Source organism: Equus asinus, chromosome 21 (genome assembly GCF_041296235.1).
Source record: "Equus asinus isolate D_3611 breed Donkey chromosome 21, EquAss-T2T_v2, whole genome shotgun sequence".
Lineage (NCBI taxonomy): Eukaryota > Metazoa > Chordata > Mammalia > Perissodactyla > Equidae > Equus > Equus asinus.
This window is the reverse complement of record NC_091810.1, coordinates 84,537,196-84,657,027: the sequence shown is the minus strand read 5'-3', so window position 1 is coordinate 84,657,027 and position 119,832 is coordinate 84,537,196. Positions and strand designations below refer to the sequence as shown.

At 39.4% G+C, this 119,832-nt stretch overlaps 2 protein-coding genes across 13 annotated transcripts; one reads left to right on the top strand and one right to left on the bottom strand.

The window, feature by feature from the left end:
* Positions 1 to 2,487: 2,487 nt before the first annotated feature.
* On the bottom strand, positions 2,488 to 96,730 carry ARMC8 (armadillo repeat containing 8). 12 transcript variants are annotated; one of them, XM_070493381.1, is made up of 23 exons: positions 96,592 to 96,713; positions 85,981 to 86,161; positions 77,294 to 77,370; positions 66,466 to 66,537; positions 64,849 to 64,991; positions 64,647 to 64,744; positions 60,875 to 60,967; positions 55,601 to 55,681; positions 53,366 to 53,441; positions 53,179 to 53,269; positions 51,902 to 51,962; positions 49,443 to 49,643; positions 46,567 to 46,662; positions 29,098 to 29,180; positions 28,707 to 28,788; positions 24,820 to 24,906; positions 21,743 to 21,835; positions 19,319 to 19,468; positions 18,271 to 18,366; positions 13,119 to 13,214; positions 9,153 to 9,225; positions 7,628 to 7,721; positions 2,488 to 5,018 (listed from the first exon to the last, which is right to left on the bottom strand). In XM_070493381.1, exons 4-23 carry the CDS (start codon positions 66,531 to 66,533, stop codon positions 4,985 to 4,987), a joined length of 1,896 nt encoding a protein of 631 aa, XP_070349482.1. In that variant the 5' UTR covers positions 66,534 to 66,537; positions 77,294 to 77,370; positions 85,981 to 86,161; positions 96,592 to 96,713; the 3' UTR covers positions 2,488 to 4,984. The 12 variants fall into 12 exon arrangements, with proteins under 12 accessions (XP_070349482.1, XP_014707461.1, XP_070349483.1 ...); XM_014851975.3 differs by lacking the exon at positions 85,981 to 86,161 and having other exon boundaries at positions 96,592 to 96,726; XM_070493382.1 differs by lacking the exons at positions 77,294 to 77,370; positions 85,981 to 86,161 and having other exon boundaries at positions 96,592 to 96,730.
* An 11-nt stretch (positions 96,731 to 96,741) lies between these two features.
* DBR1 (debranching RNA lariats 1) lies at positions 96,742 to 118,439 on the top strand. Its single transcript, XM_044755114.2, has 9 exons — positions 96,742 to 96,880; positions 107,261 to 107,721; positions 108,323 to 108,447; positions 110,227 to 110,307; positions 112,066 to 112,151; positions 113,679 to 113,903; positions 116,442 to 116,522; positions 116,784 to 116,929; positions 117,374 to 118,439. Exons 2-9 carry the CDS (start codon positions 107,525 to 107,527, stop codon positions 118,065 to 118,067), a joined length of 1,635 nt encoding a protein of 544 aa, XP_044611049.1. The 5' UTR covers positions 96,742 to 96,880; positions 107,261 to 107,524; the 3' UTR covers positions 118,068 to 118,439.
* Positions 118,440 to 119,832: the final 1,393 nt, after the last annotated feature.

Below are 119,832 nucleotides of genomic sequence, written 5' to 3'. Positions count from 1 at the left end.
GTTTAGCCGCCCCTGCACAGCGTGCCCTTGAGGGATACAGGAGGTTTTCAGTACAAAGTAACTGTTATTAGCCCCATGGGTATTAACGTGCACAGCCGCCCTCTCTTACCAGCCCGCTCTTGGGTTTATTTGTAAATTCGCTAAGCCCAGCATACTCCTTCCTCTTCGAGGGAAAGGCTGTGTTCTGCATCACAAGGCAAATGTCAGCCATTTCCTTCTCATTTGCTGGTTTTCTCCAGAGGACTCTGTCCCTATGACTTGAAGAAGTTTTTTTTTAAAGATTGGCACCTGTGCTAACATCTGTTGCCAATCTTCTTTTGTTGTTGTTTTTCTTCTTCTCCCCAAAGCCCCCCAGTACATAGTTGTATATTCTAGTTGTAGGTCCTTCTGGTTGTGGCATGTGGGACGCCACCTCAGCATGGCTTGATCAGTGGTGCCATGCCCGTGTCCAGGATCCGAACCAGCGAAACCTTGGGCCGCTGAAGCGGAGTGCACGAACTTAACCACTCGGCCACGGGGCCGGCCCCAAAGAAGTTCTTTAAATGGGCAGTTAGCTCCCAGAAAACTGCTCTTCCTGGGCACGTTACTCTTCCTGCCAGCCTAGAGCATAAGGCACCCTGTGCTGGCCCTAGGGATAGAGGGATGAGTCAGGCTGTGTGAAGGTGGGGACCAAGGCCTGTGACACTGGGTGGATGGCTGCGTTTCCCATGACTTTGTGTCACCTCTGGATGGAAACATGCAAGCCTACTGTGCTCGTCAGCATCTGTACAGTCCCCGTGAGAAACAATGTGCTCAATGGAGTTCGCCCTGACAAGATCGGTTAGAAGTTGAATCCATTGTTTCAGACCCCCAGACGTGCAGCCAACCATGGGGCTATGCTCTTCCCTTTGTGAGTGGGCTCAAGAGGGGGACTCAAGTGGTCTGTGCCCACCTCTGGCAAATGCCTTGGAGGAGCACTAGGGCCCTATGCCTGGCCTTCCACACCACAGGTGCTGTGTGGCTCTGAATGAGCTGCTCGGGGGTGCGCCCAGCTGACAGATCTCCCCAGAAGCTGGGACCCAAGGATCTTCCATCACTGGAGAGAAGAGAAATGGAGCGACCAAGGCCTCTGAAAGCAGCAGAACAAGGGGAGAAGGTGGGAGAACTGGACCTGCAGGGGGAGACGTGTGCTGGTGTCTGGGAATGAATGACCTTGAAGCCTTCCCAGGAAGTAGTCGGAGCGGCAGGGCTGGGAGGGGGAAGCAGGAGGGGCACTGAGTGATGGGGCTAGAGAGGCAGGGGTGGTGACACACCCCCTTCTTCCATTACTTGCTTGGGCATATCTTGTCTCAGAGTCCAGAAGGTTCACGGCAGAAGGAATGGAGGTGGGCGGGGGAGGGTGGTGGTGGAAAGAAGGCTCCTAAAAGTGGCCAAAATGTCAGCCCACGCTCTGAGGATGGAACTCCTCGGCGGAGAACCCGGGCCTGGCTTCCTCTGACAGAAGCAAACCCAGGACTGCAGGATGGGTGCCATTTTGGGTGTTAAAGCCTCTCAGCTCCTGGGTGTCAGGGCCTGAAAGGGTGGAGAGCAGGCCAGCCCCATGAAGTCAAGGAGGGTGGCTCCCTCCTAAGGACTGGCTCTGGCCCTCCACTCAGCGAGAGGGCTGACTGCCTGGCAGAGCCAAGGCCAGGAGCCAGGCGCTGCAGAGCTGGAAGGTGGGGAGGCGGCTCAGTAGGTCATGACGTGGCCCTTGAGGGGGCTTCCCTCAGCTTTCTCAGAAGCCAGGTCATAGACCAAAACTCCCCTTGTGCTGGGAACTGACACGTGCCTCTCCGCCCAGCAGCGAGGGAAAGTCAGTGCGAAGGGGCAGGACTTGGTGTTGGGACCTCTCTCTGCTGGCTCTCCATCAGGATCTGGGGTCAGTCCTCCTTTCCTCTCCTTTCTCGGGCCTCATTTCCCAGTTTCCCCTGTGGCAGGGGAGTTCCCTCCCCTGTCAAGCACCTCCCCACCCTCCCCCAACACTCTGGGGCAGGTGTCCTTGGCTTTCTCTCTTTCTATATTTTCGGGATGGGGAAAGGAAGGCAGCACACAGTGAGCAGGTGAAGAGTGCCCGTGCACCCTTGCGGAGGGAGAGCAGCCGCGTGTGCTGTGCAGCTGGCCATTTGGCATCCTTGCCTCTTCCCTTTATGGATGCCGCACCTCTTCTGGGGGCAGACTGGATGGAGGGGGTGGACACAACTTTGGGAGGTCCTGGTGGCTGGAAGTAGCCACTTGTAAAGGGTCTTCTAGTCTTCAGGAGGCCAGGAAGAAAGGGGTCCTCAGACGGCTGCAGATGCCCCTGGAAGCCAGAGTAATCTTAGCGCCCCGGCCCCCACCTGAAATGCAAAGTCGCTTCCTGGTTTCTCATTCACCAAGAACCATAGGTTCCAAAAGCCAGTACACATTACCTCCTAATGTTTCCTAATGTTCTAGACATTTGGAAAACAGACTCCTTTTTAGAAGTTGCCGTGATTTTTCTTGGCTTTTATTAGCATGTGTTAAAATCATATTATCCAAACACTACCAGAAGAACATGTATTGTTCCGCATAAAGTGCTTAAGGAAAAAAATGCAACTTATTAAATTGGACATTCTTTTCTAGTTTATAAATTTTGGGTTACAATCAGGGCACAAAAAGGAGAAACAGAATGCAGTATTAGAGAGAGCGAGAAGCTTGGTTAAGAGCTTGGGTGGAGACGCAAGACCACGCCCCCTTCCCCCCACTTCCTTGCTGACTGAACACTGCACCTGCGTAAAGCAGCAAACAGCTTTGTTTTAATAAATACATTTTCCTTCATTCAAATCAGAAAGGTTAATTATAGTAAAGCACTTTTTCTTCGACCAACTGTTTATAGCCAGAGGCAAGATGTACCCACAGAGTTTAAGTGTGAAAGTGTGATTTCATTGGGCCTTCAGCTTTCTGATGCTACCTGGGTTCAAGATTGTCTCAGCAATTTATTACTGGTTTCTTTATATTTACCTGGTACTTTTAAATACCAACTCTATAGTGTTTTAGGTTACAAATGCCGACCATGGATATTTTCTCAGGACTAGAAATGTCAATGAGTGGCCTGGATGAGGCTTCCCCAGTAAACTAGATTTCCCTTAAACTGGCTTCCTCACACGGGCACTCTGAGAGCTGCACGAAACCCAAGTCCCTGACGTGACAGACTTTAAGTCAGTGATGTTCTGAAAAAATAACAACTTGGAAATCTCTGTGTTTGAATCTTGGGTGGTCATGTTGAAAACAGGAAAAATTGCATTAAATACATTTTAAAACATTCATTTGCAATCAAACATATGTAAATCTTCCAAGGAAGGTGCAGGTTGGTGACGGGGCGGCTGCAACGAAAGCACTCCCATCAGGAGTGGCTGGTGGGCGTGGGACCCTGTTGGTGGCATGCACTCACGGCAAGCCTCTGGGCCGCAGACCTCACTTCCTGGCCACAGTCCCTTTGACCTTTTAGCAAAAGGAAAAGGAAGGCTGGTTCTACCTTCAAACAGTCAAGAGCAGCCTCTGTTGAGTTCACCTTGAAGCTGACGCAGAAGTTGGAGCGGGCGCCAAGCTGAGGGCTGTAAGGGCCAAGCGGCAGTCGCTGTGAGAAGCCACCTTCGGTCCTCCTGGGGAGTAGCCCTTGCCTTCTCTCAAACTTCGGCGCTTTGGGCTTCATGCAGGAAAAGATCTTTGCTGTATCTCTCACTAAAATCTCGATTTCATTTTACAAAAGCACACTGAGCAGCAGTCCTGAGTGACTAGGATGGAATTTGCTGTGTATAGCCAAAGCAAAAACAAGCTTTCTAAACTATCCTGTTCTTTGCTTGTTTCTACAGATGGGCCTGTAGGACGTTCTTTAGTTTCACAGTGATAAATGCTGTTTCAGGAAGCACAAGGTGATCGACTTTGTTTCCAGGAAGCGGTGACCTACTTTAGTTTGAGCATAAGGTTCCGTGACTGGTTCTAAATCCTGCCAGATATTGCTACACCAGTGACAGGATTTAGGGCAGCCGGCAGGCTCTTGGTGCTCCGTTCCTGCCAAGGGTAGCCCACTGGAGTCACGGCTGGGCTTTCACTTCAGTAGTCCTATTTCCCTCTGATGTTTCAAAAAACGTGTGGTGGGTCTGCTGCCTCCCTCCACTCCACCCTGTCCATCGGACCTGGAAGCCTGAGAGCTGACTGAGTTAGGCTGAGAAGAGGCCCTGCACTCGCTGACCTTGACGGCAGTAAGACGCTAGCTTACTATTTTGCACAGCACCATATATCATGCCTGTTATTCAGGCCAACTATAGCCAACCTTTTCTTTTTCTTTTTTTGTTTTTGTTTTTTTATAAAGAAAATCTATGTAAGTTGAGGTTCAGAAATGCATATATTTTTTACTTACAAATATTCATCTGACCAAAATTCAACATAACTTTTATGGAACACTTAACAATTGTTTTGTTTTTAAAATAACATTTCATTCAAACTGTATATAATTCAGTAAGGTTTTTTATACAGCAAGCAATGCTTAAACCCTGGAAAATCTGTAGAAAAGAGATTTTCACACAAAATAAGAAAAGAAAAATTTGAGGTACCCCTCACACACACACATCCATTCATTCTGACCCACATGCGCGCACACACACACACACACACTTGTGTGTGCACAGACACATTCATTCTCACTCACAAAGTGGCTGCAGCATAGGCAAAAAATTGTAGGTCCAAAGGAAAATGATTGATTGTTCTAATAAAGAGTCCAGGTAGCTCAGGAAAAACCAAACAAAACACAACAGTCCTCTGAGGAAATTACTACCTCAAAAAAACGTTCTCAAGATGAATTTGAGATCTAAGCCTACCAAATTGCTTTTGCAAAACAGCTCCCTGCAGTCCAAGGTGACTTGTGCAAATAGAAGGAATCCAATGAGGCTAGTTCCTGTACTTCCTGTAACAAGGACGGGGGATGCTCGCAGGTGCCAGGGCGCTCCCATCACGCCAGGTACTGCTGCAGTGCCATCTTTGCCCTGAAAGCACAAAGTCCCTGTTAGCCATCGTCTTGGCAGGCTGCAGTTACCGGGGGATTTGTCTTCTTTAACGCACTGCATGGCAAGCTTCATGGAGGCACGGGCCCTGCTCTGTGTGTTCCAGTCTGGCACAGCTACTCACTCGAGGACAGTTACCAAGTGCCTCTTCCCTTCAGAGGGGCAGACAAGCCACCTGCCATCAGGACCCAGGATGGTATGCTCTGCGGGTGCTATGGGAGCAGAGGGGTCCCAGGCTAAGCCTGTGGAGTAGGGTGGAGAATGGATCAGGCAAGACTTTTTGGAGGAGGTGACAACCTGCTCTGAGTTTTGAAGGATGAATGGCCATTGTCCAGGCATTTTCTTCTCTTGCTTTCAGGACACCTTAAGTGCCTGGGTCTCAGCCTGCCTCGTTGATTGTTCCTTCTGCTCCTTTGCTGGGTCTTTCTCATTTTCCCTTAAATGCTGGAGGGCCTCAGAGCTTGGTCCTTAGCCCTCCTCTCTTCTCTCTTATTCTCCCTAGGTGACTTCATTCAGCTCCAGGGCTTTATATACCATCCACATTTACATCCTAAGCCCTCATCTCCCAAGTCCCGTGGCTATCTAATAGGCATCTGAAAGCTGGCACACCCACACAAGGACTCTGACTCTCCCTATCAACCACCTTCTCTTGTACTCCTCACCATCTTGGTAAATGGCAACCCTCTATCCAGTCACTCTGGCTACAACTCTAGGCAGTTTTCCTTTCTCTCTTTAACATCCTACATCGAATCCTGAGCAAATCCTGTTGGCTCTACCTTTAGATTAAATCCTGAATCTGACTTCTCCTCCATACCTGTGCCACTACCACCTGCCATCTCTTTCCTCCACGCCTACAATGCCTTTAACTGGCCTCCCTGCTTCCATCCTTGCCCTCCTGCGGACGATTCCCTACAAGCCACCAGGGTAATCTTTCAAAATTCAAATCAGATGGCCTTCTGCTCAAAACTCTCCCATGACTTCCTACTAACCTCTGAATAAAATCCAGAGTCCTTACTATGGCCTGCAAGGCTTTTCACTTGCTCCCCCATCACCTCGCTGAGTCCACTTCTTATTGCTCACCCCCATTTATTTCCCTCCAGCCCCACTGGTCTTCCTGCTGTCTTGTGAACGTGCCAAGCTCATTTCTGCCTCAGGGCCTTGAAGTCACTGTCCTCCCTGCCTAGAATACGCTTCCTCTGAACATCTGCCCGCAGACGCTCTCACTGCATCCAGGTCTTTGATCAATGTCACGTCCTCAAAGAGGCCTTTACTGACTAACCTGGAAGACAAGAAACTCGCTTACTCTCCACTCCCTCACCTGGCTTTCTTTTTCTTCATAGTACCTCTTGTTACCTGCTGTCGTATTACACTTTCATTTGCTTACTGTCTATCTTCTGTACTAGAATTTAACTTCCACAAGGGCAAGAACTTCATCAATTTTATTCACCAAGATATCTCCAATGCCTAAAACAGTGCCTGATAGAGGTTAGTATTAAAAAATATATATCCACTGAATGAATGGGGATTGAGAGGAGAGAGGCTTGGGATGGCAAATCAGAACAGAATGTGTAAAGGCACGAAGGTGTGATACTGTAAGAGGGGAGGTGTGGCTGGGGTTTAGGGTGGCAGTGGGGGTGTGGGGGAACATGAGGGCTGAGAAAGGCAGAGTCAAAGCAGGAAGTGCTTCTGAGCCCCGCTCAAGAGTCTGGAGAATGAAAGAGGTGGCGTTCCCTGCTGCTGTTACTGTTAGGCAGAGAAGTGAGCTGGAAAGTGAAGGCTGTTATATGGGAGCGTTCACACCGAGGGAAAGCATTTTTGGCTATTCTGAGGTTAGAGGGCTCTCTGATGATGACTCTTGCCTCTCCCAGTAAATGGTGAGCTCCTTGAGGACAGGGACTCCTTAGTGGTCACTGCTACAGCCCCAGCAGCCAGGCCAGGCTGGCAAAAGGCAGGCACTCAGTGAAATTTTAACTTTATGAATGTTTTTGTTTTTGTTTGCAGGGGTTTGCCCTAAGCTGACATCTGTTGCCAGTCTTCCTCCTTTTTCCCTTCCTTTCCCCCACCAAAGCCCCAGTACATAATTGTGTATAGTTGTAAGTTCTTCTGGTTCTTCTATGTGAGCTGCTGCCACAGCATGGCAACTGACAGACAAGTGGTGTGGTTCTGCGACCAAGAATCAAACCTGGGCTGCCAAAGCAGAGCGTGCTGAACTTTAACTGCTAGGCCATCAGGGCTGGCTCTAAGGAATGCTATTATTGGCCATCCTTTCTGCTTTCTAAAAGGCAACGTGCACTTCTATTCTAATGATCAAGGCAATATAAGGGAGTGGCCTCTGGATCCTGCCAGATACCCCGACCAAGATGGCCCAGGCTCATGTCCATTCAGAGTAAGATGAGACTCTTTAATAATTTGCTAATTATTAGTTTATCTCTTACTCAAATGTCACAGAGTTGGCTCACAGAAAATTAAAAAGGAATTCAAGAATCTAAAAAAATTTTAAGTTTGGCCATGTGAATTATGAAGCAATTTGAACTCTTTCATAAAAAGATCCAATGTACCCCAAAGCAAGGCCCTTTTACTTTGATACTCACTTGTCACAAAGGTTTGAGTCTGGTGACTGACTCAGTTTGTGTAGAATGTCTACGATGCCCATGTCTCGTAATTTATCCTGGCGTTCTTGTGAGCCTAAGAGGTGAAAGCTAACAGTTACTGGGAACACGACCCAGGCAGTTGCTCTCCTTGATTACAATCAACTATCTAGAGCTCTACCAGTGCCCTTCGCTCCCCACCCCATCTACCCCCGCCGTCCTCCACTCTCCCCCAGTGTAGGTGGATCGCCCTCATGCTGGGATTCTCCAGCAGCATTTTAACAGGTCTCTCTGCCTCTTGATTCTCCTTCCTGTAGTCCATCCTGGGTTCTGTTCCTGGAATAATTTCTCCACGGACTATAGGGTCAAGGTCAGATTCTTCAGCCTGGCACAAGGCACTCTGCCACTGGGCATCAGCTTCATCACTTCTTTCTGGACATACCAAGCGGGCTCTTCCTCCTCCAAACAGGTCTTGTTTCCCCCCTTCTATTCTCTTCCACCCTCCTCTGACCTTCCAGCACTACCTGCTGCCTCTTGGTTAGCATGTGGCAGTTCCAACTTCACGCCACTCTGTTCTATCTTCCAACTAGACTAGGACCTCCATGAGGGTTACTGTGTTTTCCTGGCTTCCGGAAAGTACTTGGTCTCTAGGCCTGTGTGCTGAGTCCAGTTTCTCCTCCCTCCACGTTGCTCTGAACACAGCTGCTGAGTAGAGTAATCCTCTTGGAGTCTTTCCTCCCCACTGATGAGCTACAGTGACTCACTCATGCAGTGACCTCGTCTAGACCCAGTGACCCAGCATCTCCAGGGGTGAAGACCAGAAGTCTGCATTTTAAAAAGTTCCACAAGGGATTTCTATGCAGCCGACCCAGCACTGAGACCCACTGCTCCCCTGCACCTGTTTGCTACCTTGGCTATACATTGGAATCACCTGGGGAGTTTTAAAACATACTTAAGCCTGGAGCCCACCCCCAGAGATTCTTATTTAATTGCCTTCGTGCAAAATTCCCAGGGAGATTCTAATATGCAGCCAAGGTAGAGAATCTTTGATCTACAGAGGCCTCCTGCCAGACTGGCCACTTCCCCAGTAAGTGTATTTCTCACTTTTCACCAGTGCATCCTCTTATCCATTAAGCTTGTATGCCTCCAGTCCTTATATGTACTTCCTCTGCACACAATGACAGGCCTGTCCTTCCACCTGCTCTCACCTCTCATCTCCTTCAAGTGCATCTTACCAGCCTCCTCCTCAGCTCTCTCAAGGGCAGGGACTGTCACTTACTTCTCTAGGGTCTCCTCCACCCACATCCCTAGTAATCTGGTACAGTGTTGACTCCAAGGTGGGGGCTCAGTGTTAACTGTCCAGCCGACTCAGGCTGGACCCACTGATTCTCATATCAAGGCAACTCTATTGGGTGCTTGGGGCCCAATGAGCAGTGCCTCTACCCAGGATCTCGGGTACCTGCTGTCTTCTCTGTGCAAGACTTTCTTCCCATAATTTTCTTCAGAACAAATCTCACCAATCTCTTACCTTCCTCTTCATTCCATACGAGGTTTGATATACAAAACATAGCGGCAAGCTGCAGTTTGACATGCGAATGACCCTATTGTTGCAGAAAAGGAAAAAAAATGGAGGTAATCTCATTTGAGATTATTTTTTGTGACATACCATAAGAAATCCCAATAGCCTAAAAGTTTGAAGCAGGGGCCTCAAACTCAAGTGTCTTGAAGGGCCACAAAGTTAATACTAATGGGTGAATGGGTTGGGCTAAAGACAACAGGGAATGGTGGGGAGTCTGGAAAACTAGGGGCTGAAGCTTTGCCAAAAGACATTTACATTCCAACTTCAGAAACCCTCTGGGGCTGGCCAAACAAAACACTTCTTGGGCCGTAGGTGTAGTTTGCAATTTATCATTCAACCCATGCACACAGAAATACTGGTATAAGACAATTCTATGCCTTTGACTTAGGCTGTGCTTTGTCTCTGTTAGGAAACTTTCAGGTCACTAGTAGCCAATAAGTTGGATGGATGTGCATTTGGTATTTATCTCTTCCGCTATTGATTATCTGGTTCAAATTACTCTTATTTTTATAAGAACATCCCCCAAAACTTGACTGAGTCTCTACTTGATTCATCTTGAATATCTCTACTACTGTTAAGGAGCCTCCTATTCTTCTGAAACACAATTCTTATTTATTTTTTTGTTTAACTTGGATCATTTATCCATATAGGGTGTCTTCTCTTAAACGAAAGAAGACCCAGTGGTAAAACAATCTTTACAGATGGTTTTCCTATTGGTCAAAAAAAAAAAAAGTCCCCAGAATATTTAAATAATTTATGTAAATCTGAGGAAATACCAGTGGTATGATACGCTCGACAGTTTCTTAAAGGCTAGGAAAGACTTATCTTGGCATGTAAGACTATGTCCTAACTAAGTAGAGACAAGGAAATGGATGTGGCTTCCTCCAACAGAATTCTATGGTTGGTGATTCTTTTTTCCTTCTACCTGCCAAGACCTGTTAGGAGATGTCCAGTTTGGATTCTATTAAGACAAAACAATACAAAACTTATTTGCTCCTAGCCTCAGGCCATCAATGAGTACTTACTGAATAAATGAACTTGTATACAGTACAACTATGTATAAGTTCACTCATTATTCACTCAATAAATATTTTTTGAGGAAACAAATTCCTGGGATAGAGAAAACTGGAGGGAGGAAACCTAATTTAGGTGGAATGTACAGAAAAGATCTCTTTGAAAGAGGCAACATTTAAGCAGAGACTTAAAGAATAGGAAGTTGCCAGTTGTGCAAAGCTAGGGGTTAGGGGTCCTGGGAGAGAGGAAAAGTTTCTGGAAAGATCTGAGGTAAGAAGGAGCTGTATGGCCTGTGCTTACTGAGAAGGAAAAGTGGAGTAACATTAGTTCAGAGAAGCAGGCATGGCTCAGTAGGCACCGTGGGCCCTTGTAGGCCAAATAAGGACTCTGGATTTCATTCTGAGTTGGTAGGAAGCCCCTGAAGGATTTAAGCAGTGGAGGGACATGACCACATTTACACTTTTAGAAGATCACCCTAGCTGACAGTGCAGGGGTGTCTAGCAGGCTGTTATGGTCAATCAGGAAGGAAATGCTGTGGCCTGGACTAGGGTGAGGGCAGTGGTGACACAAAGAAGCAAACAGAATTCACATCAGCTTTGGAGGCAGGGCTAACAGGACTTGCTGCTAAATTGGATTAGTGAGGTGAGAGAGCTGGAGAAATCAGGACTGACTCGCAGGTTTGAGTAACTGGGTAGACGACAGAGGAACTATACTGAGACAGGAAAGCCCAGGAGAGCAGAAATTTAGGTTTAGGAGAGTTATTTAAGAACTCATTTTTAAAGATCAACTTCAAGAGGTTTCAGATGGCTACATGGAGATGGTGAGTAGGCAGGAGGATACACGAGTCCAGAGTTCAGAAGAGAGGTCTAGGTTGGAGGTACACATTTAGAAGTTACCAGCACAGAGAGGATAGTAAAAGCCACAGGAATGGACAAGACTCCCTAAACCAGTAGTTCTCAACTGTGGCTGTACATAAGAACCACCCAGGAAACTTAAAATAATCCTGATGCCCAGGCTACCTCCCAGACCTATTAAATCAGAATCTTGGGAGGAAGAGGACACGGTAACAGTCTTTGAAAGCTCCCTAGGAGATTCCATTGTGCAACAAAGCTTGCGAAGCACCGATCTCTGGAGAGCACGTAAGAGAGAACACAAGAGAGTCCTGAGCTAAGCAGGGAACTATGGTGTCATGGAAACCAAGAGAAAAGAATGTTTCCAAGAGGAGGAAACGGTCAGCTGTGTTGAAGTCTGCTGTAAGTGAGGTAAGATGAGGAGAGAAGACTATGCTTTGGATTTGGCATCATGGAGCTCATTGGTGGCCTTAACCAGAAGAGTTTCAGTAGAGCAACGGGGGGTGGAGGCCAGATGGAGTGGATTAAAAAGTGAATTTAGAGCTGAGGAAGGAGACAGCACATGCAGAAGATGCTTCTAAGAAGTCTGGCTTTGAACAGCAGCAGAGAAATAGGTATACCTTGATGGGCATGAGACATCAAGAGATACTTGTAAAAGATTAGAGATACTATATGGATCTGGTATTGGATAGATAAGGGGGTGCCTGGTTGAAGCAGCAAGGTTTTCATTCAACAAATATTTACTGAGCACATACTAAGGGTTGGCACTGTAAAAGGTGATAGATATATAATTGGATATATTATACTGGATGGATACAAAACTGATACAGTCCTTGTCATCACGGAACTTACACTCAGTAGGCACATAAGCAAACTATAATTGAGCTAAGTGTTCTAATAGGAAGACAATGCAGTAACAAAGAATAACCCACACAGATAAAAGCCCATGAGGAAGTGTCAGTTGAACTGAGATCTGAAAGGTGAGAAGGCACACCATGAAGAAGTGGGGAGAAAGCGCTCTAGGCAGAGGGGTCAGCTTGTGTGGAGATCCTGAGGCAGGAAAGAACATGCATGTCCTTTTCAAGGAACTGAGAGAGAGCTCAGTGTAGTGAACGAAGGGAAGAGGGAATGAGTGGGGAACATAGATGAATCAGGTCATGCAGGACTTCACAGACCATCGTAAGGGGGAGGGGAGTATGGATTTTATTCAAGGTGTAACAGGGAGCCATTGAAGCATTTTGGCTTCTATTCTCTTAATAAAACAAAAAGGGAGGTCACCACGAAGCGTGAAAACGGAGAGAAGAGGTGAGGGCTAAAGAAGAAGGTAAGAACCGACACTTGTAGAGAAGGGGGGCAGCAGCTCACTGGAGAAGCACAGGAGGGGACCAGGCAGTGTTGAGGGCCCACCTGAGTTCTAGAAATGTGAATTTAACATGAAACCACTCAGCCTGGTTCTGTGCCTTTCTCTACAGTTGTTCACTCTGACATGTAGGCAAAGAGAAGACAGGTTCATCCATGGTTAGGGTTTTTCTAGAAGACACTGACCAACTGAAAAGAGGAGGGATGTTTGATATCCAGATTTTGGCAATGGGCAGTTTGGGTGATAAGATCCAGGGTATTATGGCAGTTGGTGGCTGAGGTGTTCGGAAGTAGGTGGCAGATGGTGTTTGAAAGCAAACAGGTCAAAGAACAGGTGCCAGAGAACTCAAGGGTTTATCCACATGGGATTGAAGACTTGAGAGGGAAGACAGGCTGGAGGGCGCTGAGAGAAAGCCAAGAGCCTAAGTCTTCCCTGAGTAAGAGGAAGGCAATCAGGAGATGATGAGGGTGCTGAGCCAGGTGGCAGGTGGGAACACTGCCAAATGGCACAAGGCTCAAGGCCTTGTGTTGTTTCTTTCTCTTCAGAATGGAAGAGAGTTCCTTGAATCTGTTACAGAGTAGTCTCTTCTTTTTTTAATCTCTGCACAATTTGTTTTGAACTAACAATGCCACAGTCCCTGACTTCTAATGTTCGGCTAGCGGAGAGCCGGGAAAGGGGACAAAGGCCTACCATGTAGTACTTGATTTTCTGCAAGATGTCATCATTGGTCATAATAAGTTCTTTTGCCGTTGTCCCATCTGCTATGTTGGCTAGGATGCACAGTGTCTGGAAAAGAACAAAGGCCAGCAATCAGGAAAGCTCTGAAGTCCCCATACTCAAGCTCGCTTAAGAAATTGGGCAATTTCCACCTGAAGTGCATGGATTCTCACAGCTTCCACGATGAATGTCTTGATTTTTCACCTCCTGGCCTCACTGCCAACAAAAATACCCACACCTAAGGAAAGCCTACCTTAGGCAAAAAAGAACCCAAACATATCAGTGGTTTCTTTCTGGGCACACGCCATATGGGCAAAGGCAGCCATGTCTTAGAGTTCATGCTATCACATAAATCAAAGGGAAAGCGTAATTTATCATTTTCTTGAAAACTCCGTTTCTAAGAGAAGCTCTTGTTACTAACTCACAAGGTTTCTTTAAACAGGGGGAAACTTCATAGGTGATGCAACTTCCTTCCCTTCCTCTTCAAATGCTACTTGCTTCCAAGCACATAACCTTCTGGGTGAAGGCCTGGACCCTATCCACCAGCTACACTAGCCATGTGCAGTTAGGACCTCTTCACTTTTCTGAACCCTGTTAGAGGAACACAAAGGGAGCAAAATGTGTGAAGGAGCCTAGTTCAGCTTGGCCTAACGTGGGGACTGGAGGAGCCTGTGCCAGCTGGCAGGACAGGGCATCTTGCAGACAATCACCACACTGGTATGGAAGGAAGAGACTGTTCTTTCAGCTGTTATATTCTCACAGCCAGACCAGCAGAAGGCAAGAATTAAGGGAACGGTGGAAGGACTACTGTAGGGACACTGAGCCAGTGCCAGACTGAACAATTCAACAAACACTTCCTGAGCACCTATAATGTGTGTGCACTCTGCAGGGCATCAGGGTGAGACAGGAGTAAGACACGCTCCCTGGCACTGCTGTCACACAGTCACAGTTCACTGTGGTGTGACTGAGGTAAAAACAGAACTGAGAAAGCACAAAGTAAGCAAGCTTGTTCCATACTACAAGGGTCAGGGAAGGCTTCCTGGAGGAAGTGACACTGAGTCCTGGTGCATCATTCAAAGAAAGTGATGAGAGATGGGAATGGGGTCTAAATTCAGATAATTTCCTCCATCTTTAATCTTTCCCTTTGCTAGACTTAAGCTAATTAAGCTTGCAGGTTATAGCTAATTGAGGAGATTGTTTTCTCACTTTGTCCGAACCCTCAGATATCTTAAAGGGTATGTGGTCTTATTTCTCCTAGATAAACACACTGTGGTAACTAGATTATTAGGGAATGAGTCCTGAGGTTTGAACCAAAAACAGCTGCCTCTGGGATACAGGAGACATGGAAAATGCAATTGATAATCCAAGTCCTGAGCAGGCCCTGGGAGACTATTTATTCCATAGCACTTAAATCATGATGAGGAGACCTCCACATGGCCCAGGAAGGGAAGAGAGATGACCTGGGGAAGATGTCATATTTCAAATGATCTGGTATGTGGTGAGCCATTCAGAAGTCTTGGCAGGTATTACACCCTTGAATTTCTCAGGACTGAGGGGACAGCAAGGGGGATAAACAGGTTTGGACTCTCACTATGGATAAGAATTTAAAAGGCGACCAAAGCATTCCTGGGAAGAGGAGGAAATGACAAACACCTTTATCTAGGGAAGAACCACCCCTCTTTCACCCACTAACACAGAATAAAAGGGGGGGTTTCAGGAAATATTCCTCAGAATAGACTAGGTCAGCAAGATAGGAAAGTGATTCCCTTTCTTGGAGTGTCAGAATACACCCACGCATCCTCCGGCTTGTACAGCATGGCAGAATGAGCTACAGTTCTGCTTGGAAGCCCATACAACCCCTACGTAAACATTCCTATGGAGACAAGAAGCCAAATCTTCAAGAGATCAATTAGTTTTTGGGCCAGGCCAGTCTAATATATGAGCTAGGGAGCAGAAATAAAAAGCTACACACACACACCCACCCACCCACACACACAGGGTCATGTGAACAACTGGAAATCAATGAGATAGAGTAGGGACTGGTAAATTATGGCCGGTGGGCCAAATCCAACCCACTGCCTGTTTTGGTAAATGAAGTCTTACTGGAAGACAGCCATGTCTCTTTGCTTACATATTGTCTATAGCTGTTTCCAGGCTGAACAGCACAGCTGAGTAGTTGCTACAGAGACCGTTTAGCCCACAAAACTTAAAATACCTATCTTGCCCTTTGTGGAAACAGTTTGCCGACCCCTGAAATAGAGAATAGAAAAATAATGGCGGGGGGGTGGGAGGGGGGCAGAATCAATGAAACCAAAAGCTGCTTCTTTGAGAAAATCAATAAAATTGATAAACCTCTAGCCAGGCTGATTAGGAAAAAAGGAACTACCAAAGAACAAAAGAGAGGACACTCCAAAAATACTACAGATTTTTAAAAGAGAATACTATGAACCATGTTACGTTTATAAATATGAAAATACAGATGAAATGGACAAATTTCTTGAAAGACACATAATACCAAGCCTCACTCAAGAAGAAATAACTTGAAGAGTCCTATTTCTATAAGAGAAATTGAATTCGTAGCTAAATACCTCTCCACAAAAGAAACAGTAGGTCCAGATGGCTTCACTGGTACATTCTACCAAAATTTAAGAAAGAAAGAATACCAATTCTTCACAAATTCTTGCAGAAAATCGAAGAAGAGGGAACATGTCTACCTCATTCCCTGAGGCAAGCAATACCCCAATATCAAAACCAGACAAAGACATCACAAGAAAACTATACACCAATCTCTCTCATGAATACAGATGTGAAACATTCCAGTAAATGTGTGAAAATTTCAGTAAATTGAATCCAACAACATATGCAGAGGATAAAACATAATGACATTTTAATATGGCATATCTCCCCATTTATTTAGGTCTTGGACTTCTTTCATTATCAACGTTTTGTAGTTTTCAGCATACAGATCCTGCACATATTTTGTGAGATTTATACATAAGTATTTCATTTTTTCTGAGCCACTGTAAACAGTACTGCTTTTAAAATCTCAATTTCTACTTATTCATCCTAGTATACGAAAATACAATTGATTCTTCTGTCTTGTGGCCTTGGTTAACTCATTGATTAGTTCTAGCTTTTTTGATGAGTTCATTCTCTACTTAGACATCCATGTTGTCTGGGAATAGTTTAATTTCTCCCTTTCCAATCTGTATGCTTTTGTTTCTTTTACTTGCCTTTTGTACTTGGTAGCAATTTCAGTACGATGTTGAATAGGAGTGGTAAGAATGGACATACTTGTCTTGTTCCCCATCTAAGGATGGTGATAGACATGTTCACTGTCTTGATCATGGTGACTGTTTCATGGTATAAACATATGTCAATTTGTATACTTTAAATATACATTATACATTTGTATACAATTAAATATATGCAGCTTATTGTATGTTAACATACATCAATAAAAAAGAAAGAAAAGAACAAAGAAGTGATCAGATGCATTTGAGAACTGAACTTCCAGCTAATAACCAATTTAAGCCTCCCTATAGCTGCCTACTTCTGGACTATCACCAACATCTGTATGAGAGTACCATTTGTGTCCTGCCAAAACATGTTATTGTTGTTGGTCTTTTGTTTTGCCCTCATCTAAATCTTGCTTCACCTTGCTACCTTGCTTCATTTTTCAAGTTGGTGGAATTCTATCTAGGTGAGCTGTCCTTATAGACAAAATTCATTCCTATGCTCTCCAGGTAGAAGTCTATTTTGAACAATATGTCTTCATTGTTGTGTTCCAGTAGTGGATCTCATTCAACCTAATTTCAGTGATGCCTATGAGATTACAGTTTTTCTGTGTTAAATTTTTGTTCATCAAAAAACATAGTTGTTTATTATGAATTTTAAGAGAAATCACCTAAAAAGTCCATCTTAAAACCACTTTGTCAAATCTGTCACCTTTTTTGCTCACGAATTCAATCACAGCTCCTAGATCCTACCACTCTTACCTCCTGGACTGTTGTTCTGACGCCTGGTGAATTACTCTAATACAGGAGCACAGAGGATGAGGAGTATGGGCCCTCTAGTGAGACTCTGGGTCTAACTCTCCACTGATGACCTTAGGCAAGTTTCTTCCATGCATATAAGTATAAAGCTCAATGAATTTTGAAATTGAATACACCCACATAGCCAATATCTATGTCAGAAAGTTGAAGATTACCATTTTCTCAGATCTTGCATCAAAAATTTAAGTTCACAGGTGACGTTTCCTTTTGTAACAAAATATAATATACACTATGTTAAAAATCCTATAATAAACCTGAGGAAACATAGAAAAGTAATTCCCAAACTGTCCCCTCATGAATGCATAGCCTCTGTAATTTTTTTCTTTTTAAAGATTGGCACCTCAGCTAACAACTATTGCCAATCTTTTTTCTTCTTCTTCTTCTCCCCAAAGCCTCTGAGTACATAGTTGTATATTCTAGTTATAGGTCCCGCTGGTTGTCCTATCTGGGATGCTGCCTCAGCATGGCTCAATGAGTGGTGCCATGTCTGCGCTCAGGATCCAAACTGGTGAAACCCTGGGCCGCCGAAGTGAAGCACGCAAACTTAACCACTCGGCCACAGGGCTGGCTCCTAGCCTCTGTATTTGTATGCCTACCCTAACCTTGCCCTACCAAAACACAACAGAAAGTAGGAGTATGGGATAGGAATAAAGAACAGGAATGTGTAAGAGTAAAGAAACAAAAAATGTCTCCAGCATAAGAGATTATTTTATTAGGGAGTTGCAGGAATTCGAGTTCAGAGCGTGGTAATACAGAGGGCTGGAAACAGTCCTGGAGAAAGGATTCACTCTAGAACAGTCACAGGTGGCTGTCACAGTGTATACAGTGCCTGACACAGAGGTTGAAATTATCATCTCTGGTCATGTTTTCTTCCACTCCAGGAGGAAGAATTCTTGAAGAGTTTAAGCGGTGGGGGAGGATCTTTCTCCTCAGACTTTTCTTGTCTCTATAGCACCTTCCATCTCAGCACCCTGTCTTTTGCAGATTTGACTATTTCAGGAGACTCCTAACTAGGATCTTTCTCAGGACTCACACTCAGAAGATATTCCTCAAAAAAAGGGAACACATACCTGCTCTTTGACCTCAATGTTATGCTCCCCTTCCAGAATAAGGGTGACGGCTTGCATAATTTGCTTTCCATGAGTACTCATTATTTTATCTATATGCTGCAAAACAATGGGAAATCCACAATTATCATCTGGGGAACAAAGAAAAAGACCATAGGAAAGAAAAGAAGGCTTCTAAAAGTTAAACAATACAATACACAATTGCTTCAAAGAGAACACCATAGCATACAGAAGTAGATGCCAAAGAACAGTGTTTATTATATTATGAAGCTGCATTTTGCCTTAAAAAAATTTTTTTTGATGACGAAGATAAAGAGAGCACAGACCTGGCCTGATAGAATATAGAATGGTCATCACTGGGTATCCTCAAGCCCAAAGATATTAAAGAAAAGGAAAGCACAAAAAATGGATGGGGGAGACAGGGAAGCCAGAGATATGGAAAATATGGTGCAGATTTACTAATACTATCTTGGGCCAAAAAGGTACAAAGAAGACTCACAAAACCTGAAGGCCACTGACACTGCTGCTCAGGGAAGATTAGAGAACAATGAGAGGGACCCCACAGCACAGCTCAGCCTCTCCTGCTCTGACAAATACCCACTGCTCTCCACAGTGACATCTTCAGAGGTCAATCCAGTAAATGTGGGCAGGGAGGTGTCTATGGAATGGCACTGAGAAGGATTCTCTAAAGGGAAAGAAGCAGATGCCCCAGAGATAAGGGATTTAGGCAGATGTGACAACCCATCCTGGCCAGCAAACCAGGTAAGAATAAAGTAACAAATCAAGGCAGGTTCACATTTATCATGGAGGAAAGACAGGGAGACAGGACAGGCAGTGAAGGAGTGGAGGGGCAGGTGACTATATGGTGAAGCAGCTCCCAGAACACCTCCGAAGGTGACAGGTCTAGATATCAACTGCTTGCTTCTTCCAGGAAGGAGCAGTTTTTGAATTACACTTGTGGGCAGATGTTGATGGGAGCAGAGAGGTGGGCACTGTTTTGCAGTGCATATGCAGGGGTAGCTAATCTGGAAACCTGGGTGATTTTACTTACAGGCCGAGTAGAGAGGAGATTTCTAAGAAGTCCCAATGTCTTCATCAGCACATTCAAATCTGAATCTGATAATAACCGGAATAGCTGTTCAGTACTCAAGCTTCGTAAAATATCTGCTTTTATTTTTTGTTCAGCCTGAAATGCCATATTCTGAAAGGATTAAAGAAGTTTCAAGAATCATGTCTACATTGGCTTTATTAAATTATATTTTAATAGTAACTCTGAAAATTTCAAAGTATAAACAGAATCTGCAGAGTATCCTTAAGGATAAGTCATATTATTTTTCTGATTCCTGTTAAGCACCTATAATTCTGCCTGTCAAGAGAAAAACAACTGTCACTCCTACATATACTCCTTTACGAGGAATATGACCACTTCCTGCCATGGACATTTGAGAGTCTCAAGATTTTTCAAGTAAGTACAAAATCCACTATTACTTTTGAGAATATCCTTGTGGTGATTACCAAGTTGCCTTCTGTGCACTGTAATAACAAAATGACTACTAACGACTATACTATGCCATGCATTTTGAGAATGACTTAAAAGTACTCCGTTACCATGCATGAAAATAAGGAGTGGGTTTTGTTAACTTTACTGGCATGAAACACCTCATGTGTTCACAACACTATGCTAGATGTTGATATGGATGGTCCATATTATACAGGAAGCTCTCCAGGGGTAGGAGGTTTATACAAGCTACCAGCAATCCCAGAAGGCCAGTAGCTATTGTGCTCCTTTTTCTCCTTTCTGGACACATCATGGATTACCCCAGCTTAACCTGAAGCTATAATGACATGTCTGAAGAACAAAAAACCATGACAAATTCCAAATAACTCATAAATCAACTTTTAGTACAAAAATCACTTGTAAACTAGAGACTTATTATAATATGTGGCTATTGCCTTCCAGGCAATAATTAATTAAGGAGCTAAGACATATGAAAGATCAAGTAACCTAATGATGCAAAGTGGCATGGAAGAGCAAAGAGTCCTGGGCTAGGTGTCAGGAGACCCAGGCCAAAGATGATTCCAAGGTTTTATATTTTGTGGATAGAGAACATAGAAGCTGGTAGTATGGAGACTGATAGAATAAAATAGTTAATATGGATTTGAGAAGTGGGATAAGTTCAATTTTCAATGTCAAAACTGTACATGTCAGGGAGCTCTCAAATGAAGTCCCACAGGCTGTTTAAGTGATAGACCTGGGAAATAGGACAGTTATATGTGGATAAGTGTATTTCAAAGTAACCTCTTGTATGAGGGGGAGTTTAAACCATGAGTGTAGATGAAGTCCCTAAAACTGAAGTATAAAGGGAATTAGAAACTGGGAACCGAAACTTGGGGAAATATCCCCTGAGAAGGGGATGGAAAAGGAGGCTACGTAGAAAGTGGTAAAAAAAAAAAAAAAAAAAAAAGTCAAGTCCTGGGAAAGAGTTTCAGGAAAGAAAAGTGCTAAAACCTGGTGCAAAGTTAAGGAGGAAAACAAGTGTGAAACTGCTGAATTCAATGCTTTCTTAGAAGATGGTTATTTCTATCCCAAAGTTTGTGTGAAAAGACAGCAGATATAGCATGGAACAGGGAGAAGAGTAGGCTTGGGACAGGTTCACAACCCATTTCCGTTGCTTCTTAACTGTGAGCCCTTGGACGATTCATTTACCATCCCTGAGTCTCAGCTTCCCAACTGTAAGGTGGATATATACCAACATAACTTAAAACAAGAATTAGAGATAACAAATATAAAACATCTAGCTTAGTGCGTGGTACATAGTAATTAAATTGTAACTATAATAATTATGTTTAAAAAACTCCATGTAGGATTACTGTTTTCAATTTCAATAAATTTTATTTTAATAAATCTTAAGGAAAAATGGTTCTCTGACTTCATAGTTATAAAGTTTTAGAATTTAGATTATAAATTATTTACTAGAAACTGTTAAAAAATTATTAAGCATTTATGCACCAATTCTGTTTCCTTGGGCAAGTTATTTAATCACTCTGTGCCTTAGTTTACTCATCTGCAAAATATGAACACTCCCTAGCTTATTCCACAATTTTGTTACAAAGAGCAAAGGAGACATGGAAGTGCTCTGTCAAGTAGATAGCGTTAGACAGTTAGCAATATGTTCATGACGGGGAAAATGTTTTCCCAAAATTAGGTAAGTCAAATTTCAATACCTGTCTGCTTTTCTTAGCAATAAAATAGGAGAGGTGACGCATACAATGGCCAAGCAACTTGCTTATGGTCACATCTGAAAGCTGAATACAGAGTCTTCTAGGTCCTAGGTCATTAGAAAACTAGGCCAAACAGCAAGATTTTTTAAAAGAAAATTCCAGACATTTCAAATAATACATTCTTTAGTTTTAACTTTGATAATAGCTCTCTTTTCTTTGTAAATGATGATATATATAAAACAGTGAAACATACCATTAAAGCCCAAATTCCATTCACTCGTAAAGCAGGATTTTCACTTTGGGTTAATCCACAAAGCAGCTCCACAGCTCCTGATTCTAAAATTGGCTGTCATTGGGAAAGAAAAAAAGCCCCATAGCTTTAATGTCAGGTTTGTAAACTAAATGTGTATATATACCCTGGCATTCTGCCTATGATTTCTTTCCCACTCTTACCCAATTCCAAGCAACTTTCCCAAAGCAGGGAACGAGGCAGCCATAAAAATAATCTTGAGATGGGCAAGGACAAGTATTCTCTCACAAATCCCCAAAATAAAATAATCCCTATCATTTCCTTCTCCTTTGTAGTCCTGAAAGCCTCTCCTCAGCATCTGTACATTCCTCATAGAGCCTTATGATCCCATTATCTAGTTCCACACTCTCATTCTCACCATCCTGAGACTCCGTCACTCTGGGCTTACGCTGTGACTATGAAGCAATATGGCTGGTTTACAATGGAAGTTAGATAACCTAACTATCCTCCTTCCAAATTGTCCATCTTGTTCCAACCATGCTGTAGAATTCATCTTTTACAAATATTTTCAGGACTACTTATCAATCATACAAGCAAAGTAGCCTTGTACTTTTATAGTCCTACCACATTTGACACCTAAAATAGCATGCTTCAGCCTGACCACTTAAATTATTTATGATACTTGGCTGAAAATGGGTTTTGATAATTTCTAAAAAACTCAAGCCTTAGAGGATGGATTTACCATTACCAATGAATGCTGAAAAGACCATTTGTCAAGTAGAATCAAGAAATGTCTTAAGCAATTAAGATTTACATACCAAGAAAAAAACGGCAGTGCCTTTCAAGACCACATTTTCAAGAAGGGTACTCATTCCTTTACTTGTACTAATGGGTTTACTTTTTTCTTTACTTTTTATTTTGAAATAAGTTCAAACTTACAGAGCAGCAAGAATAACACAAGGGACTTCCATATATTCTTTTCCCAGACTTACCAATTTTTAACATTTTGTCATATTTGCTTTATCATTATGTTTCTCATTCTATATACCCACATCCACATTATTTATCTTTTCTGAACCATTTGAAAGTAGAATGCATACATCATACCTCTTTACCCTTAATAATTCAAAGTCTATTTCCTAAGAACAAGGATATTCTCTTAGATAACCACAGAACAGTTACTCAATTCAGAAAAGTTAACATTAAAACAATATTTTTAATGAATCTATAGCTCATATTCCAATTTTTTCAATTGGCCCAATAATGCTCTTATAGCATTTCCTTCCTTTCCAGTTCAAGATCCAGTTTATTATTTATTTTTATTGAGATATAACTGACATATAACATCATATTAGCTTCAGGTGTAAAACATGATTCAATATATGTATATATTGCAAAATGATCACCACAAGAGTCTAGTTAACATCCATCACCACACAGTTAAAATTTTTTTCCCTGTGATGAGAACTTCTAAGATCTCCTCTTTTTGAAACTTTCAAATATACAATACAGTATTATTAATTATAGTCCAGTTTATTTATTTACTTATTTGTGAGGAAGACTGGCCCTGAGCTCACCTCTGTTGCCAATCTTCCTCTTTTTGTCTGAGGAAGATTGTCCCTGAGCTAACATCTGTGCCAGTCTTCCTCTGTTTTTGTATGTGGGACGCCACCATAGCATGGTTTGAGCAGTGTGTAGGTCTGCGCCTGGGATCTGAACTCGTAAACCCCAGGCCGCTGAAGCAGAGCTTGTGAACTTAACCACTACACACCAGGCTGGCTCCTAGTCTAGTTTACTTTTAATACAAAAAAATCAATCATATTAATGATCTTATGTCTGAGCTTATCTACGTTACTTCCTAACTGGACCCTAAATATTCTGAAGGCCGGGCTGAGGCATCATAACAGATGTTCAGGATGATGAATGGTGTTGCACTGACTGGAACTAGATCCTCATCAGACCAAGACCCCATCTCCCCACCAGAGGACAGAAGAACAGACGGAAGCTCCGGCGTCCTATCTGGCCTTCGCCTGCCTTCAGAATAGCTACCAGTCTCTCTCCTTTTGTTCCAAGATTTTCGCTTGTTGAACAACTGTCTCTGAACCCCTACCCTGTTATTAACACCTTTCTAATTACCAGTGAGAAGCCTGCGGGTGTTGCAATGTAGAAAAGAAATTCAATAAAAATGGGATGACCAAAAGCACACTAAAGGACAGTGTCTAAACCTCAGTTCTCGATTGGGCAGACCAGAGGTATTTTAACACGATAAAATTAACTCCATAAGGTTTCCCCCCCTCCTTTACTAAAGTTTATTTTAGTTTTCCCTATTATAAAAATAACACATGCTCACATAATTTATAAAATGCATAAAGGAAGGGAAAAAATACCTCCACATTTCTTTTCAGGAAGATTAGCCCTGAGCTAACATCCACCACCAATTCTCCTCTTTTTGCTGAGGAACATTGGCCCTGAGCTAACATCTCTGCCCATCTTCCTTTACTTTATATGTGTGATGCCTGCCACAGCATGGCTTGACAAACTGTGTGTAGGTCCACGCCCGGGATCTGAACTGGCAAACCCTGGGCTGCTGAAGCAGAGCACACGAACTTAACTGCGATGCCATTGGGCCAGCCCAAACTATCTCCACATTTAATCCTTCCCCAAACAACTACCATTAACACTAAATATTAAAAAGATTATTTTCCAATGCCAGCTGTTGTCTCCTTGAAATGACTCATAATCCTGGTTTACAAAACTGAGTCTCAATTTATTCTTTAGTAAACATAGTTTGAAAATAGTCTATTTCCTGTGTAATTATTTCCTAGATTTGCAGTTGCAGGCAATTTAGAGTACTGTAAGCTGTGATCTATTAAATGATTGGAACATGCCAGGCAGAATAAAAGGGATAACAGGAAAAGATAACCATATTTAAAAATCCTTTATTTTGTCTACCCCTTCAAACAATTCAGAAGTAGTTTTTAAACCCAATCCCCAAATTTCAGTGTCAACTACTGTGAAAATTATTTGGCTAAGCTCTTGGTAGACTAGGCAAAGTCTAGGAAGAGAAAATCAATACTAACCTCTTTGCTTGGAGAAAATTCAAGAAGAAGATTACATAGCATGGAAGATGCTACCACTAGTATTTCATCTGGTGCATTTTGTAAAACCTATGGAATTGAAAAAAGGGACACTTTTAATGGTTTGGAAACATGGAGGTGAGATCATAAGAATAAATGAGGACAAAAACAATTTATCTTTCAACCTGATTTCTCATATTGGAGAGACGATTAAGAAAGATCCACCTGATACCGTGTCAACTTTTATCTAGTGCTGTAACTATGACCAACTAAGGCCCTGACGTCTCTTGCTAGAGAAACTATAGCCCTGCTGCCAGGATGAGGGTTGCTGCATAGAAAAGCAGAGACACAAGTCAGGGAGGGGTGCTCTATGTGAAAAGCGTGAAGACCACCTGGGGCAAGTTAGCTCATTCTACTCCATCAAATCAGGCCAATTGTGAAACCACAACATTGCCGTAGGGTGTGAGGCTTTCTGAGGTGTCTCTAGAAGGAGTGTTTGACCAGAAGCATGGATGGATCAAGCTACTGCACAGGCAGGGTAATGTGGGGCACTGTTTCTCAGGACTGGAATCGCCCAGTGCTGGTTCCAACCCTCTCTCCTTCACTTCTAGACGCGTGCTCTTGAGCACATGTCTTTACTTCTCTGAGCCTGTGAATTGAGGAATTAAGGAAAACAACACTTGCTGGACAGGACTATCTACGATGAAATGTGGCACAATAATAAGAGAAGCAGTATAGCATGGTAGTTAAGAACACAGGCTGCCTGAGTGCAAATTTCAGCTGAACCACTAGATAGGTATATGAATTCCTGGGCTGAAAAAATGGAGATAATAATAGTACCTGCTTCATAGGGTTGTTGTGAGGATGTATAAAAAGATTGTAGAACAGTAACTGGCACATAGTAATGACTATATCAGTAAAGTTTTTAAAATTTACTTATTTATTATGGTCAATTTATTGCTATAATCACACACATAGTAGGTATACAGTAAACCAAAAGCCATGGACTCCTGCTGAGCTCAGAAGACAGCATGATGACAAATGTTAGTTGCCATTAGCTATTATCAGAGCCTGTTCTTTCTAGATTGTAAGAGAGAAGACTTCACAAATATTACCACTTACATGCAATAACCACTTCAACTAAATCCTCTGCATTTGGGATCAGATCAGCATCAAGCTCATGATCCCAAAAAGAGTCCTAAGGGGCTCTAGTTACACAAATTGGAAATAGATAATCACAAAAAAATTTAGAGAGTTAAATATATTATCTGCTTTCTTCAGCTAAATCAAGTCTGAAGTTCCCAAGTTAAGAATAAGCAAGAATTACAAAATAGACGCAGTTCTTCTAAGATACTACGTTTTAACTCTCCTGTTGAGTTATTAGCTAGCTGATAAAGATCAAATCTCATACACTCTGCACGCTGATCTCTCTGTCTGCTACAACCCCCCTAAGACCCTCTTCACCCTCCCCTTGCCTTGCCCTTCCTATATCTCTCAGGTGTCCCCTCTACTCATGCTTTACGGCTGTCCCATTCCAGAAGACTCCTTGGGGCCCTTCCAGTCAGAAGTCACTCTATCCTCCTCCAAGCACCCACTGCCACTGTTTCTGACCTCTCTCAGGATGCTTATTACTCTCTGTATTATTCAAATTCTATGTGCAGAAATGCCAATCTCCTTTTCTCTTAACAAATTTAAGCTTCTTGAAGGAATAATCTATATATCTATGGTCTAATTTATCCCGGCCTGTTTCAACCAAATGGCGTTGCACAAAATGGGCTCAATGAATGTTTGTGAAATAGGAGAAATAATCATTTTCCAAAATTATCCTACTTGGAGTAGCAAGTAGTAGTATACTACTATACTATTGGTTGAAATAAATAAGTGCCTACCAAGGCTTTAAAAAGTTGCTTTGTTTGATATGATTCATTTTCTAAAATATTATTTATTGTTTTATAGAGATTAATGTGCTCTTATCAAGTTTTGTTTTCAAATTACATAACAATTATAAACAAAAACAGAAGAGATTCTATGAAATTCTTAAAAGCATTTACTCAGCGCAGTGTAAGATATAACGTGAAATTCAGAAACTGGCACCTAACACTGACCACATAGAATTTCACCAAAATAAGAACAAAAAATAACCACAAATAAAATCTTTAACTAAAATCAAATGGCTACTCTTCTGTGGTTTGCTAACCAACAGTTAAAAACATGGAAGAGCAAAAGAGGAAAAATCAACAGACATGCAAACAGTCTTTGAACTAAGAGGAACCTAAAAGTATCTGAAATAAATCATTGCTTACTTCCAAGCTTTTAAAACTATACTTTAAATGTGCAACAAAGTAGTAGTTTCATAGTAATTATACCCACATGTACCCAAGTGCACAAAATTCTAAATTGCTCACCAAGTCTTTTCCCAGGTAGAACCAGTTAGAAACCAGATGCTGTTCCATTTCTGATTCATATGATAAAGAGGTACTGAGCTGAGCAATCAGAGAAATGGCTCCAGAGGAAATATTTGGAAGTTATTTTGGGGAACAGGGGAGCACTTTAAAAAAATCTTGAATGGACCAAATCAATAAATCAAGAGTAACATGCTATGAAAAAGGTGCAATCTAAGAACAAGAAAGAGTGACAAGAGTAAAATCTCTTAAGTGAAGAGAGCACTGGTCCAACTCCACAACCTGGCGCTCCTACCCCATCCACCCTTACAGTCCCGAAGGCACCTCACGCTGCCCACACCCCGGAATGTTTCTGTCCATACTGCTCCTATCCCTGGAAAATCCTCCTGCCTTCGAAGCCTACTCCATATTCTCCCTGCCTGAAGCTCCCCCTGTTTCTTCCACATTGACGGCTCTACTGTAACCTCGAGCTTTAAGCTGAGGACAAGAGCACTGTAGCAAAAACTTTCGGCAGATTTATTGTGCCTGGAGGCTCTCACACTAGGTACTAAAAAACCAAAAACATAAACAAAAAAATTCTGCTGATTAAATGCAAGGTGTATGGTCACTCAAAAAAAAGAACCAGAGACCAAGTTGACCTGTGGTTCTGTAACATATTAGGGATGCTATTATTAGCAGCAAGCTGATGCGTATTCTCAGCCTCAATTCAGATTTATTTGACCTGAACCACTTTTTTTTTTTGGCCCTCAAGGGAAGAACTAAGATCAAAGAAGTTATTTTGGAGTAGAGAAGCAGGAGGTAACAGTTGTGTTAAAAAATATCCAGGGATTGACAAAAGACTAAGAAGAGGCTATATCTGTAAGTGGCTGATTCCTTTCCTTCTTTTTTTAATTTGTTTTCAATTTTTGAAGATTGGCACCTGAGCTAACATCTGTTGCCAATCTTCTTTTTTTCCCTTCTTCTTCTCCCCAAAGTCCCCCAGTACACAGTCGAATATTCTAGTTGTGAGTGCCTCTGGTTGTGCTATGGGACGCTGCCCCAGCATGGCCTGATGACTGGTGCTAGGTCCGTGCCCAGGATTCGAACCAGCGAAACCCCGGGCCACTGAAGCAGAGTACGCGAACTTATTAACCACTTGGCCACGGGGCTGGCCCCTCCTTTCCTTCTTAAAACTAACAATTACAAAGATAACTCTGGACATAAGTCTAAAGTATAATACTAAACACACAGGAAGATCAGAAGAGTAACTAAAGTTTTATTTAAGAAAAGAAAACCAGGCATGTACTTCCCTGTCACAAATGAGATGCTGACCTCAGAAACGTATTCTACAGATCTAAGGATGATTCTAACACCAGATTTGAGGAGATAACTGTTCAACACACTCCACACAAAAATCAGACAGACTCCTAGACCAGAGTGCTGTCAGCTCCCTCAGCTCACTAAAGGCTCTGTGGGAATGGGTGTTACTTGCTGACCCTTTCTTCTTACCTTCATTAAAGGTTTCCACACAGCATGATCCTGGAAACTGGTTCGAAGCTGCTGCACAGATCTAGATAAACTGTGCAAACATCTACAAAGAATAATCAAAATTAGCTTCGCAAGAAGCCACAACTTTTACTTTTCAAATACACTGCTTGTCATTTCACAATTACTAATATACAATTCAAGTATATCTACAGACACTGTTAATTCAACTACTTCAGAACATTTCATGGACTTTTCAGGCTAGCTTCTCTGTTAAATAAGGTTATACACGGAATTCACCTGAGCACACTCTGGAGTAACATTTGGATTCTGCGCTTACTCGGTGAAGGTCCAGAAAGGAACAGGTTAAACACACGGCAAAGGATTTTGTATTCAGACCATTTAAAGCTCATACCTGACGGCAGCTAACCGCACCTTGACACTAGACTCAGACAAGCCAGTCACAATTCGGTCCATCATATTTTCAGTCTCAATGATCTGGAGAAAAAGGTTAATGCTGCATAAATAACAACATGAAGATGACAAACTTCACTGCTCGTAAATGCAAGTATGCTAACGTCCTTTAAAAGTCTAATGTTTTTAGCAAGAGTTTTTATCTCTGGAACAATCATTTTGCGGCAGGCAGGGCAAGCAGCTCATCAGAAAGGTAGGGCCACCCCGCTAAGGACCTGTCAGGCTGAATGACAGGCTTAAGGGACAGCTTATGTTTGTTTTAAAAATATTTAAAACAATAATTACATGGCATAAGTATTGGAGAGGTGTTGCATAAAGAGTCTTGAGAAAAAGAGATAACTGAACTACCAATGGGCAGGTTCCTGCCATGATGAGATTCTAGAAAAATCATGGCCCACACTCAGCCCTTATGAAATGAACTCTGTGGGGTTCTGACAGAGCTACCCTGTGGCTACAAGCAAATTAGAACTAAGTTAAATATTTAGAAAAGTAACGCTCGCCACCTTTCCCTGTAGCATCAAGTCCTTCTATATGTCAATCATGAAACTTTATTAAAATTTAAAAACTAGATAGCCTACAATTTTACTTCATTAAGCAACGTATAGATACAAAATAGTGTGTGGAAGAAATTAAGTTTAATTTATGTGGTCCTATGGAAAAACAGTACATTAGAAAAAATGCTAATGCACCACAACACAAATATTAACAAAAACAATTAATACTTGTTGAGTATGTCTATGTGCGAGGCGTTGTGCTGATAAGTACATTACATTATCTGATTTAACCCTTTTGTGGGCATTACTATGATTACTCCCACCGGCATATTAGGAAACTGAGGATTCTTGATAATACAGATCTTGCTTGGGATCACAGAGCTGAGACTGGAACCCAAGCGCCTGACTCCAGAGTCCTTATGCTGAGCCATGCTTGTATTACAGCCCTGGTTATAGGGGCAGTCCTTGCTCATCAGGTAGTTCCCTCTATGGACAACACATTAGGAGTCATTATTCCTTTGGGAAAATCATCTGTGGAGCTTTAAAAAAACCCCAGGCCAATTAATCAGATTTTCTGGGGTGGGGCCCAGGCATCTGTATTTTCTTTAAAAGCTCCTGAGGTAGAGTCCAATGTGCAGCCAAGGTTGAGGATCACTGACCTAGACTAAAATGAAGGGTGTTAGAAGGCTGACCTGAGAACAGGAGGGAGTGGGAAATCTCAGGATGTTCAATCCAAATGGGAAGAGAAGAAAATAGAGTTGAAATTAACAGTGATGGGCAGAAGAATATCAACTACTGAGAACAGAGAACCACACTTTAGCTATAGGGTAGGAACCATAACAATAGTGTTTGTAGGCTCCAAAGTGGTGGTGAAACTTACATACTGATCTACCCTCACCCTAGCCAAACATAATCTCACCCTACCTTTACACCAGCTACCCTTTGTTCCCATCATCACTTCGAGCCCCCAAATTCCTCCCTTTCTCCCTGCCTGCCTACTCCTTTTGACCCTCATCTGCCTTTCTCCCTGACCTGGATGCCCTGCTCAGACACTCCACTTAGAAGACAGATTCTCTTTTTCCACTGTCCTCCCACCACTCATTCCTGCTTCAGATCCCAAACTGCTGCGACTACAGTAGAAAAATCATCACACCTGGCTGCCTGGTCTTTCAGTGCATGCCGCCCACTTCAGTGGGACCCTCTCTGCTGCTCCACCAGCCTTGCACTCACCTTCACGAGATGCCCATATTCCCTGGGATGTTTACTTCCTACTTCAAATTCTTTCTACTTCCCTCATGTCCTCAGTCCCTCTGTGCCCACCTTATTTTTTGCAGAAACATGGTTTCTTTCTGGGATACAAATTGCCTCAACTTTTCTCTTCTTATTAAAATGTCTCCCTGGTTTTCATTTTCTTCACTCTTGTTACACTGAAGTTGGGTTCTTCAGGCTCACAGCCACCTTGATCCAGAAAGTACCTCCCACATCTCTTGCTTCTATCTTTATTTTGCCCATCCCACTGGATCCTTTTCTTCAGCCTGCTCCACCTCCCACTTCCACTCCTATTTAAAAGATATAAATGCCCCAACTTTAACCTCTTTAAACTATAGTCCTCTCACCTCTTCTCTTTCTTAAATGGACATGTGTCGCAAGGCTCTGTTAATCTCTCACTCTATATATACGACAATGTGTCACTTCAAAATCAGCTTCATATGGGTAGTTGCCTAATCTAAAATTCTGTCCTACAGTTCTTTTCTGACCTCTTGCTCCACATTTCCAACTGCCTACTAAACACAATCTGGATGCTTGGTAGAACTTCTAACTCAGTATGTCCCATACTGAGTTTATCTGCCCTCCCCAAACCTGCTCTTTCCCTATGTCTGTTTCTCTCTCTCTGCTAATGGTGTTATCATCTTCCCAGTCACCCGAGCACTAAATTTTTGCTAACTTTGACTCCATCTCTTCCTGAATACCCAATCAAGTGACTTTGCACTACACCTTATATCCAATTCCATCACCATGCTCACTCCAATAAACTAGTTAGGACCTTATTACTATTTCCTTGGGGTAACAGTGATGTGTTTTCCAAGTTATCTATCCTCTGTGCTACATCAACTGTCAAAGACTGGTTGGCTGACAGCTGACTTCAATTAAGCACTAGTCAATGTTCTTGAAACAGAGAAGGCCAAATTAGGACCTTCAGCATGGGAAAGAAACTAAAACCTGGGGCAAAAGTCTCAGGCACCAGATGGTTAGATGCTGAAGCCTGAAAGCTCCTCTCTAGTGGCTTGGGAAATTATTACCTAGGAATTAGAAGTGACATTTACTTAGGAATGAGAATGACAACTTGGGAGAAACAGTTGTCTGTATTGAGTGTAATTACATTATCAGAGAATAAAGTGGTGGTGGCGGGGATGGGGAAACATAATTACTCTCCAAGAATTGAGAAATACTATTAGCACTGGCTTCAGGTGCTGAGGAAACCTGGACAAAGGCAAGACTTGAAAGAGGTTTCTGGACAATGTTTACTGGTCACATTCAACCAAAGATGTAAATCTGCCAAGAGAGAGGACAGGTATAGCAATCATGTAGGCATTCAGATTTGCTCTACAATCTTGAGCAACTTACTTGACCTCCTTGGGCCTTCAGTAAAATGGGGGAATATTGCAATTATTATTTTACCTCCAATCCTTTGCAATCAACAGGTAAATAAAAATTGTGTTAGTCTGTTCGGGCAAAACTATCATGTTGTTCAAAAGCAACATGGGATGGGAGGTAAGTTAGAAGAGACTGGAGACAGTGCAGGGCTAGTTAGATAGGGGGCCAAAATCAGGGAGAAGGCAAGGAAGGGCAAATAGGGTACAGCTCCTATTTACATGCCCACATTTACTTATTAAGCAAATATCTGAGCACCCACTGAGTGCTAGGCAAGGTTTTAAAACTTGAAGCTACAGTGGTGGGGGAGAGAGCCCTTGCTCCCACCAAATTTACAGTTTTGAATAAGCAAGTGAAATTAACTGTTTAATGAGTGCTATGATTCTACGGCACTTGATTCTCTGTCAGCAAGAGCACTTCAGGAACGACAAAGGCCATGGGACTTAAGGGAGAGACTGAAATAAGCACCTACAAATGATAAGTAGAAAAAACATCCATTCTCAAGCATGGGAGTTTTAATATTGGTTGGGAAATAGCCATTAATGTCCTTACCAAAGAATATTCAGGCTCAGGCAAGAGGACAGTGGAGAACTACGTTAGTGGCCAATCACTGTAACATTGGAGGGTACCTTTGTGCTTTCTTCTAAGTTTTCTGGGGGTGTGGTGGCTGACACTTTGGGGATAGAGTACAGCTATAAGTGGCTGGTAAACCTTTCCCCTGAGTTAGCATATAAAGCAGTAGGACTACCTGGAGGCATCTTCCCCTCAGGCACAAGGTGACCCTTCTTAGGTCACAGTCTATCAAAATGTCTGCAGTAGGAGGCCTGGAATTTTAATTGACCTAGTTATGGAGGGACTTCAGTAACCCTGCTAGAGTTGCAGAAAGCACACTACAGTTATGCATACATAACAACGTTCTGGTCAACGATGAACTAGTGTATACAACAGTGATCTCAGAAGATTAGTACCGTATGGCCCGCGTGTGTAGCAGGCAATACTATCTAGGTTTGTGTAAGTATACTCTATGATGTTCGCACAATGACAAAATCGCCTAAAGACACATTTCTCAGAACACTCCCCTGTTGTTAAGCGACACACAACTGTACTTGAGTGTCTGGTCTACCTTCTCCACCAAGATATCAGTCTACAAGCAAGAAGGAGAATATAATGGAAAATCAGAATATGAACCTAGGATTTCAACCCAAAAGGGATCTAACAGGGTTTTGTAGACTTGAGGGCATTGAGACCATCTGAGCAGGGATAAAGGAAGCATTATAGTGAATACATTGACCAAAATGAGGATAGAAATGTGATTACAAGACAGAGAAAAGTTTGGAATTGAATACAGAGAAAAAATTTTCAGGTCAGCAGGGATGGAACTGGCAGTGGCTGCTGCCACAGTCCTTTGATTCACGTGAAGATCTAACAGAGCACCAGATAAAGATCTGGAGTTGGAAAGCCAAGAGCAAGAAAACATTCTCCATGGCGCCTTTCAACGACCCCAGTACTGTACTATAAAGCCTTGATAGTGATGGAGGGTGCTGAGTCCTACCCCCTGCAAAGGACCTTAGGTCTTTCCTGAACATAAGAGCAATGCCAATTGAGCTGTAAGTTGTTCTGCCTCAGGGTTCTTGTTGGGATTCCTTAGCCATAGCTCAGCAAATATGCCTGTGGTACAGCTTGTTGGATCAGCTTAAAAAAAAGAGACAGAAAGAGAGAGACAGTGCCCACTGTTACACAGACACTGTGCCCAGCCAGGAGTATTAGTGGTGGACTGAACCCTCAGAGTGGAGGAGACCATCTCTTTCTCTGCTCTTCTAGAGATGTGGGCTGTAAATTTAACTAAAGAATTAAATCACATAAAAAATGCTGCATCCCAAACTGACCCAGTTTTAGGTCATTGCACCAGGTGACGTGCACCTCTCTGCTGGTGTCTTTAGTCTTCATGACTACATGCTTTTGCTAAGCTTTTTGTCTCTGGCATTGCAGCTCTTGCAAGAGTAGATGAGGATGCACTGGAGCAGGATCTGAGGCCCCTGTCACTGAGACAGAAGATGGCCTGTGGGAGAAAGGGGCAGTCAGCTAGAGGGTCATGGAGAAAATGCAAAACCCAGATAATCCTAGGGCAGAAGTTCATTACACACATGGTAATGTTAACAAGAAGAAGATGGCCTTGGCTTATAAGTCAATTCCTCAGCCCTCCATGAGGTCTAGTGGACCCATAACTCAGTTGTGGTCAAGTCATGCATCACCTTTGCCTCAGAGCATATGAAGAACTGGAAGAGTCTGGAAGAAGCGGAAGACATATGGTCTTCAAAAAAACAAGACCCAACTATTCTTCCAGCATGATCCAAGATGAAGCATTTTTTTAGGTACTAGAAATTTCAGCTTGGATTTTGAACAGTGATCAAACCAGGTCAAGCAGAGCATGTGGAAAATGGCACTAGGTAGATTCTTAGTGGTGTCACCAAACTTCTCAGACAATTCAAAGTGGGTGGGCACGGAGTCAAGGGAGTTGAATGGCAAAATGGGCATTCTGTTAACAAATTATGTATGCTAATGTGCATAATGGACAGGAAAATATAATTTAATTCCAAATGGGCTTTTGTGAAAGGTTCCCAGGAGTTCTAATAGAGGATAATGAGACAAAACTGGCCAAAAAGAGTGAACACTTGGAATTAGATGTCAGAAGAGGCAGCCATCTAAGATCTAAGTGGATAAGGTATCAAATCCAGAAAGTCTAGTTAAAGCAGCAGGGACTAAGCAGCCAAGCAGGGTGCAGCACAAGAAGGTCAGGAAAGAAAGAGTAGGTCTGGCAAGGAAAAAGGATCTACAATTGAGACAACCTGCGGGATGTGGGTGGCAATGCTTTAGTCTCATAAGTGTCAATGTAGATGAGTCCCAGGGCACACACTTGAGCCTTCCCCACTAGGGGCTACTTATTTAAGGTCTAGCCTCTTATCTAACTTATCTTTTTTTTAAGGAGATGAGTCCTATGAACACAAGGTCTGAGGTCAGTGCAGTCAAGAGACTGGTTTTAGAAATGGGGTAGAGGCTGGGGAGGAAGGAGGCAGGTTATGAGTGAATATGGCAGACACCAGAGTGAGACAAGCAAGTACAACCAGCTTCTCCAGTGGACTAAATAGAATCAGTAGGCCCTGGCAAGGGATCATTCTTAAAAATGGAAAACCAAACTTTTCCTAGGTTTCAGGAAGTGACATACTGATTTTGCCACAGAATACTTAACTAAAGGACATGAGACCATGCACATCATGGAAATTCTTGAGCACCTAATATTTATAATTCCTGAGTACATCCTTATGCCATTTCCCCTTTATTAAAACAAAGCAAAACAAAAAAACCTCAACAGCACATGGCCTTCCATGAACCAAGCAAGGACAGCTGCAGGGCTTGTTCCTAAACAGGTTTAATTGAGAAACCAATTCTCTTACTGTATTCTTCTTCATGTCATTAATGGTGGCAGATATAACTACCTGAAAGAATTAAACAAATTTATGACTTAATTTGGTTGAATAATGTCAAAATCTGAAGGGGTCTTAGAAGTAAACTCAACTAACTTCTTTAGGTGATCAGGGAAGTCTCTGAAGTTCAGAAAGACTAAGTCACCGGTCCTGGTTTTCTAGGTAAACTTGGGCAGACCTGGGGTTTCACTGCTTAAAATAGCTGCTTCCATAGTGAGGTCCTTTTCACTCACTGTGCCGTAAGGATGAGTTTTTAGTTTAGCTTTAATAACTAAATGAGATCTGACTTTGGAAACTGGGAAAGAAGAGAAGAACTTTCAAAAGTTTTCAAAAGTTAGTGCTGTGGGAACTACAGACTATACACTGACATCCTAGATCAATAAAGATCAGTATAAGAGGCAAGAGAGGTCATCCTTAATAAACTGAACTGACAAGGAAAAAAAAGATGCAATTCGCAGGGGCTGCAAGAGAGAAAATGACAAATCAATGACTCAGCCTGGGTTGGGGTTACAAATGCCAAAGGCTAGAGGGGATGCAAGCCAATGAATAAAAGATAAGCCAAGAAAAAACTGTGAAGAAACCAAAAGAGTAAGTTCTGCTGACTTTTCAATTCAGTTCCCTGATGAATGATCTGATCTCCGTTCTAGAATCAGGATCTAGCTCCAGCAGATACTAATCAAATGGAACTAATATTCTACTGTTCTCAGGCCACAAGCTCCATCTGTTCTGAATGAGAACTGCAGACTTTCCCAACCACAGCCTATTTCTATGTAATATTTGCCCACTGCTCCAATATAAGACTTTCTGACATTTCCCTTATTTATTTTTTAAATACAGGGTAGTTTTTACCAAAGGCTCTTTTTTCCTGAAAGATACAGTTTCTCTTAGAATAGATCATGATCAACATATTATTTTCTGGAGTCTCAGTAAACACTTTACAAAATATTTCTTCCCTTCTCTCACTCTTTCATTGTTATCCACTTACACAGTCATACCAAATTTCTCTAGCTTCACCATCCTGGGAGGCAGAGGGTAGGGGAAAACAGGGCATCTCCTCTCAACCAGAGAACCAAAAGGCAAAACTTCTTTAGAGTTGAGGCCTCTTTTTGGTCCTTTCTCTTGAAGGCACTGAACTAAATTAACATCTAGTCTCTCCTGGGCCTGACTGAGCCTGGGAGCAGTATCACTTCACTTTAGGAGCGGAGCACAAAGAGGAGGCCTTCTTATTGTGGGCCCATTCTTAACCTTCTATATTTCATTCTTGCTTTTAAGCCTCTTTATTTTGCAATTTCTACCTCAGGACCTTTCAATCTTAATAAATGGGAAACTTCCACTTACATTAAATGTTTAAAAGAAATACTCAAAGTCCTAAACTTTTCTACGCTTTGGTAAAAAGTGGGAGCTCTCTCTTGGCCCAACTTCTCCTTCTCCTAAAACCAAAAACATAAACACACTGTGTCAGAAATACTTATAATGTCTAAAAATAGAATAACCCTTCCTCTATAAAAAAATATTTCTCTATATAAGAGTTCAATTTTTAAAGTTCAATCATTAGCTCAATGGCAGAATAGAACCTAAACAGCCACTGAATTAGACTCTTTTATTTTAACACATAAACAGAACCATTATAAAGGACTATTCAAACAACAGAACTAGAACCATCCCCTCTATCTCTTACTGTTTTCCATCCCAGGGATCTGAACGATGTGCTTTCCCTGCAACACAGTGGTCCTGCTCAGCCCCTGCCCCTTTATAAATACATAGTCATGCATGCAACAGTCTTAATTATCCTACAGGTTAGCTGGCTGAATTTTAATGTCCAGACACACACAATTTACTCAATAAATACAAGCATAGCACCTACTGTATGCCACGTACTGCTTTTACAGATTATATTCTAGTTACAAACATTATAGCCTGACAAGGGAATAACTATTAAAAGAAGGCCTCAGGATTTCAAAATGTTACCTCAAGTTTAAATCTACTCCATAAGGAAGCCGTCTACAAAATAAAACACGGAGATAGTACCTCTATGACATCATTAACTCTGGATGCTTCCTTTCTAGAATACTAGCTCACAATGGAATCACATCTAGACGGTGCCCTTAGAAAAACATTTTCAACTGATGTAAAAGAGACACAGATACAGAGATCCCTTATTCTGTGGGTCAAAACTTCTGAAATAACTGATTTTAACATTTTGGAAGAAAGTGAGAATTCTTCCAACTAAACTTTATAGGAGATGGACTTTTCCAGACTCATTCATAATAGGCTATTTCAATTACAATCACAACTTAATCATATCCGGGTGTATCTATCACGGCAAAACTGGATTTCAATGTAGATAAGACTTTTTATACACACGAGGCCCTAGAATTATTACCTAGCAAATTACTGTCTCATCTTCTTAACTACAATAAATTGTAAGCTCCCACAAGGTACACACCAGTTTTCTGCTTCGTCCCTGGGCACACAGGAGGTATATCACAAATGCCAGATGAATAAACTGATGTAATTAAAGCATCTCATGACCCAATTTGTACCAAAAACTATGTGAACGAAAAGACATGTTTTCTGAATCTGATGCTTTGCAACCAGCTAATACAAACTATTACGTTCTCTCAATTCATAGTTCTCTTTTGCAATCATTTCAGACTATCACACATTGTCCTGTGAAATCTCTTGCCATTCTATATCATAATTTGGCTCTAGTAATGGTATTTAATTCTACATGAGTAAAGCAATGTAATGGTTAACAGCATACACTTTGGAGTCAGAGACACTGGGATATGACGTAGGTGCTCTCACTCACTAGCTGGGTGGCTTTGGTCAAATTGCTTGTTTCCTGACCTGCAACAGCTATCTCACAGGGTTGAATGAGGTTTTAGGGAGACAATGTACTAATGCTTAGCACAGTGCCGAGCACATGGTTAAGTGCTCAATAAATGCTACTAGTTATGTTAAATTCAGTTTCCAAAACAGATTATCTCTTGATGTTAAGTGCCTGAATTATATGATTTTTGCATATTCCCCTACCATCTAACACAATGCTTTGTATGTAGCAAAGGCTGAATAGATATTTCCTTAATAAGTGAACTAATCTTAATTTTTCTCTTTGGCATGGTAAAGAATTTTATTCATGCAACTTTGCTAACCAATACACAGAATCTAGTAACATTTCCTACCATAACCAAAAGCCATAGTTATCATCCAATTTGTCTGGGGTCCAACACAGGCCAAAATCATTCAAATAAGGGAATCAGCATGTAGGAATGTATCCAGTAACAATGACAATGTCACTTGATAATGCCTCTTTCAGAAAGTCAGACAACTGACCTCTCCCTGCCCTGGCTTTGATAGTGCCCTATTTCTTTCTACAGTCCAGTACAAAGAAGCAAATGAGAAGAAGAGTTTTTCGCCAAACTGGCTTATGATCATTTCTATTTGGCTATGCAGAATTAGCACAGGGCGGGAAAACTTTTCTCTAAAGGGCTAGACGGTAAACAGTTTAGGCTTTGTGGGTCATATAATTCTGTCGCCAACTATTCCAGCTACCATTATTGTGCAGAACAACCATAGGCAACACATAAACAAATGAACATGGCTGTATTCCAATAAAACTTTATGGGCATTTTGTCTATTATATCTCAATACAGCTGAAAAAATAAAGAAAAAACCTTCATGGACACAAATTTGAACTTACTTTTCACGTCAGGAAACATTTTTTTACTTTTTTTTTTTTTCCCCATTTAAAAATGCAAAAACCATTCTTAGCTCATAGGGTAAAGAATTATTATACAGGTAATAAATAGCCAAAGGGTGTAGTTTTCTGACTCTCGTGCTAGCATTTTAATCACAGACGAGTGTAGCAATGGTCCTCGAACACAAACTCAATTTTCTCAAGGTCTAATACTTCACAAATATTCTATCATTCCAAACATTTCATTCATTCCCGGATAGAACATTCTTGAAAATCCAACTTAAGTCACTAATTTTAGCTCTACAGATCTAAATAAAGATTATATTTTAGCCCATTTCTTGGTTTATAAGACATCTGTATGAAATAGAGCATAAACAACTAACAAAATAACCAGTGTATACTTCATACTTTAAAAAAAAGAAAATGAATTGTAATGCAATGGTTTATGTAACTGTAATACCACAACTAATAGTGTAACACTCAATTTCATGTCTCCATTTAATGAAACTCTGAAACAACAATTCCTTACTTGATTATATAAATACCTCTATTGTGTATATGGCATTATCGCTCCCAGGTTTGCTTCTTTCAGTTTGCTGAAGCCAAGGGTCTCAATACTGTGGGCAAGTGGCAAAACCTGGTCCTGCCATGGTTAACTCTTGAATACTTACCATCATGAATGAATGTTGCAGAGTTCATTTAAAATTCTTTGGTAGATTAGCTTTAAGACGATAACTAACACTTTGACCACAGATTAAGTCAAGGAATTCTGAATTCCAAATGAATTTGTTGCCATTCAGTAGCAGAGCCAAATCCTGAAGGGTGCTACTTTTGTGGTACCATCGAAAACCTTCACAATGTTCAAGACGTTTGTTTCGGTACGTAGGCTAAGGCTTAGAAATAATTCCTCTGCCTCATATCATGACAGAGACAAATACAGAATTTTGACACTGTGCCTTTTAAATGACCATTTAGAATTACTGAACTTTTGCAAAATATTTAAAAACATAAATTCATGGTATACTTATACTGTTACCCAGAAGATCAGCTAGCAATAAAAGCAAGCTACAACAAATGATGAAAATGTTCAAAGTGAAATGTTTAGCAAGATTTTGAGATAGCAAAAAGATATTTTTAAAAACTGACCTAAATTTACAAAGGTACTTTAAAGTCTTATAACTTTAAAAATAAGAATTTACATTTGTCCAAATTTGAACATATATATTTGGGATATGGTTTCATAGGAAGGATGTCCCTTTGGAGAAATGACGTCTATGGCAACCAAGGACGGTAACACTTAGAAGACCAAAGTTAGATAGAATTTCGCCTCCTTACTTTTCTCAAAACATCTATTACCTATGATTTTAACCAATTATTGATTTATATTCTATTTAACTCCAAGAAAAACAAAATTATATTTGGTGCTTCAGAGGGCATGCTACATCAACAAAAAGTCTGAAAACCAGTATTTTAAAACACAATTATAACAGTAAGAAGACATCTTGTCATTAATAAGAAAACTAAAGAAAAAGCCTATGCTTCTGAAGTATAAATTTACTTTTACCAGAATGAATAACTAACAATTCTGGAAATTTACAGCATAAAATCACTGTCTGCATTGCAAACCTTTTTAATTTACACCCCAACATTGTTCAGCTTTTCTCCCAATGCATGTAAAATCTATATTTATTTTTAATCTTCCAATGAAGTCACTTAACATATTCTAATATATACTTCCATTTACGGAGCACCTACAGGCACCATGCTAAATATTTTAAATACATTCTATCTCATCTTAACAATGACCCTGCAGTTACAAATTCCTTTGCTAGGAAAGAGGGTAGAAGACAACTTCTCCTTCTTCTTTGTTTTCCTTTTCTTTTATTTTTCTGTGCCTATATTTCTCAAAAAAATTGTTCAATTAAAAAGAAAAAACATCCCACTCTCAGCTACGTTCTTCATATATGTCATGTAAAACCACTGCGATTGGATGATTTTTTTTCCCCCACAAGGAACAAAAACTTAAGATTTCATGTTTTCAATTTTTTTTTTTTTTTTAATGAGGAAGCTTGGCCCCGAGCTAACATCTGCTGCCAATCTTCCTCTTTTTTTTTTTTGCTTGAGGAAGATTGTTCCTGAGCTAACATCTGTGCCAATCTGCCTCCATTTTGTATGTGGGATGCTGCCACAGCATGGCTTGACGAGTGGTGTGTAAGTCCGTGCTCAGGATCCGAACCTGCGAACCCTGGGCCACCAGAGTGAAGCATGTGAACCCAACCACTATGTCGCCAGAACGGCCCCTCAATTCTTGAAAATATAAAAAGCCTTTAGAAAATGAAACATTAAACTATTAATTTCCAAATTGATACAAGGATAGCTCCACTAATATCACCTTGTTCATTTTAGTTGATTCCAAGTAATTCTTTGAATCCCTAGCAAATTCTTATCAGCCATTCCTTACTTTTCTCTGACTTACTGAAGTTTTGTTATAAATGCTGAGTTTTAAGGCTGTATCTTATTGCTCTTTACCTCCCCTAACTGCTTTCCCCACTCCCTCCACCCACTGGACAATGCTCACATATTGCAGGTAGTTTGATCAATCTATGTAGAATTGAATTAAATTACTGGCCTTAAAAATCTGACATTCATTAATTGGGAAGATAATATTTTATACAGGTGTATATCACTTTACAGAATAGGTTGATTCCTGAGGCTCAGGCTAATATCTATAAACCAACCATACTATTATCCCTAGGAAAAAAAAATTGGTCCAGATTCAAACTTGTGAATGATACACATTTTTTTAAATCATACATTTAGAAAGGAAAAACACTAAGAAATAATGGTAAAAATTAACTCAAAATTAAACAAGTAACATACCATAAAACATGTTCTCTTTGATCTATATCAAAGTGAGTAGAAGACATGCCCTCGGGATTGTCTGCCTCTTGAAAAGTGGGAATTTCCTGTATTTTCTCTACGCTAAATATAATGAACCCTCTTGCCTATATGATCAGAGGTAGATTTCCCCTATTTTAAATTTCCTCTCTTCACATACCACAGAATTGCTAGTAAAGCTACGAAAGTTCTCAATGTAGGGAGGCCCATATATAACTCAATTAAGGGTACTTAATAATGCAATTTTGCAATACGGTTCATTCATGCATTTGTTTGTCCATTCATTCATTTTTTTCATTCATTCATTCTTCAAATATTTATTAAGTGCCATCTATGCACCTGGTAGTATTGAAGATACAAGGAATACAGTGATGAACAAACATAAACAATTCCTGCCCTCATGGAGCTTACATTCTAGTTCCTTAAAAAGAGATCTCCAGCTAAAATATAAGCACTTGAAATCCAAGAGAAAAGCTTTCTGAAAGGCTCCATTAGTCAGATACCTCAAAGGAGCAAAGGCTACAATAAGTACTACATTTTAACATTTGTAATGTGTTTTATTTTTATCAAAAATAAAAACAACCTCTTGTTAAATTTATTAATTTCCTTCCATTTTAATTTATACTGACTACTACTAATTTTCCTCAATTTACACTTTCTATTTCTGATAAATTCTACTAGAGTTCCTTGAAGAGAGTAAGAGAGAGACAACCCTTTTAAATTTCCAACCTAACTGATGATCAATAGGTACTAATCAAGCGATGGTCTCCATAAGAGCAATTCTTTGTTATAAAAGAATTGGCTTCACAGTCCCAGGATTGTTTGCCACTGCTGCCTCTGTTTGACTTAACCACTGACTGGGGCTTTGGCTGGGGATGCCAGGACTTGAAATTACTTGTTAGGTATCTTCTTTCTTTTTTACTATCTCATTAACTGAACTTACACTTCGTAGGCAGCATTAATATGTAGTAAAGGCCATCCTTAGAAACTGGACTTTCCCTGGGCAAAGAGAATAGCCAATTTTTACCTGGCATTGTCAGTGCAGTTACTGCTAATGGACTCTGGACCCTTCTTCCACTGAGCTCTCAATTCCTGCCCCTGCCCTTGCTTTCCCTAACCAAAATCCTTGAATTATTCTAAGTTTATTATGGCTAGACCACATGTGGTCAAGTTCAGTGGTCCTTCATCTTTTCTTGGGCTTCTTCTGCCTCTTTGTGTCATAGCCAACGTTAACGTTTTCCACTCTCACCTGCAGAACTCTTTCTACCTTCTTTCACTCTATGACAGGACCCAACAGGAAATCAGGAAATTTGTAAGTACATCACAGGGTGATAAAGGATGCAAAGTTAGGAATTAGGACACCAACTTTGCATAAAAAGATACAGAAAGATCCAGGTATATTAATGGAAATGTCACTCTGTGTATGATTTCTGCATTTTCATTTCTCTATTTTTCAACAAATATTTATTGAGTGCTTATTAGGTTCCACAGATTGTTAGACAGTTGGTTTCTTTTAATGGGAATAGACCAACACTGCTCCGAAGCAGGAGTGGGAAATCTCTTGACCTACAGGTCATATTCAGTCTTCGGCTGAATTTTGTCTGGCCCAGAGAGAAGTATCAAGAAATGAAATACAGCAGGCCTTTAGAAGCAACGAGAGGGAGAGACAGACATAATTCTATGAAGAGAGAAGGCCTGTATCTTTCTCCTTTACTGCTGTGTATACCTCTCATCATCTCTACCTCTTTGCTCTGGTTTTCTCTTCTTCATTCTCCATTTCCTTAACTGGCCATAATAGGGTAATGGGATATATGTTATTTCCTGTATTTATTGAATTACATTCCCATTTTCAACTTAAAACGCAGACTAACTGAACATTTCACATTTTTATCCTGAAACAAAGAAAAAGCCATTTTGTTGCTTTTGTTTTGGTGGGAGGGGGAGATAAGTCTATAGTCCTTGAAATTTCTCTCAGAGATTCTCTACTCATTAACTCAATAACCTGAAATTCCACCTTGGCAAGCATATATATTGCATTAAAAAAATAAAACAATAAACATTGTACTTCAAGAATCTACACAAAAAAAGGAATACAAAGTCCATAAGGCATAAATGTAAAAGGTAAATAAATATTTCATGGAGAAAGTAAATAAAAATCTATCCAAATATTATTTCAACAAAAGTGGAATAGAAATAAGTGCATTCAAAAGAAGAGTTATCGTTTATCATTTTTTATACACTGAAAATAAGGATTCTCCACTCCTAAGAACAATTTTCATGCAGATTTTATCACAAAATTACTTTATATTTTCCATTTTACAATTTCTCTCTTCAGTAGTTGCTATGAACTACAAATTATTCAAACACTTAATTTCCCAGAAATGAAATATCTTCCTAAAAACTCTATAAAAATCCCCATTACATAAGAAAGTCACAGTATCTTTTCTTCACCACACAAAAAAACTATAATAATTATAACTTATTCTTTATTTGTCATCTTTCTACATAAATTATCAGGATTAAAAGCCTTACCAGGAAATTATACACATTATGAATACAAGTTTTAATAGACTGCTCATCAGACTCAGGTTGCAAGTACTTCTAGAACATGATATCACAAATTAAGTCATTAATTCCAAAACAATAGTTTATTAACAAAAAAGTACAAATAAGTACAAATGGACATCCTATTTCCCCCCGTTATGGTCTATCTATCTATCTCCCTTTCGGTCCATGGCATGGCCTTCTTAAGCTAAAAGAATGGGTAAAATATTCCTTCTCTTTCCAATGGGCCCTAATAATCATCCAAAATCAAATCATTATGTATTTAAGTTTTACAGTCCATGTCAATTTTTAAAATGTTTTATCTATATAAGCTGCCATAAAAGTCTCCTCCCTTGCAATATACCATGTACCTAAATTTAATGAAACACATCGGCATCAACATCCATAAAGCATGCTTAGACATAGGGAATATCATATCACTAGCACGTTTGCCTTGAAGGAACAGTTTACAAATGAAAGCTTAGAGGTGTCAAAAAGGATTTTCATAGATATTTACTAAAAACACTTCAAGTCAAAAACATCTTGTTAACGGAACTAAATTGAGGTACACAGAAAACATTCAGCTTAGTTGTGTTCTTTGCACTGATTTTAAATCAAAGCTACTCATATATCTAATCTTACTGTTATTATTTCAATTTTCTTCAAGAATGGTTCCTTTTCAATTTATTTCAATAAACCTACAGTTACTCCATATTTCTCTCTCTACAAGCCCAAAGTAGTTCTCTGAATCTTGGTAAATTCCCATGTGATTTCTCTTACATGGTTCCTTAAAATACCAATATAGATGGGGAGATTTAGTAAATTGCCATGTTTAGTAAATAATGCCCAGTTTGCTCTTTCTGCTATGGCTCATTGAGACAGAACATGTGGGTTAATTTACTGATGTTCCTAAAAGCTTTGTGTAAAATTTATTAGATTATATATTATTTGAGTGGTAAGCTCCATCTAGCCTTTTGGTTTGTGGAAGGAGCCAGGTCAGAGCTTACTCACTTTACTCCCTACTCAGAACTATTCTGATAAAGAACACGAGTTCAGTGTTGGACTAGGCTGTAGTAACATAAGGTGCTATACCAGTGACACATTTTTCGGGAGCTGGAAAATTCAGATGACCACTCACTAAACATAAAATCATTATTCCACAAAGATTTTATTCACATCAAACTTGCACAGTAGCAAAAAAATCAAAACATAACTAGCCACATATCAAAGAACAATATACAATAGAGATTTGAATTTCTCAATGGCATTGGAAAGTATTTCCATAAATAACATTTACAATTCTAGTGTTAGGTCTTTCAAGGTGTCTGAAGCTTCACAGTGCTAGAATTGATTTTTATCAACACATGCAAAAATGTGCAACATAATAATCCATATTAATGACACAAAAAAGCACGCCAGTTATTTGTCATTCCAGCACGGCCATGCCACTCTATGTTCTAAAAACAAACAAACAACCCCCCAAATCCGGGTCCCATTCATTCTTCAATTACGCCTTTAGTCACTCTGCTTTATTATATTCAAACAGTCACTGTTAGTGCTCTTCACCACGACTTTCAGGTTGACGTCACTCCCTGCCTGCTGGCTGTCAGGACTGGGGGACGCCCCTCTCCCAGACTCACCTTCTTCCGGATGTCTTCATCATTTGCTCCGAGAGAGGCATAGAGCTTGAATGCAGCCTGGCGGAGTTCGTGAGCGTGTTTTAAGTCGTGATCAAGCTATGGGAGGGGAAAAAAGATATGTTCCAACTTAATCCACAAATTAAATCTTCAACAAAACTGAGAAGAGTTGAAGAAAAAAACTTAACTATAACATATTAGTGCTTTCACTGAATTCCTGATTATTTTTGGGTTCTGCTCACATTTGACTGAGACCTTGCTGTGCTTGTGTCAGAAGGACCTGAAAGGCATGCAGTCTGCTTCTATCTAAAAGTGACCACCACAACATTTGACACTATAGTATAGGAAAAACCTTTGTGAACCCTTGACCCCTAAAAATTCAGTGTTCCTAGATGGTAGCTTTAGTGTTACTGACGCTTGCTTGCAGCAGCTCTTTGAAATGCTCTCTTCAAAACCAAGGCACACTCAGGCCTTTCTAGCCCCAGGATACAGCTGATAACTTGAGTGCTGCCGCAATGCAACAACGTCTTTAGGAGGTTCTCCTAAACATTGAGTAGTGCTAGCCTAATTTCAGCATTTATATAGCTTTTAGAAAAAGGGAAACCTTGTGAAAATCCCTATCAAACAATGCACTATCTATTACAATTACCTGAGATTTAAGTTTGGGTTTTTTTTTGATAAATTTATTTAAATTACTTAGTGGTACGAAACAATTAATGCTATCTTTCCATATGCATAACTGGCTTTCTAGGTTATCAATTCTTCCATATACCTGATTTATCACCAGACTACCATAAAAATTAAATAGAAGCATGTTCTCAGGACACTTTCAATGACAGACTATGAACCAGTGAATATAAAAGCCCTATCAATAATGTAAATAATTTTATAACTAAGAGATATAACTTATTCATCCAAATGACTGCTACTTTCTCCAAATGCATTGCCTTGGAAAGGTTCCCCCTTAGGCAAAAATGTTGCTGTTGTTCACAACATTCTGAGATCCTCTTTTGAAATTTCCTAAAGAGCTAAGTGGCCTATTTCCTAAAGAGCTAAGTGGCCTATTAGCTAGAAAACCTGGACAACGATATATCTTCATGAACTAAGAGAGTCTTCAGTTAATTGTCACAGATTGTGGTATGTGAATATGGGGAAATCCTGCTGGGTTGCAACATTTAGAGTAACAAAAACAACAACAACAACAAAAACACCATAATAAAAAACTGAAACTCATTTGGGGTGGTTCTCAAGGCAATTCTTAAGAGTAGTTACAAAAATATTTTGACCAAAGCAGGCACCGATGGATTATGGAAGGAACCTCTCAATATTCAACACTCATTTTGATGTGTGAGTTCTAAAATATCTATTATTAAAGTCTTAACTACTTTCTAGTCATAATATATATTAGAATACTGATTTGGACTAAGATACCATGAAAATCACACATTCATTAATACGTAAGAATTTCTCTCTACAGGTCTAGTATCTATACTTTCATGGTCAGAAATCAGTGGATAATCCATCATCAGACTTAAAGATGACAAAACAAATTAATATTCAAGTTTGGCATTAGGAGATAATTTTTGAAAATTATTATTATTCTAGTTTTACTGTGATGGAAATAAAATGGAAAATCCCAAACAGAAGGGATAATCTTCTACATACTAATTAAATGATTTGCACATGCATAGGCTAGAAGTTCCTATTAACTATGTTTGCTCACTCTCATGTCCATCAGAGCGTTCTATTTGCCTTGCTAGGATGGTCAGCTAAGGGTGTCCATGAGGCCATAGTTAGGACTTGCTCATGTATCTTTGTACCAATGAGATACTGTGTCCAGTGTGAGCAAGTAGCCAGAGAGAAAGCAGTTAGTTCAAAATAATCCATTGCCACTACTGGAAAAACACTACTACCGAAAAAAGAGCAGACACATACCTTTAATATGTAAAGGGTGGTGTACATTATTAATACAAATATCAGTAAAGGCTATTTTAGGCCCTTCCTAAGACAGAGAAAAGATAGTCTTAACAGTTTGTTTTATTTTCAATGTTAAATGTCAAATGAACAGTTGCCTGATAGATGAAATTTTCTGGAACTCAGGGGCATGGGAGAGGTCAAGAGAATAGTTTAAAAAAATTTTCCATTGGGACTACTGGCATCAAAAATAAAGTCACATTCATGGAACAGTACTGGTTACTAATTAGGAGGCAATGCTCTCTCTATCATGACCTCCTTGAAGCTTTCTCTAACATAATATTTATCTCTTATGCTTAGAGAAATGGATATGACAAACAGGCTGATAAGAACAAACTCAAAATATCTACCTATTCTAAGGAACTTCTATTTTGAGAAATAGTTAGCACAATTTGGTCCTCGGTGGTCTCAAACTAGAGGTTAAATAGCACTTTAGCTGTCACTAGCAGGCCCAAAGCACAATATGAAACTGCAAAAAGGAAAGAGAAGAAGATGGCAGTAGTTGGAAGAAAAGGTAGCAGAAGAGAAAGACAGTGGTGGAGAGTGAAACAGGCTGCTCGAGGTGACCCTTGACCTAAAAAGGAGAATACAGCAACAGAGGTGATTCTGAGACCTTGAAGAGCATTAGATGATGTTGATATAATCCCACTATTTTTAAGTTTTAGTTGGGAATTCAAGATGCAACTTTCTTTTTTCTCGATTATCTCCTTAGTAAAAAATTTGACAATAAACATGAAACAAATTGGATTCATAAAGCAACATCATCTATATTATCAGAGGAAAAAAATTCTTTTATTTAAAAAGGCTCTGAACTGTAGTTATCAATTGGTTCAAAGTTTTGAACAGTAGGAAAAACTTTTTAAAAATCCCCCTCTTGAACTGCTGAAAAGGAAAAGAGAACATACCCTTTTAATATCAGTGATGGCACTCACTGAGCTGGGATACTTGAAATAATCAGCAAGCATGGCAATGAGGTGATCAGTGATGCTAGCGATTCTCTGTAGCTCAACATCTGGTTCAATCAGATAGGCAAGGGTCTCAGCTCCTTCAACTCTCTCTTCTAGTAATCTCTCCTTACTGCACATTCGAACCAAACAAGGCAATGTCTAGAAGGCAGTGAAATTAATTATTTGTTTTTTGGTAAAGGCAAAAGCTTGATGGAGAGCATACAGTGACTGAATCAACTCAATGGTTTTTCTTGAGAGTCATGTTTGTGATCAAATGTTTCAATAAAGACATTCAGAGAATGAAAGGTGTTTTTGGAATGTAAAAATAAAATTCAGTGCATATTAATCATTTATGCTGGCACACTAAATTCTAATCATACAATCAAAGCAGATTAATACAAACTCTAATTAGCCTTTTGTGATAAGACTGAAGCTTTATTGTACAACCTTATAAAAGACATTTAAGGATCCCTAATAAATCACGTCTGATGCTTCTGCCCCATCTACATATTTATTTACCTAAAAGACATTCAGCAGTTTAATCAGGAATGATTCTGTCTTAGAAACAGTATGCTAACTTTTCCTTTGTGAGTAATATGGCTGGGATGACTTTTTTTGTTTGTACAGTTCCAAAAACAAAATACAGCTTTAAAAATTCAGTGATCTTACCATAACTCAGATTCTACCAGTTCTCCTATAGTGTGGGTGAAATGCATCAATCAGAGTTCCTAGGTTTTCTGAAGAACTCCCTGGAATGACTGTGATACCTACTAGACCAATTTTACTTCTGAGGTCCCTCAAAAATCTTGGTATTGTCTTGGTAATTTATCCACATTAGGTTCTCAATAAAACTATCCCATTTATTTACTATTTCTAAGGCTGATGAATCCACTTTAAAAAGATAATGTGGAAGTAGAAATTGAAATGTTATAATTATAGGAAGCCTTCCTCAACTACTGTAGTCAACTGTGCTTTGCTCTTTTCCAAGTTCTTATTGTATCTTTACCAAAGACTTGCACTTTATTGTTCACTACTGATTTCCTATCAGGCTTGTTGAGCTTTACAATACAACCCTAGGCTTCTGAGAGGAAAGCTTTGTTCTTATTTTCCTTTCGACAGTTACTAACATTTATCAATACCATAAATTCATGGATTATTGAATTTAATGCTCACAACTACTACACGAAGAAGATACTGTTAACCTAGATTACCAATAGAGCAGTTGAGTTAATAAACCAAGGTCATGTGCATGGAAGCCCTCAGTATTCTATGCAGTGTTGTCTACTTAGGGGGTCCTCAGATCTCACTAAATTAACTGACTTGCTTCACCAAAGACTAAAGCAAACATTAGTCTTCTCAATGCTCTTTTATCCTTAGGTTCACTTTGAACACTGATAATGATAGCTCTCACATTCATAAAATGACACACAATCAATTTATATATATATTTTTATAGCTAATAAGATGTTAAATATATTTAATGTATTCTTATCCTCACAATAACACTGTGGAAGAGATGAGCAGGAATTACTGCCTCCATTTTCATAATTGAGAGTCTGAGGCACCAAAAGAATAAGGGATGTGCCTAAGGTTACCAAGTCAGTCAGTGGTGGGAGTGCTAAAACCAGAATCCAGGTCTTAGAACTTTTAGGTTACTTTTTTTTTTGAGGAAGATTACCCTGAGCTAACATCTGCTGCTAAACCTCCTCTTTTTGCTGAGGAAGACTGGCCTTGAGCTAACACCGTGCCCATCTTCCTCTACTTTATATGTGGGACACCTACCACAGCATAGCTTGCCAAGTGGTTCCATGTCCGCACCCGGGATCCGAACCCACGAACCCTGGGCCTCCAAAGCAGAACACACACACTTAACAGCTGGGCCACCAGGCCAGCCCCTAGGCTACTCTCTTATCTGGGTTTTTCTGAGTTCTAATTGCATTTGACATATCACAATGATCATGATTGTTTTCATGTTATTTACTTATTCTTTCTCAGTATGCCTTTCAATTATCTGCCATGAGGGTGATATAAAGTCTTCATCTGCAAAGATAGCGCACTGCTTGCCTACAAACACTGTGTTGCAAACTTAATGAAAATCAAGGATTAAAATATATTTTCTATTTCACTTGAATTTCACATAGTTTTACAATTTCTACATCCTCCCAATTACCATAAAAATGAAAAGGTGTGACAAGGAAAGAATTATTTCACTTTGACTTTCAAAACACATTGAAAACCAATTTTTTAAAACTATATGGCAACCCACTGAAAATAAAAGTATGGTGTTCTAATATTATTTTATCCTATGCACACACACCACAGTGATAAATGTATAAAAAGAAATAGGAATACCAACATTTCTATTCAACACTTACATGACTGGGTAATTTTCACAAGTCTCTAGAGAATTAGCTCACCTTTAACACAATGCAGCTGTCATCTGTCCGAATCGCTCCAGCTCTACACATGTAAGTTAAACTGGAATAAGATGGCAGAAAGTAAATTTTTGCTTGTGTTTTAAAGCTTTAAAAGAAAAATTATCTCTCTTTAAGATTTTATGGGGAAAAAAGGACAACTACTCTTACTTATTTGGAGGGAGAAGGTTTTGACATTCCTTTATCTGAGGTTCTGTTAACGTAATAGTCAAAGACAACTAACTGATATATATATATATAAGCCAGATATTTAAAAAGAAATACTGACAAAGTTGTTTTAAAAATAAATGGCCTAATGAGTAGATAAATTTTGAAGCTAGGTGCTATGCACATTGGAGTGCTTTATACTTTTCTCTATACTTTTTTGTGTTTGAAATTTTCCATAATAAAAAGGAAAAAAACATTAAAAATAAAATATAAAGTATCTAAGTTTAAATGAAGTTAAATTGGGATATTCCAATGTGTTTTTGAAACCAGTTCCACGAGAGCGTTACCTTACTAACAAAGAGGCAAACACTCAGTTTTGAAGTTAAGACAAAAAGCAAACAAAAAATACAATATAAACAAATAAAAAACAATTAATGGTGTGTTGAGTAATTAACTTGAAATTCCTCATTCTTGCCAAAATATCAGAGAGCCACAGCTTCCTAAATCCTGAAACTAACCAACCCATTTAGCACAGAACCCTACACAACAGGAGCTCACCCCATCTGCTAATGTATTGATAATTACAGAACTAACGTGTGTTGAATGCTTGTATGAGCCAGGAACTGTGCTAATAAGAACTTTACATAACTCTCTTATAAGCTGTCACATCTCTGCGGGGATTCCGTTTTGTTTTTCTAAAAGATGAGGAAGTCACATTCTCTGAAATCATGGTTTGGTTATCAACTTCAGCTAATTCTCATTCTATGTTTCTATATCTTTATATTTTCCTGGCTTAATATTTAGCATATTAGATGTGGGTTAAATCTGATCTAATTCGGTATAATTTCAACTGAAATATAACACGAAGGGAATGTAATAAAATAATTTTCTACAGACAGTCTTAGATGTTATATGAGAGTTCCTGTTCTGCATGCTACTAGTAGTAAACTGAGTAAAAAACACATTCATTTAAGAAAATGTGAATCAATCATGACTTTTGAATTTCAAAATCACAAAACAAGATGGGGGTTGGAAGTGAGCTAATTGGGCTGTCCAAAAATACTCTAAGATACTGATCAAGCACTGTCTTCCCACATTGTCTTGACTTTTACCATTTTGCTGATGTGAGCTGCATCTCAATAGGCTTATCTCTCTGCAACATCTTCACAAAAATTTGTGGTAACAATTCTCCATCAACCAAAACTAGAAATAAAACAAACAACAAGAATTAAGGAATTCTTTAAATCTACAAAGTTCATAAATTAAATCATGTAGGTGCCACTGAAAGTTCCAGCCTACCATTTACCAGGGTCATTGATACCTGGGGGTTTTCAAAAGCTAAAACTGAGAAGCATTTCAGTGCTTGCATTCGAACCTGTAAAAATAAATGAACAGATGAACAAAGCATTTATTTTAACTTTGCAAATATGAATTTTAACATCTCAGAATCTAAGCTCTTCTGAAGAAATAACTATTTAAATCTGCTTAAAGTACTAAAGGAAGGACTCAAGGGAATACAAATAATACTTGTTTATGTGAAAAGTACAGAAGTTAAAATCATAAAAAGTTAAAATTAATTTTGAAGTAGCAGAAAAGAAACACCATGAAGTAGCAACTAAAGTTGAAATAGAAAAATCTCTAATCAAATTTAAAAGAACACTGTACAAAATATAATGTTGGTAAGGCAAAGGGAACTTAATTAATTACCAACTGCCTTTCAAGCGGGGCACTTCTTCCCAAACCACAAACCAGAGAACTGAAGGGAAGACCAAAAAAAAAAAGAGACCACTCTTGCAGTTGTGTATGGGATGGTGATGCCGGGCAAAGAGAACAGAAGGAAAGGAGACAAAGTTACAACGAAAGTTTGAAAAGGACTAAACTAATTTCACTTTTTTTTTCTAATTTCACTTTTAAAACACCCATGAATTGTGCCACTAATTCTCAAAACTGGTTGACTGGTCCAGGATGATACCAAGGGCCCAAACGCTTGACCACATACAACATATTTTACAATCTGCAGGAGCTCCTATGAGAGCTGTGATTCTCCGTTCTTTCTGCTCAGTTTTCACTTCCAAGCCTGAGTCTGTAGATGATGTCATGTGGACCTGAGACTGGCCCAATAGGTAGCTGAGGTGTGGAGCAGCCCTGTCCCTCACCTGGGCAACGGTCTGCAGCACTAGCGTGTGCCCACAGGCAGAACTTAGAATATGTTAATGACACTCTGACAATGGAGCAAACCTTGACAAAGAGTAATGTTACCAAAAACTTTTTCCTTCTTATAGTAGATAAGGAAGTCTAGCGCTGAAATGAAAAGGAAAAATAGTAGAACAGCAGGGGAAATTAATGAAGCTAGAGGATAGAGAAGAAGGACAGTATATAGCCATCCCAACAACTGTTTGTTGATGTGCAAGTACTGACTGGTTCCAGCCTCTGCGTGGTACAGAGCAGAGGGAGTGGCTCTTAGTACATGATTCCTTCCCTTGCCTCTGGCTTGTTTCAAGCTGGTTCCATTCCCCGTTCCTATCCTTGTGAGCTCTTTACCACAACTGAACTTTCGACGTCTGAGGTAGGGAAAACATAAATATTAGGAGGCCCTACCTGCAATAAAGCTAAGGACCAAAAGAGTACACTGGGATCAGTGCAAGAGGATAGAAGACAAAAATCACTGCTTCTCTGCTCTACAGGAAACGCCCAGCATACCCAGCTCGAATGTTACACAAGAACAACAATATCCCAATATTTGCTACAACTTGCTAGTTGGACAATAATGAAATGACAGAAGTTTTAACTAAATGCCTGATAATATACTATGACGCTACTTACCTATACATAAAAGATAGTAAATTTAATTAACAAGTCTGAAAACCCTTGACTTTTAAACTTAAAATACAAAAGCATTTTTTTTTCCTGAGGAAGATTAGCCCTGAGCTAACACCTGTGCCAATCTTCTTCCAATTTATATGTGGGTTGATGCCATAGCATGGCTGACAAGTGGTGTAGGTCCATGCCTGGAATCTGAACCCATAAACCCAGGCTGCTGAAGCAGAGCATGCTGAACTTAACCACTACGCCATGGAGCTGGCCCCAAGAACACATTTTAAGTGTTGTTGTACATGTGGGTATATGCTGTAAGCTGGAGTCACTGTGGCTAAATAAAGGTTTCAAATATGAAATCCAAAGTCTTTCCTGATACAGCAAGCCCTTGCTCCAACATACTTCAAAGCATCACCTCGCCTACAGCTTTGGCACTGAGACCTAACCAGAAGAGACTGTTGACAATAGGTGAAAAGCAATAGCAATTCATGCCACAACCATATCCTGAAAAAAATGGAAAGGCAAAGGTAGCTTTTTTTTTTTTTTAAAAGAGCATTCTGTAGATAAAACAATGCCCCACAACATTTTACTGATAAAATACTACTCTTGATTGTAATACTTATCAGAGAAGCAATAAAATATGTGGGCCTCTTTCTAGAGCAAGATTCTATAAACCAAAAATAAAGTATAAAAATCCGGCCATAATTTTTAATATCTTACTTTGTAAGATACTGAGGTTAGTAGGTGAGCAATATTCTGAACTGCACCATGGTTAAATAAAATTGTTTGATGATCTGGACCCTGGAAGAAAAGAGAGTATAATAATGCATTAAGAAGAGTAAGGATTCATTCCAATAAAACACTTACTTAAATGTAGAAAATCACATTCACTACAAGGTAGAATTCTCAGTTACCCTTCTCTCACATAAACCCATCATAAAAAAGCAGGGTAGACTGTTTTCAGTCCTGTAAGGGGCTACCATATCTTACTTCATCCCAGTTCTGTAGAACTGCTGCCTCTTTACCTCCCCAAAACAAGAAAGGGGGCACAGAAGCTATCTGGACACAGGCTCTTTGCAATCTTAAACAGCACACCATCACAGCAACAGAACCACTATGAATTCTGCATTTCATGTGCACGCCCTTACCCTGTGCCCACAGCAAAGAGTGGAGTCATTCTTACAACTTAAGACTGATGAGATAGCCAGAAGAACTCTAAAACTAATTAACTGCAAGGGGACCTGGACCAGAGCCTAGGCTATCTCAACACATCAGAGAAGTCTGAGCAATGGATGGTGGGAACCACAACACTCTGTAACTGAGAAGTGAACAGGGCGTTCTTTTTTGTTTTTTTGTTTTTTTTGTGAGGAAGATTGTTGCTGAGCTAACATCTGTGCCAATCTTCCTCCATTTTGTATGTGGGACGCCACCACAGCATGGCTTGATGAGTGGTGTGTAGGACCATGCCCAAGATCCAAAGCTGTGAACCCCAGGCCGCCAAAACAGAGCACATGAACTTAACCACTATACCACTAGGCTGGCCCCTGAACAATCTGTTTTGATTTCTATCTCGCTTTTCCTCTTAAAATTATCACTTCTTAGAGGAGGAAGGTAAAGAAATAGGAAAATTCAGGTGTTTTATTTTTCATCAACTGTTTTCTACTAATCAATTTACTGAAGATCTTCAAAGTAGCAGAAGCTCAAGGTAAATGCAAGGCTTCAAATTTGCCACAGTTCTTATTCATTTTATGTCCCACCCATCCACTTAAATAATGGAAAGTCAATTAAAACCAGGACAAGGATGGTATCTCATGCTTATCATTATTCAGAAGAGAAAACTGTAGCACCGAAAGGTAGGCTACCTGTCTAGGTTCACCAGCCCATTAATAGTCTAGAAAAAGAGCTCTCAAACCAATTTTTCCAACCCACTATTTAGCCAAGTAACAACTATCTTGCAGAGGCTTATTCTTTCTTGGACCAAAATATCATTTGAAGTGCGGAGATTAGCACTGACACTTCTGAATAATAAAACAGCCAATATTCTATTTTATGGGTAACAATCCCCTAAACATTTTATATACTATTAAAAAGGTCCTTTAAAAAAAACTTCAGCAATTTCTCTCTTAATTTCTACACTTTTTAAACTAACTTCTAATCTCTTATTTTTGATCACTATATAATATTCCACAGTTGACTCAGTCAAATCCTCATTACATATTTTACGTTGTTTCTAATGGTTCACTATTATAAACAGTGTTTTGTTGAACATTATTAAGGCTGCATCTCAGTGTAGTAACTTAGGGTATGAGGATAAATTCCGAGTATAACTGCTTGACATATTTATCACTACATATCCATCCAGAACAGTATAAACTTGGTTTTATAACTGAAAATACTGACATTCTCAGGACACAGGCTTAAGTGTGCTGTCTTCCTATCTCATCCTCATCCATGCATCTGCAGTTATAATTACAGGTCCTACTGACTGGGTCCTTGCTATTTGCTGGCATTGCTCTAAATGCTTTACTTCAATTGTCTCATTTGAAACATAAGCATCTCTGGCGTATTCATTATGAAGATAATGGTGGAGACCGTAATGGGGGAGTCAAGAAAAAGAAGGGTCTCCTAAGAATCTGATCCATTTTTTTCTTACCTAGTAACAAGTAGGTAACTAGAATAAATTGTGAAGATAAGCCTAAATTAGCCTCAGCAGACACGTCACCATACTAAGGGTTTTTGCCCTCCTTATGAATTTCAACATCCCAATTTAAATACCAGCAGTGCTCAGTGGGAATAACTGAGTAGGCAGGGTGCTGCCTCCATTCCTTATACCTCACTGTTCTTCCTTCTCTGCATTCAAGCAATTTGCTCCCTGGCTTTGAGGTAATCTAATACTAATAGACTATTTTATATTCTTCAAAATATTTTATACATACACAAATATATAAGTATATTCTTTCCCTTATTTTAACACAAATGGTAGAATATTATATATATACACACAAAAGGTTTATATATACAAATACTGTATACATATAAAATACTATATATAAATACTACATATACTATAAATGTATTTTACATGTATGTATATATACGTATGTGTGTGTGTGTATACATATTGCTCTAAACCTTTTATTTCCTTTATAATGTATCTCAGAGATCATTCCTATCAGTACATAAGGAGCTTTCTCATTTCTTCTTTGGTCTTATTCCATTGTATCAATGTCCATACTTTAACCAGTACCCTATAGACATTTAGACTGTTTTCAGCCTTTTACAATTACAAACATCACTTCAATGAATATCCATGTGCATACATCTTTTTTCCCCTAAGAGCTAGATCACTTATGGAATGTCTTTACTGATGTTGTAAAGATCAATATATAAATGATGGTGAAAAGATCAACAACTTTCCAAACTTAACTATTCCCCACTGCTTACCAATGTTGTACTTTTTAATCCCTCAAATTCTTTGCCCCAAAGATTGCAGTAAACATTTGTTACAAAAGAAGCTCTTCTTCCTGTCTGTGGTCACATACAGGATTGTGTAAAAACAATTGCAAGAAAGGAATCAGTGGCTGAACCAACTAGAGAGAAGGAGCTGTCATTTAATTATCACATCTCTCTTTAGTCTCTCCAAACTGACCTGCATGGACCTGGGGTTAGTGAGGCTACATCCACAGAGTGGAAGCCCTCATGATCTTGAACTCCAAAATACAGGTCTCAGAAATCTGAGTCACTGCTGGAGAAGTGGCAACAATTTAGAAGCTAGAATTCCAATTAACTTTATTACTAGCCTTTTTTGCTGCTTACTAAGTCAGGGAGAGATTTTAAAGATATAATTCTGATTAGCTTATAACACAAATGCTTTAGTAATCTCTCCTCTTTTTGTCTCCCCTCCTGAAACTATGTAAATTTATTTAACAGTGATACCAGTATATGCAAATTTGTGAATGAGTTTTAAAATTCTATTATGAATCTTATTTTGGGCCTATACGTAAAAGTGAACAACATGAAAATAAAAGGTTTTTATAATTAATCACAATACAGAGACCATCAGATCAGTTATTTTCAAAGATACATGATGTTTGAGTATCAGCAGAGAAATAAATATTGTATTTTAGGTTATTACTATTGTCACTGGGGTTTATAAATGCTATAATGTTTCCTGAAGTCTAGTTATATCTCAGAACACTTAAATTTAATCATTTAATTACAATAGTAAATGCTAATTATCAGGCTAAAAGAAAGCTGAGTTAAGGTGATTTTCTCTGATAAGATCTTTGGTTCTGTTACTGGCACGAGGGTGACTGCACATTCTTGCTCAGCAAAGTTTCCCTCCGGCAAAAGAACTAGTGATTTAATGGTATTCCTTTATCTATGCTTTCAGCTAAAACAGCACTGAGAAGTTTCAGATGAGCAAGCCTAAAAGGGTTGAGAAGTTTCTATGAGTAATTCTAAAAGCTATTTGGGTAACTTCAGGAATGGGATAATTCAAACTTCTCATAATTTGACATGAAGTAGTTATACTTGCAGGTCCAACTTTCAGTGCCCTTTGGGGATTACTGTGGTTATGACCAGCAGATGCTGTGTTCTCCAGAACTCAGGTATAGATGCTAAAAGATTTTTAATGAGACATAAAGTTCTGGAGTATCCTTCTCTACCCATCTGCCAGGGCTGGCCATAAGACATCATTTCATTGTTGGAAAATTCTAGATCCTATTGGTTCAGCTCATTTTTAGCGAATGCATTGCAACAAAGTTGTCATTTTCTCAAAGCCTTTCTTTGCCCATCTCAAAAGATTAAGGGATTGTTTGACATCCCTGGTCCTGTGAGCTGGCTTACACACTTGTCAAAGCAATGCAGGAAGAGAAACTTCAAGGATTTTTGAGAAAAATCTTAAATTCTAAATGTCTTAAATAGAATTGAATAGGCTGTGGTAATCAGCTAGGATGTGAGGGGTTTAAACTTTTAAATTATAATCTATAGATACTTTTCCTGGAACCAAGTGACTTAATTTTCATTTATTTGGGAAACTGTTCTAATCTCATAGGTCTGTGATCTTCCTAGTTTAGTACGTAGGTGTTCACTTCTCTTTCCCTTCTGTTCTGTAGTTCCCCAAACTCCTCACTTTGTGTCCGTATTATACACGATAGGTAGTTCAGTAACGCTGTCCTGGAAAAGCTACAGAATCATCAGAAGATAAACAATAATTTGGTCAGAAGTTAGCAAATGTGTAGAAATTATGAAAGACCTCAAATAATCACCCGTGGTTACCAAACGAGTACACTAATACGTAAACTATGAAGCAAAATGAATAGTACTTCATGGCACTCTTCAGTTTAAGTTCGGGCCCTTTTAATAACAGAATTATTACAAAGATTACATCTTTGCAACAAAGAGCAAAGACGAATCTCTCATTTCTCCTTATAAGAGATCACTTAAAGCAATTTCCAGCAACGTGGAAACTGAGGGTGTGGGGAAAGAGTCATGATCACACACTGCTGGTAGCAGGATAAAATGGTACAACCCCTATAGGGACAAGATGTGGTTACATTACAAATGCACACTCTGACTCAGCAATTCTGTTTCTTATAAAATGTCTTACATACGAGGTATTTGTTGCAGCATTGTTTTGTAATATAAGACTGGAAACAAGCTAAATGTCCAACAATAGAGGACTGGTTAAATAAATTATTGTACATCTATACAGTAAAATACTATACGGCTGTTTATAAAAAAAGGAATGATGGAGCTCCTTATGTTCTGATACGGAATACCCTTCAAGATATGTCAAGTGAAAAATCCAAGGTGCAAAACAGTATGTAGGGTGAGTTACCATTTGTGTCAAAAAAAAAAGGGCAGGGGAAATATATATATAGGACTGCTTATATATTTATAGATTATCTCTATGAGGATACACAAAGAAGGCACATTTCCCAAGGGCATATAAAATTTTACATTATAGAGAACATTTATTCTGGTTCTTACTTTACAGCAGTGTGAGAAGATCTGACAGATGTACTCCTGGGTGTAGCGGGACCTGCTGAGGAGCGCCATGAGGTGCGGTATCACTGTGGCATCCTGGAGTCCAAGGGAAGGAGAACACAGCAGTAAGGAACTCAGGTACAGTAAGTACATCTAACAAACTGTTTCCATGAGTAGGTATATATGCAAGCCTCTTATCTTAATGACAGTAAATCAAGTCTCTTTAAGGAACACAGCAAAACAAAAGCGACATGGCCATCAAAACTGTCTAGGCGAAGGACAAGGAGAGGGGCTTCAATGTTCATCCTCGATAAAACACAAGAACAGAAAATTCTCAATTTCTCTCCCATAAACAGGCTATATCCTCACAACAAAACAAAATCACTCAATAAAATCTGACAGAAATCTGTTCTGAAACAAAACGTGAGGAAACTAATAAGATACACAATAATATAGTAGTGTGTCGCTTAATGATGGGGTTATGTTCTAAGAAATGCGTCATTAAGCGATTTCATGGGTATGCTAACATCATAGAGTGTACTTCCACAAACCTAGATGGTTATAGCCTGCTACATACCTAGGCTATATGGTACTAATCTTATGGGACCACAGTTGTATATGTGATCCGTCGTCGACCAAAATGTTGTTATAAGGAGGAATTATTGTATAAAAATAAAACTTGACAATTCCGATCTCTGAGACGTTATTGTAAACATCAGTAACTAGTAAAAATCTCTCATAATGACTGTGGTTAGCTAATTTCAATCTTGACAAGACAATTCATACAGTAACAACTTCTCACTTGTAGTGTACTGCCTATTGCTGACACTTAGCAACATACATCATGGTACAGAAGAGAGAAGAATCTACCCAACATGCTGCAGGGCTCTCCAAGAACCTCCTTTTTCTTAGAGTGCAAAAGGAATTAAAAGTCGAAAGAAGATTTGGCCTGAACCACAGACGGAAAAGGAAACTTAGCTCAAGCCTCCTAGCCTAACGCTGTCACGAGTCCTAGAGCTATGATTCTCAAGTTTGAATGTGCACGTAAATTCGCAGAGGATATTCTTTATGTACCGATTCTGATTCTGTAGGTTTGGAGTAGGACCTAAGACTCTGCATTCGAAGTAGCGCCCAAATGAGGCTGATGCTGCTGGTCCATAGACCACACTTCGACAAAAGACAACAGAGGGCAAGGAAGGAAACTTAAAAGAATACCACTGTTGGGATGAACAAGATTCGGGGTTTCCCTTAGAAAGAGAAGAATGTCCAAGATATAAAAAAGCTAAGTAGGAAAAGAGAAGGCTGTTGATTCCCTACATACAGAATCTTTTCCTCCTGCTTGTTAATATAACCCTCTGTGTTGTCACAAGCAGTTTAAAAACAAAATGAAAAACTTAGAAAACCTCAAAGAAAGTCAGGTACTATATGCCTAGAAAGAAAAGGAGGAGAGAAGATGAGAATATCAAGTACAGATGTGTTTTACGGGTTTGGGGGGACAGTGGTTCCATTGGCAGAAGACGGAAGTAGGTAGCAGCTCAGAGAGACCAAGCAATCGAGAGGAAGATAAATAAGCCTATTAGGCTCCTAAAGCTACTTTCACCTCTTTCCTTTCCTCATTGCTCTCTCACTCTGTTTTCCTGTCACAACAGACCCTGTCCCTTTTCTTCACACCTGCCCGCTTTCTGCCAATTGTGTTATATATCTGCAGTCTACAATTGATTAAAGAAGGCAAAGAACAGTTACATAATTTGCCCAAAGCCACCCATCTGATAAACAGGATTTCAGCTACACATCTTGCCTTCTTCCAACTCGACTGCCCTGTCTTTGGTTTAGTGCCTGAGCTGCGATGGCAGCTGGCCTCTATAAAATCCAAGTCACAGCCGTCAGGTAATTACACTGAAACGCTACTCTCTGTCATTATCCTGTCCAACACCTTTCACGGATTCTCCATTGTCTCTGAGGCATAAAATTGAGATGTTTCATAATTTAGACATTCTCACTGTGAAAGTCACTTAATGTCCCTGGGTCTTAATTTTTCTCATGTAAAAAAGTTAAGTTGGCATAGATCAGAGTTTTCCAAATTTTGCACCATGACCCATTAGTGAGTGATGAAATCAGTTTAGAGTGAGAAGACGGAGTTAAAACAGCTAGCCAAGATCAATTTCTCCCCCTATTACTGGGCTAGGGGTTGGGGAGAGACTTCTAGAGTAAAGAAGACAAGTGAGTGGCTTAATCTCTTTTAAACATAACAACAGGATCTTCAGGAAACAGACTGATATTTACTAGGAGGAGAGTCCTTCTCTGTGGAATGCTTTGAGGAGGATGTTCGCCATTTAGGACTGCTTACCGTAAACTGGTGGCTCTCAAAGAGTGGTCCATGGACCAGTAGCATCTGAGTTACCTGGAAACTTATTAGAAATGCAAATTCTCAGACTTACTGCATCAGAAACTCTGGAGGTAAGGTCCAGCAATCTGTGTTTAACAAACCCTCCAGATATTTCTGGTGCATGCTCAAGTTTGAGAACCACTGTAGTAAACAATCTAGGAATGTATAAGGCATGGCTCCCTGAAGAATATCGCTGAGATGTAAAGAATGTCCCTGAGGTATAACATTGAGACGTTTCCTAATTTAGAGCCTCCTTGCTGTGTGAGGTGACCCAGAGACCTCACTTACAGACCTTCTGTATCATTATGCGCCAGAGGAGTGTGTGTCTGATTTGGGAAGGATGGACTACAGAGCCACATGACATGTCCGCTCTCCCTGCTTGCTTTGCCTACACCTCTTGATTGCTTATATTCTTGAAATATTTATAAAGCATGATTCTGGACAAGATCCCTGATTCAGATGTGTCCAATCTGACATTCTGATTCTTTGTGTTAGCTCAGAGAATCACTACCAGAATTTCTTTTTCTTAATGAAAAAGGATAGAATAGAAACCAGAGGGCATAATATTTGTGGAACTGTTTTGTGAAGACTGTCTCAGGATCCTCTCTCTCTCACAAACACACACACACAAATTCACATATACTCATAGTGTGGCAATGGAAAATATATTTCTTACTGTGGACTGTGGATAAGAGTGTTTGAAAATATTGGCCTGGATAATTTTCATTAAGGAAGTGCCATGCAATCAATAGATAATAATATCCCCTTCTAATCCCTGAGGTTTTTGAAAACCACTGAATGACTCCAAAGATCTTTGGATTCTCTCACATGTATTTTCTGCTTGCAGCCTGACAAGTAAGCCTCTTGCAAACTGGTTCTCATTCATCTTTCCAGTGGAAACTAACACTGATGCCCTTCCTATAACAGATTATTCTGCCCACCGTCCTGCATATTTTCTCTTACATAAATCTTTCCTAGACTGGTCTCTTTCGTTTCCACTTCTTTAAATCTTATCCATTATTCAAGAACCAGGTCAAATTCTAGCCTCTCTAGAAAGCTTTCTCTGCTGGATTTAACCCAGAGTGAGTGGAACTCTCTATCACTCATTTGGCAGTAAATATACTGGCTTAATTTGTATACATTAAGAGATCAAAATGGGTCTTTTTTTAAAAAAAAAAAAACAGCTTATAAATTCCTCAAGATCTGAGACTTTCACTTCTTTACAAAGCCTAGAACATGTGATATTTGCCAATCAGCAAGAACTCAAATACTTCTTGAGACTTTTCTATAACATAACACAGTTATGATGAGTTTTGAGATGCTATAAGCAAATTAGAAGTACGCTGTTAGTGAACTGTAAGTGACGACTCAAAAACATCTAAAACTCACTGTATACAGTAGCTCCTCTGGAGTGACGGGGCTGGTGAAGATGGTACGCAGGCATCGGAGGCAAGCTTCAATGAACTTCAGGTCTGGGGATAGTAGTCCTATTAATAGAAAACAGATTTGAGACTCATCCTTTCAACTAGTATTTAAAACACTGCAAACTGATTCTAATTTTTACTTGTACAAAAATGACATCCCTACATACCTTGCAGTAAGGCAGGGATAATATGGCAATCTAGTAGAGACTTGACATTGTTTTCAGTACCCATAGCAAGACTTCCCAATACCACTGCACATTCAGTTTTCAGCTCTGTGCTTGAGGTTTCTTGCTGAAGCAAGTACAATAATCTAAAAAGAAGGAACTTGATAAACAGAAGAGACTAAAAAACTTAACCAAAGTAAATTAGCTAAAATTAATGTGATAGAAAAAGGCTACCAGTACATTCCACATACTAAAAATATGGTTGGTGAGCTTATGGAGTGCTAGGAAATGGTCATTTGTTTATATCAGCTGCTAATTTAATAAAAGAATATGTAAATATTTATAAAGCATGATTCTGGACAAGATCCCTGATTCGGATGTGTCCAATTTGACATTCTGCTTCTTTGTGTTAGCTCAGAGAATCACTACCAGAAAATCTAGAAGAGATATTCTCCATTTTGAGCAAAAGAACTATCATATCATCTCAGAGTTTATCAGAACTGTATATCTGAACGTTGTCCACAAGTGGTCTCTGTAGAAACAGCACCACAGTTCATGCGATCTGCCACTTCAGGATATGAAGACTCCCAATGCCAAGTGCTGCTGGATCTTAAATTCAGACCAGAAATGGACCTTGAACATCCAGAGCCGTTATTCAGAGATCATAGAGGTCTAGCCTAGAGGGAGTACTCAAAGTCCTACGCAGCTCTTCAAGCATGGGAAGCTCTCTTCTTTCTCCAGCTCTCCCATTCGGGTAATCAGGAGCTCCTTCATTTCTACTCCAGTCCAGCCTGCCAAACGACTACTCCCCAAACTCTAACCACCTACCACCAGTGACCATCTCCCTCATGTTCCCTAAAGCATATTTATATAACACTAATCTCCTAAGAAAGGTGGCTGAGAGCTTTACAGTTACCAAAGTATAAATTTGAGGTCGGTTATGATAAAAACTATAAAACCATTAATCTTGCATCAGATAGAAAAGAAGAAAGAGAAGAGAAAAAAACAAAACATTAAAAAAATTCTGAGTGAAAAACATAGCAATTTTACATAAAACTTAGCTCTGAGTAGCAAAGGCAGAGAGAAAGTTATACAACTGCCACTCTCTTCCAAAAGGAAGCTTATTAGGTCATCAGAAGAAATCTAACTTCTATGTTAACTTAAAAAACAACAAATTTTAAAAATTAGAAATTAAAAAAAGAAAAGCAGAATTAAAAACCAAGCAGTTTTTTTATTTTTTTAATTCAAAAGGGTTTTAAGAATCCTAAGAAATTATAATCCAATCATATAAAAACTGTCAGGGCTCTCAGGAGATAGGGAAGAAAGAACCAGGCTGGTGCACACAGCCTGTCCACCCAAGATATCCTTTTACTGCAGGGTCAAGGATCTTCCTGAATTTATAAAAAGTATTAATGCATTCACTTCATATTTCACCCTCTGGTACTTCAATTTTTTTTTTTAGAGACGCATCATATAAGTCAAAGTATTTATTTAAAAAATTAAGAGGCTTTTCAAAAATAGGATAGACCATATAGAAAAAAGATGAGTCTTAAGGTTAAGAATGAGAAGTACATTAGAAACTTAGTATGAATAGCAGAAAGGAGATGATAGCAAACATACCTTGGAACAGCTCCTAAAACAATGAGGTTGGCTTTCTGCTTGTTGTTTCCAATTACAGCATTTTTCATGTCTCTGAATTCAGGGGAAGAGAAAAGAGTAAGGTATGTTGAGACATCACAGAAAAATCAAAGATCAAGTCATTCCACTTCATCTTTATTATGCAACATCTTGGATTGGCAAGTGCAGAAACCAGTGAGTAACCAGTGACCCTTTCTCACCCGGAGTGCCAAGGAGAAGGGAGAGCAATAGGTGCTGAGTGAGCCCGGGGGCTGTAAAACAGGAGAGTATTGGATTGGGCGAAGTGGGAGACCCCTGAGTACTGGTAAAAGACTTCCAATACAAAGAAAGTTGAGTTCTTCAAAAAAGGCCACTAATCCTTTGAACATAAAGAAATATAGGACACCTTCTCACTCACAGCTCTGGGAGTGGGGAGTGAAAGAAACCAGCTGACAGAATGGATCTGAACTTTGTTTCAGGGACTATGACTTTGTTCACTTTTGCCTCTTTTTCTGACTTCTTTTGGACCGAATATTTCTCATGATTCCATTTTATCTCCTTTATTGTCTTATCAGCTGTATTTCTTTGGGTTTTGTTTTGTTGTTTTTTAGTGGCTGCTTTACAATCTACAATATGCATCTTTTAACTTATCACAGTCAATCTTCAAGGGATGCTATCCTATTTCAAGTATATTGTAAGAGCCTTGCAAGTATATACTTCCATTTCTCCAACCATTCTTTGTGCTGCTACTGTCATACATCTTATTTTTAAATTAGTTAGAAACAACATAATATATTGTTACTATTTTTGCTTAAGCAGCCAATTATCTTTTAAGGAGATTAAAAAATAAGAAAAAATAGTTTATATTTCTCATATTTTCCAGTATTTTTTATTCTAGCTACACTCAGACCTTTGCTTCATCAGGAATAAAACTCTACTCCATAATAAGAGTATCTCTATCAATGACCAATTGGTTCACAAACACGTGGTTGGTCCCAAAGGGCAAGTAGAGAAAATAAATAGCTCAAAATAAACCTAGTGCTACTAAGAAAATCTTTAATAAAAGATACTTACCCAAATAGGTCAGTAGTGCTATCTCAATAGAGAACACTAGAACCCTATGTGATTCTACATAGCAGTGGTTCTCAAAGTGGGGAAGAAGGTATTACAGCCCCCCAGGGGCATTTCAGAAGTTTATGAGAGTGTTTGGAAATTTCTGACCATAGTTTTACAAATAGACGGCATTTCTTGCATAGTTTTAAAGAAAAGCATGTTTTTCAGTATTGTATCTGCCCTGTAAATAAAAGGGAGGTTATAATTTTTATTAAAAGTTATTTCATTTTGGAAAATCAGATTGCCAGCACTGTGGCACTCATGGTATTTGAGTCACTGATACCAGACACCATCAGCCCCCATCTGCAGCTCCCTGCACGCATACTACTTCATTACGTTTTCTAATGTAGTCACATCTAAGCATTTACATATTATAAATTATCTTCTTTCTAAAAATTTTATCCTTTATGTTATAAGCAGGGAAGACATTATATTATTTTTGGAGTTATCTATGTGAGTAGGTTATATTATTATGGATTTAATTTCAGCAGGGGGCGTTTCAAAATATTTATAAGGGGAAGTCATGTCTGACAGCATTAAGACCACTGCCATAGAAGCTCAAAGTTCTTAGCACCCATTTCTTTCCTACCCCAGAGTAAATTCCCCTAGATACTCATCCAGCAACTCTTTTGACTTCCCCTTTTTAGGTGTCAGAGCTCTACAATACACAGGAATTTTTTGCCAACCTTCAAAGTTACAATCCTGAAAAAGTTCTATAGTTGGCAAACCACAATCTTGTAGAAAGTGGAGTGGAAAACAGAGGGGGGAAAAGTTACTTAAAAAATCAACAACTACATGTTATAGTCAGCATGTATTTCCAATACCAACCAAATTCACTGGCAATAACTACAATACCCTTCTCTTCAATTATCTTCTTCAATGAGTGCAGAAAAATATGGCTATGATGTAGTAGTGACCTGCTGAAAGCTGATTCTCCTCACAAGTTTCTGAATAGCATTTTCACAAGTCTTGAGCCAAACACTGTACCTGACTAGTCTTCTTCCATTAGCTCAGTGCCTGAGGGTAGGTCTATTCTTCAAGGCCTGACTTCTCTCTGTAACCTATCTCTCAGATCTTCCACATAGTTTACGGGGGTAAGTAGGAGTATTTTTTTATGGGGACTAAACAGAATGAAGTTTACTAAGGTTTTTACCAAGTTCTGATACCTGATTATAAAATTATGTGATATCAAAGCCTCATTTAGCAAGGCATAGTTGGTGAGGGGCTGTACATCTAGGCTCCTGCCTCCTTATGGATGCCTGCTGTTTTCTTAGAGACTCACTTCCCAATCATCAGCTTATAGACCCTAACCTAGCAGTGTGTCATTTACTTTCATCTTATTCCCTTCTCTTACTGTGTTCTGCCTACTAATGTGCACATTCATTTGTCCAGCAGCTATGTATTGAGAGTCTGTTTTGTGCCAGGTGCCATTCTAGATGCTATCTCTATTCTGGAACTCTCAACCATAATATTTTCCCAGATTTCTCCTCATTCTTCCTAAACTAAGCAGAAGTGAGGTGTACCCATGTTACCTTACAAATACATTTCAAATATCCAAAACCATGCCAAAGTAAATGTTTTTATAGACAAAAGCAAATAAAAACCCCTCCAAAACCAACTGTCCAGTTCTCTTAATGGTTCATAAAAAGGACATGAAGGAGGCAGCCAGTAGTTATAGAGTAGATGCAGACTAAAGAGAACACAATTAATAAAATGGACCAATATCTAAAGAAAACAATTCTTGCGCTAGCTGTAATAAGTAAAATATATCTATGCTAGATAAGGAAGAAGAGATGTTAATGACCAGCAAATAAATTCTATTCAGCTGTTACTAGAAAGGGATACTATAAGATCATTTCCAGGAAAGAGTTGAAGCCTAAAGAGATGATAACCGCATACAGCGATCTTTAGTAGATCTAAGTACAGCATAGGATTCAATTTCAGAGGCAACCAGATGAGGCTTCTTTCAGTTCCCAGAGTGTAGCCATTCTCTCATCTCCTTATCGCCTCCTCCATACTTTTCCCTGGCTAACTTTATTCATCTTTCAGGTCTGAGCTTAGAGGCCAACGTCACTTCTTCCAGGAAGCATGCCCTGACAACTCCCAGGTCTGGGTAGGTGTCCTTCCTAGGTGCCCTCTATCATAGCACACTCATTACTTTGTTAGGATAGAAGTCTGTCCTCCTCTTGAGAGGCAAGAAAGCCAGTCTGACCTGAACTTTCAGAGAAGTTACTATTAATAGATCGCAAAACGTACCATATAGAAATCCATATCTTTGTAAAATGCAAACTCACAACTATCATACAAGATGGGAGCACAGTAAAACTATGCAAGGTTTATATATTGCCTTAAAGTTTACAAAGCACTCCATATCCATGATTTCATTTAATCTTCATCACAACCTTGAGTAATATTAACCCCATTTTACAGAAAAGGAAGCTAAGACTCAGGTTTGGGGCTTTCTCAGAGGCTCACATTAAATGACAGATCCAGTCTCAATCTGTGTCTTTTATGCCAAGTGTTTTTTCCATTACTTCCAGCATATCAGGCATTCAGAACAATCAATCAAAAAGACAAAAGAATTCAGGAAATGTATTTCCTTTTTCCTTCTGTGTTTCAATTTTACATTTTTATACAAAATAAAAGTATTTCTAACTTTCAGTCAAAGACATCCTTTTTCCAGTAGATCAAAGGACTTTTAACGTTGGGGCTGGTGGGGGGGGAATGCCCTACTTATATACTACTGAAATTCAACAATTAGTTTTTGAGCTCAGCACTGTGCTAGACTCTATGAAGGATATAAAAGCATCACATAATGGGATATCTGACCTGAAGAGTTTACAATCTCCTTAGGGAGACAAAAATAACACTAACAAGGTAAAGCAGTGCTATATTATAAACTGAGTGCTTCCAGGACTGAGAAAAGTAGACAATAAGACAAGCTTAACAAGTTCTAAGGCAATGGGAGGAACTAAGATGAACCTTAGAAAATGCCCAGGATTTGGCTAAGTAGATGGGGAGGGCAAAAAGAAAAGCCATTCATAGAAGACCGTACTGGAAATGAATATGGCATGTTTCTGAGGCGGCACCAGGAGCCTGGACTGAAAAGAAGGTTTCCTTTACGGTGGCATAGGACATAAAGTCAGGAGAGTGATAGGGAGAAGAGACAAACTAAAGGGGGATGGATTAAGGAGCAATCATGTTTTTGATGAGAAAAAGGACATGAAGGAAGCAGGGCTAAGGAAAATAAATTGAGAGCGGAATGGATTGGAATGCAGATAATACTAAGGTCAAGAGAGGCAACTAAATGGCTGATGCCCTTCCTTTGTGGTCCCAACACCCACTGTGCTTATCATTAGCATAGCTGTACCAATCAAACTGTAACGGGTTGTCTCTTCTCTTATCTGTCTCCTCCATTAGACTTTCAGATCCTCTAGAGCAGTGACTACATTATTCATCCTCCCACACTAGCACTGTGCCTAGCACCTGGTAGGCACTCGATAAATGTTTGTTGAAGGAATTAATCATTCCATTCAGGTATCTGGTTATGTGAGACAGATTAGGGTGGCAGCCATAGGAATCATTAATACAAAGGACATTTTGAGGAAGCAGTTCACGAGATGATTTGATAGGTACAGGAAATGTGGTATGTGACATATCTTGAGTGACTACTTCAAATCTGGGTGCCTGGGTACAGAGAACACTAAGAAGCTTGGAGAATAAATCCCTCAGTAAGACAAAGACCTATCTTAATTTTAGACACACTGAATTATCTTGGAGGTAACAATATCCAGAGAGAAGAGCTAAACAGCAAGCCTGGGGGATAACCCACTCTTTGAGGATGAGAGATGAGGAGCCAATATTAAGATGTTACCAACATGCATTTGTCAGGGAACGTTTTCAGCTAAAATCTAGCTAGAATCTTAAATTTGCCCACTAATAAATGGACTCAAGAGGCACCTACTTTTACATGGAGGTTAACCTTTCTTTGCCCTGAAAGAGATTAATTTTTAGTGTGGTAGGGAAAAAGGGCTCAGGTACTAAAACAACAAGTACAGTGCCTACCACAGGATATGTCTAAATCAGAGTGTTATGACGGTGATCAAAACCAAAAGAGAAAGTAAATACTGCACTTTGCCATTAAAACAGTAGGAAAAGTAAAAAAAAAAAAAAAGAAAGAAAGAAAGAAAAAGAATTGGGATCTAGACCTACTAGAGAAACAAAGTTTCAGGCAATCAGGCATGAGCATATTTATTCCTAAACAAGATAGCATAAGTTTTAACTGAAAACCTAGTATCATCTAAAAACAGAAAATTATTCATTTTAAACCAGTATTACTTTTCACTTACCTGAAGAAGCTCTTGTTTGAAACTTGGTCTAATTGGTGTGAAGTAGCCAAAAAGTACACTGGATATTAAAAACTATAATCTGAGTATAAAGTTTGACCTACTTACGAAAACTCACTGTTTATAAGACATCCACAAAATAAGGAGAAAAATACATACTTGTGGGTAGCTAGAATAAGGCAACATGGTAAACAACTTACAATATTACTTGGACTTGGAAAATTACAAACATACTCACTGCACTGTCCCTGTAATTATAATTATTACAATGTTCTTTTTGGAGAATGTAGCATCCAAACATTGAAGCACAATAAGCTTTCTATTATCCGGCATGGATGGGGGATTGAGATCTACTCATATTCCATTTAAAGTTACCATTGCCATATGTAAACTGCCTTTAAAAGAACTGGATGATGATGAGCTATTATTCAAACTAAAGCTATCTTTAACATAAAGCTTTGATTCAGAAGGCACTTGAGAAACTTATAGTGAGCTTCATTTGAGGTCAACTTAGGCATTTATTGTGCACCTTCTATATGTATAAATTGAACAGAACTGAGAATTGGCAATAATTTAGTTCATTCTTATAAACAAATTACCCGATGGTGTGGATTTTTGGAACGTATGTAGTGTCAGATACAGTTCCAATTTCTATAGATACTGGCTCAGAAATTAGAAGCTATCGCATTTAACTCTTTGTTTTATCAATATATGATTATAAACCACCTTACATTCTCCAAAAATGAAGAGTGCAATTTAATAATTGCATAATAAATGTCAAAATATTTTGATAGCATATTAATAAATATTTTTAATGTATGTAATAATTCTAAAGAACATCAAAAATGTGTTAGAACATGATGGAATAACGCATCAGCATACAGTGAGTGGTTTATTAACATGAAAAGATATACACACATACACATACACAGCTATTCTTGACGTTCAAAGTTAATAACATACAAACAGCTTCTCTATCTAAATGTAAAGACTATGTCAATTTGATCTAATAATTTCTGGAGAATCTTACTACCCTTTTAGCCATAATTCTCTGACTGAATTGTCTCAGAATATCTAGTTTTAAATAAGTAAGACTCAGAATCACTCCATTTCATTTGGTATGAAGCTCATCTTTGTTTACGTTTACCTATCAACACTTTTAAAAGTAACCGATAAAAAGTATTAAGGGGAAAAATAAAAATATATATTTCTTTTTTGGGATGTTTCTTTTGAATTATCCTAAAATTTATCCTTTAGTTTAAAATTTCTCAAAACCCAAAGGCTTCATTTAATGGGAGATCATATCTTTAGTTCATGCAAGAAAATGGAACCTGTCTATACTCTACTGAAACCAGAGGTACGTAATTTTCTGGAACCAGAAAATCGAGACGTCATTACCAGAATAAACTTATTTCATCAATACATTAAAATACTTCAGAAGACACTTTTTAGAAATGGATACCTGGTGAAAACCACACAACAATTCTACAGTTATCCACAACTGCCTGAGTTTACCAGAGAGGTGAGGTCTAGTTTTCTGGTTCTATTCAACTTTGAAACAACAAAGCCAGCCACATTTGCTTACAACATCTTTTGTCTTTCAAACATAGGGCCACATAGGGATACCTGCTGTGATCTTTCCCTGGAGAATCACTAATGTAAAAACCAGATCAGGTGCTCTAATTTAGATATGTTAAAAAACCACAGTATTTAAGCAGCTTTCACCCACGTTCTACAAAAACATTTGAGCAGTTAATCTTCTCCAACTATGAGATTTAACATGGTTGACCTAATACCGTAGTAACTTCACCAAAATATATCCCGTAATGGTTTTTTTAAAGTCATACACAGATCTCCACACTAGAGAAAGCTCGGAATGTGCTACGCAGTAGTTTACCTGATATACCTACTGTTTGTTGTAGTTGCAAAGGCTACTGATTTCCTTGTTCTCTTTGCTCATCTCTTACTCCAAATCTAATGGTCTTCTATTCAAATATGCATTTGAAACTTTGCTCTTTTAGGACCTGATCCCAAAACTTTGATGCAATAGGATCATTCAAATTTATGCTAAACATTGTACTACTAACAAAAAAATTATCTCTAGATAACTTCTCATTCTTCAACAATTGAAATTAAGCTGTTCTGATGCTTAATAGTATTTTTCAACAAGGGCATACTCACTGACTGGGTAAAAGAGTCTTTTATGACATGGGTTATTGACAAAGAAGTTCCCTACAGAACCATGGTAGGGCTATGTCTCTAACTCAGCTGAGTAGATTTATTTATATAGACCACGATGAAAACTCATTATTCACCTTTAATTTCTTCAATTCTGTTTTTCCTGATAGTATATTATGTTTTATATGTTCACAATCTTTACTGAGAAAAATCAAGCTTCATATAGCTAGAAAAATGATTAAAATCCGGCTGTCTTGTAGTTAAAACTAGTTGGTTGGTTCTTTTACGTCGTTCCAATTGGATATTTTGGATACAAAACTGATTACTTCAGCCTCTGTCTCATTCTTCCCTAAAATTAGGAGGCTACCTTTGGTTGTTTACACTCTGTGGCCACCACCTCCCTTCTACCTACCTATTTTTGTCTAGTAATGGTCTCTGTGTGACTCAATGATGGTTGTGTAATGTGTATAAGAAGGAAAGAATTGGTCAGCTCTCTTCCTAAACATTATTTTGGTTCCCCCTTTCTTCTATCAATACTGTATTATTCCACTACTAGAGAAGGTTACTTAAAACTTAATAAAATGTTAAAAATATAATTCACTTTTCATTGTCTTGACTATGTATAATTAATTTGCAGACAGTGACAAAGTTCAGGAAAGAATTAAGTCAGAAAGAATAAATATTTCTGAGGAAAAGGAAGATTTATCAAATTAGACTACACACACCCCTATAAGGCCAGCTCTATTCTGACATACAGTGGAAAGATTTGGGGTGATCTGTCCCTTGAACTTGTAAACAGATTTTAGTATCATAGCAGTAATCGCACTCACTGGCATGTGTTATAACTCTCACTCTCTTGTCTGAGTCAAGGATTCTAGCCCCTTTCCCTCTTCTCCTTCAGTTTGAGTTGTTTCATCTGTTTGATATTTCTTATTTGAGTTTTCCTTTCTCTTCTTTGAAAAGAATCATCCTATTTTTGAAGTTGTTTTAAATTAGGACCAATAATGACAAGTGCCAATTTGCAGGGATCCACAACATACCAGGCACTGAATTTCATATTTCTGACTTAATTCTTACAACAACTTTACAGATGATGAAGTTGAAGCTCACATAAATTAAGTAACTTGCCTATACACAGCTAGGAAAGGACTTCACTAGGAAACGTCCGAACCAGGACTTCAGCCTCCTGCTGTCTAACCCCAAAGCCCAGGCCCTTTCCCCTCCACCCCCTTCAAAAGCCTTTCTTATCCGTCTCAGCAGACAGCTAAGTGTCTGAGACTTGATAATTTTTTAAGAAGCGTAAGGCTATCAAACCACACCTTAGCTGGTTTGTTATAACACATTCTTCCCGATTTTTTTAATGGTTTTTTGTATATTTTACCAACTTTCAAGAAGCTAGTGTTCTTTGGTAAACAAAAAATTTCAAAAGTGACAAGCAACACTCAAATTAGCTGTTCATATCAGATATAACTCAAGATACAAGTTGTTCACACAGAATTCTTTTTTTTTTAAAGATTTTATTTTTCCTTTTTCTCCCCATAGCCCCCCAGTACATTGTTGTGTATTTCTAGTTGTGGGTCCTTCTAGTTCACACAGAATTCTTGACTGACAAATTTAGCTTTTCTCCTAAACAACCATAGTAGCAGTAATAATAAAAATAATAATAACAGCATCTTCTACTATCATTCAATGAATACTTAATGAGCCTGACATTTTCAACTATTTATTGAGGAATCTTAAGTGATTTTTAATCTAGGTGATTAGATTAAATCACCTAAGGATTTCTGGGATTATAAACACAGAAAGCTGTCTGGCTGTGTGCGGGAACTGTCTGCTTGTCTAAGGAAGAGTGTTAAGTTAAACCTATCCCCTCAACTAATTTGTGTGTGTAGGCACAACCCAAACTGACGTATTTAACTGATGTATTTAATATAGCTTTTCTTGGTAATAACCAAACTAGTCTAAAAGTGGGGCTAATTAAATCATTATAAAGTCTCCTGGTGATAGGGACAAAAACAAAGTTAACATAATGGAAAAAATAAGAACTAACACCTCCTATTTCTCTAAACTGAGAAGATGTGAAGATAAGGTGTCAAGTATTCCAGGTGGGTCTCCATCCAGCTCCTCACCTTCCCTTCCAGTTCAATTTCAATAATCAAGCAGCCTTACTCCCTTTTAGCTTGCCTCCACTTTACCAATCCACATCCCCAAGACATCCGGTCTACAATGCCTTTTTTCGGGGGGAAGGGGGTGGCCAGCAAAAGAGGGTTGGGGTTTGAATAAGAACTGTAGTCAGTAGAAACTTCCATAAACAAAGCATCTCAGCCTTGCCATAGTTGAGCGAGAGTTAAACTAAAGGTACTATTTGGCTGATAACACTAACAGGGTAAGAGAAGAAGAAAGGGACTCATTCGGCTTCACTGCTATCCCAGATGTATCTCATCCTGACCCTTTTTTGTGTCCTCCTTCCCCTGGACACAGTTCAGGCCTGTGGGCCCTGTGTGTTTCCCAATCCTCTGAGGAGTCTTAGGCTAGACTTTATTCCTTAGAACTAATGTGTTAAGAGCATGATAATCTGCTCTTTGAAGAATTCATCTTTCAATCTCTTGCAACCTTATCATACTTGTCCCACTTAATTTATTCAAAGCATAATCACCTCAGGTATGTTGCTTAAAAATATGTCCTCTCACCAAACACAAGGAAATTTTGGAGAAAAGAAAGGCATTTAGGTTATCAAGAGTTTATTTAAATTTTCTAATGACTGCTTTCTAAATTCTGATATTTAAAACATCACTCGGACATTCAAACCTTAGAGACAGTCAACGAATTAACCAAAAACAGAACAAAAAAACCTTCTGACCTATTCTCCCACCCCTTTCCAATTATAAAAGATCATCAATTTTATTGTCTTGCTTTTGCTGGATATTAAAGTCACAAAAGCATTCTCCAAAAGAAACATTCTTTAAAATGAAAAACAAGCATTCTACAAAAAAATGAAGCTGACCAAGTCAGTAAACAACTACCCAACAGACAATTCTTTACAGTACAATATTAAAGTCATGAATGTCAAGGAGTCTTTCCAAAACAAAAGAAAAAAGTTATAAGCCTGCATTTTCAGAATTATAATATTTGGCAGATTCAAACACGAAAACAAACAAGACTTTTTGATAGACTCTTAAATACATACTACTTACATGACACCTTGTAGAACTTTCTGGGGATCAGGGTCAAATAGCCTGTCAACATAGTGGCGACTGCTAGCTGTTACTTCCTAGAAAGTGGGGGAAAAATTATGACATCTGAAGCCATGCAAATCACAAATTCACAGCATCACCCACAACATCAAATAGCTATTTAATCTAACTTAAGGTAGATGCATTAGAATTTCTATAAAATACTTATTATATTAAATCATTCTGAGAAAAGCTTGTGACAAGATAAACAATAAGATGGGGAAGAAAGAAGATATCTGGTCTCACTAAAAACGTAACTAGACAGTGGGACCTTGGTGGTGAGCCCTGCAAGGTTTGCCAACAAAAGAACTGGGAGTAAGTGTTAAGAAGCAAGCTGAGTTTCTTAATTAACTTAATCACCTACATGTGAATAGCAGATAGGACTGTTGCTTCTGTTCAGTGTCCATGAAAGGCAGAGAAAAGCTGGCTCTCGGCAAGGAAAAAGGATAAGGACCCCAGGAACAGTCTCCGAGGGGCAGTCTAGGTCCAAGAGGAAGATCCTCGGATTGATGCAGAGGATCTGCACTGCTAGGAGGCAGGCACATGCAAAATGTAAAAACCAAAATAAAGCAGTTGTCACACTTTCTGTGAGGGAAAAACAACTAAGAATAAGAGTGATTTATCAGGTCCAACAGGATTCTCTAGTCTCAACTGGCTGAGGCTCGGCAGAAGGGGGAGAGTTAGTGCATAAGGAACAAGGGCACTTACCTCCTTTTATTTGTGTTGTGGGGTTTGTCCGCTATGTTATTTCTTGTAATACTTATTTCTGGGGGGTTATAGTTATCTTTTATATTTAATTTTCAATACTTATTATTTAAAACAAAGAATGTATGTCTAAGAACCAGAGAAAAAGAATTTTTGTCCTTTGCTGTTTCTTTCTGAAGTCTGCTGGAATATGCTTATGTACTGCCACTCATTAGCAGTAAATTATTATAGAGAGGAGGAAATACTTTTCCAATCTACCCAGAACTCTTGATCAGAAAAAGAGTTAACTGCCAAGACACAATGCCAGCTTAAGCTTCTGAGTCACCAAAAACAACTCTGGAGAAAAACTGCACAAATTCTAATTTCCTGACAACATAGTTAATCCAAAATCAAAGCATATTTTCACATTATGAGCTTGCTACCAGTATATCCTCATAGGCAAATCAAATTCCCACATTTAGTACGTACTCCATTTATGAAGAACAAACCATGGCAGCAAACAAACAAAACTGATGAAAATTCTTGTGCCCACCAGCGTACCATTACAATACCTAATGGGTACCAACAGGGTCTGGTTTCCTCAACATAACAGAATCATAGGGTTAGAAGGACTCAATAATTATCTGTCCCAATCCCTTGGTTAACAAATGAGGGATGATCTTTACCCAGATTGTCAAATGTCAAGTAGGGATGTAAACAACTACACAAATATATCAACAAACAACATAGGAAGAGCAAAATCCAGAGTAAAACTGAAAACAACACTCCTGTAATAAAAACAGATGAGTTTTGTCACTCTATTTGAGCACATGGCTTTCCTGGCTCTCCAATACGGTAAATGCTTCTGAGCATCTCACCCCCTTAGTCTCTATCTAGGGACTGATCTTTGATTTCACTCTTTCTCTCCACACTCTCCCACAGCTCTACATCTCTTGCCTCTCAATGAGGTTTAAAAAAGGGTACTTGGGGTTAAGACTTGTATCTTTTTTTTTTTTTTTTTTAAGATTTTGCTTTTTTTTCCTTTTTCTCCCCAAAGCACCCCCCCCCCCGGTACATAGTTGCATATTTTTAGTTGTGGGTCCTTGTAGTTGTGGCATGTGGGACGCCACCTCAGCATGGCTTGATGAGCGGTGCCATGTCCACACCCAGGATTCAAACTGGCAAAACCCTGGGGCGCCGAAGCAGAGTGCATGAACTTAACCACTTGGCCACGGGGCCAGCCCCCAAAACTTGTATCTTAACATAAATTTCACCTATTAATAGCAATGTTCTTTACTGTTCTGTTCCTGGTTCATTCAATTTAACAAGCACTGAGTACCTATTATATGCAAGGCACTGAGGAAGGCATTAAAGACCAAAAAAAAAAAAAAAAGAATTTAGTAAGGCATGGCCCCTGCCCACAGGAATTCATGCTCTATTGTAATTGTGTTTACATATTTATACTCCCTACTAGAATACAAAATAGAAGTATACACACATAAAGGCAGCACTGAGGAGGGGTTAATGAACTGGGAGAATCAGTGAAAGCTTCTTAGAGGAGTTGGTTTTGGAAAGTGAACAAGGAAAGAAAGAAGGAATTAGTGTCATAAACACAGCCATAGGGCATGTGAAGCCAACACACACACACCACCTGCAAGTATACCAGTTGCTGGACTGAAAAGTCTGGAAAGTACAGAGGCAACCACAGAACGTAAAATACAAAAGGCTAACCAATAGGTGGCCCATGACTGGAGAGTTCAGACTGCCTCTTGGTCAAAGTTCTTTGCCAGGTGCCAAAGAAGGTACAAGAGGATGTTAAGAAAGAGCCTTGCATTCAAGGAGCTTCAGTCTATAAGGAGGGTCAGTCATGTACGCAAAAAAATGATGCTCTGAGAGCCTAGGTAGTAGCAAGCTAAGGGGATATAGTAATTTATTCCATCTTATTTTACTCTGTGCATTCGCCCAACATATTTATTTTTCTGTCTGCGTGGGACAACTCTCATTATTTCACTGCTTTCCTTTGCAGATCAGGTCACTTTCCCCCTCTTATCTCTCCACTCTTCTCTTAAAACGCAGCCTGGAAAATGTAAGAACTTGAGAGAGAAGGTAATTGGTGCAGATATAAATAGGTTGGTCAGGGAAAGCTTCTCCAAGGTGACATTTGAGCAAAGATCTGAAGAAGGTGAAGGAGTAAGTCACGTGGCTATCTGGGGGCAAAGCTTTTTAGGCAAAGAGAACTGCAAATGCAAAAGTTCTGAAATGGGAAGCGCCTGCTGTGATACAAGAACAGGAGGCCATCATAGCTGGAGCAGAACGAGCAAAGGAGAAAGCAGCAGGAGATGAGGTCAGTGAAGAGGGGCCAGATGGTAAAGAGCTGTTTTGTCCAATATGATAGCCACTAGCCTCAGATGGCGACTGAGCATTTGAAATGTGGCTAGGAATTACATTTTAAATTTTTTAACTTTAATTAAAATTTAAACTTAAAAACCAATACTGGATTCAGTTATCAGGAAACGTTTAAGAATGTTTAGAACTACTTGGGTATGTAAATCTACTTTTTCAACTGTAAATTTTATGAAACCTAAATGCCAGTCAAGTATTTCTGATCAAAATTTAGCATCCAAATTGTGCAAAATACACACCAGATTTTGAAGACCTGATATAAAAAAGTAAAATAATTTGATGTTAATTCCTTATATTGATCACATGTTGAAATAATATTTTGATATATTGGTTACATTAAAATTAATTTCATCTATTTTCTTTTTACTTTTACAGCATGGCTGCTAGAAAAACTACAATTACATATGTAGCTTACATTATTTTTCCACTGGACAGTGCTGGAGTAGAGCTTTGTTGATGACTGTAAGGATTTTGATCTTATGGCATGAGTTGGAAAGCCATTAGACAGGTTTGGGAAAACAGACAGGTTCTGATTTGTTTTAAAAGGATCACTCTGGTTGCAATTTTAGGAACAGACAAAAGTATGGAGTGGGCCAGAGGACGAAAGCAGGGAGGCTAGGTAGGAGGCCATTTCAGTAGTGTGAAATGCTGTTATTTCAGAGAGACGATGGCAGCCTGAACAAGAGCAAGAGTTTAAGAGTAGTAAGACTTATTCAGATTCCAGATAAATGCTGAAATTGAAATGACTGTCAAATTGGATATGCTGTCAGACTGGATTCGGGGTGTGAAGGAAAGGAGGAGCCAAGGATAACACTTAAGATTTTTGCCTGCACACCTAGGAAGACTGGGTCACCAGTTAATGAGATAAGGAAGACTGTGGGAGATGCCGGTTTGAGAGAGAAGATCAAAAGTTCACTTTGGGACATGTTAGGGACAGTTGATCTGGGCACTTCTTATTTACTCCAGAAATATGAGAAGCACTGGGGTTCCTTCTTCCCTCCTGCCCACAGAGGCAAGGTTAGGAGGGTTTCTGATGTTCTGTCCTTTCAAGATGTGGCTTCACTCTGACCTCAAAACAACAAGGGCCTTTTAAATTACTTTCTGTAGCTTCCAGCAGCTAGAAGGGATTGTACACATGGTGAGTCCTCCATCCTCCCAACCAATAGAGTGAATGTGCCAAGCAGCCAGCCTAAAGCTCAAGGTACAGTCTGTGCCTATGAAGGAGAGGAGAGCTAGCCAGGGTCAGACTACGATCTCCACTTTTTGGCACAAGGCTTCAAACAAACGACCTAGCAAGACCTCAAAACCCAGCTCTGAACTCATTTTACACATTCAAAGCTGCAATAAAGTCACCACAAATGTACACATTAAAAACCTGTTAGAGTTTATGCTTAATAGTACTCCCCCCAAAATTATATTATGTGAAAAATGTACATGGATCCCTTCAGCAGAAAGTTTGTAGACACCAAATTTGTGACTAGAGAAGAGCTGAATCTACTGTGTGTAGAAATGGGTACTGATCATTAAAAAAAGAAGAGAAGCTTGAAGCAAACTTCTTGCAGGAAAACAAAGACAGAAACGGGTAATGAGTCGCCTTCTATTGTGGAGAAGTATTATGTGGAAGCAAGTTCCCTTTTATTAGGTGAGCATCTATGATAGGCAGCTTCTAAGACGGCCCCCAGGGATGCCCACCTCCTGCTAGTCAAGCCCTGTGCAATGTCTCCCTTGAGTGAAGACTGGACTTAGTGACTTGATTCTAGCAAACAGAATGCAGCAGAGGTGAAGAGATGTCATTTCACAGTTCTGTCTGTCTGTCTGTCTCTGTCAAAAGCCAGCTGCCATGCTGTGAGTTGCCCTGCAAAGTGGCCCACCTGGCATGGAACTGAGGCCCTTAGTCCAAGAGCCCACATAGAACTAAATCCTGCCAATAACCATGTGAGCGAGCCTGGAAATAGATTCTCCCTCAGTTGAGTCTTCTGGTGAGACATGACTCCTGCTGACATCCTGACTGCCACCTCAGGAAAGACTTTCCGGCAGAGGCATCAGCTAAGCCACACCTGAATTCCTGACCTACAGAAACTGTGAGATAGTAAACATTGTTTTAAGCAGCCAAGTTTTAGGGTAATTGGTTACATAACAATATAATAGATGACTAATAGACCTTCAAATTTGTCACCAAACCAAGGTAATTTTAAGATTGAAAGAGGGAACTATTAGTAACTGTTACAGAATATTACACATAAACCAAGAGTGTTGGAGACAAACTGAGCCATATAATCCACCTACCTTTTATTGGTCTTTTATAGTACAGTAGACCCCCTTATCCAGAGGGATACGTTCCAAGACCCCCAATGGGTGCCTAAAACCATGGAGAACAGAACCCCATACACACTATGTTTTTTTGCCTATACATACATAACCATGATAAAGTTTAATTTATAAGTAGGCACAGTAATAAATTAACAATAACTAACAACAAAATAGAGCAATTATAACAATATGCTGTAATAAGTTACTTTAGATCTTATCAACCTCAGCATATGATTATTTTTCTTTCCTTATTAAGTCGAGAACTTTCACCTTTTCACTTCTAGGAAGGACTTCATGGCTTCTCTTTGACATATCTGAATTACCAGCATCACTACTCTTGTGCTTTCGGGCCATTATTACGTAAAATAAGGGTGACTTGAACACAAGCCACAACTGATCTGATAACTGAGAAGGCTACTAAGTGACTAACGGGTGGATAGCACATACAGCATGGATACACTAGACAAAGGGATGATTTCCATCCCAGGCAAGAGGGAGTGGGGCAGTGTGGGATTTCATCACACTACTCAGAATGGTAGGCAATTTAAAACTTGTGAACTGTTTATTTCTGGAATTTTCCATTTAATATTTTCAGACCACAGTTGACCACAGGTAACTGAAACCGCAAAATGTGAAACTGTGGATAAGGGAGGACTACTGTATATACAGGGTTCGATACTATCCATGGCTTCAGACTTCCACTGGGGGTCGTGGAACGCATCCCCTGCGGATAAGGGGAGACCACTGTACAAAAGAAAAGAGGAAAAACTTAAGGGCACACTAGAATAGTCTCTAATTGCCCTCCTGAATAAACTACCCATGAGTGGGGTGAATTAAAATTCTGCCTTTTGAAAAAAAATTCTTTAGGAAGGATTTTGAATGTCAAATTACTAAGTCTTAGACTTGCCATGAACAGGACTTAACTCAAAAATTTGGAGAACTAAATGTGTTCAACTGAAGTTTTTGAGTGAAATGGTGAGTTTATTAGACAATGAAGAATGGTAGTTTAAGGGTTAATAAGGAGATATCAAACTATTTTATTTCTTTCATTAAAGTCTTGCTCTACGTATATTTCACTATAATACAGTATTCTTTACTTCTAACATACTCAGGCACCGGGTGGTAGAAAGAACAAATGATGTGGCATTTGAAGACTTGAGTTTGAGTCCTAGTTCTAACACTCACTAGCTTTGTGACTTAGGGCAAAAATAAAATTTTGAGACTGCTTCTTCAACTATAAAATGGTGATATTACCACATAGCTTGGAGTGTGGATCAAATGAGATAATATACAGGAAAATCCCTCAAAAACTGCAAAAGTACCACACAAATACTGATTTCAGGGAAATTCAATTTCTGTACAAAAAAGTTAATTGCTTTAACAAGTGTACTAATGTGCACTAATGCTCCTCTTGGTTATTTATATTCACGGTTAAAGCCTAATTATTCAAAGATTCTTTTCCTCACCTGATAGTAGCTTTCTCTCAGAGCAAGCTAAGTACTTAGCAAGAAATAAATATGCACTTAAGGGCTGAACTTAAAAATCTAACTTTCATTACTAGAGATTTTTAAAGCTGCTAAAAGATGTATAAACATTTGTACAGTTTTTATCACTAACTTTAGCTATTGCCATGGACTCAGAGAATATAAGATCACAGTTTAGAATACCAATGTATAGTTCAAGGAAGAATCAATTTACAGTGTTCTCTTTCCCATACAACCAACCCAGAAAGAAAAGGTAGAGAGATAATATTTCTATGATACCTGACACTTATTTAGTATGTTACAGTTTACAAAGCGTTTTCATATCTATTTACTCATTTAAATTCATGTGCTCTTTAGAAATTAAAATGTTACAGTTCTCAAAGGAGAATTCTGACCCCTAAGAAATGAATGTTTAAACTAGTGATTGCCAACCAAAATTTAATGCTGATTATTCCACAAACTACTAGGAACTTCAAGATAAAATTGTTCATAATGTTCATCATTCAGCAGTGTCAGGGAAAATCTTGGTTTTGGGGAGAGATAAAAGAAACACGCAAAAAAAACAGGACGTTTGAACTTTATAAAGATTTAGTTTAAAACCTATTTCACGCTGAAATTCAACAGGTGAATATCTTTAATTTACCAGGTATCATTCTAGGTGGTGGTAACAGAGAGAGAAGATAAGAGTCTCTTACCCTCAAGGTGTTCACAGCACAGAAAGGAAACAGAGAAGCAAGTAAGTTACAAGTGTAACTTGAAACACAAGATAAGTGTAACCATGAAAGTGGATACAAGATAAAAAGAAGCTGATACAGTTAACTGAAGTACTGAAGTTAGGGGTGGAATGGGCTATGATGCCTAAACAGTGAGGATGAGTAATCTGAAAGACTAATATTAACTTGCCAGGTGAAAAAGGGAGGAAAAAAAGACAAGGACTCCAGGTGGAGAGCCCAGCACACACAAAACAAAGTTCTGAAGCCATGTGATGTGTTTGAGAAACGGAATTTAGTATTATAATGATATAGTACACACTTGGGAATACAAAACAAGCTGAAGTTGTACTCAATTCAGTCAGCCAACAAATATTTAAACAGCTATGCAGGCCCTGTTCTAGGCAATGACTAAAGACCGCCCCCCCCCAAACAAAAAAGAAAAGAAAAGAAGAGCCTATCTCCGCAGAGCTTGTGTTTCAGCAAGGGGAGAAAGATAAAAAGCAATAAACATAATAATTAAGTGATACAGAATATTAGGGGGCTATACATGCTACAAGGGGAAATGTTTACTAGCACATTTCCATGTCCTTATACTAAAAACTGTCACAAGCTGGGGGGAGGGAGAAGTATAGGAGAGAAAGGGAGGTAACTAGGATACATCTACCATTCAGAAAGTCCCATGTTCTCGGCATCTCAGCAGTTCTAAATAGGGACAGCAATACTCCCTAAGATACATTTTATAAATCCATGGAAGTGATTTTGGCTGTCAAAATGACAACAGGTGTTACTGATTTCTAGTGGGCAAGGACCAAGGATGCTAGACGTTCTGCAATGCATAGGATGACAGGCCCACATCCCCAAAGACTTTCCACTATGCAGTCACACAGGCAAGAAACCCATTTTTAATTATCTGAGCCTAGACTCTAACTCTATTTTATATATAAACAGAAACTATGTTTTGAATCACTCTGCTATACAATCAATTTTCCAAGAATGCAATTAATTCTCATATGAATAAAGAAAAGGTTGTACTTTGTCTTGTTAGGAACTTTACCACAAGTTGTTCATTTTAGCAAGTCATATCAGGGCCGGCCCCGTGGTCGAGTGGTTAAGTCCACATACTCCGCTTCAGCGACCCAGGGTTTCACGGGTTCCGATCTGGACGCGGACATGGCACTGCTCATCAAGCCATGCTGAGGTGGTGTCCCACATGGTACAACCAGAAGGACCTACAACTAAAATATACAACTATGTACTGGGGGGCTTTGGGGAGAAGAAGAAGAAAAAAAAAAGATTGGCAACAGATGTTAGCTCAGGTGCCAATCTTCAAAAAAAAAAAAAAAGAAAGAAAGAAAGTCACATCAAAAACAATACCACTTACTGTATTTAAGTAACCATTCCATCATACCTATATCAGTCTGTAGCGAAGTGGTCACATTCACAGCCAAACTACAGACCTTTGCAAATATATGACTACTTTATTACTTCTTTCTAGTACAGAAGTACCTGAGTATTTGTTCATTTAAATGATATAAATTAGTTTCCTGCTCTTTCTTTCTTAATACAGCTGGGGCATTATGCCAACTCTTAAAGTTACCTGTGAGGATAGTTAACTTATCTATGAACTTCACTTCAGGACAGCCAAGGAGGCTCCACAAAACACATTTTAAGAGGAAGGTGTTAAGTCTGGTAGAGGTGGAGACCACTACCTGAAACAGCTACCACTCCAGTCAGCTGGAGCCCCAGAACCTCTTCCTCATTCCAAAAACTATTTGAAACCAAAATCTGGTTTTCTGATGCCTCCAAAACTTTCAGTCCAAAAAAAAAAAAAAAAAGACTTCTTTTGTCACTTTCACAATTTTCTGAAATCCCAAATAAGTCTACTGATTAGATCAGTCACAAATTCACATTATTCATTTTAAAGCTCAGGGACACGACATGTCTGCAGTTGTCCCTAAAGAGATTAGGGCTGCCAGTGTCCAGAATATCAGAAATCAATACTTTAAAATCAGTATCTTACTAAATTGTGCCTTAGTTTAAAACCATATGTTTCCCCCTTTGTTCTGGTAAGATAACCTCACAAAATCCTAAATACTGCCTTACTCTTGCTTGAAGAGTTCTGGTGATGCAAAGCATTTCTCTGCCAGAGTTTGTTTCACTCTGACACTAACTGCTAGACAATTCTTTCCTAATTTTGAGGGGGAAAAAATCTGCCTCCCTCTGGAACAATACCAAAAGGATAATATCATCAACAAAAAAGACTAACCTTTTCCTTGCAGAAAGCTATCATGACCTTCCTACATAGTATTCCAAAATCCCCACTTGCCTCCAAAACGAAGAAAAATTGAAAGAAAATGCCCCAATGCTACTTAAAACCCAAAAGTTTGGAGGATTCCCCCCCTTTTTTTTTACTTTTTGTATTCTGGTAAACTTTTGGCCCTGTTAGGACTCAGATTCTCATTCAATTCTTTCAAATCCTTTATACTTTCACATAGCATTTTTGCAACTATTTTTATCCTTAAATTTTTTTTGTCATGGGATTCATTCTTCAGTGTTTGCAGAGGCTCACATCATCCTCCCTCCGAAGATTAATCAAAGCCTTGATAAACTGCAGCCTCTGCAGCTAAACTGCAGCTTTAAAGTTCATAAAATGGCGCTTCACAGTTTGGCTGGATCCCATCAGTGTAGAATGTAACATACTTATGACAACTGAGATTGTCATATAATAGAATATAATATGCTTTAATTTCACAAACACAATCAAGAAATACTTAAATATATCATTTTTAACTTAATCTACTTGGATAAGAGGCAATCCTGACCTCTCAATAAATAAAGGCTGAAAAATCAGACTTTAACATGTTGAGAGAACATATTTTAAAATAAACAGTAAATAAATCAGTGCTTATAGAGTCTGAAAATGAAATTCTCACATGTAAGGCAGTGCACATATGTTTTAAAATTTAGATGTTTGGAAATCTGACTCTGACACTTTATATAACAGCATATGACAGTGGGCAAGTCAGCCTCTTTGGTGCTCAGTTTTCCCCAATAAAAAAATGGCAAGGATGAACTCAAGATTATCTGCAAGTTTCTTCCAGGCAAAGATTCCATAATTTCACATTGACACAAAGGAGGATTTTTATTTCATAATAGAAAAACCAGGGCACAGTTAGATTAAAAGGGATATGAAGAGTAGCCTTTACTTTTTCTGTAGTGAGTCTTTAATGTAGTAAAATATTATTACAGCCCTTGTATAACATCAACAATTGCTATTAACATGCTTTGGTAGTCACAAGAACTGGGAGCAATTTAGCATTCATGCTTCTTTCTAATCAAGCACTGCAATGTTTAGCCTTTTAAAGTATAGTACAAATCACAAAGAGTTATTTGGGTCTGGACAATCTTTAAGGTTCCTTCTCACTATTAAATTCTATTTGTTTACTCTTCAGTGTGGACGGGACTGTCTGAAGACTGAGGGCCAAGAAGAGATCCCTCCAGAGAGAGTAAATAAACTAAGTAAGGACCTATGGTGCAAAACAGCATAATCTGAAAGTCCAAGGGAGCAAGAACCATCTTTGCGGCGTAGGAATGACAAGGGTTGTGAGGAGTTTTACCAACATTGAGATACTCTCTAGGTTGGCTGAGGTTCATTTAGATGCCTCCCAAGATGATAAGACAGCCCAGGAAACCCACTAGGATGCATTCAAATGCCTAGTTCTCAATCCTGACACAACAGAGTGGGGCTATTTAGACATGGGTATGGTGCTGTCCTGGGCCAAAAGAATAGTTCAAATTATTATTCACGACTGCAATCATGAATTTTAAGATCGCAATGACTTAGAGATCCTAGGTACCATCTTTTATGGTACACATCAAAAGCAGTATTGTCCAGATAGACTAGCTGCCTCCTGATTAAAAAAAAAAAGGCCTTATTTGCTTCAGATTCTTAGAGGCAGTAAACACCCTTGCCTCGGAGCTATCCATGGTGCTTGACTCAGACTCAGCCCACCACTTCCAGCAATTGGTGCATTAGCTAGCTTTCCTATTAAAGTACAACTCAGGATCTGTCTGACCCATTATCCACACTGCAACCTGTGACAATCATGCCAATATTATGGGCCACTTGTGATCTCTGTCTATTCCACTTTGCCTGTGCCCAGATCCACAACTGCCTTACTTTGTCCTAGTTTGGATCTCTAGCTAACCTAGCTCTGCCTCCTGGGCCTGCTACACCATGTGCTACACAAAGCTCTTTCTGTAGATATGGAACACTTTGTGGAAGATCACTGGCATACTCTGGGCAAAAGATTATGATTCTTCAGAGCCAAGTCCCCTACATGACACCTTACGTGAGTTTTAAAACCTTATTGGCACAATTTTTACCATTCCAAAATGATTTTAAAATTTTGCTACATTTGTTTTTGTGACTGACTTTGGGATGAGTAAAGAACAGCATTGTTAACTCAAGACTGTTGTGTGGGTTTCAGGGATTCCATCAACCCCTTGAGATTATGCAATTCTTTAGGCAGATGCATATTTTTCTGGGGAAGAGGGTGTTGAGACTCTTATCATTAAAAGGTTTAAAACCACTGATCAATATGCTGATGACTCCCAAATGACGATCTTCACCCAGGTTTAAGCACTAGACCTTTTTATCTATGGTGTAATAAACACATTTAGTCTTTGTCCCAGTTTCTGGCATAGAGCTCCTAAAACCCTTGGCATTTCCTGAGTGATATGAGTGTCTCTGCTTATTCATAAGGAGCTCCTTTTGAGCACACCTGAGTTTATGCTAATGAATGATTAGGCCAAGGTGTCCCTAGAAATTCTAACCTCAGGATGGGACCGGTCACCAGAAAGACCAAGTGATTAGAAGGTTGGAATTTTCAGTCCCACTCACCAACCTCTGGGAAGGCAGAGAGTTGGAGGTTGGAGACTAAAGCTCTATAAAAATTCTTAAATAAAATCTGATGAGCTTCCAGGTTGGTGAATGCATCCATGTGCTGGGAGGGTGGCACACCCCAGTTCTACAGGGACAGAAGTTCCAGCACTTGGGACTCTTCCAGATATTGCCTTATGTACCTCTTCATCTGGCTGTTCATCTGTATCCTTTATAATATCCTTTATAATAAACTGGCAAACAGAAGTAAACGTTTTCCTGAGCTTTGTGAACTGTTCTAACAAATGATCGAACCCAAGGAGGGAGGCATGGGAATCTTTGATTTATAGCTGGTTAGTCAGAGGCACAGAAGAACAACCTGGACTTACAACTGGGATCCAAAGTGGGGGCAGTCTTGTTAGAATGGAGCCCTTAATCTATGAGATCTGACACTATCTCCAGGTAGATAGTGGCAGAATTGAGTTAAATTGTAAGACATCCAGCCAGTGTCCACAGTAAACTGGAGAATTGCTTGGTGGTATAGAAAACACTCCAGAATTTCCAACTGCCTATTGGACACCTCTAAATGGATGTCCAGAAAACACTTCCAACTCAGCATGCCCCAAGTGACACCCATTTTTCCTCCTTACTCCCGTAACATGTTCCTCTCCTAATCCTCATCACCTCAGTAGATGATACCACCTAGTTGTAAAGGTAAAAATCTTACGAATCACGCTTGATCATGATGACGACTTTCCCTTTTCTCCTTCCCCTTATCCAATCAGTCACCACTTACAACTTTTTGAAAGTCTAATAAGTTCTTAAAACACTGCTGAAGCAAAAGAATCATATGTTCTATAATCATTTCCCAGGTGGTAAAGATCTCCAAATATTAATAAGTCTTAGAGGCGGGAAACTCTTCCCACTGGGCCACAACTGTTCCTTTTTAATAGAAAGCATGACACTGTCTCATCGTTCCCCCTTCCCCAATAACTGAATTACGAATTTACTAGAGGCTGTAGCTAACTCTTCATTCTTCTGATTTTATGGAATGAGGTCAAAACAGTTTTCTTTTACCAAAGTGACAAGTGGAAGCTGTTTCTGCAAAACAGCTCTTATTTGGAATACCTTTCATTCATATCTAAACAATCCCAGGGATCACAGCACCACTGCTCAGTGAAGGCAGATGTTCTCCAATTTCCAGAAAGTAACAGGAATTTTCCTTTGTCAATAATTCCATATCTTTATGCAGAAGCCAACATGACAGATGGCACTGCAAAACAACTGCCAAATCAGAAATCAAAAAGACACAAGCCAAAAATCACTGAAATTCCTGGCCCCTGGCACTGTTTTAAAATTTGTAATGAGAACGGGAGGAGATAGGAAGCTTAGATCTCCAAGTGAAATCAGAAGACCCCACATGAAGGTGTGTCTAATTCGTGGTAAAGCTTAAAAGACTTCTTGAGCATTTATTGTCTGAATTCAGATGGCAATCTTTCCTTAAAGAGACAGCAAGATGTCTGAAAACATCTCCCATTCTTTACACACTGCCAGTAAAGATTAGGAAGTTCATACTGATTAATTTCTTTTAGAACCACCTCCTGACATACTGTGTGCTTATTAGTGCTTTGTAGAGTAAACCAATGGCAAACCTTAAAATACAGTGACCAGATTTTACTTTGCATTTACTACTAAAAACCAAGAGAAGCCAAATTCATGCTTATAGGATTGGTTGGGCTTAACTTCACAAAAAATTTTTTTCTAACTATTGTCAGTTGTCCATGTAAAAGAGCAAATCAATACACAGCTTAAGGCCAACAAAACGCTTATAATTATCAAGAACAGAACAAAATCAAGGGACATCCAGATTTGGAATATCCTACACAATTTTAACAGCTGCTTGTCAAAAAGGCATAACGGCACTGAGAAAAGATTGTAATGGAGGCAATTAAAATTAATAAGTGTCTTAGTGTTTATATCAGCCTACAATATGATTCAAAAGTGTTTTATTACCTTGCCTCTCTCAAATCATAACAAAGTGACCAAAGTAAAACGCAATCATCCTCTTAACAGGGTCTCTTACAAAGCACAAATTTTCATTTTGATTAAGTACAATTATCAATTTTTTAAAAACAGGTCGTGCTTTTGGTGTTATGTCTAATTCTTCACCAAGCCCAAGATTCTGCAGATTTTCTTCTGTTTTTTCTAAAAGTTTTATTTTGTTTTACAATTAAATCTATGATCCATTTTGAATGATTTTTTGTGTAAGATATGAAGTTGAGATCAAAGTTCATTTTTTAACCTATGGTTAAGAGGATGAAAAAATAAACTACATACCAGGAGAAAATATTTGCAAAGCATCTATCTGACAAAAGACTCATATCCAGATCATATTAAGAGTTTTCAAAACTCAACAGTCAAAAAACAAATAGTCCTACTAACAAGTGGGCAAAAGGATATGAAGAAATATTTCATGAAAATATTTCATTCATATTTCAATAAAATGTGGATGGTAAATAAGTAATGAAAATATTTTTGACATTACTAATCCTTAGGGAAATGCAAATTAATACCATGATGAGATATCACTATACATCTGTTAGAATGCCTAAAAGAAAAAATAATGACAATATTAAATGCTGGTGAGGGTGCAGAGAAACTGGATCTCTCATATATTACTGGCGGGAATGTAAAATGGTACAACCACTCCAGAAAAGTCTGTCAGTTTCTTTAAGAACTAATCATACATTTACCACACAACCTAGCAATAGCATTCCTGGGTATTTATCTCAGAGATAAGAGAAGTTATGTCCACAAAAAAACGTGTACATAATCATTCACAGCAGGCTGTAATAGCCAAAAACTGGAAACAAGCAAAACCTCTAACAGGTGAATGGTTCAACAACCTGCGGTACATCCATACCATGGAATACTACTTAGCAATAAAAAGGAAGAAACTATTGATACACAAAACAACTTGGATGGCTCTCTCAAGGGCATTATGTTGAGTGACAAAAGCCAATCTCAAAAGGTCACATACTGTATGACTCCATTTACATAACATTATAGAAAATGACAAAATTATAAAGATGTAGAAGAGATTAGTGGCTGCGAAGGGCTAGAGATAGTACAGGAGGGGGAGTAGGTAGCTGCGACTATAAAGAAGTAGCATGAGAGAGATCTTTGTGGTGACAGACTAGTTCTGTATCTTGACTGTGGTAGTGGTTACACAAATAATACAGAACTATACACATACTTATACCAACATCAATTTCCTGGTTTTGATATTGTACTATAGTTATATAAAATGTAACCAATGGGGGGAACTGGCTGAACTGTACACTGGGATCTCTCTGTACTATCTTTGCAACTTCTTATGAATCTATAATTATTCCAAAATATAAGTTTTTAAAAAATGAAATCAATGTAAAATCATCCAAAAGTTGGGGAAATATGGGAGAATTTATAAATTTGTTGAAAGTGTGACATAATGCTAAATGCAAACCAAAGAGGGATAGGGGTGATCATGGTGGAGCCTAGAAAGATAGTTGGAGAGTTTGTCCAACTCCCCAAAATAGATAGTTCAAGCATTTACTGAGTACCTAGTATACGCAAGACACAGTGCTATAAATAGTAGTGAGATTAAGAAGAAAAGGGCAAGCCCTTACCTCTGAATTAATTTACTCTCTAAAAAAGTAAGACAGAATAATTATTAAAGGCCTCAGGACCTCTGCAAATGCAGTTCCCTTTGCCTGGAATGCTCTTCTGTTTTTCTAGCTAGGTCTTACTCTCATCCTTGAATCCTCGGATCGTTGTCACTTCTTCATCCTCCATATCATCCTCACCATCCTCCATATTAGATCACGTTCCCTTATTACATGCTTGTATAGCACTCTGTATTTTTCACTCATAACACTAATCATCATTCACAAAGAACTGTGTGAAGATTTGATATCTATTTTCCCTATTATACTAAAATCTCCAAAAGGTCAGAGACAGGTCTGTGTAGCTACCACTGTATTCCCAAACCCAGTGCTATGCCTGGCAAATGACGGAAGCTCAAAGAACATTACATAAATAAATCCATACAAAGCTATAATTTATACGTACAAATGAGTGGGCAGATAATATGAGTTATGGGGTTTGGAAGAACCCAAGAGCTTGAGAAACTTAGTTTATATGGCATAGAAGGTTCACGCAGCGGATAAAGAATCTTATATCCAAAGCTGAACATAAATGTCAGCCCTTTGGTAATAGGAACCCACTAAAGAACTGAACCAGGGAAGCAGTGTGTCCAATGTGTTCTATGGAAAAATTAATGTGGAAAACAGACTTGAACTGAGAGGCTAAGACACCAGGGGCAGTAAAAACTGCAAGGACACTGTGGTAATGCAGGCACAAAATGATAAGGTCCTGAATGAGAGGGTGGCCATGGGAACAGACAGATGTGAGAAACGTTAAGAATGAAGAGCCAACAGAACTTCAAGACTGATTAGATATAGGGTCACGAAAAGAGGGAAGAGTCAAGAGATGATTCAAGAGGTTTAACAGTGAGCGATCAGTGAAAGATAGCACCTTTAATAAAAATGGGAAGTCATGACTAAGTCCTTCTATTAAGAGAAGGAATGCGCTTTGTTGGAAGTGATGGGTAACTAACACAATTAGATGGAGAAAAGTCAAGGCTGGCAAAGTAATGTGTACATTAAGTCACAGTTAAGGTTATAAGAGTAGATGAGATCTCTCAGAGGGGAGAAGGTATAAGGGGCCTTAAATGGAAATCCTTTAAAACCTTTTGATTTGCCTCTTGCTTGAATTATGTTTATCAAGCTATGGAGTCCTTCAGACTGTGAGCTCGCTGAGGGCATGTCTGATCTCATCTTCGCATTCCCTGAAGCATACATTACAGGGTGCTGTGCTACTGGGGCACAATAAGTAGCCTATTAAAGGAATCAATTATTTTCAAGATAACTTCTGATTAATATTTCCTGTTCCACTTGGACTTTGTATTTGGAAAAGTGGTGTTGTGAGTAGTACTTTGACAGGTACAGGCTTCACTTTAAATTAGCAGAATCAGTGAATTTAAACAGTTTAAATCATTTATCCAAAGCTCTGGTTTCCCAAGGCTCTAGGACTGAAGAACTGACAGACCAGACTTTGGGACTGTGAAAACTTAAAAAAAAAAAAAAAAAAAAAGCAAGCCCCCAATGAGACTAAAGCTAAAACAAATCCCCACCAGAAGTAAGAAATACTTTAGTTTTTTGAACAAAATTAAACAGGAAATATTATTTACTGAGGGAGTAAGATAAATGAAAATTTCAATTGTATGCACTATACTAGTGGACAATGTACAGAAAGCAAAGAAGCTTCAGGTGAAACGAAGGACAAACTAGATAATTAAAGGGAACTGAGAACAGTCAACACATACTTTTAAAAAAAAAACATAATGAGGGAAAAGTCACTGGCCTGCTCTCCCACCAAACTTTCCTGGGTATTACACTCAGAGGTAGAGTAATGTGGTAATCGAATTCAATACTTATGTCAACAGTATTTCCCCATTTGCAGTTTAGAATAAGAAAAAGGACTACTCGAGTGGATCAGGGGACAAGTTCGTTGACAGCCCCCCCCAAGTTAAATTATCAAGGTTGCAGTACGCCACAACGCTCTAACCCTGAGTCTTAAGGAATTGTCCTAGGTGCTTCCAGATAGGTGTGTTTGCGGAAGAAGCCAGGGAAGAGAAAAGAAACCAACTGGAGTCCGACTCCAGGAACCTGACAAGTCATTTATAATCCAACTGCCCTCTCAACATCAGTGACTCTCACAACAAGTCTAAAAGATCGTCACCCAGTCTTTGTCTGCTTGTTTCCAACAACAGTAAACAGATCATCGGTAAACTGACTATTCTCAGAGTTGGACAGCTCTAATTGGTAGCAAAACCCTTTGAAGTTCTCTCTCAGTAACTTTCACGCCTGGTCCTGGTTCTCTAAAGAGCAACACAGGGAAGGTGGAAGTCGTGCTTTTATTTTTTAAAATCTCTTAAAACAAACAACAAAAAACCTAGGTATTACTTGCCGGCACGTCAATACGTTCCCTCCTTTCAATAGTAGGAAAATCTGATCTTTTTTTTTCCCCCAACGTTTGACTCTCCTTTAAAGGAAAAAAGAAGGCCAGGCAGAGGTTCCTTTAGCCTCAGAGCTGCGACCTCCAGAGCCGAACGGAGAAAGGGGCTTAAATAGCTACACACACTCAGAGACGCTGCAGCTGATACGAAAGCCCCGCTGCCAAGAAGCAAGCAGCTCTCGCCAAGTCCAGCCCGTAGCCGGTGCTGGGACGCGACAGAAGCCGCACAGACCTGGCCCGGCCGCCGCGATGCCGTGGGGGCCGAGGACCCCGCAGCTCTTCTCGCCACAGCCGCGGGGGCCGAGCGGGAGCTGCCCCCAGGCCGGCGGCTGCCCTCCGCGGGCGCAGCGCTCGGCCGCGGAAAGCGGCAGCGCTCAGAGGAAGGCTCAGGGAAGCGCCCGGCGAGGCTCGAGCCGCGCCGCCGGGCCAGCTGCCCGGACGCCGTCCTGAGCCCCGGCAGCGGCGGCAGCGCCGGAGTTGGAGACGTCTCTGGCTCGGCCGGGATCCCGTCTATCCCGCCTGCCCACCCTCTCTCACACCCCGGCCCAAAGGTGAGCCGGGGGCCACCCCAAGGGGTGGGGCCCAGGAGGTACGCCGCGTTTGGGTGAGCGCTGCGGGCCGGACCCGAGCTCCCGGGCGGGCGGGCGGCTGCGGCGGGTCACTCACCGAGAGGACGCTCATTCGGATTGGGGTCTCCAACAGGCACGCCATCTTGAGCCTTCCCACCGGCCGCCGCCGGCGCCGGCGCGGGGGCCGACACTTTCGACAGCGAACTGTCGGGCCAACGACAGACACCTCTGCAGAAAGTCAGGCAGGGGGACGAGAACAGACCACGCTCTAGACGCCGCTGAAGTACGGCCAGGGCCCGCAGGAGGGAGCAGAGGGAAACCGCGCCAGGGGCCTCCTTACGAATCGTCCTCTCAGAAACAGCAGCTACTCCCAGTCTGGATCAGAGGTGGGAGCGGGCAGCAGTTTCCGCATGCGCAGAGAAGATCTGTCGGCCCCACCTGCCGCTCGCGGTGGGCGGACCCACACGGGCCGGGTCTCGTTCCGACGCTGCTAGTTTCACCGATTGATTCATTGCAATTTATGAGTTAGCTTATTCATGTTCCGAAAAACGAGTATGTGGCGTCACATACATAATTTGAAGTTCACTTTCACATTCATTACCTCACGCTTTCTTTGCATCAAAGTCCTAGCGTCATTATCTCCATTTTACAGATGGAGAAACTAGCATCTCAGAACCAGGTCTTCTGCCGCCAATAAGAGGGTTTCACGATGCAACGCTGAAGTGTGACCTGCATCAGCATTATCTGCCCGACTCATTTATTCTGGTGTAGTGTTAAGAATAGATACTCAGGAGCCAGAAGGCTCCTTTAATTCTTGCTACTTCAGTGCTGAGCTGTATTACTTCCGGCAAGTTACTTAACCTCCTTACGCTTCCGTTTTCTCTTCTGTAAAATAAGGGTCTTGAGGATGGAGAATGTAAAGCTGTTAGAACATTCCTGGAACGTAGACGGCGTTATATATGTGCTAGCGTTTCTCCAGCCTCTGAGTCAAGTAGAAAAAAATGGGGGCAAATATCTGAATAATTTACACGAAAACGCCCTGATAACTGAAGCCGTATAGAACTATGCTTCTAATTATATTTTCTGACTGATTAATTCAGTTCTCCCACTCTATTTGTATGTGTGTATGTGGACAAAACTGCCCCAACTTGGCTAGACAGCTTTCATTTTCTTGCTGCTCGCAACAAGTAAGTTTTCACAGGATTATTGCAATGAGCCTATGACATTACTTATCTTCCTTCTGTTTCTACAGCCACTCCCTATTCAGGCTATTCCCTCTCCCCTGGACTACAGCAATAGCCTTCTGACTGATCTTGTAGCCTGTGGCCTCTCTTCACTTTGCTCCTCACTGCTTTCCTATCTTCCCCCTGTGCTTGGTTTCTAAATTTATTGTAGCACTAATCATCCTTCCTTATGGGTCTGTGTTCCCTAACAAACTGTTGAGTTTCTGGAAAGTAGGAATTTCATTTTAGGTTTTCCTTCTGTTATAACACGCTTTCCCAAATTTCAGTAGTCCTCGTGCCACCCACACAATCTTTGCCAATCTGCACCCAGGTATTATTATTTACTCAATATTTTTCTTTAAAGCCAATTTCAACTCATTAGATAATTTTAGCCTCATCCTAAACCATAACACTGTAAAATCAAGTTTATTATGCTCCTTATTTTTATTCTAGTGCCTATTAACATAACTACAAAAAGTTAAATGTCCGTGCATGTATCACCTAAAATAGTGTCATGTACTGCATACCAGAACAGAGCAGAGCAGAGCCCTTACACGGAACATACAGAGATATCAATTGAATTTTCAGTTGACATTTGTATGATCTAGAGTTGTTATAGCTGCATTTGATCCGCACTTTGTCCGTTAGCTCAAGCAACCCAACCTCCAGGAAGCCCCTCCCCCAAGTATAGGTTAGGTGACCTCTGCCCCACATCTTCATGCATCACTCTGTCCTTGCCACTAACATAGCATCTCCAACAATATATTGTAATTTTTTTTGTAATTGTTTACTTGTTTGTCTCCCCATTATATACCTCAGGGCAAACCTAAGAATTTTATCTTCTAGGTCTTTTATCTCATTGCCTAGCATAGAATAGTCACTTAGTGAATGTTTGTTGAATGAATTTTTGGCTTAGTTTGGCTACCCCCAAAGGCAGATCCTGGGACAATGATTTGTGTGCAGGTAGTTTATTTGGACGATGTTTGCAAGAAACAGAACCGATGCATCAGGGAGAGTGAGAAAAGAAAGAAGAAAAAGTCAATATAGGGTCCATTATTGAAATCACTGCTTATTCCTTGAGGACCTTGTAGAAACATACAGAATGCCCCCCTGGATATCCATCTTGAGGTTGGAGCATTTAGCCACCTAAGTTGAGGGTTTGTATTTGTTGAGGGTTTCCCAGGGGGCTGTTAACTCTCCACCCTCCTGGATTGTTCTTGTGCATGGAACAGAGAGGGCTTCCTTAACCTGATGTAGAAAAGCAGAATCCATAGGCTCACTTTTGGGGTGGGATAAAGGAATACAGGCAGCAGGAATCTGAGCTTGCAGCAGAACCATCATTTACAGCTGTGGCTGAAATTAGAGTGGGAGGGGCTGGGGAATGTGACTCAGGGCACCCAGCACCTCTGCTACCCAGGCTTTCCTGTTTTATTTCCAGAAGACTGACATGGCCATTTTACAGGAAGGAAGCATTGATCAGCAAACCCCTAAGCCTGGGGATCAAGGATCTCATTTCTAGTTCAAATTTTGCTGCTAAATAAGCTTGGGTACCCTCCCAAATCTAAGTAATGAGTAGAAATTGAGAGGTAATAAGAAATTTTGATTCAGCCTCCACGGAACAGCAACAATAAAACTGTTAACTTTGGCGCTGTGTTAGGGAGAGGGAAGTACCCACTGACTCCCTGCAAACAGGAAAGAAATTTCTCTTCATCCTCCCTTGACTCTTATCTCAGAGGAGTATTAATTTCTGAAAAAATAATGACAACAAAGTGTGAGTTTAATAAAAGAAAAAGTAGAAATGCATAAATGCATAATAGAAACTGAGTAGCCAAAAAGAAATCTGAGAAGTATTTGTAAATATGTCAGTGGAATTGCCAGGATAGACAAACAAAGCTGTATTTTTGAAAGTTGAAACATACCTAGGTACAAAGAGGGAAGCTTAAAGTGTAGAAAGATGTAAACCAAGAACTGAACAGCCCCAAAAGGAATTTAGAAGAATCTTTAAAAATATTTGAAAACAAATGAGATTCTTTAAATAAAACATAAAGGGAAAATGGACTAATAATGGTGCAGAAGAGAGAGAGTTCAGTTCGACAGACACTAACTGCGGATTTACTTGGGCACACATCGTACAAGGGATTCAAAGCAGAATAAAGGTGTGGCTCCTGCCTTTAAGTAGACAGGAATAAAAGTGAGACTCTGAGAGGCTCAATAATTTGCTTAAGGTTGCTCAGGGAGTAAGAGGCTAAAACAATTTGCGCTCAGTCTTCCCTGTTTGAAAGTCCTTCTCAGAGCTCTCAGTCCTCTGGGACCTGACAGACTCTCCCACATGGGACTACTGAGCAGTCATTTAAGCAATCAGCCATTTAAAGAAAGTCTACGAGGGCAATGCGATGAAATAATGCATCATTAATTCATCAGGCATTTGGAGGGTGTAAAATAGGTATATGCATAAAGTGGAAGTAGTAAGATGTTGAAAAAGTCTTTTATTAGAAACTACAGTAAAAAAAGAAAATGCTCTTTGTATATCTCAATTACTGTTATGGTGGAATCCTAACTTACAGATATAGAAGAAATGATGGAATTTGAAAGCCACCGCTTGACAACCATGTAAATTATAATTGTTTGGGGCAAGAATCATCAATGAGTGTTAAAACTAATGGATGAAAATATGATGAGAAACATGATATTTATGCAGTCTTAAAGCATCTCCCGACAAGTTACTAATGATAGTAGAAACTTGGTAGACATCACTTTATTCAAGTGATTATAGTTAATATCACCACGAATGGGATAATTAGATGCCACAATATGATGCACTGAGAAGCACACAACATCACTTCTGTAGTATTCTTGCCAAAAATGCAGGAGTATAATCATGAGGAAACATCAAACAAACCCTGAGAGACAGTCTACAAAATAACACACCTACATCTTTCTAAATTGTCACGAAAGACAAAGAAAAGCTGAAGAAGTGCCCTAGATTAAAGGAAACTAAAGTGACATGACAACTAAATGCAGTTTGTCATCTAGGATTGAATCTTGGACAAGGAAAAAAAAATTTCTCCCTCTTGCTACAAAGGACTACAGTGGGAAAGTTGGCAAAATTTGAACAAAATCTATTGATGAGGTGCCATTGTTATTGTCCTGCTTTTGATAATTGTACTGTTGTTATGAAGAGAATGCCCTTGTTCTTAGGAAATACACAGTGAAGAATTTAAATGTAAAAATTGAGTCACTGTGGATTAAGCAATTGTTTTTTCCTTTCCTTTTTTTTTAAAAAGATTGGCACCTGAGCTAACATCTGTTGCCAATCTTCTTTTTTTTTCCTTCTCCCCAAAGCCCCCCACTACATAGTTGTATATTCTAGTTGTGAGTGCCTGTGGTTGTGCTATGTGGGACGCTGCCTCAGCATGGCCTGATGAGCGGTGCCATGTCCGCGCCCAGGATCCAAACTGGTGAAACCCTGGGCCGCTGAAGCTGAGCCCACAAACTTAACCACTCGGTCACGGGGCCGGCCCCTGTTTTTTCTTTAATAGTGAAAAAGGAACTCGTTTAGAGAATAATAATAAAAAAAAGAGGACCAAGAATTCTGGAAATTTATTCATTCAACAAAATATATATACTAAGTACCTACTATGTGCCAGGCACTGTGCCCAGGAGTGGTATTACAATTGTGAACCAGATAGATACATTCCGTGCTCTTGCAGAGTTTTCCAGAAAAGGGTGAAGACAGACAAGAGAACAAGTCATTAGAATGCAGGATGCTAAGTGACAGGGTATGGGGCTAAAGGAGCATCTAGGAGGGGAACCTCACCAGGACTGAAGTCATAGGAAGTCCTGCTGGTGGAGGTGGCACCCAAGCTCTGACCTGAAGTGTCGACAGGAATGGACCAGGCAAAGCCCTGTGTGCTACTCCACAAGAGCCTGGCTTGTCTGTAAACATTTGTCTAATTGAACAATTAAGGCACCATTTCTCTGTATTTTGATGTAAAACCCTGTCAGATCCTCCAAAATCAATCAATGCTAGGACAAGAGCCCCAATTATTTATAGGAAAAGAGACACAAGAAAATCAGAAGGTCTTCAGATGGCTATACCATCTTCTGGATTGCCTGGGTAATAACAAGAAACCACTCCTCCCCTCCCCCCGCAACAATGGTGACCACGTTAGGCAGATGGGTTTGAAAATAGAGAAGTGAAGGTAAAAAGTTAGACAAAGTAAATCCAAACTTTTCACCATTTGCAATACAGGAATGGAATCTGGAAGTCATCAAATCTATAAACAAGAGATGTTGCTTTTTTTTTTCTGATCAAATCAGAAAGTCCAATGATATGTCTGACAAGTTTAAGATTCAGAGGCTAGAGACACGACACAACTCTTTTATCCTTCAGAACTCTTTTATGCCTCTGAGATGGTTGCCTCTCTTTGACTTAGTTTTACCTCCACAGACTGCTCTCTCCTTAAAGTTTCTCTGTGGTTAAGAGTGTGCTGCCATCAGGTGGTGGTAGGTGCCCTAATGACCTAGTTCAATGATAAAATACAGATCGCAAGGATAGATGTTTTTCCTGATGTTTATAACATTTTATTTATAAACTGACTTGAAACTTGTTGCCCAGACATCTCCATAGCTCACTCCCTTATTTCATGAAGGTTTCTGCTCAATATGTCACCCTATCAACATGGTCTTCCAGCCACGGTATATGCACTAAGTACCTTTCCCCACCACACCCATTCCCATCCCCTTACTCTGCTCTCTTTTTAACTACCCATCTTTTAAACACAGTCCTTCCTTCCTGTGTCCTTTATTTTTATTCCCGAGCTAACTACCGCCAATCCTCCTCTTTTTGCTGAGGAAGGCTGGCCCTGAGCTAACATCCATGCCCATCTTCCTCCACTTTATATGTGGGACGCCTACCACAGCATGGCTTGTCAAGAGGTGCCATGTCCGCCCCAGGGATCCGAACTGGCGAACTCAGGGCTGCCAAAGCAGAACGTGCACACTTAACTGCTGTGCCACCGGGCTGGACCCTCCCTGGAGTTCTTTTAGGGTTGAAAACATCTGCTTGTTGCCTTTTACTTGCATGACATCTTGGCTGGTACAACATCCAAGAAAACAGAACCCATTCTAGGTATTTTAAGCAAAAAGACTACAAATTGTTGAAAGGACTAAAGGTGCAAACAGGGAGAGAGTATTTTCCTTGAGATCAGGAAAAACAGGAAGTTCACCACCACCAAAGGAGCCTGGGGTGCTGAGCTGCCACCCCCACTGCCAGAGTCCGAAGAGAAGAGAAACAGCTTTTACCTTTCTTTTACCTTCTAATCTCACACAGGTGTTTCTCATTCAGAAAACCTAATTCAGACCTCAGCTGGCAAGGGAGTCTAAGAAATGTAGTTTCTTGGTTTTTAGCCCCTGCAATACATGGATGGGCAGAAAATAAAGATCTATCTATATATTTTTTGAGAGTAAGTTGTAGAAATTATCCTTCTTTACCCCTACCTATTTCAGTGTATGTTTCCTAAAAACAAGGAATTCCCTTATCTAACCATAGTAAAATTATCAAAATCAGGAAATTAACACTGATACAATACTAATTTGCAGACCTTATTCGGATTTTGCCAATTGCCCTAACTATGTTTTTTATGGCACTACATTGCATTCATTTATCATGAATCTTCATTCTCCTTTAATTTTTAATCTTTCTCAGTCTGTTCTTGTATTTCATGACCATCATATTTTTTAAAAAAGACAGGCCAGTTATTTTTCAAAATCTTTCTCAATTTCAACTTGTCTGCTGTGCTGTTTTTCAAGATTAGATTCAGGTTATTCACTTTTGGCAGGCAGACCATGGAAGTAATGTATGTCATATCAGGAGGTACATGATGTGAATTTGTCCATTCCTAATGAGATTAACTTTGATTACTCTGTTAAACTGGTGTCTGCCAGGTTTCTCTGTTATAGTAAGTATATAGTAAGTATCTTTATAGTAAGTATATAGCAAGTATCTTTTGGAAAGATACTTTGAGAGTATATAAGTAGTCTCAAATAATAGATATATTGATGTAAGTCAGCAAAAGTGAGGCCATCTTGTTTCGATAAATGGCCCCAGCCCCTCCTCTGTGTGACTACTCACTGCTCTGCACGCATGTACTCTAAAAAATTCACATGCTCTCCTAATTGATGGCCTCCTGATTACATATGTACTCCCCCAATAACTTGATAAATTAAAACTTTGTTCTATGAGTTTCTCTCCAGGAACAGGCTGACCACAGGCAGGAAACACACCTACAAGGTATTCCATCACAGCTGACAGAAGAATGGAACAATAAAAGACCCTGGAGTTGGTCATGACTGAAGGAAACCCCCTCCTTACTACCCATTTTCCCTATATAACTGCCTCAAGATTCTGTAATCCTTGAAGATGGGTTTTTGAGACATTAGTCACCTGTCTTCCGATTTGCTGGCTAATCTACACTTCCTTTCTCGATCTCTAACTCATTGTGATTTACTGACTCAGATCTCAGTGAGCAGAGCAAGCCCATTGCTCAGTACCACTGAGACTGTGTAACTATCTTATTAGTCTTCAATGTTTTACCCAATAGTTTTAGCATTTATTGAAGACTCTTGCTTGATACAATTATGATGATGATGGTGGTAAAATGGTAATTTCTAACTCCAACTTTCTTTCTATATTTATCAGTCGGCATTCTTGTGTAAATACGAGCTCTCTCTTTCCCCATTATTTATTTATTTATATCAGTATGGAATAATAGATTCCTACTTAATTCAATGGGCTATAATCTGTTACTATGATTATGCATTTTGATGCTGAAATTGTTTCAGAGTTGGCCAGTGGAAAAACCTTCACTTGGCATTCTTTTGATGCCCCAGATTCTTTGAGCACTTCCTTGCTTTCTGGCACAAAATGATCCAGGCTCATTTTGTACTTTCTCTGCCCTGGAATTAACCACTTCAATAAGCAGACTTGATTTCTTTTAGAGGAGGATAGTATTTAGAAAACAAGGTCTGGTCATACCTAACAAGTTTTGATTAACAGCTGCTCAGCCTCATCCCAGATTATGCTCTTTTTAGCATGTTTCCATAGTTGACACGTGGTTTCTTTTTTCATCTTGCTCATTATTGGGTGCCTTTATCTGAATACTATCTTTTCTCTGATAGAATCAGGGAAGTTCTTTCCCACTAGATCTGAGAGCTGTTTGTTTTCCCCATGGGACCACACACACATTTTAAGAGCACCTACGTGTTCAGTGTGTGGCCCTTCATATTTGCAAAGAGAATTCTCTTCATTGTTCACACAATCCATTTGTCTCCAACAACCTTCCCATTTCTCCTCATTCAGAATGGGAAAGAAGGTGAGGCTTTCTATTTAGTTTGATTCTCTCTGGATTTGAGAAAGTCAGTGAGAATTCTCAAGTTTGTTGACTCACTAGTATGGCCTTGGGAAATGGGGTGTGGGCTGGGAATAGAGTTAGGAGCTAGCCATGATGCACTTGTTCATCTCTATTCATAATCTTCCATTTCCTTCTTTGACCACTAGTTTTTGAATGTAATGGCATTAAGCTATTGTTTCCTGTCAACCACAAAAGACGAAAATTCAAATTGACTGATATATTAAAATTTTGTTGTAAAATCTACATGGAAATCACAAAGAGATAGCACTGCACACCTAAGAAAATGACTAAAATTTAACAGACAGATAATATCGAGGGTTGTTGAGCATATGAAATAATAGGAATGCTCCTATGTTACTTAGAAAAGTGTAAATTAGCACAACCACTTTGGAAACTGACACTATCAATTAAAGCTAAGCATATACCTACTCTATTACCGAGAGATTCCATTCCTGGGCATAAGCCAAGGGAAGTAAGTGCTATGTCCACCAAAAGATTTTACAAGAATGTACATGGTGGTTTTATTCATAATAGTCCCTAATTAGAAATAATCCAAATGTCTGTCAACAGGAAAATAGATCAATAAACTGTAGTATGTTCACACAATGGAATGCCACACAGCACAATGAAACAGCATGGATGGATCTCACAGACATTAAGTGAAAGAAGCCAGACACAAAAGAGTACATAATATATACTGACATTTATATGAAGTTTAAAAACAACCAAAGCTGATCCATGGTGATAGAGCTTAGAACAATGCTTTTCTTTTGGGGTAAGAGGCTAGGGAGGAAGCACAAAGGAGTCTTTTGGAATGCTGGAAATATTTTATATCTTCATATGGGTGGTGGTTAGATGGGTGATTACAAATGTAAAAATGCATCAAAATGTGCACGTAAGATTTGATTTCTTCATGTTACTTTAAGTTAGACCTCAATTAAAAAAAATTTTTTTAAAGATTGGCACCTGAGCTAACTTCTGTTGCCAGTCTTCTTTTTTTCCCTCTTCTTTTTCTCCCCAGGCTCCCCCAGTGCATAGTTGTATATTCTAGTTTTCTAGTTGTAGGTCTTTCTGGTTGTGCTATGTGGGACACCGCCTTAGCATGGCTTGATGAGCGATGCCATGTCCACACCCAGAACCCTGGGCCATGGAAGCAGAGCACAAGAATTTAACCACTCAGCCAGGGGGCTGGCCCCTCAATTAAAATTTTTTACATGGAGGGAAAAAAAGATCCAGAGAAAGACAACTGCTGTAGATTAAAAATCAAGTGGAAAAGTCAAATTTAGCAATGTTGTAAAAAGCATCTGTTCTTATATATTTCAAAAATCCAATGCAGAAGGAAAATAAAATATTAAAAAATAACTGAAAATTTAGATTTCCATCTTTTTCTACCCTCTTGATATCTATCTTCCTTGTAAATTTGAAAGGAATTGCCCATAAATCACTCTGGGTAAAATGTCTTTCAATGGATTTATGTCTTTGACAACTTTTTCGGTGTCTTCTTATTGTCATTGTTCCGTTCACATCTTCTGTTTCATTTCGAATTAATTTTGGTGTCTTTGCTCCTAGAATATTGTTTATCTAGTTTTTTAAAAAATGAGGAGAGATGGATTTGTTATTCTCTGCATTATTTAGATTAGATTACTTTCCTTGATTAAATTATCCGGAGGTGTTTTATTTACTGGTTCGTTTCTGTCTCGGCCACTCATTCTTCAACCGTCATTTTGGTCCTTTTCCCTCAGGACGTTTTCGAGACATTCATCTACTTTCACTGAGCCTGCAGTCTAGTTATGCAAACAACCGTTTGGCAGGGAAATGAAGAGTTCCGGCCCCTTTAAAAAATATACCTGATAATTTTAGAAACTCTTCGGGGGGCATAGTTTTAAAAATCCTCAGTGAGTTTTAAAGCTGTATTTTAAAATTATTTTTATCTTGGGGTGTCTTTTAAAAAATCTTTTGTTTAATTTCTAACCCACTACCAGGCAATTATCTTTGCTGTGAGAGGTTCCTCCTAGGGAATTAGCCAATCGCACCTGCTCACTTGTTTAGCTTGGCTTAACTTTACCAAAACAAACTCCAATTCTTGGGGATTTTATTCACTGTTCTGGTTTTGATTTTTATCATTTGTCAGGCTGCGAGGACTCAGCCGTGAAAACTGGCAGAGCCCACGAGCCCACGGGAAAGCTCCCCGGAATCCTACTGAATCCTTGCCCTTCCTGATCCCTCTCTCGCGAGACTTGGGAACCGGAAGTGAGTTATATTGCGGGAGTCTGAACGAGGCCGTGGCTCTGTTAACGTTGGCGGGAGCTGAGATCTGTCTGGTGTTCGCTGTCCTGCCTGGGCTGGCTCTGGTCTAGGGGCTCGCGGGCAGCTCTCCCCGCCTCGGGCCGGCAGAATGCGGGTGGCCGTGGCCGGCTGCTGCCACGGCGAGCTGGACAAGATCTACGAGACGCTGGCGCTGGCGGAGCGGCGCGGCCCGGGGCAGATAGACCTTCTGCTGTGCTGCGGCGACTTCCAGGCTGTGCGCAACGAGGCCGACCTGCGCTGCATGGCCGTGCCGGCCAAGTACCGCCACATGCAGACCTTCTACAGGTGAGGGGCGCGGCCCGGGCCCCGGACCCGGCGGTGCGGAGAGAACCCGGACTAGGTTCGAATCCCCCCTGCCACGGACGAGCTGTCTCCCTTAGTTCCTTTGTTCAGCTTGTGTCTCTAGGAACTGACCCTTAGTAGATGTCACTTTCCTTCTTTCCACTCTTATCTGTTTCGGAAGAGATCGGAGCCTGAGGGGAAAACCTGGAGGAAGAAACTGACAGGTTAATCTGCCTTGTGCTTGATAGGTCTCTGGGACTAGTTCATTTCATGATCCAGGAGTTTTATTGGACGCCTGCCGTGTGCTAGTCCTGGTTCTAGAAGCTGAGGTTACATATAGCCGTGAACTCGACGAAGTTCTCGACCTCATTGAACGTACACTCTCTTGAAACTCAAGGTGGCAGCTCTTCATTCTTAAGGACAAGGATGGATCCTGGGCAATCCGTTTAGAAAGAGCTTTTTAACTTTTTAGGATGAGCTCGGATTTTGCCTGCGGACCTTATTTTGCTTTTCGGCTATGCCTTATTGTCTAGGCGCGGCTAATTGCTTTTCTCTATTCCTAATTACTGTTATGCCAACTGACAACTTTTCTTTTACGTTCTAGATATTATGCTGGAGAGAAAAAGGCCCCAGTCCTCACAATCTTCATTGGAGGAAACCATGAAGCCTCGAATCATTTGCAAGAGTTACCTTATGGTGGCTGGGTGGCGCCAAACATTTATTATTTAGGTATGTGTTCCTGGATGATTTCTTGGTTTGATGGGATGGAAGAGCCTGTCAGGATTTGTATACCAGTTGGGCAGCGTCTTGAGATGTATGATGTTTTTGCAATGTCTCTTCATTAGTTAATCATGAAAATGTAATTAAAATAGTTAATTTAGGTAGTTACTCATGAAAATATGTCCATGGTTCATCTTGTGTTTTCAGCAAAAGTTAATATAACTGCAAAGACCTTGTACACTGTATTGCAATGCCTTTATTTTTTCCTACTCTTTTTATTAACTTAGAAAACAAAACTTAAATTTTTGTAATGGAAATTGTCAAACATACAGAAAAGTAGAGAATAGTATAATGAATCCCTAGACCTATGAAGTGTCTTCAACAAGTATTATTATTCTACCATCCCTACTTCAACTCACTCTCTCCTAAACTTTTTTGTGGAAGAAGGTGAATAATATTTTAAAGCAAATCCCTGTCTTCAGATTATTTTGCCTGTAAATACTTAAGTACATATTTTTAAGTGATGAGGATTTTTAAAAATACCACAATTGTAGTACCATTATTGTCTCTAACTAAAGTAACAGTAATTCCTTATTATCTGTTGCATAGTTCATGTTCAGGTTTCTCTGATTATTACAAAGATGTCTGTTTTACAAATGATTTGTTCACATGGGATCCAGACAAGGTCGACACATTTCATTTGATTCTCATGAATCTGAAGCCTATTAGACTATCACCATCCCCTTTCTTTCTTTTTTCCTCATTGTGTTTATTTGGTGAAGAAAATGGGAAAATTTGTCTTGTAGAATTTCTTGCATTCTGAATTTTGCTCATTGGAATTTCTTGTGTTATTTAACATGTTCCTTACATGCTCTGCATTTCTTAGAATCTACATTTAGATTTATAGACCTGATTAGATTTAGGTTGTATTTTAGGCCCTTTAAACTATACAGTCCCTTCATCTCTTTATTTAAGTGGATATTTTTTTCTAGAACGTTTTACAAGTTTTTCTTTCTTTTTTTCTTAAAGATTGGTAACAACTGTTGCCAATCTTCTTTATTTCTTTCTTCTTCTCCCCAAAGCCCCCCAGTACATAGTTGTATATTCTAGTTGTGAGTGCCTCTGGTTGTGCTATGTGGGACGCTGCCTCAGCATGGCTTGATGAGCGGTGCCATGTCTGTGCTCAGGATCTGAACTGGAGAAACCCTGGGCCGCCAAAGCAGAGTGTGCAAACTTAACCACTCGGCCATGGAGCCAGCCCCTACAAGTTTTCCTGATGATGAAATCATAACTTTAGAAATTTAATTTCTTTATGTCATTACTGATGGATCATCTTTTGACAACTGCAGTGTTGTGAAAAGATGAAATGGTCTGAAAATGATCAGTCAGAAATGAAATATAGAAACTGCAGATTCTTTATATCTTATGCTTCTTGACTTACAGATTTATGACACATAAATCCATCATAGGACATTTTCCCTTATCTGCCCCCTCCCCATATTCCATTAGGTACCAAATGATATCTCTTTCCCTCTTAATACACTGTGTCTCATTGCTTCCTTCCTTTCTGCTTAGTCTCTTGGCTGATCTGCTCCGAGGCCTCCCTCCCCTAGTCTACCTTAGATGTTGTTGGCATGTTACTATGTAAAAGAGTAACCTTCATCATGATAGTTAATTTTCAGGTAATTTTAGGACTGCATGGAATTCCAGTCCTCTAAACTGCTCATTCAGTTAGTAAAGAGATGACTTTTGCCTGTAGTAATTTTATATAACTGTGTAATTTTTCAGGTTTGGCTGGTGTGGTAAAATACCGAGGCGTAAGAATTGGTGGAATCTCTGGTATTTTTAAATCTCATGACTATCGAAAAGGTATTGTTGTTCTGAGAATTGTTTTTAAACTTTAGAACTTGCGTGCCACAGAGTCACTTAAAGCATAATATAAAATTTGACTTTTCGTTAGATTTTTTCTATGAAATATTTTATTAATTTTTTATTATAAAATATTTTATACCTATGAAAATACAGAGAACACTAGAGCTTGTTATCTGTGTATCTGCCATCTGGTTTTATGGAATTTTGCCATTTTTAGTTTTGATTTTTAAGAAATAAAACAGTGTAGATATAATGGAAGCTTAATGTTTATCTGTCCTGAATCCCAGTCCTCCCCTTTATCTCTCCCTTTCCTCACCAGGAAATCACTGTTTTGAATTTGGTGTTTATCATCCACTTAATTGTTTTATATCACTACCATGTATGTAAGAGCTTTGAACAACGTATTATGTAGCATGTCTTAAACTTCATATAAATGTATCATTTTGCCTGTCTTTCTGCAACTTGCTTCTTTGTTTAACATGTTTTTGAAATCCGTGTTGATACTTGTACTTCTAATCTATTCATTTAAATTTGTGAATAGTATTTTATTGTATAAGTATACCACACTGTACTTATTCATTCCAGTATAGCTGAATGAATTATACCTTGATTTTCAAGTTAAAGGAATAGCTTGGATTAACATTGATTTCAAAATTTCATAAATTAAATTGGCAGCTAAAACTTATATCCTCAATGTAACTCTTAAGTCAGGGGTCTGTCGCCTGCTGCCCCGCTCCCCGTGATTCTAGACTGTTGGCTTGGGGAGCAAAAATAGGCTGTGTCCTACATGACAGACGTGGGCACAAATGAAACCACTCTTTGTGGGACAGTTGGTAATATCTGTGGATACTATCAAGATACTCGGACCCAGGAATTTACAAGTGCAAAATGATATATACAACTTTATTTATTTCAGCCTTGTTTGTAATAGCAAAAAGTAGGAACTAGTTAAAGATATCATGATATGACTATACAATGAAATCCTTTGAAGCCGTTAAAAAAGAGAAAACAAGAAAAAAGAGGAAGCTCTATGTGTAACTAATATGAAAAGAACTCCACAGTAAGTTAAGTGAAAAAAAAAAGACAGGACATGTATGAAGTATACTGCCATTTGTGTAAAAAAAGAGAGGATAAAGAAATACGTGTTTTGTGTGCATAGCTGTATCCCTGGAATCAAATACTGAAGCCTGGTTAATGGCGGTTGCTCCTAGGCAAGGTCCTGAGGGCTGGGGGACAGGAGTAGGAGGACTCCCTTCCTTTACTGAGTTGAATTTATATACCATTGTAAGTACACAATTCAGAGATTTTAGTAAACTTGTAGAGTTATGCACCCTTTACCACCATTCAAATTTAGGACATTTCTGTCACCCTTGAAAGTTTTATGCCTATTTGCAGTTAACGCCTGCTCCCCGCCAGCCCTGGGCGTCCACTGGTCTACTTGACAGGAGGAACACTTGTTACTCTATACCTTTCTGATGGTATCTTTTAAGTTTTAAACCAAGTGAATAAATAATGTACTCCAAATTAAATGTAATTTATTTTTAAAAAGCATAAGTCCCCCAATTATTTAGATTTATAGGTTGTGATCACTTATTAGTAGAAAATACCAGCATATTCATAGCAGTGTTTTTTAATAAAATTTTTAATAACCAAAAGCATTGATGACAAACATTGGTCTTGGAGAAGTGTGTGTATGTATTTGTATTTGCAGTATTTAAGAGTTGAATATAGCTTATTTCTCTTCTTCAATTCAAGGTCATTTTGAGTGCCCCCCTTATACTCCAGCTACAATAAGGAGTATATATCATGTGAGAAATATTGAAGTCTATAAATTAAAACAGGTATGTAAAAAGTACATTACAGCACACTGGAAAAAAGTTTTAAGTAATTCTATACCAAAATGATCAAGAGCTTAATTCAGTATTTCTGAAATTTGGATCTCAAGTTGGTTTTAGGAAGTTTGTAGATGAATTTTTTTTTATTTTAATGGTTGTAAATTTATTTCAGTAAGTAATAATAAAATAAAACATTTAATCCATGATTTCAGATATTATTATTTAGGGTAAAGTTAAAGAATATATACTGGAATAAAGTGATACTTTAAGGAAAATATTAAAATATTTTAAATAATGGTAATTAAGTAGAAAATAAACAACAGTAATGCTGGTGGAGGATATGGGAAAATTGTGAAGGTGGTATTGAAAACACTGGCTTAATTGGAGAGTGGATGAAATTAGGTTTTTGTTTGAGAGCCCACCACTCATGCTTGACACTCGGCTAAGCAGTTTTCACACACGATAATTCATAGAATTGCCACTCAAATTCTGTGGGGTAAGTATTACTCTAACTTCATCACATTAAAGATGAGAGGCCAAGGCTCAGATAGGTCAGTAACCTGCCCTGGACTTCCCAGGTAGTTGATTGTAGAGCCTGCCTGCCTGGACCCAGGCCCTTCCCACTGTGCTGTACAGCCTCTCCAGGAGCATCAGGATGCTCGCGGGCATTTCTTTCGTGCCTTATTCATAACAGTTCCTTACCTGGAAGGCTTTTTCCCTCTCGCCCGTCATGGTCTTACCCAGCTTAGATACCGGCTTCCTCCTCTGAAGACCCAGTTTAGAGTCCACTTCCCAACCAGTATTCTAGTTTAAAGTCATGACTCTTCTCTGAATTTGCCTTGCGCCTGTTGCCCATACCAGTTATTCAGTGGTTAGTCGTATCTGTCTTCTGTTTTCTATTGTTTTGAACAGTTATTTTATTTTGCTGTAGGTTTCCAAGTATTTGTTCCAGATTACTTAAAGGTGCTGAGGATACCAAAGTATGGAGTATATTTTGTGTCCTCTCCATGAGGACACCCGTCACTTTAAATACCTCTGATATAATTTGTGTAGTAAACAGAAGGTTTTTTGGTGTATACTGTATGAGTCCATTAGGAAAAAAAAATGGAATATGTCTTTGAGTTTACTATGTTAATCACGTTAGAAGTCTCACGAAATCTGGTGTCTTTGGATCTTAAAATAGTAGTTTCTTTACCAAAAGGGAAGAGAACAATGGTTATATATATTAGAAACCCAGTGCCAAAGACCGTGCCTGACTGACAGTCTTAATCAAAATGTTTCTCTGTGTACCTGCCTTGCCACAGAAAACAAGGATGATTTGTGAGGCAGATAGAAAGCAGTTTCTCTTTGCCTAGGTGAGTGAGTAGCTTGGTATTTCTGTGACTTCCTTAAATAAAGTGTTCTTAGAGTGAATTACACAGAAATCTAGAGACCTCAGTGGGTAAATGGTTGTGTGGTGGTGGAGAGAAGGGAGGGGATTGCTTTCGGTTAATCTGTTTTAGGAGTTTTCTTTCTTTTCTTTCTCCATTAAAGCTGAAGCAGCCTATGGACATATTCTTATCTCATGATTGGCCAAGAAGTATATATCATTATGGAAATAAGAAGCAACTTCTTAAGACTAAATCTTTTTTCCGACAAGAAGTGGAAAATAACACATTAGGAAGTCCTGCAGCCTCAGAACTTTTAGAGCACTTAAAACCTGCTTATTGGTTTTCTGCACACCTTCATGTGAAATTTGCAGCCTTGATGCAGCATCAGGTAGAAAACAAAATATTTGTTCTTCGCTTAACACTTACTGAACATCTGTGGGCTAGGCAATGTTGGCAGAGTTGTAAAGTTAGAGAAAGAAACCAAAGATAACTTTCCATTTTTGAGTGGCTCAATATCCAATGCAGGGAAAGGACAAGCAAGCAATTATAAAATAATGCAATAAGTTTGTGATAAAAAGTGGTAGGATACCGTGGGAGCGCGTAAGCCAGACTATGGTGAGATGGGGATGTGGACAGGGAGAAGAAGCGATAGAGAACGTTTTCCAAAGGAATTGATGGTGCCAGGAAGAAGTGGATTATAAGGCTAATCTAGGTGGAAGGACCACTGTGTGCAAAGGCTGGAGGTCTGGGAGCGTGTTGTGTTTGGGGAACTGCAGCTAGTCCTGTGGCTGAGGCGTGGGGAACGGTGAAGCTGGAACAAGATCATACTGCCTTCTGGGCCACGCTCTGGGGTTTGGGTTTTAACCAGAAGGTGATGGGGAAGTTGGAGAGTGATGAAATTGGATTTTCCTTTTAGAAAGGTTAGGTTGGCAGCAGTTTCGTGTGTGGACTGGAGTCATGTAGAAATGGGAGGTAGAGGAGGCTGTTTGAGCAAAAGATGAGGTTCTAACTAAGGGAAAGAGGGAACACAGAACAAAGCAGGTTCTAGGGAGATTTTGGGAGCAGGATCATCAGGATTTGGTGACAGAGGGAGGAGAGTGTCTAGGATGACGCCCAGAGTTTTCCTTGTAACTGCATGGATGATGGTGCTTGATGGAAGGTAGAGAATAAATATATATTTATAATTAGGCTTTTATGGAAATACACAGTTCTTCCTTTCACTTCTGATTCTGACTGACCTCTTACTTTCCCATAAAGCATTCCAAAGGGAGAACGTTCAGAAAATGCTGGGTTAACAAAGTTAGAGATTTTTTTCCCAGAGGCTTCTGTAGAATTTCTGAGAGTCTTTAATGTGCTGAAGGGCAGTGCCTCCCTCCAAGAGTGGGATGTGGTGTGCAGTGCTTCCCAAACTTACTTGACCGAACAGTCTTCTGTGGTAGAGGTACGCTGGAACGATGGTCCTCAAACACGGTTTGCAAGGTTCCGTGTGAAAACATTCCTGTAGGCCCTTTCTGTTGTGGCCTTGTTCTCACTCCCCAGTTGCACTGGGAGAAGGAGGTGAAGTTACTCTCTTCCTTTTCCTCTGGGCCACTACTGAAGTGCAAGTCGTCTGTTTGTATCAGTCCCCTTTTCCGCAGCTGTGTTACTCTCTTCTGTCTCTTGGGGCCTATTGCTCTCTTGGATTTTATTGAAACATCTGATTCGCTACTTTTCTCCCAGTCCATCTTCTGCTGTCAACCTCAGGGGCCTGTATCTCTGCATTGATGATATATTTGCTCCCCTTTTTTTGGCTCCTCAACCTCCTCTGACTTTGCTCGTGTTCTCTTTCAGCCCTTCAGCAACACCAAAGATCACCTTTCCTCAGATCTTGGCCCTGTTGCCAAGATCTGCCTGTAATCTCTGTGCCTCCATCTCTCCTGGTACCTCACCCGCACTGAACTGGTACCTGGTCCTCAGCAGGACGTCCCATAGCTTGCTTCCTTGTCTTTTTTCCTCCATGTGCTGTACTGTTTTCAGCGAGTCACATTTTTACTGCTTCCAGTGTGACTTTCATGTTTGTGACACCCTTCACCCCAGTGAATTTCTTTCTGCCAATTCACTTTTTAAAAAATAGCTTTATTGGTGTATAAGTTACATAAAATTCATCCGTTTAAGTGTACAATTCAGTGATTTTCAGTAAATTTCCAGAGTTGTCAAGCATCACATAATCCATTTTTAGAACGTTTCCATCACCCCACAAGATCCTTTGTGTGGGTTTGTTGTCAACGCTTGTTCCCACCCTCAGCTCAAGGCAACTACTCGTCTGCTTCGTGTCTCCATGGACTTGCCTTTTCTGAACACGTCATATAAATGGAATCATAAAACATAGTCTTTGGCATCTGGTTTCTTTCATTTTCTTGTTTTTGAGGTTCATTCATGTTGTAGCATGTATCAGCATTTCTTTCATTTTTATTGTTGAATAGTATTTCATTCTATGGATATAGTGCATCTCCGTTTGGTGCTGTATCTGAGAAATCTTTGCCTAACCCAAGGTTATGAAGGTTTTCTTCTATAATTTCTTCCAAAAGTTGTCTAATTTTAGCTCTGCCAACTTACTTGAGAACTATTTAGGACTTTTAAGCTCTTCTGTTATCTTTAATCCTTGTGTTTTATGCTAGGATTCATGTGTGCTATATGCTTTGATTTAGTGATCATTGTTAGTTTCTGCTTTGACTTTTGTAAGGAAATTGAAGCCCAGAGAGTTTAAGTGCCTTGCCCGTCATTGCACAAGTGGTTATAGAACTAACTTGTTTTGGAAAAGTACAGTTGTCCCTTTGACACACAACTTAGGGGTATGTGTAACAAAGATCACTTCCATCCTGTTCAGTGTATGAATTAACTGTGATGTTTTAACATTCTTTCTTAAATCATGGTTCATATTGTCTAGGCCAAGGATAAAGGACAGACTGGCAAAAAAACCAAATTTTTAGCCTTGGACAAATGTCTACCACATAGAGACTTTCTTCAGGTAAAAAGAAAACGAAATAACTTTGCAATGTAGTTTTACTCTTCCAATGATTAAAAACAATTATTAATTTTCCTTTCCTAAATTATTAATTTGTGCTTTTTGTAATTTATGTATTCTGAGAACTCTTTGAGAATATTTAAGTTACATTAATGTTTTTAGGCTACTAAATTAAATTCCTTTTAAATTTTATTGTTATATTGAAATTCTTAGAATATTAAAAGTAGATATGTATTTCTTAAAATGCCCAATTTCTTCCTGTAGGTAATAGAGATAGAGCACGACCCCAGTGCTCCTGATTACTTGGAGTATGATATTGAATGGCTCACTATTCTCAGGGCTACCAACGATCTTATTAATGTGACTGGGCGCCTGTGGAATATGCCTGAAAATAATGGCCTGCATACAAGGTAAGTCTGACCTTATTTAGGACTTGTTCCCCCCATTGCATGCAGTTTTTGTTCCCCCCACTTTTTAAAAAGTTTTGTATCAAAAGAATTAGTGTTAAATGAGTGTAAGAACAATTCAAGATCTATAAGAAAATGGACCGTTGAGCACCAACCCAAATAAGTGTATACATAAATAAGTGTGCCTAAAACTATAACATGGTGGAGATTTGGTTCACACATTAAAATAGTTTATACTTGTTTTAGAGTGTGAGTTAAGGACAGCTTTTTCTAAGAATTTTTTTTATTTCAAAGTGGTCCTTTACTAAATTAACTATTATTTTACTAAATGGAATTTTGATGTATGGTCTATTTTTTATCCTTGTCCCTGAAGTCCATAGTTAGATTTCATCATTTGTTGTCTGAGGCTGATAAAATATAAAAGGCTGGTGTTTTCGACTTTTATAGGTGGGATTATACTGCCACAGAAGAAGCTATGAACGAAGTGTTGGAAAAACTGAATCATGACCTCAAAGTTCCATGTAACTTTAGTGTGACGGCTGCTTGTTATGACCCAAGCAAGCCACAGACACAAGTGCAGTTGGTTCATAGAATCAATCCTCAGACTACTGAATTTTGTGCCCAACTTGGCATCACTGACATTAATGTTAGGCTTCAGAAGGCTAAGGAAGAACAGCAGTTGTGTGGTGAATACGAAGAGCAGGATGATGTGGAGAGTAATAACTCTGGAGAAGACCCTAGTGAATACAACACAGACACGTCTGCCCTGTCCTCTATTAATCCAGATGAGATAATGTTGGATGAAGAAGAGGAAGATGAAGACAGTCTTGTAAGTGCACATAGTGACATGAATACACCATCTGTGGAACCTTCTTCTGATCAAGCTTCTGACTTTTCTGGAAGCTTCTCTGATGTCAGGATCTTGCCAGGTTCCATGGCTGTATCTTCTGATGATACGTTGGGTTCCCCACTTGGCAGAGAGGGGAAACCTGGTGAGGCTGTGGACTCAGGAGATGGAAAGGACTTACCTGAGGTGACACTGAAGAGGCTGAGTGATGAACATGAACCTGAACCAAGAAAGAAAATTAAGAGGAGGAATCAAGCCATCTATGCTGCAGTGGATGATGATGACGCAGCATGAGGCAGTTTCCTTGTCTTTATATGTAGATATGTGATTTTTAAGACTATATTTTTTACAGTTAGATTTTTGACTCAAGACTTACCTTTGTAATAATGAAGTTACATAAGAGAATTTTAGTTAGGTATGGACTTTGTCTTTAGGCCTTTGTATGTTTCAGGTGTGAACATATTAAAATTTCATATGGTTACTTGATTGAGTACCTTTTTTGGGAAGACATATTACTTTCATTTTTTCAGCAAACATTGAACACCTACTTTGTGCCAGGCACTTTTCTATAAGGTGGCACTGTAAAGATGAGTAAGACAGGGATTTTTGCCTTTGGGGAGTTACTACTACTGTAAATATTTTGGTGAATAAAATATGGTATATTTATATTTGTTTTAAAAAGTTAAGTCATTATTGTATATATAATTATGTATGTGTTCTTTACATTCATTATAAATACTTTTCACAGTCAGCTCTTAATGTCTGTCAAACATAATTGAAATTGAAGATGGTACATAAGATTTCAGTAAGTAAATTACTTTAAAAACTAACATTGGTAAACATAAAATTTTATGCTTAATTGCTGAGATTAATATAACCCTGTTTACTTTGGCTTATTATATTTTAGGTTTAGCTTTAATTTTAATGTGGTTATAGTAACTGTGTACAGGTCATTTTTGACATAGTTCCTGTTAGTATTGGTCACTAGCCTGCGTTGAGTTGCACAAATTCTGCCCCTCGTGCTGCATAATGGGTTGCTAATCTTAAAGTACATTTGAAGGCCCATGTAGGAAAACTACACCTCTGTTCTGTCTCTGGTTAAAATGCCCGTGCCACCCAAGGGGATCATTGCCTTGTAGTTTGGATCAGGAGTCATGGAATCCGAGGACTGTTCCGGGATCTCATCATCCCACAGCAGTCCAGATCCAGGAGCCAGTCGAGGATGATGTAGCAGTTGGCTTCCATCTTGTCTGCATTTGATTTGAAAAAGGTCTAGGACTTTGGGTTTTTATCTTTATTGCCTTCTATTTTTTGCTTACTTTCTTTTTTGGGTTGAATATTTAATTCACTTATTTTTATTCTCATTATTTACGTAAAGTATTTAAAAGCTATGGATTTCCCTCATTCCTGATTTAATTGAATCTCATAGTTTCTGACATTTAGTGTCTTTTCCTAGAAATTCTTGATAAAGATAAAAGCAGAAAGTAATTAGATATAAAATACATAATAGAGTTAATAAATGCTGGTTCTCAAAAAAACAAATCCTCTAGTTTACCCAATCAAGAAAGAAAGCACAAATACCAAGGAATGAATAAAAGAGAGAAATAGTCACTGAAATGGGTTATTCAAACAAACAAACATAAGGTTACTCTACATAACTTGGTATAAATAAATTTGATAAATGGAGGATTAATTGCCTAGGAAAATAGAATTTACTGAAATTCTTCCTAGTAGAGATGGAAAGTAAAAACAATTTCTGTAGAAAGAATAGAGAAAGTTGTCAAATGATTATTCCCACAAGGGACTAGCCCAGTGGCATAGTGGCTAAGTTTGCGCGCTCCGCTTTGGTGACCCATGGTTCACAGGTTTGGAGCTTGGGTGTGGACCTAGCACCGTTCATCAGGTCACACTGTGGCAGCGTCCCACATAAGATAGAGGAAGATTGGCACAGATGTTAGCTCAGTGACAATCTTCCTCAAGCAAAAGAAGGAGACTACCAAACATTTTAAAGGCCAGACAATCCTTAATGTTACATAAACTGTTCCAAAACATAGAAAAT

Coding starts and splice junctions, on each gene's coding strand:
- ARMC8 (XM_014851975.3), bottom strand. CDS start 96,636: ATGGCGTGCCTGTTGGAGACCCCAATCCGAATGAGCGTCCTCTCG. Junction 21,836..24,819: donor AATTTTCTCCAAGCAAAGAG/GTTAGTATTGAT, acceptor TCCCAATGACAG/CCAATTTTAGAATCAGGAGC. Junction 18,367..19,318: donor ATCTCCTCTCTACTCGGCCT/GTAAGTAAAATC, acceptor ATTGTTTTGCAG/CATATAGATAAAATAATGAG.
- DBR1 (XM_044755114.2), top strand. CDS start 107,525: ATGCGGGTGGCCGTGGCCGGCTGCTGCCACGGCGAGCTGGACAAGATC. Junction 113,904..116,441: donor CAGCCTTGATGCAGCATCAG/GTAGAAAACAAA, acceptor CATATTGTCTAG/GCCAAGGATAAAGGACAGAC. Junction 116,930..117,373: donor AATAATGGCCTGCATACAAG/GTAAGTCTGACC, acceptor CGACTTTTATAG/GTGGGATTATACTGCCACAG.